At 43.3% G+C, this 109,772-nt stretch overlaps 14 protein-coding genes across 16 annotated transcripts; 1 reads left to right on the top strand and 13 right to left on the bottom strand.

Moving 5' to 3' along the window:
- Positions 1-6,881: 6,881 nt before the first annotated feature.
- On the bottom strand, positions 6,882-7,280 carry LOC306914222 (histone H2B-like; the record flags this gene model as incomplete). Its single annotated transcript, XM_079491211.1, has 1 exon — positions 6,882-7,280. The coding sequence occupies one exon, from the start codon at positions 7,278-7,280 to the stop codon at positions 6,891-6,893; it is 390 nt and encodes a 129-aa protein (XP_079347337.1). The 3' UTR covers positions 6,882-6,890.
- A 13,088-nt stretch (positions 7,281-20,368) lies between these two features.
- On the bottom strand, positions 20,369-21,289 carry LOC306934480 (THO complex subunit 4-like). Its single transcript, XM_079517054.1, has one exon. The coding sequence runs from the start codon at positions 21,200-21,202 to the stop codon at positions 20,426-20,428; it is 777 nt and encodes a 258-aa protein (XP_079373180.1). The 5' UTR covers positions 21,203-21,289; the 3' UTR covers positions 20,369-20,425.
- Positions 21,290-22,406: 1,117 nt separating this feature from the next.
- LOC306935535 (histone H2A-like) lies at positions 22,407-22,795 on the bottom strand (the record flags this gene model as incomplete). The annotated part of the gene is made up of 1 exon (XM_079518638.1): positions 22,407-22,795. The coding sequence occupies exon 1, from the start codon at positions 22,788-22,790 to the stop codon at positions 22,407-22,409; it is 384 nt and encodes a 127-aa protein (XP_079374764.1). The 5' UTR covers positions 22,791-22,795.
- A 5,460-nt stretch (positions 22,796-28,255) lies between these two features.
- On the bottom strand, positions 28,256-28,567 carry LOC306935850 (histone H4; the record flags this gene model as incomplete). Its single annotated transcript, XM_079519121.1, has 1 exon — positions 28,256-28,567. One exon carries the CDS (start codon positions 28,565-28,567, stop codon positions 28,256-28,258), a length of 312 nt encoding a protein of 103 aa, XP_079375247.1.
- An 847-nt stretch (positions 28,568-29,414) lies between these two features.
- Positions 29,415-30,035, bottom strand: LOC306934642 (histone H1-like; the record flags this gene model as incomplete). The annotated part of the gene is made up of 1 exon (XM_079517298.1): positions 29,415-30,035. One exon carries the CDS (start codon positions 30,033-30,035, stop codon positions 29,415-29,417), a length of 621 nt encoding a protein of 206 aa, XP_079373424.1.
- A 3,961-nt stretch (positions 30,036-33,996) lies between these two features.
- Positions 33,997-34,407, bottom strand: LOC306923668 (histone H3.2-like; the record flags this gene model as incomplete). Its single annotated transcript, XM_079501894.1, has 1 exon — positions 33,997-34,407. The coding sequence occupies one exon, from the start codon at positions 34,405-34,407 to the stop codon at positions 33,997-33,999; it is 411 nt and encodes a 136-aa protein (XP_079358020.1).
- A 1,772-nt stretch (positions 34,408-36,179) lies between these two features.
- Positions 36,180-56,438, bottom strand: LOC306935205 (histone H2B-like; the record flags this gene model as incomplete). The annotated part of the gene is made up of 2 exons (XM_079518158.1): positions 56,349-56,438; positions 36,180-36,586 (listed from the first exon to the last, which is right to left on the bottom strand). Exon 2 carries the CDS (start codon positions 36,567-36,569, stop codon positions 36,180-36,182), a length of 390 nt encoding a protein of 129 aa, XP_079374284.1. The 5' UTR covers positions 36,570-36,586; positions 56,349-56,438.
- Positions 41,645-41,970, bottom strand: LOC306923702 (histone H4; the record flags this gene model as incomplete). The annotated part of the gene is made up of 1 exon (XM_079501955.1): positions 41,645-41,970. The coding sequence occupies one exon, from the start codon at positions 41,968-41,970 to the stop codon at positions 41,659-41,661; it is 312 nt and encodes a 103-aa protein (XP_079358081.1). The 3' UTR covers positions 41,645-41,658.
- Positions 42,853-43,492, bottom strand: LOC306934968 (histone H1-like; the record flags this gene model as incomplete). Its single annotated transcript, XM_079517790.1, has 1 exon — positions 42,853-43,492. The coding sequence occupies exon 1, from the start codon at positions 43,453-43,455 to the stop codon at positions 42,853-42,855; it is 603 nt and encodes a 200-aa protein (XP_079373916.1). The 5' UTR covers positions 43,456-43,492.
- Positions 45,388-45,813, bottom strand: LOC306935061 (histone H3.2-like). Its single transcript, XM_079517901.1, has one exon. It carries the CDS (start codon positions 45,800-45,802, stop codon positions 45,392-45,394), a length of 411 nt encoding a protein of 136 aa, XP_079374027.1. The 5' UTR covers positions 45,803-45,813; the 3' UTR covers positions 45,388-45,391.
- LOC306923835 (histone H2A-like) lies at positions 54,818-55,201 on the top strand (the record flags this gene model as incomplete). The annotated part of the gene is made up of 1 exon (XM_079502177.1): positions 54,818-55,201. The coding sequence occupies one exon, from the start codon at positions 54,818-54,820 to the stop codon at positions 55,199-55,201; it is 384 nt and encodes a 127-aa protein (XP_079358303.1).
- Positions 55,952-56,326, bottom strand: LOC306935699 (histone H2B-like; the record flags this gene model as incomplete). The annotated part of the gene is made up of 1 exon (XM_079518872.1): positions 55,952-56,326. One exon carries the CDS (start codon positions 56,324-56,326, stop codon positions 55,952-55,954), a length of 375 nt encoding a protein of 124 aa, XP_079374998.1.
- Positions 56,439-57,464: 1,026 nt separating the features above from the next.
- LOC306920898 (gigaxonin-like) lies at positions 57,465-76,023 on the bottom strand. Of its 3 annotated transcripts, none has more exons than XM_079497877.1 (13): positions 75,941-75,976; positions 74,159-74,353; positions 73,587-73,701; positions 71,377-71,727; positions 68,712-68,780; positions 68,270-68,412; positions 67,353-67,474; positions 65,719-65,831; positions 64,191-64,340; positions 63,834-63,970; positions 60,387-60,524; positions 59,617-59,726; positions 57,465-59,143 (listed from the first exon to the last, which is right to left on the bottom strand). In XM_079497877.1, exons 2-13 carry the CDS (start codon positions 74,344-74,346, stop codon positions 58,962-58,964), a joined length of 1,818 nt encoding a protein of 605 aa, XP_079354003.1. In that variant the 5' UTR covers positions 74,347-74,353; positions 75,941-75,976; the 3' UTR covers positions 57,465-58,961. The 3 variants fall into 3 exon arrangements, with proteins under 3 accessions (XP_079354003.1, XP_079354004.1, XP_079354002.1); XM_079497878.1 differs by having other exon boundaries at positions 75,931-75,949; XM_079497876.1 differs by having other exon boundaries at positions 57,466-59,143; positions 75,935-76,023.
- Positions 76,024-79,991: 3,968 nt separating this feature from the next.
- On the bottom strand, positions 79,992-95,140 carry LOC306931788 (voltage-dependent L-type calcium channel subunit beta-2-like). The gene is made up of 10 exons (XM_079513382.1): positions 95,106-95,140; positions 94,220-94,278; positions 94,077-94,102; positions 93,421-93,501; positions 89,854-89,912; positions 89,582-89,691; positions 87,040-87,191; positions 84,508-84,603; positions 83,449-83,628; positions 79,992-81,650 (listed from the first exon to the last, which is right to left on the bottom strand). Exons 4-10 carry the CDS (start codon positions 93,484-93,486, stop codon positions 80,877-80,879), a joined length of 1,437 nt encoding a protein of 478 aa, XP_079369508.1. The 5' UTR covers positions 93,487-93,501; positions 94,077-94,102; positions 94,220-94,278; positions 95,106-95,140; the 3' UTR covers positions 79,992-80,876.
- Between the last annotated feature and the right edge of the window lie 14,632 nt (positions 95,141-109,772).

Raw genomic sequence — 109,772 nt, 5'->3', positions numbered from 1 at the left:
GAAAAGCTGTGTAGACGTTAGTAGTTTTTATTTTCTATTACGTCACTAGCCTGGGGAAAGTAAACCAGCCTTGCATCAGATCGTCCCCCGCCGGCTGTGGTGGAGCTGCGGGGAGAGCGGGCACGGCTTTCCGCATGGCTCACAAACGCGATGTGCCTAGATTATTCTCGTGAGTTGTGGACTCGTGTAGGCATATTGATTTTGAGATGTTTCCTCAATGTGGACGTGGTACAAGTTGCAACAACCTTTGCAGAGGGAACTATAGCATCGCATTTATTGCACTTTGCGTGCTCACTGCTCAGCCTCAGTCATTTCCCTCTCTGTTAACCACACTTTGGAGATCTGTGCGACATACTTTCCCAGTCCCACTCGCTCCGCGGCGGTCGCTGAATGCACAGAACAGTGGGCGTATCCTCCCCGACCCCACTCACTCTGTAGGTGGGGTGACGTCACCCCAGGCTCTGCTTGCGTGCATGCACAGACACAGCGGAGCTAAATGACGACTGATGAGATCCGTTTGGGGAACCGTTAGTAAAAAAACGATGGAACCGGCTCCGGATCCGCAATGTCGGATGTATCGGTCCTTTATAAGGCAGTAGGTTCACAGCTTAGCTTAGGTTTATACCATAAGTCCCTACACCAGTTTTCTTTATATCTGGAGAACATTAATTATATTTCAAATTTGATGAACCTTACATTGTAATATATTTAGAAAAAAACAAATCAAAAACAAATCATTAGAATGAAATAAACTTCTTGGTTCATTTGTCCAGAGGTGACCACCTCTAAGATCCCAGTTAGCCCATTTTGGGCGGGAACCCCTTTTGGTGTTTTTAACATTGTTATAATTTAGCTATTATGGAAGGAGGTAAAGAATTACTTTATTGAATAAATCGACAACGTTTCGATCTTGACAGATCTTTGTCAGGTCAGTATACAGATGCACACATTTTCATCACTTTTATCTAGTTCACTCAGATCGAGTCCCTCCCCTCGTTATGTGCCACCCCCACAAAACACAGGTGAGTCTCATTACTCATGAGGAGTCAAAATTGTGACAAAGTATACAAAATATACTTATATATACCATTTACATAGAATACATCATAATATTAAAAACATTACTTAAAAACATTGTTTCACTCTAGTTGAGACTCCAGTACCACATTATCTCATGAGTGTGGACATAGAACAATTGAACATAAACACCATAAGTACAGAATAACTAGTATCCATTTGGATATAGGAGGGTTCATATATGTCCCTCTAGTGGTGACTCAGGATGCAGATACACAGAAGCAACTCACTTGGGTACTTTTTCCATGGTATATATAACTCATGACAACACAAACAATATTTTGGACCAAACAAATAATTACAAAGAAGAAAAACAACAAAAAAAGTGTTGTAACCTGCCGTTTTTTTCTTCTTTCTAATTATTTGTTTGGTCCAAAATATTGTTTGTGTTGTCATGAGTTGTCACGACTCGAGTTGGCTTTGTCCGCGGCGTAACCGTCTTTAAATAAATACTAAGAAATGTCTATGAGGAAAATGCATTGGGTTTCATTTCCTGGTCCAGGGTAGGAGGCGGGACTGCGACGCTCTATAGGAGCATAGACTTTTATTTTTCTCAGAGGCTCTTTTTAAGATTCACTGTTACTGAAGACCTCTTTGGAGGGTACAGCTTACATTCAATGGAATGAGGGGAAGAAGACGACAGCCTTCACGCGGCCTTCCCTGTGAGTAGCAAGAAATGGTGCAAGACCAGCTTGCGAAACTAATGTTGCCAACCAAACGCAGAGCCGGCAGGCTTAGGAACGGCGGACGGGCAGTCATCCCGACCGTCGAAAACCGAGGCCTGTCGTTGCTTCAACTCAATGTCGAGGGTCTTACCACTGCCAAACTTGAAATCCTACGTCACCTGGCCGATTCCAACGGGGCCGCGGTCCTGCTCCTGCAGGAGACGCACTGCATGACCGACAACATCCTCAAGATCCCTGGGTTCCATCTCGCCGGGTCCATCCACAGCAAGCAACACGGGGTGGCAACTTTCGTCCGGACTGAAATAAGCTGGTCAGCCAGTAGCCAATCCCCACCAGGCTCTAACATTGAGTGGCTGGTTACTAAAATCCAGGAAACTTCAGTCATCAACGTATACAAGCCCCCACCATCGGAGCTATCCGCGACGTCACTCCCATCGGTAACTGCACCCGCTATCTATGCAGGCGACTTCAACTGTCAGCACACAGACTGGGGGTACAACCACACAACACCTAATGGAGTGGCGCTGAGTGAATGGGCCTCCAACACTGATGCCCTGCTGCTGTACGACCCCAAGGAGCCTCCAACCTTCTTCTCTGCACGCTGGAATACCACCACCAACCCAGACCTGGCCTTCGCCATCTGCCACAGTAACGACACAAAACCAGAGAGACGCGTCCTCGACAGGTTCCCCCGCTCACATCACCGACCTTCCATCATTAAAGTTCCATCACTGGTGGAACCGGTCCCAGGGAAACCTATCAAGCGATGGAACTTCCGAAAGGCCAACTGGGAGTCGTATGCTGAGGAGACGGAAAGAAGGTCAGCCGGCCTGCCAGACCCAGAGACAGCAGACATGGATGCAGCCTATGCAGCCTACTGCCGGGTCCTCCTGTGTGCGGCAAAGAAGACCATCCCACGTGGTTATAACAGGAACTACATCCCAGGTTGGGACGAGGAGTGCAGCCGCCTCCTGAGTGAACACCAGAGAGCCAGCTCCAGAGAAGAGGTGGATGTGACTGCAGCAGCACTGCTCCAGAGGCTTGATGCCACCCGCAAGGCCAGATGGACAGAAGTCGTCGAGTCAATCGACTTCACCCATTCTAGTCGCAAGGCGTGGCTGACCATCAACCAGCTTACAGGCAGAAATACAACAGCCCACAGATGCCCAGTCACCGCAGATGCCATCGCTTCCCAGCTCCTGAAGAACGGCCGCTTCCCGGATGCAGACAAAGACTTTGCCCGACTGACATCGCGTGAGGTGTCTTGCATCTCAAGAGCGGCCAGTGTAGATTCCAACCTCTCGGGAGAATTTACAGCAGAGGAACTCAGTGAGGCCATGAGCAAGCTCAAGCCGGGCAAATCTCCAGGCCGTGACAACATCCACCCGGAGTTCGTCATCCACCAGAGCACAACAACATCTGGCTGGCTTTGTGCTTTCTTTACAGCATGCTACCGGAGGTTAAAGCTCCCAAAGATTTGGCGCCGCGCCTCTGTGATAGCCCTGCCAAAGCCAAATAAAGATGCGGAAGACCCCAAGTCATACAGGCCCATTTCATTGCTCAGTGTCCCATTTAAGATCTTGGAGAGGATGATCCATGGCCGCATAGAGCCAGTAGTGGACTCACAGCTCCCACGGGAACAAGCTGGTTTCCATCGTGGAAGGTCAACAGCAGACCAGGTAACACTACTTTCTCAAGACATCGAGAACAGCTTCCAGGACAATGAGAAAGCTGGGGTGGTGTACCTGGACCTGACTGCCGCATACGACACCGTGTGGCACCGGGGACTCCACCTGAAGCTGTTGAGGACAATACCGGACCGGCATATGGTGAAGTTCATCATGGAGACGCTCTCCAACCGCAGCTTCATTCTCCAGACCAGCAGTGGGCAGTGCAGTAGGCTCAGAAGACTGAGGAACGGGGTACCGCAGGGGTCGGTTCTCTCGCCAATGCTGTTCAACATATACATTCATGACCTACCTGATACATCGTCCAGAAAATATGGCTATGCAGACGACCTGGCCATCATGTTGAGTCGACCAATATGGAAGGCGATGGAAGAGGGCCTGAATGAAGACATGGGCACCATGGTAGCATACCTTCAAAGGTGGCGTCTACAGCTTAGCGTTGGAAAGACAGTCGCTGCGGCATACCACCTTAGCACCAGGGAAGCAAGGAGGGAACTTGAGGTGAGTGTCGACGGCAAACGCCTGGAGGTCCAGCAAGCCCCGAAGTACCTTGGCGTGCGTCTGGATCGGACACTGTCCTTCAGCCTACACCTCAATGAACTCAAGGCCAAGGTGACATCCAGGGTTGCGCTGATCCGCCGCCTCGCTGGAACAACCTGGGGAGCCTCTGCTAAGACGCTGCGTATATCCACCCAAGCCCTGGTCTTCTCAGCAGCGGAATACTGCGCCCCAGTCTGGAGCAGAAGCCCCCATGCAAGAAAGATCGATGTGGCAATCAACAACGCCCTCCGGATCATCACGGGATGCCTGAAGCCCACCCCTGTGTCTCACTTGCCAGTCCTTGCTGGAATAGCTCCGGCCGGCCTCCGACGGGAGGCTGCCACCCTCGTCCTGGCCAGGAAAGCCCAAAAGCAGGACTGGCACATCCTGCATGGCACCACCACAACTCCAGCGCCTCCAAGCAGACTCAGGTCTCGTCACCCCTACAACAGGGCAGCACAGGAGATGCTCAACTCCATCCCTGAGGACATCTCCAGAGATGCATGGCTTGCAGCAGCGTGGAAGCAGGAGTGGGAGTCAGCCGGGCCCTCCCGCATGCACCGGTACATCTGGGAACCAGGAGCTGGTGCCATAGCTGGAGATGACCTACCTCGCCAGCAATGGACCACACTAAACCGCCTAAGAACTGGGGTTGGGCGCTTCAATGCACCAATGCAGAAGTGGGGATTGGCGGACAGTGCGGCATGCAAGTGCGGTGACCCTGAGCAGACCGCCGACCATATCATATACACCTGCCCCTTATACAGACCACCCTCGGAAGCCAGCCTCTTTGACCTGGGACCAGAGATGCGGGCGTGGCTCCACGACACAGAGTTGGACCTCTGACGTTACACGAAAGAAGAAGAAGAATGGAATGAGGGAATAAGGCATGGGCTAGAAGCTACAGAGAATGTCTCATTTCATTGTCTTGATTTAGACCTTTTGGAGACATGGTTTGTAGTGTATGTATATAATAACTTTCACGTCTAAGTAGGAGGTTGTCTACATTGCCCCCCCTTCGTGGAGTCTTGACATGTTCTATTCCAATATACCTCAGGGAGGAAACATTGTGCTGTGCTTCTGCAAAGTGTACAGCTACTGGGTTGCGCTGATCTTTCATGCGTATGTTGCTTCTGTGTTCTGCAATTCTGGTCTTCAAACATCTGGTTGTCTTCCCTATATAGGCAAGACCACAAGGACACAAGATTAGATAAACGACATTCTTTTGGTTACATGAGATAAACCCTTTAATTTTCATCTTTTTCCCTGTCTGTGGGTGATTGTAAGTAGTACACTTTGTAGTAAAGTTGCACTGGGTGCAGGAACCACAGCGATAGTTGCCATCAGGCATATCTAAAAAGGTTCCTTTTGTTACTGGTGGTAGGTCAGATTTCACCAACATGTTTCTAATGTTTGGGGGACGTTTATACACTACTTTTGGAGTGTTCTTAAAAACATTGCACAGTTGTGGATCTGTGTTTACTATGTGCCAGTGATTTTTTATGATCTTCTCAAACTCTTTCCCCATGGGAGAGTATTGTAGAAAACAGCAAGTGCTACCTGTCTTTTTACCAGACATTCTTCCTGTGTCATATTTTTGTATTTGTCTCTAGCTGCCATTACCCACTGTTCAGGATACTCTTTTTGTCGGAATCTTTTATCTAGTTCATCCGCTTGTTTTATAAAGTCTGGTGTATTACTGCAGACCCTGCGGATTCGACTGTATTGACTGATAGGTAAACTTTTCTTTAAATGTGTGGGATGGAATGAATCAGCATGCAAATATGAACATGTGTCTGTTTTCTTTCTGTAAAGATCAGTAGCAAACCCCTTGCCATCTCTTTTAATGAGTATGTCTAGAAAGTTAATTTCCTGTGGGTCATGGCTTATAGTGACCCAAAGGTCACCAATGGAAAAAAAAAGAAAGAAAAAAAAGTGGGCTATTTTCTTTTCATTTTGGGGTACCCAGGCCCCTAAAAAGAGAGGCAGGCAGGCAGAAGCTCTCAATGGTTTAACCATAATACAACTAAATACAATAACAATACACACATTTCACTTGAATTGGATTTCACTTTACAATTTTTTTTTTGGGGCCCCCCTAGTCGGTGGCCCCCGGGCTTCAGCCCACCCTAGCCCAACGGTAAGTCCGGCTCTGCTTGCATCACACCCACATTATAATGAAGTCTTATTCATCCATCAGTATGTGTATATGGAATGACACATTTACATACTCGTATCATGTATTTTTAACTTGTCGGTCATAATGTGTTCATTTTACATGATTGTTAGTGTAGTAGAGAATATGAAATGACAAGTTTATACAACACCATTTACAGCAATCGTTAAATGCCTAGTCTTAGCGTTATTCAGGCTAGCGTCAGACGACTGACCTGGACCAACTGGTTTAGTTGACAGGCGTTTGAAATTAGAATTAGAATTAGAATAATTATACATTTTGTATAATGCATTTTTGTTATGACAACCACATTGATAGACCTTTTAATAGTCTTTATTGAAATAAATAAATGTATGATACTTGTTTAGGTCATGTATTTTTAACTTGTGGATCATATATTTGTTCATTTCACATGACTGCTAGTGTACTGGAGCAAATATGAAATCTACATTACAAGATTCTTTAAAGTTCATACAAATGTTGACACCCACTTATACCAAACATTTTGTCGATTATGAATAAATGGCTTGCACAGTACTTTTAAAAAGTTACATGCCTGGTTTTAGCATTGTTATTCAGATCAGCGTCAGACGACTGACCTGGACTAACTGGATTAGCCGACAGGCTGTTAAGACATTTGCGTCTAGTATTTGGATAAACCCTTTCTTGGAAAAGATGGGTGGTCCTTAAAAGGACCGTTGTGTTTAGAGCAGACAGAACAGTTTACTTGGAGCTGGTGTACTTGGTCACAGCCTTGGTGCCTTCAGACACGGCGTGCTTGGCCAGTTCACCGGGGAGCAGCAGGCGGACGGCGGTCTGAATCTCCCTGGATGAGATGGTGCGGCGCTTGTTGTAGTTAGCCAGTTTGGAGGCTTCACCGGCGATGCGCTCAAAGATGTCGTTAACGAAGGAGTTCATGATGCCCATGGCCTTGGAAGAGACACCGGTATCGGGATGGACCTGCTTCAGGACCTTGTAGATGTAGATGGCGTAGCTCTCCTTCCTGGACTTTCTACGCTTCTTGCCGCCCTTCGCGGCGGTCTTGGTGACGGCTTTCTTGGAGCCCTTCTTGGGCGCTGGCTTTGCTACCGCTGGCTTTGCTACTTCAGGCATGTTTCTTTCTCAGTGGACTAAAGAGAAGAAGTGAACTGTTGCCGGCGTTGCACCAGTATATATAGCAAGCCTATGCAAATTAAGTGTGCGACTCCCACTATATGATTGGCTGATCTGATCCTGCCACACAGAGGGTGGTGTCTTGTCTTTGTCTCTGCATAATGTTTTCCCGCTCGTGCAACATGGTGAGGGGTTAATTAAGAATTTAAAGCTATTTGGGGTATTAGGATATTGGGCTATTAGGCTACATTTCCCCACGATAAAGGTATATCTAGATGTTCATTAAGACTGTGGCAATATTCCCATTATATTATAATATCATAATGAGTTAATTATTGTTATTAATTTATACAAATGCTGCTCTTCTGTGCTTATAAAGCCAAAATAGAGAGCTGGCAGTGGCAGGCTCACACAGGTGTGTGTGTGTGTGTGTGTGTGTGTGTGTGTGTGTGTGTGTGTGTGTGTGTGTGTGTGTGTGTGTGTGTGTGTGTGCTTCCCCTGTTTAATAGTTAAATATTCTGAGCATTCCATGATGATCAGCTAAGTGGGTCTAATCATGTCCTCTGGTCCCACCTGACAGAAACCTTCTGCTGAAACCAGGAACCAGAAACTATATTAATTAGCATGTTCTTTATTCCGTGAATCATTGAGTTTGTGGCTACAACTATTAAACTCAGTCAGAGGTCTAGTGTATTATTAAGCACTTCATATCTTGATATGTGGAAAGTTGAACTGAGTTGGCTCTGAAAATCAACACATAATTCCCAGTAGGTTACTTATTACGCCGATCTTATCAAGCCGATCGGACCTACTGCATGTAGTCTGGAGCCTACTGGCTGCGATTGGCGTTGATAACACGTTAACCTATCTTATCACTTTTTATATATACTTTATTGAAAATTATTCAGGGTTTTTACAATGTATACATATATTACAAGGTACAAAAAAATCTATCAAGGCATTTCAATACAAAAGGGTTTCTTCTCTTCCCTTTTTTCCAAAGTTACACATACAAATTCAGAAACAAATACTTAGATCAGCACCGAGTGTGTGGTTCTGACGGTGCTGCCATGCGCCAACAGACACCATGCTTTGGTGCCATGTGTGTCTGTCCACAAGCACATAACAACACCTTTCCCTCCTTTCCGCTTTTTATATATACTTTATTGAAAATGATTCAGGGTTTACAAAATATGCAAATATTACATATATCTAATATATATACATATAATTATGTTACAATACAAGAAAAAAAACAACAACAACATATATATATATCAAGGCATTTCAAATACAAAGGGGTTTCTTTTTTTTCTTTACAATGTTAATAGGTGCCATGGTGTCAGTTTCTTTTTTCTTGTGTCAAGAGTTCTTTGTCTTTTTAGTTCAGTTTGTATCTGTTTAAAGACCACCTCGCCTGAGATGGCCTCCTGGTGGATTACCATGGCACACCTGGTTGTCCACAGTTTGTTCACAACTGTACAAATCACGGTCCAGTAAAGCTCTTGTTCAATGGCAGACATTTTTCCCCAAAGACCCCATACATAACAGCACTGTAATTTATCTTAATTTTAAAACCAATTTGTGGCATTTTCCCCCATACAAAGCTAGACCTCTGGCAGTCAACTAGCAGGTGCTCAATTGTCTCATCTGCACCACAATTTATAATTGGACATTTAACGGTTTTGACGAAGCAGCTCCATTTCACAACTGCTCTCACTGCTAGTCTCCTCACAGAGACCAGCCACATGACATCTCTTTTTTTTCGGAGATATTTTTACTACTAATATTTTTAATACAAACCCGCTTTTGATTTTCATCAAGATATTTGTAGGGAAAAATGCCACCATATAAATCATCACATATCTTACTATATATATACACATTTACTTGTCATTTCAGTCCAGTCAATATTTAAATGTGCAGAGTTTGACAACAAATCACCATACATGACTTTAAAATAAGGCACTGAGCTCCTTGCCCGGCCCTTCTTTTTGGTCCAGCTCAGCGCCTCCCCTATCCATATAGCTCTTTGTTTAAAACCAGATGCTATGTGCTTACACAATTAAATTTTTAGTTTGAGTCCCAAATCCACAGCCCCATGGCCTCCATATGTTTTACTCTTATATAATAGTTTATTTTTGTAAAAAAATTTTTCAGTGTCTGGTCCTTAGGAGGAAATATAGTTGCCAAAAATAGCAGTTTTGCCAAAACACATGTTTTTATAATTATAATCTTTGTTCCATAACATGACTTATTTTCCCATTTTTCTAATTCATCCTTTATTTCTTTATCTTTACAATCCCAGTTATTTTCATAACGGATTGATTACAAAACTGTACCCCTAGAACTGTCATCGTTTCTGTGTCCTTTATATTTACATTTGGCTTTGTCTCACTCCTCCCAAACCAGACACCTTCCGTTTTGTCATGATTTAATTTGGAACCTGAAACCTCTTCATAAAGTGCTAAGTGCTCATTTATAATATCTAGCTCTTTATTATTTTTAATTATGATGGTGATGTCATCGGCATAAGCCAAGACAACAACCCGCTCACCACCACTAGTTTTTACACCTGTAAGCCTACTATCATTCTTTATCTTATGTAATAGAGGGTTAATAGCTAAAATGTAAAGTGCAGCGGACAAGGGACACCCTTGTTTCACGCCCCTCTTAATTTCAAAGCTCTCTGTTAAAACACCATTTACATTTACTTGAACTGTGGACTGCATGGGCATACAACAATTGTATCAGGTTAATACAATCCTGGTTAAAACCATATACCTTCAATACCTCCCACAAGTACTCTCTGGAAATACAATCAAAAGCCTTTTTTTGGTCTAAACTTATAATAAAAAACTCCTCCTTTGTACACCCACTTGTTATATCCCTTAATATACCAACATTATCCCACATCAACCTTCCCTTAATAGCACATGTCTGTTGTTTTTCAATAAGTTCTTCTAAATCTTTATTTAATCGATTAACTATTATTTTTGCCAGTATTTTATAATCTACGTTCATTAATGTAATATGTCTCCAATTATCTAAGTTATAAGATGACCCTTTTTTTATATATAAGCGATATGATGCCATGATAAAAGGATGAGTGCATTTTGCCCTCCTTGATTCCATCATTGTACACTGAGGTTAGCAGATCAACTAAATCGTTTGTGCAGGAGAGATAAAACTCATTAGGCAGGCCATCAGGACCTGTGGATTTACCCTTAATCAATTGGACCATTGCGTCCCTCACCTTGTCTGGTGATTTGTCTGGTGATTTCCCCACCCGTAGAATTACGGCCAACCTCCCCAATATGTGTCGAATCAAGGAAGGCATGCAACTTGGCTTCATTAATGTTGACTTTCTGGTACATTTTTTTACACAGGTTTCTAACAGTTTCCCTTTTCGTTTTCTCATCCTCTATCATGACACCATTTTCACTTAAAATTGCACTGACATGTTTACTTTGGAGTTTCTTCTTATGTAGATGTATAAGACACTGCGCATTGCTAGAAGCATCTGTGTTACCCATGCCTGCCTGTAGGCGTAGGCCCTGGGAGACATCATTTAATTTGGCCAATTCAGATTCCATTTCAGTTAATTTATCATTATCCTCATCCGTTTTATTTGCCTTAGTTTTTAGGTTTATATAATCAGCCATTAATCTACTGTATGTTTCATTTAGCTCTTGATTCAATGTTTTACATTTGTATTTAAAGTAGTATCTTAGCCTATCTTTAATAATTTCCCATAAATCAACATATGATTTAGTTAAGACATTTAAGCTTTTGGCAATTACCACTTCCTTCTTTAATTCTGTAAGCACATCGTTATCATTTAAACAGGTCACATTTAATTTCCAAAACCCTTCTTTTCTGTCTTGCCAAACCTCAAGAGCACTACTACTGCTAGGTGATCTGAATTGACCAAAACACGTATATGGGGTAATATTATCATTTACATATATGCGGTCTATCCTCGTCTTGACATTTTTGTCAAAGCGAGTATATCCGACCTCGGTTGGATCCTAAAAACATCCTAAAAACATCACTCACACCACATAATTCGATACCTTCTCTATTGCGAGCACGGTCATTCAAGGGTTGAGCAGAAATCATATCATTATCATCAGTATATGCATTCAAATCTCCACATAGTATAGTATAATTGATGGATAATTTTGAGTTATTGTAGATCTGTTATTTTTGTGGATGGAAGCTGTTAGATAAATTCTGACATGTTGTTTACACGTCATGTCAAGTTGGCCACTCCATCATATTCTGTTGGTCAACTCAGATAGAACTTTGGCCCAGACCGTGTTCCTTATAGGTCATATTTTGTCATCTTGCCCTTTTATCATCATTTCACTCATAGCCTACTGCCTGTTTACACAGGGTGGTTCATCTTATCCTTTATATTATTTTATCATATTTATATTATGGATTTCCTGACGCCACATTCAGATTTAATATCTTGTTGACTCCTTATTCAGTCTCCATAATGTCTGTCCCCAGTCAAGTAAACTTGCCATAATGAAAGGTCTATTTTGATTTGAGACTACATGTATTTGACCTTGGTGCCTAGTGAGAAAGTAGATAGGAGTATTTCTCTCTGTCGAAAGTTTACAGCTAGCAGGGAAAGAATGTTATCTTCAGGTTGCCATAGCAACGCCAGCCTCTGTGCTTTCCCGGTCTATGGCCCTCAATGACTGAACCAAGGAAGATGTCACGATACCAGTCTCATCATCCATGTGCTGGTCCAATGAGTGCTCGACAACCAGCACCATCGTGGGATATTGCGGAAATTAACTATCTATTCAGCCAATGAACGTTTATCAACAACTGACGTGATCTACAGTATTAATGCCTGGGACATGATGTGTCAGGCAGAGACAACCCTGTGCATTTTGTGGCACCGGGGAGAGATTTTGTAATTTGGGTGTATGTGGGATCTGTCCTGTCTCTCTGAACTGAAATGAATCGACAAAACCATATTCTGCTCTGACTGGACTCAATTCTTCCTGGTAGTCTCATCTTTTTTATTGGGCATTTATGGTATTTTTCTAAAAGAGTATTTCTTGCTCAAGGTAACATTTGGATATTGATAATAATCCTGTTAAAGCTAATTGTTAACTTTGTCATCTGAAAGGTTTGGTAACCATTTTTACCATTCTTAGAGGCTCTCTGCCTAGTGGTGCAGAGTATTTATTTCTACTCTGATTACTTTAGTAAAGTATTTTTATAGTTTCAGCTCTGTTGCAGTTTCAGTATTATACAGTCCTTTACATCATTAGTAACTCATTAATTGTCCCTTCTGCATTTTATATGCAACAAATTGGTCTTATCTTAAATATATTTCCAACAATAATAACCAACCGTTAACAACTCATATAATTTCTTAAATATTCGTACTTTCATTGCTGCATCCGGAGGAGTATACACATTTATAATTCTCATTTTAAAGTTTTGGTAAAAACAGTCTACTAATAAAATTCTCCCTGGAATAATTTATCTTGTTTTAATAACTTCAGCTTTGCTCTTAAAAAATATACCTATGCCATCAGCCTTATCGGTACCAATAGAGATAATTGAAGTGCCTTTTTCCCATTTTAACATTACATCTTCAATATCCTCCTGAGCAGTTAGTCTCAGTTCTTGTGCGCATATAATATCGTAAACAGTATTGTGTAAAATGTTCATCTTCGTCTCCCTATTTTCCATCGCCTTGATACCTCTCACGTTACAAGTGATGATAGATAATGAAGACATGATTATATAAAGTTAGTGGCATTCATCTTCTTTTATACTTTTTGTCAACTTCATTCGCTTCTGATTAACACTCACATGTATTGCTCCCGTTGTCTCTTCCTCGGCTGTAGCAGCGAGTGTCCTCCCCTCCACTGAAAGCCCTCTCGCTGCTTCTAGAGTTGCCACTGCTCAGCTCGTCGCTGGCCGAGTCATACTCGGACTCATCGCCTCGCTCCTCCTGCTGTTGCGAGCTGCGTGGGCGTTACTAACCCCGCCCCCCACCTCTCTCTCACACACACACACACACACACACACACACACACACACACACACACACACACACACACACACACACACACACACACACACACACACACACACACACACACACACACACACACACACACACACACACACACACACACACACACACACACACACACACACACACACACACACACACACAAATATGTATGTGATAAATTATGCCCACCCTTCCTAATCAAATAAAATCTAGCCTCGACGTATGCAAAGACTAAACTATGTAATTTCGATAGCATGTATAATGTACTATGTAGACACAGCACTCTAGTGTATACTCATAGGTTAATTGATTGTGCAGATATTCTACTGTTAGACAGATGTTATGTTCTCATCCTTGATGATGCATTTGATACCATGTGTTGTGCCTATATCTCACAAATTAATGTCTTGCTTATTCGTGTATAACTTGGCGATTTCAATTTGATGATGTAGAGGTGGACGGGTTACTGTTTTTCTCTTTATTTGTATTACTATTACATTTGTAACGGTACTACTACATTTAAATGCTGTTGAACAACAAAATATTGAACCAAAACAGGGGCCAAGGCCATAGCAAAACATTCACAAATATGTCAATATTTATTAAAGGACCACTTTTCAACCTATCTTCATATAATAGGTAATCATGCATTTTTTTCTACTCGGTCTGTGTCTCATAGGAGGGCTGTGGGCAGTTCAGAAACCAGTCTTCCAGTGACATCATCGATGGGGAATCCAAGCTAATAGAAACTAATTTGAACCTGACCAGTTAGCACACATGTGCCTTTCTGTCATGAATATGTAGATGTAGATAGATTTAGTAATAACCTCAAAACATCACTTGTCTACAGTCAGAGCACAGTGTTGCCTCGGTCACCTTTCTTCTAAAATATTGCAAACTATGTTGCATTAACAACAATACTCAATCAATTTAGTAGACATTCCTGGCGACACCACAAACTACTTTTGTTTTGTGAGGCTTCGTACACACCTGTCGGACACATTGATCTGTCCGACCGACCACTGATTACATTTTTATGATTTGATGCCTCCATGTCCCACAATGCTTTGCGGGATTTGGGCGGTGCGACGATACGCGGAAATAGATGCACATATGTTCAGTGTAGTTTTCTTGACTGCAGCTAGCGGTAGGTTGTCGAGGCAGTAGAAGGTCCGGATCAAGGACCAAGGACCAAATATTTGCATTTTGATTTTGGTCCGTTTGGTGTTCGCACTGGACTTTGTAAAGCGTACCAAATATGTAAACAAATGACACATGTTAAGCGAACCAAATAGTGACAAAAAGAAAAGAGCTCATTTTACGATGGAGGGAAAAAGAACATGAGGGGGTGCGGGAAATCACTGTACAATTTTTGGGCGCAACCTTCAGTCACACAGAGAGAAGAGAACAGTAACATGAATCATGATTGCAGCAACAACTTGCAATTGCATTACTTCTTAATAATTATTTTATTAGCCAAATAAGACAACAGATGAAAAGAGGAGCAGGTGTTTGAACAATAATGTGCTTGCTGCTGATGCATACAATAATTCACCGGAGACGTAGGCTATAGCCTACAACAAAGTATCCCCGAATCCCGATAAAAAGGACTTTTCTTCCATGTGTGCACCTTAACCCGATTCGATAAAGGCCTATGTTATTTCTGCGCATCAAATCGATGGGCATTTCCATGTCATCTTATGGTTTAAACTTGAAGCCGTGCTGGTCAGTTAAGCTTCAAGTCAGAACAGCTCCGCTGCAGTTGACCTAGATATAACGTATTTTGCTATAGTAATGTAATCTGTAACTGTCCCAGAACGAGAGACAGTGGTTTCAGGTATAAACTTAAATTATATTAAATATGGTTTTGGTTGTGCAACATTTATGAATGATCATACTTGGATAAAAAGGTTGATTTCATTATAATAAATAGAATTACAAATGGCAATAAATATGTTAAAAGAATATAACACAAGGTAAAAATGCACCCTATGCAAAGGGAGTCACATGATTAGAGTGTCGCGTCACTCACATGACGTCACCTATCAGTAAGGGTCAGAGGTTGAACTGAGTTCCTGGAGAGAAGTTGTATTTTTGGGAACGTCAGAGAGAGACAAATATTCAGTAATCTGCACATGGTTCAAAGGCGCACACGGTACATATTCTTTATTGTGTTATTTTGAGTGTAATGTGTTTGTTGTGTATTGCCTAATGTTGCTGTAATGTAGAAATATGGACTTTGTTTGATTATTTGAATGCACATGTGTGGACTCTCTAATCACTGTTTACAATGTGTATGGACTCAAAACTGAACAAAATGTCATTGTTTCTTTATTATAGTTTTCACGGTGTCTTGGCGACTGGAGGCGTTGAAAGTCGCATGACAAATAAAACCAATATCAGACATCTGTATGATGCGTGGACTTACTTGAACCTGTACAGCTACATAATCAATTAATCATTTAGGACCACCTGTGTAGCTTATTTAACATTTCCTCCATTGGCTCTTTATGCGTGCGGCCATGCGCTAGAGCGAGACAGGATGATTTTAAATATTTATCTGTCTCTGCGTCTCTCCCAGAGCTATAAAATATATCGGGTCTCTCCCCCCACATGTGTGCACACACACACACACACACACACACACACACACACACACACACACACACACACACACACACACACACACACACTTTTATGACAGATTCTGACAGAAAAAAAGGAGGGGACACGACACAAGTTGAAAGAAACTCTCGCATGAAGGCTCATGCATCGCAGGCTTCGTCATAACTTTGCGTGGTGGCGGCGGCGCATGCTTAAAATAAACAGATCTACAAGCTTACATCGTGTACCATACCGTACATACCATTGCGTGTCGATAACTTGTACATCTGTTATATTTGCGCATGTGAACCTCGTACAATGCCATTACATTTCTATTCTACTCATAGACATATATGCGTCTACTATTAAAATCAATAGTGATCCCCGTAAAAAAGACATGCTTTTAGAACTAATTATTAATGCAGCCTCACAACTGCCGACGCCCAACGGCTATTTTGGCTATCGTCCTGTATATAGAATAGAACTTAGTACCAGACTGGACTCACTCACTGGAGACAGCCATGCGCAACTTGGACTCTCCAAGGCGCAGGACCAGAGCAAAGGGGATCTTCAGGGGGGCGGCCAGGATGACGGGAGGTGGCAGAACGAGCGCCATCTGGGGGACGGCCAGGATGAGGCAGTGACATCATCCGGAGGGCGGCCCGGAGGCCGAGATGAGGCGGAGGAGGCGCCGTCAGGAGGGCGGACCGGAGGCCAAGACAAACGCCGTCAGGAGGGCAGCCTGGAGGCCGAGACGAGGAGGAGGAGGCAACGTCAGGAGGGCGGCCTGGAGGCCGAGACGAGGCGGAGCCGTCAGGAGGGCGGCCTGGAGGCCGAGACGAGGCAGAGGAGGCACCGTCAGGAGGGCGGCCTGGAGGCCGAGACGAGGTGGAGGACCTTGGAAGCGGGGCCGGGTATGCTGCCGACGGAGGCGACGCCAGGGATGCTGCAGACGGAGGCGACGCCAGGGATGCTGCAGACGGAGGCGACGCCAGGGATGCTGCAGACGGAGGCGATGCCGGAGGTGCTGCAGGTTCAGAAGGCGATGCCGGAGATGCTGCAGGCTTGGAAGGCAACGCCGGAGGTGCTGTAGGCAGAGCTGCAGGCAGAGCTGCAGGAAGAGGAGATGGAGCTGCAGGCGGGACTGCAGACACAGGAGGTGGGGCTGCCAACGCAGGAGGCGGGGCTGCAGGCAGAGCTGCAGACACTGGAGGCGGGGATGCAGGCGGAGCTGCAGACACTGGAGGCGGGGATGCAGGCGGAGCTGCAGACACTGGAGGCAGGGATGCAGGCGGAGCTGCAGACGATGGAGGCAGGGCTGCAGGTGGAACTGCTGACACTGGAGGCAGGGCTGCAGGTGGAACTGCAGACGCTGGAGGCAGGGCTGCAGGCGGAACTGCAGGTGGAGCTGCAGGCGGGACTGCAGGTGGAGCTGCAGGCGGGACTGCAGGCGAGGAGGCGGAGCTGCAGGCGGGACTGCAGGCGGAGGAGGCAGAGCTGCAGGCGGAGCTGCAGGCGGAAACGCAGGCAGAGCTGCAGGCTCAGGACCGGAGGAGGATGCTGCAGACTCCTGCGACAGGACCCCAGAGGACTCTGCACCCCCAGGAGACGAGGAGGATGCAGCAGACTCTGGAGATGGAGAGCCATCACCCAACACACCTGGCAGCTGTAGGAAGCAGCTGACCAGATAGCCCAGGAGCAGAGCTTCCATAACCTCAGGCTGATACCGGTCACCACTGGAGACGACTGACAAGGGCTCTGGCAGGTCATCGGCTGATATGGCTGTAGAGGGTGCAGAGGGCGCAGGCAGGACATCTAGGGAGATGGCTGGCAGACCCACGGTTCCCCACACTGTCAGGACAGGCTGGCCAGGTGGGCTTGGTGGCTGGGAGACCCAGGGAGACACCCCCCCGCCTGTTGACACAACGGGGACCTCCCCGAGCCAGACGGGTGCCATAAAACGGATTTGTGGCATGAAGTTGTTCTGAATGAACTTCTTCATTGCCTCGAAAATGGGGAAAATAATCCATAGAGTGGGTGCCCTGCTGGTTAGCATCCAGGCTAGCGGGACGCAGGCTCATCACTCCAACCCTAACAAAATGAGGAGCTGGCTGGGAAGCATGTGGTAGTGAGCTGGTGTCAAAGTTCTTAAGCCTCCCACAAACCACATAAAAATGGGACAAAATGGCTTGTACATGGCCTCTCTGTAAACCACTGCTGCTGGACTGAAATCTCCCTTTGAAGTTCAGCACGCAGGTTAGGAGGAGAGGCCACAAGACGATTCACCACACTTTCAAAGATCAACACCTTCTTTGTCAACACTAGTAACTCTGCTGGGTTCATCTTTATGGTTAGTTCATAATGTTATGATGCAGCGAGAATTGAACCCAATATGCAGAGTCACAGGAAACAGTGTCGATTTCAAGGTATTTAATAATGAAGAAATGGCAAAACTCTTACATGGAAGTTGCACGCAGGAATCAAGGCACAAAACTCACATTAGAGTAGAACGCAGGAAACCGGAACAAAACTCACACTTAGTAGAATGCAGGAATCAAATCATAAAATGTCCAAATAGTCAAAACCAGGAACATGCATCTGCTACAACAAACTATGAACTGACAAAGCATGCTTGCTATGAGTCCAGTCTTATAGGGGGAAGGTTGATTGTAGAATAGTTCACAGGTGGGATGACGAGGGAGTTGGAGACAGGTGAGTACATGGGACTGCAGTGTGGAATGGAAAGTGGGAGTGGCCAGGGCTGACATGGTCTGTGGAGAGACAGATCATGACAGTGGTGGCCCAAAAAAACGACCAAACATTGCTTGATTGGTGTTTGGTACGTGTGAATGAGGCCTCATCAGTTTTGCTATAAATATGTTTTCTGAGCGCATTAAACACACTCCAGTTCAAGGAAGCATGGTGGTGGAGTTCCAATAACAGAAGGCTTTCTGTTGGAAAACATGGTTAATTTTGGACAAATAACTCACTGTGATCAGAAAACTAAGAGTGTTTAAATCTTCAATAATTTGATTTGATTTTGATGACACTTCTCAGGTATGCCTATGATGTGCCATTCTGCAAAGCATATGATTAAACTAACTCGTCATTGTGCTCTGTATAAAATAAAATACAAATATATAGGCATATTTCCTAGTGCCATTTCACAAAGTTTCCATTGATGAGCTTGATGTTCTGTGTAAAGCCCATGGAATTGCCTTGTTATTTAGAACAAAAGGAGTCATGCAGAACATTGGGCCACACACACACATTCTGAACTATTATACGGTCTTCACGGTTCACACAATGTCACCCAACCCAAGACATTTTGTAAGATGTTTATCACTCTTCTACAGTATTGAAAAACACCAACCTGGGTTTCATTAAAAGAAAATGGCCCATTGTCATGTAAACTTGACAGGTAAACTTGTTTACCCAAGCAATAATAGTCACCCAATTTTTACTTTATTCTAGTTTCTCCTCCCAGAGACAGATCATTGACGAAATCCACATGCTAAAACTTGGCACGTGTTAACTCAATCACAATTGCAACAATGTCACACCAAAATATTGTACCAGACTCAGTTATTTTAGCTCCTTTATTGGTGTCATTTGTTTGATAAATATATATTGAGATGAATATTAAGAAAGAGAAAATTAGTCCTAAAACCTGAACATCACTGGAAGTGGAAAATACATCCCCCACTACTGTGCACATGTGAGTTAGTCTACAACACAACTGAACTTAAACAACACATTTAACACAATAATTAAAATTAATCCCCCCCCCAATACTAGAAACATGTTCAACACTCAACCCCCACCATCACTTTCAGAAGAAAACGCTGATAGACATGCAGATTATATTTACACCAAAGCACCAAAGCTCTACACTTGCTTTGTACCGAAGAGTCTCATTCCAGGACTATGAATAGCTGCTGGTTTTGTGTGAAGCATCATGTTGAGTTCCACACAATGGAACAATGCCTCCCTTCCCCCACAGGGTGCGAGTGATTGAGGTGATTTAAATCACACATTAAAATCAAATTATTTCAGTTAGGTTATTATTATTACTGATTAGTAAATTAGACCAGTAAGACCAGATCCCAAAGCCTCCATATATGATATGGTAATGAATAAAATGCACTAATGTTTCTACATAACTGGCTAAAAGCGTCATTGTAGCGGGTTAAGTTATTGTGGATATGTTAAATATATAGCCTCTGAATATACACAATGCAACAGGTTGGCTGTTCAATGCAGCACTATGATGTAATACATGTATTTTATTAGACCTAACCACGGTCAGTTCATGAATCATATAGCTCATATGCAAACTGTAAGCACTAATTGCCTAATTTAATGGAATAAACTCTGTAAAGTACATGTACGCGGCTCTTAAAAGAGCCTTTGGGTTGTTGGTAGATCAAGTCAGCGTTATAACCTCAGAATCAGTCCCTGTATCTTCAGAGCATAGACAGGATAGCTAGATGCTAGATGCATTGTATGCATCTAGCTGGGCATCAAGCTCCTCTGCAGAAAGCGGCGGTTTGTTGGCACCACCAGCACCACGTCCGCCTTTCCCCCGGCCTCTGGCACCGCCTGCGCCGCGGCCTCCACGTCCCCTCTGCTTGCCCCCAACACGCCTATTCATACCTCGACCTCTTTTCAGACCCTGCATGGGAGGCCGTAGCTGGTTATCAATCTGTGATGTGACGAGCTGTATGTTCATGGGGCGCCCATCAAGTGGCACTCCGTTGTACTGTTTCATGGCATTCAGGGCATCTGCCCTCCTTTCAAAGTGGACATCTGCAGTCCCCAAACCCCTTCCAGAGCGGTCATAATGGACAACAGCCTTCTTCAGTGTACCAAACTCTGCAAAAAGTTCCTGGATATCTGCATCAGATACACTAAAGTCCATGTTTGAGAGAAGGAGCTTCCCGCCAGTTCCCACGCCAGCTCCTCCACCACCAGCATTGTCGAACATGTCATGCTTCCGCTTATCCGAAAGCTGTTTAGGTCTGCTGTAAGGCGTAGGTCTGCCTCGACCTCGGTTGAGTTTGCCTCGGCTCCTCATGGGGCCGGAGCCGCCGCCCCGGCCGACAAATCCTCCCCGGGTGGCTCCTCCAAGACGGCCGACACCGCCGCCAGCTCCGCGGCCGCCGCCACGGCCACCACCGCCTCTGCCTCCGCGGCCTCCTCCTCTCTGCGACCTGTTCTGTTTGATAATGTCGTCTAAGGACATATCCATTTTATCGGCCATTATGCCCGAGCCTAATAACGCTAAATTTAGAATGAAATAGAAAATGCCAGCACAACCTAGACTCTAACTTACTTGGTCTCTACCTCATTTAAGTTGAAGATACTAAAGTGAATGAATGATGAGCTCAGATCCTCCTCATTTTAAGTGTGATCTGAGGACCTAAGTGAGGACAGGCAGACTGCTCTGCACTGCAGTGCACTGGGCGGTGCCAAACCTGCTACCCCCGTCTTTGTTCTCACCAACGGTCTGAAATCTACATGGATTTAATTTGCACATTGAGCATGGTTGACTGGTTGTAGCTGAAACCTTTACTTTAATTATAGGTACTTTCAACCACATATAATTTAATCATGTTTATATATGCTGGTATTCGGGCAGTAGGCCTGGCCTATACTACAAAATGCAGTCATTAGTGCATACGCTTGCTAAAACACAAAGGTCCTTTTAGGACCACAACATGTATTCCTAGAAAAAGTTTAGGCAAATATTAGGCTATTTAGGACTGAAATGTCATGTTGCTATATACTGTTGTACACGGCAACAAGAAGAGAACCCCAAATGGGAATCCCGCCCTGAAGGCATATTTCCACCAACCACTACAGAGCCTGCCACCTAAACCAGTTTGTCCAGCTGAATTTATTCAGACATGAATGTGATGCAACAACATAAAATGGATGTGATATTTAGTAAAATTGTGGAAATACTAAAATGTAAATGGATAGACTATATACTGTCGTATGACTACATTGATAACACAATGGAGATGATTAAATTCATAGGCTACATAGTATACAATTGTGCCATTACACATTCATGTAGATTACTAAATTCGTCATTGTATCAAAACCTAATGTTATGCTAAACCCAGTTAGTTAAACCTAAAATATTGTAACTGTAAACATGTTGAAAAGTAAAGTGAACCTATTCTATGAATATAATCTCATAACATTTCAATAGAGCAGTGTAGGGCCGGTTTAGTTCATTTTATAACTAACTACTGTAACTGACCTGCTGTTGCTGGTCAGTTACAGTTGAGAACTAGTCTTGCATTAATGTAAAGATCGGTGTAGTTAAATCGTGTTTCTTTAGGCTACAACACAATCTTAACTGTAGGCATGGTAAATTGGAAGCGACTCTTATGTGGAAACAGTGGGTGGCTCTTAAAAGAGCCTTTGTGGGGTTTTTTCAGTCGAATAAGGAGTGTTTATTTCTTGGCGGCTTTCTCGGTCTTCTTGGGCAGCAGAACAGCCTGGATGTTGGGCAGCACACCGCCCTGAGCGATGGTCACTCCACCCAGCAGTTTGTTGAGCTCCTCATCGTTGCGGACGGCCAGCTGGAGGTGACGGGGGATGATACGACTCTTCTTGTTGTCACGGGCAGCGTTACCAGCCAACTCCAGGATCTCAGCGGTCAGATACTCGAGCACCGCAGCGAGGTACACTGGAGCTCCGGCGCCCACTCTCTTGCCATAGTTGCCTTTACGCAGCAGCCTGTGGACACGACCAACGGGGAACTGGAGCCCGGCACGGGATGAGCGGGTCTTTGCCTTCGCCCTGGTCTTTCCTCCGGTTTTCCCTCTGCCGCTCATTTTGATGTAGGTTTATTTCTGGAATTTAATCTAGAAGAAATGTGCTGGTGCCTGGTGGAGAGTGTAGACTAGAGGCGCGCGAGCCCTTTTATACCTTCAACAACACAGAGGATATTACTGTCTGTATGTGCGGGTGTGCGCCCCACCAATCATAGAAACGGATGAGAGCGCGGGCTGAGTGTGTATGCGCTTCCAACCAATCAGTAGTAGTGGCATGAAGTGCGCCTCCCAAAGAAGGAGGTTCTTGGCCAGAGACGGCGACTCAGAGCCAATGAGATAAAAAGCAGCAGTATGCGGTTTGCGCCCTTTTTGCTACAACTCCTATCTTAACTTTGCAAAGAGTGAAATGGCAAGAATCTAACAGTTCCAGACCGCTCGTAAATATGAAGCCACGTATGATCGTCGTATTATAAACTCTAAACTGACTGTCTTTGACTTTGTCTTGTAAGTAAGTAAGCATAGTATAGTATTATGTGGTAGTAATAATTTGTAGGAAATCATATTACATTTTGCCTACATTTAGTGTCACATTGAATGGATGCAAAGCACCAACATTTCCAAATATTGGAAGATTAACCAGATGAATATGCTGTGTGAATATATAATATTCCTTAAGATATCTACTTTCATATACACAAGTATAAATAAAGTTTGATTTGTACATACATCCCTGTGTCATGTGTTATTTTGTCACAAATAGAAATGCTTAAATTTGCCCCATGTCATACAAGATAGAGCAAAGTATTTTCTTTGTTCAGTTTGTTGTATTTATTACTTGGCTATTACAGCAGCCCTGCCCCCAGTCCAGCCCAATCCAAAGCGTTCTGTCTGTCCTCCTTACGTCCTCAGAGCACATGACGACCAGGGGGCGGCAGTGGCTCAGTGGTAGAGTGGCTGGATGGGAACCGCAAGGTTGCCAGCTCGAACCCGGGCTCCCCCAGAGTCAGTGTTGAAGTGTCCTTGAGCATGACACCGAACCCCTAATTGCTCCTGATGTGCTGGTTGGTGCCTTGCATGGTTTCCGCCGCCATCGGTGTATGAATGTGTGTGTGAATGGAATGGGTGAATGTAATGCACAATCTATGTAAAGCGCTATAGCCTACATATATTGTTGGGGGTCCTTGACATGAAAATGTTTGAGAACCACTGACATAGAAACATGAGGTTTTTCAGAAAACTGTCAGGATTGAGAAGACATTTGTAGAATCAACCTCAGGTCTAAATGGGTTCTAGCTAGCACACTCTCTAAAGTGCTGGAGACGTTGTCCTGTTGAACAGGCTGGAATGGTACATTTCAGTTCAGTTCAGTTTTATTTTCGGAATACAATTTGGACAAACAGTACATATACAGATATACCAGTTTGAGTGTCAGTTTTCCACACACACACACACACACACACACACACACACACACACACACACACACACACACACACACACACACACACACACACACACACACACACACACACACACACACACACACACACACACACACACACACACACACACACACACACACTCTCTCTATATATATATTCTATATCATATTATAATACATATTAATATGTATGTGATAAATTATCCCCACCCTTCCTAATATGTTTTGTCAAATCTAGCCTCAACGACCTTACAAAGACTAAACTATTTCAATAGCATGTATAATGTACTATGTAGACACAGCACTCTATAGTGTATACTCATAGGTTAATTGATTGTACAGATATTCTACTGTTAGACAGTTGTTATGTTCTCATCCTTGATGACTATGTTTATTATATGACTATGTGCCTTGCTTATTTGTGTATAACTTGGGGATTTCAATTTGATGATGTAGAGGTGGACGGGTTACTGTTTTTCTCTTTATTTGTATTACTATTACATTTGTAACCGGTACTACTACATTTAAATGCTGTTGAACAACAAAACATTGAACTAAAACAGTGGCCAAGGCCATAGCAAAACATTCACAAATATACGAAAAATACGAAAATGTATTAATAAAAAGACATAAGGTGGTTATTACTTGCGCAAGCAGAGCATGCAAGTAATAGTTTTCGTCCAGTGCTTTGATGTTTGATGCTTATGCGCCATGCCAGCGTATGACGTAATGACTACTTGTGCTTGATATGGCAGTGGTGTCAGATTACATACATGTATATGGGCATTACCTTCAATCCTCCCGACACTAAAACATATCGTCATTACGTCACCATCGAAAACCAATTACACCCTGACATTGGGTCCTTTAATCCACATCTGTATTATGTCATCATTGAGAGCTAGTTATACCAGTTATACCCTGACATCATATGCTGCTATGATACATATGCATCAAACGGGACATACGCAAAGTAACCAAGGTAACAACTGAGGAGGTACTTAAAAAACTGAGTGCCCTTCAACCCCACAAGGCCACTGGCCATGACAATATTCCCTCCAAATTTCTCAGAGACTCAGCCATCTCTATAGCTCCAATCATCACCCACATAATAAACCTCTCCATCAAACAGGGACAGGTCCCCCAAGATTTCAAACTGACCAAAGTAACCCTGGCAACTACAGCCCTATTTCTATTCTTAGCTCCATCTCGAAAGTGATGGAAAAAATAGTCTATGAACAGGTTGAAAAGTATCTTCCCTCTTCCTGACATTTTGAGTTGAGCTGTAGTTGCAGTTAGAAAACTGAGTCTATCTTCACTGCTTGTTTTGCTCTGATTTCCCTGTACAAAAACTGCCTAAATAGCCCAATTTCCTTCAATGTGTTGCATTGTCAGCTTGTAGATGCCCAGCTTTCAGACAAACAAAAGGTGAGGACACAAAATGTGATTGGCTGGAATGACATTTGTGATGATTAGATTGAGCACGGAATGTTATGTATGATATGATCGCCTCTCACTTCACACAGGTGTGATTTTTGTCTTCCTTAGTGGGTTTTTTCTGTCCAATCTAAATAAATAGATTGGACAGGATACAAAAGTATGGTACAAGCTTAAAGATGGAGTGCCACAATCTTTGTATTTTTCCAGTTTTTCATGTGTCTATGAGGTGACAGTACTTCATTAGACACCCTGGAGTCGTTTTTATGTGCAATGGTGTATTAACTTTGTATTTAGGGTTTCTTCCTGGAGACTGAATAAACAGTAATATAGTGACACCACACTATCAGCCCCTCCCCTAACCCCTCCCCCTTTATCATACAACTACAGCTGTGGGTGCGGCTTCAGTTCAGGTGGACCACCACCCATCACCACCCACCAGGCAAACCAGGCATACTTAATGAACTGGTGGGCGTGCCCACATAAAAACAACATTTTAACAAATACTGTACACTTTTTTGAAAAAAGTATACCTCCTTATATAACAATAAGAAATGATTATCATGTTTTAGGGTGGAAAAAAATCACGGCACTCCATCTTTAACAATAGTTTTACTTAAAAAAAATAGGGTACAACATACTATTTATTTGCGTATCAAAATTGTTAAAAGCAGTGTTTGAGATAGTACTTTAAAATGGGAGAAGTGGTTATTTCACAAAATAACACAAATCAAATCTAAAATGGAAAGGGATAATGGTCCTTTACAGGGCCAGGGCCGTTTGTTCAACCAATGACAAACAGGTCAGTGATGTGCACAGAGAATAATAGAGGGTATGCGCGTAACATCATCATCAAACCCGAAAGTTATGCAGGAAGGCCTACTGAGTGACAAAAAAAATACTTTCTGGCCTTGACAGCCCATACATACAAACAGAAAAGTCCTTTCTGGTTGCATTAAACATCGTTAAACAATGTTAAACTCACTTTGCCACTCGATTTGCCATTGACTTTATGCATGATGCGCATACCCTCTATATAGCAGTGGTTCCCAAACTTTGCCATGTCAAGGACCCCCAAATTAACACTAATGAGCCCACGGACCCCCATTTGAAAAATATATGCCTGGGACCTCCATAAGAGAAGATTATGACAGCTCTAGCAGTGATTCTCAACCCGTTTAATTTCAAGGACCCCCAGTTTGACATGCATTAGTCTACAGACCTCCATTTAATGGAATTTCTATCTCTGGGACCCCCAATTTATATTGTAAAATCAATGTTGATGTAACTCTGAGAGTGTACGAATGGAACCAACGGGTCCATTTGGTACCATTCAGAGTTACAGAACCATAAGGGTCCATTTGGTTCTAAACTATCATTTAGCTGGGTACCCCCTGGAGCTCCCTCAAGGACCCCTGGGGGTCCCCACTTTGGGAACCACTGCTCTATAGCATGCACCCATAAGCAATGACCCAACAGTTGAATAATATACAGATTGCAATATCAGGTATGCCAAATCTATATACAATGTAATGCACAACTGACACAATGTAATATAGCATATCATATATAAACACAATATAAAGCACAAGTCAGTGAAATAATAATAATAGGCAACCCAATCAAAGTATCACCTTACCAGGTATAGCTGGGAAAGGGAAACTTCACCCTTTTTGCAAAAACAGATAGTACTGGGGAAGCCACATCCCAAACATATCTCCAGGGAACATCCGAGGCTACACTACAGCGCACTGCAACAAGTGTGGTGTAGACCTGACAATATGAAAATACTCTCATTTTAGATCATACAAAACCCATACAAACCCGTAGCCTACAAAACGAGCATATAGGCTTACCAAATGACAAGTCAGCAGCCGAGCATACCTCTCTCACAACGCATTAACGTTATGGCGTTGTGAGGACCCACAACTGACGTCCTGTCAGCTGTCTGTTCAGAACACCCTTAATAAACGTCTCACTCAGGATTGTCTCCTTTTAACTATTGTATTATTAATAGACCTTTTTAACTTGTGATCATATGTGTTCATTTTACATGATTGCTAATGTAGTGTAGCTAATGTAATATGAATCTACATTTTGACAAGCTTCTCTAAAGTAGTTTCATACAAATGTTGAACCCCATTTACAGCAATAATTTTGTTTATGAATTAATGCACAGTAGTTCATTAAAAAAAAGTTTAAAAAAAAAACTAGTCTTAGCATTGTTATTCAGATTAACGTCAGGCGACTGACCTGGATTTGCTGGTTTAGCGGACAGGCTCTGAAATGACAAATGCGTATTTGGATAAACCCTTTCTTGGAAAAGATGGGTGGTCCATAAAAGGACCGTTGTGTTTAGAGCAGACAGAACAGTTTACTTGGAGCTAGTGTAATTGGTCACAGCCATGGTGCCTTCAGACAAGGCGTGCTAGACCTCATGGGGCACTTTACAGACTGTCACTGCCACATGGAGAGTAGTTAATAAACTACAAATATATAGCTAGACACATTACATTCATATATAAAGACGGTAGTTGCTATATGGTATTATCCATAGTTATCCATCCAGTCTGAATAAACTCTTTAAAGAAAACGTGGGCGGCTCTTAAAAGAGCCTTTGGGTTGTTGGTAGATCAAGTCAGCATTGTTAACCTCCGAATCCGTACAGAGTGCGTCCCTGTCTCTTCAGAGCATAGACAACATCCATGGCGGTCACGGTCTTTCTCTTGGCGTGCTCGGTGTAGGTGACGGCGTCACGGATAACGTTCTCCAGGAAAACCTTGAGGACACCGCGGGTCTCCTCGTAGATCAGACCGGAGATACGCTTCACGCCGCCACGGCGAGCCAGACGGCGGATGGCGGGCTTGGTGATTCCCTGGATGTTATCACGAAGCACCTTGCGATGGCGCTTGGCGCCTCCCTTTCCAAGACCTTTTCCTCCCTTTCCTCTTCCAGACATCGTTGCTTTAGTAGTAGTTCAAGAAGTGAATGATTTTAGAGCTCAGAGCCTTGCCTTTTTATGTGTGTTCTGAGGACGTAAGGGAGGACAGGCACAGAGAGAGCTGCGTGGGCGTTGCCAATGTGCACCCGCCCCCCCCAAACACACACACACATACTCCTCCCCCTTGGTCACGCCACCCATTTGTTTTTACAGTAATGTTGCTATTCAACTCTATAATCTCAACTCTATCATAATTTCTGTTAATTTGTGTCAATATTTTTGCCACTCCAATATTGCTTTCCCTGTTTTTATTGGTTTCATTCCTTGGCATTATTATTCTTTTTTTCTCTCCCTAATAAAGTTGTTTTTACATGTTGCTTCTTCTTGCCCCTCATGTGTAAAGTGTATTTGGGTACTCACTACTCACTACTCAGAAAGGCACTACATAAATTTGAGATATTATTATTATATAATATTATCATGCAAGAGACTGATACAATAATTTATATGTAAACATCTGTAAAAACCCTTGGAAGGCATAAATAACATTCCATGACTTCATGACTTATCTTCCCATGCTGTAGTCTCGATAATGTAGGCCTTTATGATTTGGAACTATATGTCATTGTCCACTATTCAATGTTGATTTGAACCAAACTGATTTATGGTTTAGCAAAATTATGTGAGAGAAATTCCGAACTGGCTTTATAATTGCGTGGTGTTTGACTTCTAATACACAGGTATAAACTGCCTGGTGCTCACATGATCACCATTATAGTGAGGATAGGAATCGGATACTCTTATAAAACAATGTGGTTGGCTCTTAAAAGAGCCTTTTTGTAGGTGTAAATATGGAGCATACGGTTTACTTCTTTTTGGGCGCTGCCTTCTTTGCTGCCTTGGGTTTGGCAACCTTCTTGGCTGGAGCTTTCTTGACTGCTGCGGGCTTCTTAGCCACTTTCTTGGGGCTCTTGGCGACCTTCTTCGGGCTTTTAGCTACTACCTTCTTGGCGGCAGGCTTCTTGGCTTTCTTGGGTGACTTCTTGGCGGCTGCGGGCTTCTTTGCTACCGCCTTCTTGGGCTTCTTAGCCGCTACGGGTTTCTTGGCTGCAGCAGGCTTCTTTGCTTTAACTGCTTTCTTAGCAGCAGGCTTCTTTACCTTCACCGCTTCGGCCTTGTTAATCTTGAAAGAGCCAGACGCTCCGGTGCCTTTGAGCTGGACCAGGGTGCCTTTAGTGACCAGGCTCTTGACGGCGGTCTTCACGCGGGCTTTGTTCTTCTCCACATCGTAGCCGCCAGCAGCCAAAGCCTTCTTGACCGCAGCCAGAGACACACCGCTCCGCTCCTTGGAGGCGGACACGGCCTCGACGACCAGCTCAGCGACACTGGGGCCGGTCTTCTTGGTTCGGGGAGCTACCTTCTTCTTGGCGGCCTTGGCCGGAGCTGGTGCTGGTGCTGGTGCTGGTGCTGGAGCGACTTCTGCCATTATTCTCTCGGATAGTAGGTTGCTGTTCCTCCTCTAAAGTAAACTCTCACAGAGTGATGCTGAACGCTCTGAAGGGGCTGGACTTAAACACCACATGAGAACCATCTAGACTCAACACACACAGCAGCTCTACTGTAGCTATCTTAATGTGACACTTTTGTGTTTTCTCCCCGATTAAAACAACATATAACTATCTAAATGTTATATTATTTAATGCAACAAAGAGCTGACCAGTTAACACACATGTTCCTTTTTTACATTAATACATCTGAGATGAAAACGGCACTCTAGTTTTTAAGTTTTATGCTAAAAACATCACCCTTCCACAGTCTGACACCAGTGTTTCCTCTGTCATTTGTCTTCTAAAACAATTTAAACTATGATAAATTAACAATGATACTCAAACTCGTCTTAGCAGACATTCATGGCGACGCAATAACATAAACTATACTTTTGTTTTGTCTTCCGTTTTTCTGTAAACAGAAGGTTTTCTGACACAAGTAAACACACTCCAGTTGACAACAGCATGGTGGAGTTGATAACCAACTTCCAATGACAGAGGTTGTAACACTTGGTCAATTTGTGGTCAAAAACGTATTGCTATCAAAATACACACGACATGTGTTTTCATCTTCAATCAACTGCATGTATTTGTGCATGTGTATATGTATTTGGTTATGGCACACATACACTTTCACTGATATGCCTACACTCCTTCCATGCATTACCACTAACAATAATGTGATGATGTAAGCAGACAAATGTGACTTTGGAACATGATGTTGTAGATTGGCATGAATTACTTAACTTAAACTGGTGTATACAGACTGTACAGTAGAGTAGACTATACTTTTGTATTAATACAAAAGTATTTGTTGTAGTGTCACATTATGGATATGTATGCATATGTATTCTTTTCAGAGCCACCCACACTTTCTTTCAATATTTATTCAGCTAAGTTTCATGATCAATGAGGCCCATAATTAACTACTTATATGTAACCCGTTCTCAACAGTGATATCAAAGTACATTATAGTAGTAATGGATGAATTCATGTGCATATTTAGGTGAGGTGACTCTGAGACAAGCTTGGTTATGGAGCCTCGCACAGCTGGACTCAAGTTAACATTATGAAATGAATCAAACTGTTTTAATTCTCCATTATTGGGATACAACATCAAATGAGTAAATCTAAATATTAAAGGTTGTTTGATTCTCTGGGTCAGAATGTATTTTTTTCCCTAGCAATGCTGATTAATAGCTTGCATTATTGTTACAATTATGTAAACACAAACTTTGTCCTAACACAAACGTGAAATGCCATTGACAATGAATGGCCAGTTCAGTTGACAAACATTGAAGACGAGGACATACATTTTGATTGGTCAGAATGAGATGATGTAAAATGACGTATGATGATAAGAGTGCCCCTCACTTCACATGGGTGTGATTCTTTTTGCATTGTATTCAGTATTCTACTGTCATTTCACAAATATGCTTGGTGTTAAAATAAAATTAAAATTGGCTTTGCCTTTCATAGTAACCCCAAAAAGTGATTTGTGATTATTACTTATACAATTACTGCTAAACTAATAATAACTAGAACTGCACTCTGTCGAGTGCCTACTTGCTTGTTGCACACAAGTAGGCCATAAATGGCCTACTAGTGCGCAAGCAGAGCGCGCAAGTACTGTCGACCGCTACAAACTGTCAAATCTCAGCTTCTCTTTGAAAGAACGATTGAAATATTGAATTATTAGGTTTAGCTATTTGCTACGTACCTTTTTTTTAATAAAATAGTATTATGAAGTATATCGTAATAAAGATGTGGATTAAAGGACCCAATGCCTTCGATGGTGACGTATATCTCGATCAGTGTCGGGTGGATTAAAGGAAATGCCTCTATGTATATGTATATGTAATTTGTAAATTGATTAGCGGTATACTGTGGTTACTTTCGATGTGTATGCACCGTCCCAGCATATGACGTCAGGGTATAACTGGTGTCATATGCTAGCTCTCAATGATGACTAGCTCTCAATGATTACGTAATAAAGATGTGGATTAAAGGTCCCAATGCCAGAGTGTAATTGGTTTTCGATGGTGACTGATACGTCGATGGTAAATTGTAAATGGTAAATGGTGCATTTATATAGCGCCTTTATCCAAGGCACTTTACAGAGATTGTGCATTACATTCACCCATTCACACACACATACATACACCGATGGCAGCGGAAACCATGCAAGGCACCAACTAGCACATCGGGAGCAATTAGGGGTTCAGTGTCTTGCTCAAGGACACTTCGACAGTAACTCTGCGGGAGCCCGGGTTCGAACTGGCAACCTTACGGTTACCATCCAGGCACTCTACCCCTGAGCCACCGCCGCCCCACGTATCAGGCACAAGTAGTCATTACGTCATTTGCTGGGACGCATACGCATCGTCGGGCGAAACTAGTACTTGCGCGCTCTGCTTGCGCAAGTAATAATAATTGCCTGCAAATGGGTGTCTGAGATAATTAGTAAGGAGCATGCACAGGTCGCACGCACACACAGTTTTACTGACTTATTATAGCCTTCACACAATGCCACTCCAATAATATACATTATTTGTATTGTGTTGTGTTTTAATGTGCTATGGATCTCCCATGAGTCTGAAATAAAGATTTAATATACACTGCATTAGTCTCCCACAATTCAACCCTCACAGAGTTACAATGTGACCAGTGGCGGCTCCAGAACATTTATACTGGGGGTGCTGGAAGGGAGCTTGAGTGGTAACAGAGGTGCTATGTCCGGATGAGATTTTGGGGTTTTTAGCCCCCAAAATACAGCCTTTGGGGAGCAATTTCACACCAGCAAACAAGAAAGCAATAATGCACAGCTATTAATGCGGCAGGATGAGAGAGAGTGAACGTAATGAAATAATTAATTGAAAGACTAAACAACTAGGCTATACTGTTTTCAAAATCAATAAATGCAGTATGCTCTAAGGCTGCAGTCCATGCCTATCCAACACAATCCTTGAGCATTATGAATATGGATTATCAGTAAACCAAGTAACCAACACAAAATCATGCGCATTAGGTTAGGTAGTTAGAGGGACCATGGCCAACTGCATCTTTAAACATTTCTTTATTTTAATTGTGCTGGAACTGTCACTATAACTTGTGTTTATACATTTATGTTCAATAAACTACTCAAACAATCAATGAAAAAGAAGGGGGGGAAAGATGATTCTTGTAATGTCTCAAGGTAAAAGATCTTAAAATACTCTTCCCTCACTCCATATCAGCACTTTGCCCTGGGCATGAGAGACCCTACCGTTACTTTACTTATGCTGCTTCACACGGGCAGATGCAAAAGATACAAAGATGCAAAGCTACAGTCACAGACATTTGTGCATTTGTAACTGTTGAGCAGCAGGAGGACGACGTTTGTTAGCAGCTCAACCACTGTATCTTCCAACAACACAGATACAATGAATGACTCGCCTAATGATGCAGCACGTTCCATGTTTAAGTATACACATTGTTTAAGTGATGCATGGTTTTCATATCTAAATATGATCACGTCATATCACGTCTGTTAGCGACTCGCGCTGAGTCTGAACGAATCACTTTCCCTTTCAGTTTCAAAAACTGTCATGGCAGCTTGCTTGTTTACAACCGAAACTGACTTTAAAAAAAAAAAAATCAGGGGCCACAATGGGGCGCTCCGCAAATGGCCAGCGGGCTATTCCGTTTTAACATTTAATCGCTAGACTATAGCGGGCCGCCTATTGGGGAACCATATATTGAGTATGTACCAAGGAAGATACTGCAATCATTTCAGTAGTTTTGGCTCATTGTGAAGTCAGTGCATAAGTAGTTAATATCAAAGGATAATAGCTCTTTAAATAACAATTTGGGTGGCTCTTAAAAGAGCCGTTTTGTGGGGTGTGACAGTGACAGACGAGTTTAAGCACGTTCTCCACGGATACGACGGGCCAGCTGGATGTCTTTGGGCATGATGGTCACCCTTTTGGCGTGGATGGCGCACAGGTTTGTGTCTTCAAACAGACCGACCAGATAAGCCTCGGCTGACTCCTGGAGAGCCATGACGGCGGAGCTCTGGAAGCGCAGGTCGGTCTTGAAGTCCTGGGCGATCTCCCTCACCAGGCGCTGGAAGGGCAGCTTGCGGATCAGCAGCTCGGTAGATTTCTGGTAACGACGGATCTCCCTCAAAGCCACTGTACCGGGACGGTAACGGTGAGGCTTCTTCACTCCACCGGTCGCCGGCGCGCTCTTGCGAGCTGCCTTGGTGGCGAGCTGCTTCCTGGGCGCTTTGCCGCCGGTGGACTTACGAGCTGTCTGCTTGGTTCTAGCCATAGTCTCTTACTCTCTTCTAAAGAAGTTGAGAATAGAATAGCTTGGCAGAGAAAACTGGTGCCTTTTATTAGCGCCTCGGAGACGCCCACGTCCTCTGATTGGTCAGTGTTCTGGAACCTCCTTGATTGGGGCGGTACCATGCATCACTGGCACCGATTGGAGGGGAACTCTTACACACAGGCATTCTGACTGGGGCTGCTGTAATAGCTAATACATACTAGTTTCTGCTTTTTATATATATACTTTATTGAAAATTATTCAGGGTACAAAAATATATCAAGGCATTTCAAAGCATTTTTTTACACGGTTAATAAGTGCCATGGTGTCCAGAGATCTTTGTCTTTTCAGTTCAGTTTGTATCTGTTTAAATACCACCTCTCCTCCTTTTCTTTTTTTACAGTATAAGTCATTTTAATGAATAATGTTAAGATTATTACACAGCCCAACAAAAATCAGGGATGGAACATTAACAACGTAATCTCTTCAGCACAGCAGTAAACAACTCAACACTCCTTAACATTACAGATGTTAAAAGGAAGTATCAAATATCTATACACCAACTCCTGAAATAAATGTCAAGTTTTCCTCATTTCCAAACTATTGAAGGTATGTCGTATTTCTTTCTAACCATTGTCATGTAAAAAGCATTTAGTTCAAATGAATTTAGACCGTACATTGCAGCAATCCAACTAACCCAAAGAAAGCATTTTACATAAGCATAAGTTCATAATGATTAAAAAAATCACACCCGTGTGAACTGAGTGGTGTAAGGTTTTATATAGCATGATCAGCTGTGGTCTGACGTAATGTCTGACGTAATGAAATAAGGTAAGGTATTATGTAGCCTGATCAGCTCTGATCTGACGTAATGAAATCACACCTGGATGTGATTTCACAACTGGCTTTTTTTGCGCAGAGAAAATGACCACGGTTGCTACGGTCATCCAGTTCACCCGGGTGTGATTTAATTACGTCAGAAATTATTTTGAACATAGCAACCATGGTCATTTTTTTATGCACACAAAAGCCAGTTGTAGGAGTGGTTTACACCACTCAAAAAATGAAGTGCTCTCCTCTCCTAAAACAAACAAAACTCACAAATGTTCAAGTGCATTTAAACAGATACCAACATTCTTATGAAGTAAAACTGGATAAATGGACAGCAAGAAAGCAATATGCAAGCCTCAAATATTCATGAGCATGAGCTGATCATCCATTAATTTAAACTAGCACACATGGCAAACTAACCATCTTTCACAATACTCTACTTTTCTTAGTTCTGGGCAAACTTGCAATTACATAAAGTAATTTTTGGTTTGAAATTAAACCCCTTTATGTCATTAATGAGCTGATTTGAATAGAAAACCCAGTAGAAGATCCAACACCCAGGTATTTGACCATGTCAGTTTTTAGTAGAGTTCCATGTTCCTTGAATTTAAAATAACCATTTGGCCTTTAAATCTGGAGGATTTGTCAAATATGAGTGATGTGACCAACAGCAGAGGCTTGTTTTTAAAGTGTAGTTTTTTTTATTTTGAGACAGGGAAAATGATTTAAAAAAAAATGTTGTCTTTGTCTTTCTATAACAACCATGATATACTGACTGATATGCATGTAACATCATATTTGTGCCCTGCTTTTTTGATGTATATATATATATATATATATATATATATATACTATGATTTGCTTATAGTATTTGGATAAACTCTTTGTTGGAAAAGATGGGTGGTCCTTAAAAGGACCGTTGTGTTAAGAGCAGACGGAACAGTTTACTTGGAGCTGGTGTACTTGGTCACAGCCTTGGTGCCTTCAGACACGGCGTGCTTGGCCAGCTCACCGGGGAGCAGCAGGCGGACGGCGGTCTGAATCTCCCTGGATGAGATGGTGCGGCGCTTGTTGTAGTTAGCCAGTTTGGAGGCTTCACCGGCGATGCGCTCAAAGATGTCGTTGACGAAGGAGTTCATGATGCCCATGGCCTTGGAAGACACACCGGTGTCAGGGTGGACCTGCTTCAGGACCTTGTATATGTAGATGGCGTAGCTCTCCTTCCTGGACTTTCTGCGCTTCTTGCCGCCCTTCGCGGCGGTCTTGGTGACGGCTTTCTTAGAGCCCTTCTTGGGCGCTGGCTTTGCTACCGCTGGCTTTGCTACTTCAGGCATGTTTCTTTCTCAGTAGACTGAAGAGAAGAAGTGAGTTGTGGCCGGCGTTGCACCAGTATTTATAGCAAGCCTATGCAAATTAAGTGTGCGACTCCCACTATATGATTGGCTGATCTGATCATGCCACAAAGAGGGTGGTGTCTTGTCTTTGTTCCTGCATAATGTTTTCCCGCTCTGTGTGTGTGCGTGTGCGTGTGCGTGTGCGTGTGTGTGTGTGTGTGTGTGTGTGTGTGTGTGTGTGTGTGTGTGTGTGTGTGTGTGTGTGTGTGTGTGTGTGTGTGTGTGTATGCGTGTGAGAGAGCGCCTGTGCGTGCGCGTGTGTGTGCGCGTGTGTGTGTGTGTGTGTGTGTGTGTGTGTGTGTGTGTGTGTGTGTGTGTGTGTGTGTGTGTGTGAGAGAGCCTGTGCGTGCGCGTGCAAGCGTGTGTGTGTGTGTGTGTGTGTGTGTGTGTGTGTGTGTGTGTGTGTGTGTGTGTGTGTGTGTGTGTGTGTGTGTGTGTGTGTGTGTGTGTGTGTGTGTGTGTGTGTGTGTGTGTGTGTGTGTGTGTGTGTGTGTGTGTGTGTGTGTGTGTGAAATGAAATGATTACTATATTTACCCAGGGTATCTGGGCTAAGCTCAAGAACTTGTTTCCAGCCAGGCCCTGCTCATAGAACCTTTCATCGTAGTGGTTCAATGCCTCTTTCAAGGGCACGTGTCGGACCGCTGATTCGAACTGGCGACCTTCCGGTATCAAGACCGCTCCGCAATCCGTAAACCAGGAACTATATTAATTAGCATGTTCTTTATTCCGTGAATCGTTGAGTTTGTGGCTACAACTATTACTCAGTCAGAGGTCTAGTGTATTATTAAGCACTTCATCTCTTGATATGTGGAAAGTTGAACTGAGTTGGCTCTGAAAATCAACACATAATTCCCAGTAGGTTACTTATTACGCCGATCTTATCAAGCCGATAGGACCTACTGCATGTAGTCTGGAGCCTACTGGCTGCGACTGGCGTTGATAACACGTTACTGATCTTAATAGGCTGCTTGTTTTGCTCTGATTTCCCTGTACAAAAACTGCCTAAATAGCCCAATTTGCTTCAATGTGTTGCATTGTCAGCTTGTAGATGCCCAGCTTTCAGACAAACAAAAGGTGAGGACACAAAATATGATTGGCTGGAATGACATTTGTGATGATTAGATTGAGCACGGAATGTTATGTATGATATGAGCGCCTCTCACTTCACACGGGTGTGATTGTTTTCTTCCTTACTGGGTTTTTTCTGTCCAATCTAAATAAATAGATTGGACAGGATACAAAAGTATGGTACAAGCTTAACAATAGTTTTACTTATACAAAATGAAACATCGTTAAACAATGTTAAACTCACTTTGCCACTCGATTTTTCCATTGACTTTATGCATGATGCGCATACCCTCTATATAGCAGTGGTTCCCAAACTTTGCCATGTCAAGGACCCCCAAATTGACTAATGAGCCCACGGACCCCCATTTGAAAAATATATGCCTGGGACCTCCATAAGAGAAGATTATGACAGCTCTAGCAGTGATTCTCAACCTGTTTAATTTCAAGGACCCCCAGTTTGACATGCATTATGCAGACCCCCATTTAATGGCATTTCTATCTCTGGGACCCCCGATGTATATTGTAAAATCAATGTTGATGTAACTCTGAGAGTGTACGAATGGAACCAACGGGTCCATTTGGTACCATTCAGAGTTACAGAACCATAATGGTCCATTTGGTTCTAAACTATCATTTAGCTGGGTACCCCTGGAGCTCCCTCAAGGACCCCTGGGGGTCCCCGGACCCCACTTTGGGAACCACTGCTCAATAGAGCGTCGCAGTCCCGCCTCCTACCCTGGACCAGGAAATGAAACCCAATGCATTATTCTCATAGACATTTCTTAAAGTATTTATTTAAAGACGGTTACGCCGCGGACAAAGCCAACTCGAGTCGTGACAACTCATGACAACACAAACAATATTTTGGACCAAACAAATAATTACAAAGAAGAAAAACAACAAAAAAAGTGTTGTAACCTGCCGTTTTTTTCTTCTAATTATTTGTTTGGTCCAAAATATTGTTTGTGTTGTCATGAGTTGTGCACCCATAAGCAATGACCCAACAGTTGAATAATATACATATTGCAATATCAGGTATGCCAAATCTATATACAATGTAAGTCAGTGAAATAATAATAATAGGCAACCCAATCAAAGTATCACCTTACCAGCTCTTAAAGGGAAACTTCACCCTTTTTGCAAAAAAATACAAAATAATAATAATATTATATATATATAATGACGTTTAGAAGATTTAGAACACTTTGCTGGGGGTCTTTGTGTGTCCAATATGTGGTCCAGTGCCTCCAGATAGTACTGGGGAAGCCACACCTCAAACATATCTTCAGGGAACATCCGAGGCTACACTACAGCGCAATGCAACAAGTGTGGTGTGGACCTGACAATATGAAAATACTCTCATTTTAGATCATACAAAACCCATACAAATCCATAGCCTACAAAACGAGCATATAGGCATACCAAATGACAAGTCAGCAGCCAAGCATACCTCTCACAACGCATTAACGTTATGGCATTGTGAGGACCCACAACTGACGTCCTGTCAGCTGCCTGTTCAGAACACCCTTAAACACTCCGAACGCCCAGGACGAAGTTATTTGTCCTTTCTATTAGTAACGCTCGAAGCTCAGGACGAAGTATTGTCCAAAAGACGAAGTTTATTGATACGAGAACAGATCGCATGGCTGTATAGCCCAGGCGCGCCTTCTGGGCTTTCCTCTGTGACGCGCAAGAGTGAGGCGTCATCGAAAAACTCCCTCCCCTGTTTAGCTGATGAAAACGAAAATCTTAAAACGTTCATAAATCGCGATCTAAATCATCCTGTCTTTTTCTGAAAAAAAGATCCTGTTTTATACGGCGCTCCGCGGTCCAGTCGCTAGTCTCGATAGATGTATTCTTGTCTCCCGTTGTTGTCGATCGACTCTATAGTGCTGTGGCTATTGTTAGCTGCTACATATCATGAACTTCCGGCCGGTCCGTCCGGAAAAGGCGTCCATGTTTATAAATCGACTGGGCGCATGAATGTAATGGATTAAATAGTTCCGGGCAATTAAAGTGTTTTAATAAACGTCTCACTCAGGATTGTCTCCTTTTAACTATTGTATTATTAATAGACCTTTTTAACTTGTGATCATATGTGTTCATTTTACATGATTGCTAATGTAGTAACTGGAACAAATAGCCTGACTACGCCACCTCCCGCTTGGATGAGGGGGACAGGAGGAACCCCTAAAAGATGTACACCTTATCTAGTATAACTGACCAACTTCCCCTTTAACAGGAACAATTTAAGTACAAGAGGCATTTGTGGAAAACATATAAACACTTTATTCACAGTATCACAGTATATATTAAAACGTTAGGGCAATCTGTAAGTAAGGCAAGATAATAAAATGACAAGTGTTTAGCTCTCATAAAGAAGGGCGGGTCGGCCCGTGCACACAGTAAACTAACTCAATAAAATGGGGAAAGAAAGGGGACAGGCCTAGCACCAAACTAATTCAAATCAATCAAACAATAAAATCAATACAAAACATGCAGTGCAGGGGGTTAACAAATACACACCAATAAAAACCCAAAGGTCCCACAGTGCAGTCCCAAAGGAGGAGAAAGTGTTGTGTGCAGCAGGGCGGACCCGGCCTTTAACAGGGTTACACTGTAACAGAAAATAGAGAACAATTAACACATGCCAAAGGAAAGCAAACCAAACCTAGTGCCCTAACTATAAACTAAATACAAAATTCAAATAAACAAACAAAAGGGTAAAATAACAGTGGAAAACAGTGGCTGGACTGGTCCCTTTAAGGAAACATAAAAACACATTAGTGCCAGCCCTAGTAGTACACAAACACTGTATTCAAATTATTAAAAGAACAAACAATAAAACCTACTTAGATTTGCAGTGAATTAGCAGTGCAATCAATGTGAGGGCAAGGGGGACATCAACATCATCACAGCAGTCTCTCAGTCTGAGCACAGCAGCAGGTCACTTCACTTGTGTATGATGAATGTCAGTTGAAGACTGAAATACAAATAAATACATTTAAATAAGGTCAAATAAAACAATATCGATACAGACTAAAATGCTAAAACAATGGCCAAACGTGGCATGTGCCGCAACAAACAGCTTTGGCCTACCATGCTTCCTCCATGAGAAGGAACACCAGTTTCTGCAGCAGAGTCAAAATGGCTCTCTACTAGGAGGAACAAGGATTTTGTACTTCCTGCTGGTCATGTGACTAGGTCACATGAAGCAGCTACTGCACCATTTACCTTGATTCCCACACTAATGTAGTGTAGCTAATGTAATATGAATCTACATTGGGCAAGACACTGAACCCAAATTGCTCCCGATGTGCTGGTTGGTACCTTGCATGGTTTCCGCTGCAATCGGTGTATGAATGTGTGTGTGAATGGGTGAATGTAAAGCGCCTTGGATAAAGGCGCTATATAAATGCACCATTTAACCATTTTACAAATGTTGAACCCCATTTACAGCAATAATTTTGTTTATGAATTAATGCACAGTAGTTAATTAAAAAAACCTAGTCTTAGCATTGTTATTCAGATTAGCGTCAGACGATTGACCTGGACTAGCTGGTTTAGCCGACAGGCTCTGAAATGACAAATGCTTATAGTATTTGGATAAACCCTTTATTGGAAAAGATGGGTGGTCCATAAAAGGACCGTTGTAGAGCAGACAGAACAGTTTACTTGGAGCTAGTGTACTTGGTCACAGCCTTGGTGCCTTCAGACAAGGCGTGCTAGACCTCATGGGGCAGTTTACAAACAGACCGTCACTGCCACATGGAGAGTAGTTAATAAACTACAAATATATAGCTAGACACATTACATTCATTTATAAATACGGTAGTTGCTATATGGTATTATCCAATAGAAGTGTCTGAATAAACTCTTTAAAGAAAACGTGGGCGGCTCTTAAAAGAGCCTTTGGGTTGTTGGTAGATCAAGTCGGTATGGTAGATCAAGTCGGTATCATTAACCTCCGAATCCGTACAGAGTGCGTCCCTGTCTCTTCAGAGCATAGACAACATCCATGGCGGTCACGGTCTTTCTCTTGGCGTGCTCAGTGTAGGTGACGGCGTCACGGATGACGTTCTCCAGGAACACCTTGAGGACACCGCGGGTCTCCTCGTAGATCAGACCGGAGATACGCTTCACGCCGCCACGGCGAGCCAGACGGCGGATGGCGGGCTTGGTGATTCCCTGGATGTTATCACGAAGCACCTTGCGATGGCGCTTGGCGCCTCCTTTTCCAAGACCTTTTCCTCCCTTACCTCTTCCAGACATCGTTGCTTTAGCAGTAGTTCAAGAAGTGAATGATTTGAGAGCTTAAAGCCTTGCCTTTTTATGTGTGTTCTGAGGACGTAAGGGAGGACAGGCACAGGAGAGCTGCGTGGGCGTTGCCAATGTGCACCCCCCCCCCCCCCCCCCACACACACACACACACACACACACACACACACACACACACACACACACACACACTCCTCCCCCTTGGTCACATCACGCATTTGTTTTTACAGTAATTGCTATTCAACTCTATAATCATATAATTGCTGTTATTTTTTTGTCAATATTTTTGCCACTCCAATAATGCTTTCCCTGTTTGTATTGGTTTTATTCGTTGGCATTATTCTTCTTCTTTTTAACTCCCTAATAAAGTTAATTTTACATGTTGCTTCTTCTTGCCCCTCGTGTGTAAAGTGTATTTGGATACTCACTACTCAGAAAAGCGCTACATAAATTTGAGATATTAAATATTAAATATTATCATGCATTTCAGAGCCTGTCAGCTAAACCAATAATTTATATGTAAACATTTGTAAAAACCCTTGGAAGGCGCACATTCCATGACTTCATGGCTTATTTTCCTATGCTGTAGTCTTGATAATGTAGGCCTTTATGATTTGGAACTAGATGTCATTGTCGTATTGTCCACTATTCAATGTTGATTTGAACCAAATGGTTTAGCAAAATTGTGTGAGAGAAATGCCGGATTAGAACTGGATTTATAATTGCGGTGTTTGACTTCTAATAATACACAGGTATAAACTGCCTGGTGCTCACATGATCACCATTATAGTGAGGGTAGGAATCGGATACTCTTATAAAACAATGTGGTTGGCTCTTAAAAGAGCCTTTTGTGGGTATAAATATGGAGCAGACGGTTTACTTCTTTTTGGGCGCTGCCTTCTTTGCTGCCTTGGGTTTGGCAACCTTCTTGGCTGGAGATTTCTTGGCTGCTGCGGGCTTCTTAGCGACTTTTTTGGGGCTCTTGGCGGCCTTCTTCGGGCTTTTAGCTACTACTTTCTTGGCGGGAGGCTTCTTGGCTTTCTTGGGTGATTTCTTGGCGGCTGCGGGCTTCTTTGCTACCGCCTTCTTGGGCTTCTTAGCCGCTACGGGTTTCTTGGCTGCAGGGGGCTTCTTTGCTTTAACTGCTTTCTTAGCAGCAGGCTTCTTCACCTTCACCGCTTCTGCCTTGTTAATCTTGAAAGAGCCAGACGCTCCGGTGCCTTTGAGCTGGACCAGGGTGCCTTTAGTGACCAGGCTCTTGACGGCGGTCTTCACGCGGACCTTGTTCTTCTCCACATCGTAGCCGCCGGCCACCAGAGCCTTCTTCACCGCAGCCAGAGACACACCGCTCCGCTCCTTGGAGGCGGACACGGCCTTGACGACCAGCTCAGCGACGCTGGGGCCGGTCGTCTTGGGTCGGGGTGCTGCCTTCTTCTTGGCGGCCTTGGCCGGAGCTGGTGCTGGAGCGACTTCTGCCATTATTCTCTCGGATAGTAGTAGGTTGCTGTTCCTTCTCTAAAATAACTCTCAGAATGATGCTGAACGCACTGAAGGGGCTGGACTTAAACACCACATGAGAACCATGTAGACTCAACACACACAGCAGCTCTACTCTATCTTAATGTGACACTTGTGTTTTCTCCTCGATTAAAACAACATATAATTATCTACTGTGTATATTATTTAATGCAACAAAGAGCTGACCAGTTAACACACATGCTCCTTTTTTACATTAATACATCTGAGATGAAAACGGCACTCTAGTTTTTAAGTTATATGATAAAAACACCACCCTTCCACAGTCCGACCCCAGTGTTTCCTCTGTCATTTGTCTTTAAAACATTTTAAAATACGATAAATGAACATTTATACTCAAAATCATCTTAGCAGACATTCATGGCGACACAATAACATAAACTATACTTTTGCCTTGTCTTCCGTTTTTCTATAAACTCTTGTTTTCTGACACAAGTAAACACACTCCAGTTGACAACAGCATGGTGGAGTTGATACCAACTTCCAATGACAGAGGTTGTAACACTTGGTCGTTTGCATCTTCAATCAACTGTGGTACCGGTATCTGTAATTTGGCTATGGCGCACATACACTTTCACTATGATAAGCAGACAAATGTGACTTTGGAACATGATGTTGTATATTGGCATGATTTTACTTAAACTGGTGTGTACAGTAGACTATACTTTTGTATTAATACAAAAGTTTTTGTTGTAGTGTCACATTATGGACAACATGAAGATTAGAATGTATTGTATGGACACTACTCCATATGTCTACATGTCTTCCTCATCACTGTACTATTATTTTTGCACAACCCAGAGGCTCTTTTCAGAGCCACCCACACAGCCACACTTTCTTTCAATATTTATTAAGCTGTCATTAAGTGTCATGATCAATGATCAAACATTAAATGCCATTGAGTGTTTGTGTACATTGAAGACGAGGACATAAATTGTGATTGGTCAGAATGAGATGATGTAAAATGAAGTATGATGATAGGGAACTTATCACTTCACACAGGTATGATTTTTGTTTGCATTGTATTCAGTATTCTACTGTCATTTCACAAATATGCTTGGTGTTCTGTGTAAAGCACATTGAATTGCCTTGTTGAAATAAAATTGGCTTTGCCTTTCATAGTAACCCCAGAACAAAATGAGCCATGCATTATTACTTATCAAATTACTGCTAAACTAATAATAATTGCCTGTGAATGGGTGTCTGAGATAATCGTAAGGAGCACGCGCTCGCACACACACACACACACACACACACACACACACACACACACACACACACACACAGTTTTACTGACTTATTATAGCCTTAACACAATGCCGCTCGAATAATATACAGTATTTGTATTGTGTTCTACCCTCCCAGAGTTACAATTTGATTAATGAACACTCCCCCCCCCCCCCCCCCCCCCCCACCTCAACTTTGAAAAGCCAACACTGATAGAAATGTTCATTAGATTTATGCTAAAACTCTCTAAACTTGCTTTGTACAGAAGTGGAAATTCCAGGACTATGAATAACTGCTGGTTAAACACAATGGAACAATGCCTCACCTCCCCGACAGGGTGGAGCTGAATTATCCATGCTCTATTTACGGTCTCTATACATGTACAGCAGCATTATAATAACAGCATTATTTTAGAAAATATACACACTATGAAATTATGAGCATGTATGAAGGGAGATTCTGCAACAGATGGCAGACTTTTGATCGGCGCACATTACCAAATGCATTAATTTCAGTAGTTTTTGGCTCATTGTGAATTCATGTTAGTTAAAAGTGCATAACAGTCAATATCAAAGGATAATAGCTCTTTAAATAACACATTTGGGTGGCTCTTAAAAGAGCCGTTTTGGGGGTGTGACAGTGACAGATGAGTTTAAGCACGTTCTCCACGGATACGACGGGCTAGCTGGATGTCTTTGGGCATGATGGTCACCCTCTTGGCGTGGATGGCGCACAGGTTGGTGTCTTCAAACAGACCGACCAGATAAGCCTCGGCCGACTCCTGGAGAGCCATGACGGCGGAGCTCTGGAAGCGTAGGTCGGTCTTAAAGTCCTGGGCGATCTCCCTCACTAGGCGCTGGAAGGGTAGTTTGCGGATTAGCAATTCGGTAGATTTCTGGTAACGACGGATCTCCCTCAGAGCCACTGTACCGGGACGGTAACGATGAGGCTTCTTCACTCCACCGGTCGCCGGCGCGCTCTTACGAGCTGCCTTGGTGGCGAGCTGCTTCCTGGGCGCTTTGCCGCCGGTGGATTTACGCGCTGTCTGCTTGGTTCTTGCCATTGCTTCTTCTATCAAAGCTGCGACTGCGAGTAGTAGAATATTTTCTAAAAGGCAAACTGTTGCCTTTTATTAGCGCCTCGGAGACGCCGTCGTTCTCTGATTGGTCAGTGGCCACGAACCGCCTTGTTTGGGGAGGTACTATGCATCACTGGTACCGATTGGAGGGGAACTCTACAAACGTCAACTGGACTGGGTGTGCTGTAGTTTTCAGCAAACTGAAAAAAGAAAATACATGCTCTATGTTGTATGACACGGCGCAAATACATAAACATTTCTACCTGTTGTGACAAAATAACACATGACACAGGGATGTATGTGTAAAAATAAGTAGACATTTCTTGTCTTAATGCATAATTAACACTCTTATATTCACAACATGATGTTGTCAAACTTTGGACACTTATGTGATTTTGCCACACAGAAGTGTCGATTGTGGACTAGAACTGTGTGTTATAGCCAGGCACTGTAATCCATGCAATGTGACACAATGTAGGCTAATATAAAGGATAATTATGTAATACATACAATGGCGTATGACGACACTCATCACTGACAAGCTTGATGTGGCCAACTACTTGAACATCTTCTTTACAAACATAGCAACAACGCTGGTTAACAAACTGCCCTCCCACTCTGGGCTCTTCGGTGTAGAGCACATTAAAACCTTCTACATCATCATCATCACCTTTATTTATACTCAGAAATACAGTTGAGGGCAAGCCCTCATTTTAAATGTAGCCGAGTAATTCACAAATACAGAAACCTAGGTGTTTGTAAAGACTACCACAGTAGTTATGGTAAGGTACTGTGTGCCCTCCAACCCCACTGGCCATGAAATATTCCCTCCAAATTTCTCAGAGACTCAGCCATCTCTATGGTCCTCATTCACAAAGGAGAAATACGCAAGAGTGTAACGGAAGCGGAACGGAAGCGTAAACTGATGCGGGAAATTCCGTCCGATCACGCAACGTTGTTTTGCCGTGCAATTCAAAGAGCGGTGTGTACCACAGGTACGCAGGTGTATGTTGTGAGGTACGCAGGTGAATGCGAGCGGGTGCCAAATGATCGGAAAATCAGCGGATAACTTCATTTGCATTGATCCACGCCCCATTTCACACCATAAAAGGCGTCAAGCATGACTCAGCAGACAGCAGTAAAAAAACAAAAAAGAACTATAGGCCTTACAGCTCAAACGAAATAGAGGTCCTCCTGACGGAATGCAACAAAATAATGATATTTTCCAGTATAGTGGCTTCACAAATTAAAATAAAAATGAAAATAAATTAGGCTATACTGCCGCGGTCAGTCAGTGCTGTGCAGATATATCATGAATATAGCCCTCTATTAATTTCCTAATTCCACAGGACCACAAACAAGTTTTTGCACCATTGTATAAAGTATACCACTATAGGCCTACCATACAAACTGTACAAACTGACACTCAATCCATCAAAGGACAGGAAATTAAAAGAAAATGATCTGACCATGTCAAGCGACGACCACCACCTGCAGTCTCTTTTTTTACATCCATATACCATTACATTTGTGCGTGATTCTTTATATTGTCTATAGCCTACCATTAAACTATATAAATCATTTTCCCAAGCTTACAAAACGGTGAACGCTGCTCCGCACCGCTACAGCAATGGCAAGCTGACTTACGGTATAAAATGCAGCTTGGCCATTTATTTATTTAAGTTCGGGACCAAGGCAGCAAGCTAGCCTATACTTGGCAATTATATTATAAAGCCTTTTCTTTTCTATTGAACAATTGCTCACTCACACCTTTGCAGAGGTAAAACATATATCCGATATTTTTATCAGAGCTGCATTGATTCATGCGGGGAATAGATTAATATCATCTCACTGTCATCTGTCTGAATGCCATGTGGAGAATGGATTTGTTCTGATCATGGACACGTAGGCATAGGCCTATAGCTATTTAAATTTTCAACCATATACGGCGGGTAGCCTCCTCTTTGTCAGATCTAAGTGCAGGTTCATTTCATGATGTCGTCATATTAAAATGATTCACGGGACATTTGGCACCAAACTTGATTGATCTCATGATGAGATCAATGTAGTAGCCTACAGCCTAGCTATAAGTTCCCCATATTATAATTAATTAAGGTGCACTGGCTTCAAACTATGACTGGCCGAATTGCACGCGCTGATGCAATAATGTGGACTTCTATATTTTTATAGGGCTAATTAGCCCTCGTGACTGCTGTCTGTCTGTCAGACCGGCATGTCTGTGAACCATAGAAATAATCTGTTCTGTCCGGGCCAGGCTCGCCGTTATATTCATTTTCCAATGTGAATTTCACCCTGGACTGTCCACACACACACACACACACACACACACACACACACACACACACACACACACACACACCGACAGTGTGACTCAAAGGAGCTCCATAACAAAACAATTTCAATAGGCCTACTGCAGGCATTACTACACTAAACAACGTTGGATTCGTACAGTGCAGAATGCAGATAAGTGTATGTTCTTATAATAATTGTGAGTTTGTTTTTTAACATGCAGCGCGAGTCCGCGAGAGCCGATCTACAAGCTCACAACGCGTTGCACTGCGAGTAGAAAGCTGTCAAGTGAGCAGCGCAATCGCGCATGCTAGAAATATCCTAATAAATAAATAAAAAGGTGTCGGGCTTGCAGGGGCAGTTTCTGTATGGGACTCTAGGCTAACCTGCCTCTAGAATGCGTGCATTTAGGCATACAAGTGATACTTGGCTTTTATATAAGCTATCATTTTTTTTATGTGCTGACCAATGTTGACACATGCCTACATATTTTATCTGAGGTTTGGGGACTTTTAATTGAGTCAGCATGAAGACTAAAGCCTTCTGAATAAATCTACGCAAGCAGTACACGACCCTCTGAGGTGGCGCAGCTTATAGCGGAGTTTCCGACCAAACAACGTCACCGTCAAGTTCACGTTCAACTTCATGAATTCCCACGTAATGTGGGAATCGACGTAAATGCCTGTCCGCTCACGCTCCGCTCACGTTACGTAACGGTATGAGCGTAAACGCCGTTGTGAATGAGGACCTATAGCTCCAATCATCACCCACATAGTAAACCTCTCCATCAAACAGGGACAGGTCCCCCAAGATTTCAAACTGAAATGAACCTATGAACAGGTTGAAAAGTATCTTGCCACAAATAAATTAATGTACAAGTTCCAATCTGGCTTCAGAACATCCCACTCCACTGACACATGCCTCCTCTATTTGAGCGACCACATCAAACACGAGGTGGATGCTGGCAAATACTGCGGCATGGTCATGCTGGACCCAGGGCTCGACAGTGCGACTAGGTACTCGCATTTGCGACTTAAAATATCACCGTGCGAGTTGTAAAATTCACTTTGTAGCACCGGTGCGACTTTTGGAGAAGACTGATAGTTTATCCTTTAGTAATTAGGCTGTGGAAGTATTCACACTAGGCTACTTTTGGATTTATTGGGATTGGCAATTTGGGGAAAGGAGGAGGTGGAGGTGATCAAGCTCCACAAGACCACATTGGTAGGCTCAAGGCTGCATTTATTTTCCTTTTTCTCCCTCTCGAGGGTGCATGGGATGATGTGAGCCCCTCCAGCAGGCTAGGGAGCCCCGCTCAGGTTAGCGGAAAATGACCGCGGGGTGCGGGTTGCCAGGTTTTTTTTATAAGTAAAGTATTACAAAAGAAATTAAATTAAACAAAAATATATATATAATAATATATTTGAATTTACGTCATATTTAGCGGAATTTTGACCTAATTTCTGTTAATTGTCAATGGCAAATATTGAGACGTGTGGGGACTAAAGCTGTATATAGGAGGGCCCTCAAACACATTATTTGATAACTTTTCATCATGCTCCTAAAATAATTTGTGTGCTACTAGATTTTTCAACTTAGTCGCACACGTGCTACTTGGAAAAATGCTAAGCGTCGAGCCCTGGCTGGACCTCCAAAAAGCTTTTGGCACAGTGAACCACTCCATACTGGTTAACAAGCTAAAAGCATTTGGTTTTGATAGCACATCAGTGAGCTGGATGCAATCCTACCTGAAGGGGAGAGAACAGATGGTGGAGGTGAATGGAACACTGTCCAAACTTAGTCCTCACACAAAACACCAGAGGGAGTGCAACAAACCATGTGCAACCTAGCCTCGGTCCCAGGCTTACTTTTCTGCGAAAAGAAGAGCCTGGTCACAACGTAAGGCAGAGAAGCTATCGGGCGGATGTATCCTCCGGAACATCAGTCAGATGTATTTCCCCCGGATACGATATTTTCCCGACCAATCACAACACTTGTTTCATTGGCGGAGAATGTAAACTGATTTGTAAAGCATCAACGTCATTTCCTTGGGCAATACTTCCGCTAAAATCCCGCAACTTCCGCTGATAGGTCCTCATTCACAACGGCGTTTACGCTCATACCGTTACGTAACGTGAGCGGAGCGTGAGCGGACAGGCATTTACGTGGATTCCCACATTACGTGGGAATTCATGAACTTGAACGTGAACTTGACGGTGACGTCGGATGGTCGGAATCTCCGCTAAAAGCTGCGCCACCTCAGAGGGTCGTGTACTGCTTGCGTATTTATTCAGAAGGCTTTAGTCTTCATGCTGACTCAATTAAAAGTCCCCAAATCTCAGATAAAATATGTAGGCATGTGTCCAAAACATTGGTCAGCACATAAAAAAATGATAGCTTATATAAAAGCCAAGTATCACTTGGATGCCTAAATGCATGCATTCTAGAGGCAGGTTAGCCTAGAGTCCCATACAGAAACTGCCCCTGCAAACCCGACACCTTTTTATGTATTTATTAGGATATTTCTAGCATGCGCGATTGCGCTGCACTTGACAGCTTTCTACTCGCAGTGCAACGGGTTGTGAGCTTGTAGATCGGCTCTCGCGGACTCTCGCTGCATGTTAAAAAACAAACTCACAATTATAATAAGAACATACACTTATCTGCATTCTGCACTGTACGAATTCATTGGAAAATGAATATAACGGTGCGGTGAGCCCGGCCCGGACAGAACAGATTATTTCTATGGTCCACATTATTGCATCAGCGCGTGCAATTCGGCCAGTCATAGTTTTAAGCCAGTGCACCTTAATTAATTATAATATGGGGAACTTATAGCTAGGCTGTAGGCTACTACATTGATGAGATCAATCAAGTTTGGTGCCAAATGTCCCGCGAAATTCGCGAATCATTTTAATATGACGACATCATCATAAATGAACCTGCACTTAGATCTGACAAAGAGGAGGTTACCCGCCGTATATGGTTGAAATTTTAAATAGCTATAGGCCTATGCCTACGTGTCCATGATCAGAACAAATCCATTCTCCACATGGCATTCAGACAGATGACAGTGAGATGATATTAATCTATTCCCCGCATGAATCAACGCAGCTCTGATAAAAATATCGGATATATGTTTTACCTCTGCAAAGGTGTGAGTGAGCAATTGTTCAATAGAAAAGAAAAGGCTTTATAATATAATTGCCAAGTATACGCTAGCTTGCTGCCTTGGTCCCGAACTTAAATAAATAAATGGCCAAGCTGCATTTTATGCCGTAAGTCAGCTTGACATTGCTGCAGCGGTGCGGAGCAGCGTTCACCGTTTTGTAAGCTTGGGAAAATGATTTATATAGTTTAATGGTATGCTATAGACAATATAAAGAATCACGCACAAATGTAATGGTATATGGATGTAAAAAAAGAGACTGCAGGTGGTGGTCGTCGCTCCGGCGCTTGACATGGTCAGATCATTTTCTTTTAATTTAACTTTTTAATTTCCTAATATAGCCTAATTTCTTTCCAGCAATCATTTTTATTTTAATTTGTGAAGCCACTATACTGGAAAATATCATTATTTTGTTGCATTCCGTCAGGAGGACCTCTATTTCGTTTGAGCTGTAAGGCCTATAGTTCTTTTTTGTTTTTTTTACTGCTGTCTGCTGAGTCATGCTTGACGCCTTTTATGGTGTGAAATGGGGCGTGGATCAATGCAAATGAGGTTATCCGGTGATTTTCCGATCATTTGGCACCCGCTCGCATTCACCTGCGTACCTCACAACATACACCTGCGTACCTGTGGTACACACCGCTCTTTGAATTGCACGGCAAAACAACGTTGCGTGATCGGACGGAATTTCCCGCATCAGTTTAAGCTTCCGTTACGCTTCCGTTACACCATGGCGTATTTCTCCTTTGTGAATGAGGACCATAGTCTTTTCAGCGTAGGTCTTGCCCAGGGTGTGTGCAACCCAGATTCAGCACAAACAAGGGACTAAATTATTTTCGCTCCTATGCCACCAAAATGTGGAACGCCCTACCAACAGTCATAAAGACATGCGAATCCCTTGACTCCTTCAAAACCGCTCTCAAAGGGCACCTACAGAGGGCTGCAATTCGTAACTGGCCCAAAATCATTTACTCTCTGCAAAGAAGTACTGTTGTAAATTGCAGCAAAACGGGCGCCAACTGCTCCATTTTATCTCACTAGGGTCCTCATTCACAACGGCGTTTACGCTCATAACGTTACGTAACGTGAGCGGAGCGTGAGCGGACAGGCATTTACGTGGATTTCCACATTACGTGGGAATTCATGAAGTTGAACGTGAACTTGACGGTGACGTTGTTTGGTCGGAATCTCCGCTATAAGCTGCGCCACCTCAGAGGGTCGTGTACTGCTTGCGTAGATTTATTCAGAAGGCTTTAGTCTTCATGCTGACTCAATTAAAAGTCCCCAAACCTCAGATAAAATATGTAGGCATGTGTCAACATTGGTCAGCACATACAAAAATGATAGCTTATATAAAAGCCAAGTTTCACTTGTATGCCTAAATGCAAGCATTCTAGAGGCAGGTTAGCGTAGAGTCCCATACAGAAACTGCCCCTGCAAGCCCGACACCTTTTTATTTATTTATTAGGATTTCTAGCATGCGCGATTGCGCTGCTCACTTGACAGCTTTCTACTCGCAGTGCAACGCGTTGTGAGCTTGTAGATCGGCTCTCGCGGACTCGCGCTGCATGTTAAAAAACAAACTCACAATTATTATAAGAACATACACTTATCTGCATTCTGCACTGTGCGAATCCAACGTTGTTTAGTGTAGTAATGCCTGCAGTAGGCCTATTGAAATTGTTACGGAGCTCCTTTGAGTCACACTGTCGGTGTGTGTGTGTGTGTGTGTGTGTGTGGACAGTCCAATCTGGGTGAAATTCACATTGGAAAATGAATATAACGGTGAGCCTGGCCCGGACAGAACAGATTATTTCTATGGTTCACAGACATGCCGGTCTGACAGACAGACAGCAGTCACGAGGGCTAATTAGCCCTATACAAATATAGAAGTCCACATTATTGCATCAGCGCGTGCAATTCGGCCAGTCATAGTTTTAAGCCAGTGCACCTTAATTAATTATAATATGGGGAACTTATAGCTATAGGCTGTAGGCTACTACATTGATCTCATCATGAGATCAATCAAGTTTGGTGCCAAATGTCCCGTGAATCATTTTAATATGACGACATCATGAAATGAACCTGCACTTAGATCTGACAAAGAGGAGGCTACCCGCCGTATATGGTTGAAAATGTAAATAGCTATAGGCCTATGCCTACGTGTCCATGATCAGAACAAATCCATTCTCCACATGGCATTCAGACAGATGACAGTGAGATGATATTAATCTATTCCCCGCATGAATCAATGCAGCTCTGATAAAAATATCGGATATATGTTTTACCTCTGCAAAGGTGTGAGTGAGCAATTGTTCAATAGAAAAGAAAAGGCGTTATAATATAATTGCCAAGTATAGGCTAGTTTGCTGCCTTGGTCCCGAACTTAAATAAATAAATGGCCAAGCTGCATTTTATACCGTAAGTCAGCTTGCCATTGCTGTAGCGGTGCAGAGCAGCGTTCACCGTTTTGTAAGCTTGGGAAAATGATTTATATAGTTTAATGGTAGGCTATAGACAATATAAAGAATCACGCACAAATGTAATGGTATATGGATGTAAAAAAAGAGACTGCAGGTGGTGGTCGTCGTCGCTCCGGCGCTTGACATGGTCAGATCATTTTCTTTTAATTTCCTGTCCTTTGATGGATTGAGTGTCAGTTTGTACAGTTTGTATGGTAGGCCTATAGTGGTATACTTTATACAATGGTGCAAAAACTTGTTTGTGGTCCTGTGGAATTATGAAATTAATAGAGGGCTATATTCATGATATATCTGCACAGCACTGACTGACCGCGGCAGTATAGCCTAATTTCTTTCCAGCAATCATTTTTATTTTAATTTGTGAAGCCACTATACTGGAAAATATCATTATTTTGTTGCATTCCGTCAGGAGGACCTCTATTTCGTTTGAGCTGTAAGGCCTATAGTTCTTTTTTGTTTTTTTTACTGCTGTCTGCTGAGTCATGCTTGACGCCTTTTATGGTGTGAAATGGGGCGTGGATCAATGCAAATGAAGTTATCCGCTGATGTTCCGATCATTTGGCACCCGCTCGCATTCACCTGCGTACCTCACAACATACACCTGCGTACCTGTGGTACACACCGCTCTTTGAATTGCACGGCAAAACAACGTTGCGTGATCGGACGGAATTTCCCGCATCTGTTTACGCTTCCGTTACGCTTCCGTTACACTCTGGTGTATTTCTCCTTTGTGAATGAGGACCTATGTCTGAGAGGCCGCACACACAGCTTTCTGTGTTGTTGAAGATGTGTGTAGTCAAGAACCTCCCTCTTTGGGAGGAGTCAGAGTTTAGACTGGGAGGAAAAGATCACACCACTAGCAGTGATTGGTGGGAAACTCATACACACTCAGCACGCGCTCTCATCCGTCTCTATGATTGGTGGGGCGCACAACCCCACACAGAGTTTACTAAGCTGAACATATAAAAGGTCTCGCACATCTCTCCTCCAGTACATTATTTCTTCTAACTGTTAGTACTCTACAAATAATTCTACAAAATGAGTGGACGAGGGAAAACCGGAGGTAAGGCCAGGGCGAAGGCTAAGACCCGCTCATCCCGCGCCGGGCTCCAGTTCCCCGTGGGTCGTGTTCACAGATTGCTGCGTAAAGGCAACTATGCCCAGAGAGTCGGTGCCGGCGCACCGGTCTATCTGGCGGCTGTTCTCGAGTATCTGACCGCTGAGATCCTGGAGTTGGCTGGAAACGCTGCCCGTGACAACAAGAAGACTCGTATCATCCCCCGTCACCTCCAGCTGGCCGTCCGCAACGACGAGGAGCTCAACAAACTCCTGGGTGGAGTGACCATCGCTCAGGGCGGTGTGCTGCCTAACATCCAGGCTGTCCTGCTGCCCAAGAAGACTGAGAAAGCCGCCAAGAAATAAACCTGCTTCATTAACCCCACAAAGGCTCTTTTAAGAGCCACCCACTGTTTCTATATGAGAGTGATTTCTAATGTCCTTATCCCGCACGTAGATTACCTGAATTGCACTACTGACTCGTCCTATAGTTACTTATCCCTAGTACATAAGGCAGACGTAATTACTAATTATCCTGACCACGTCTGCATTAAGAAGCACATCAGGTCCTTGTGTTCTTAATCAAGTTCAGTTGGAATGAAATGGGCCTACAAACTGCAGTGGAAATGGTTTAGTTATTTTCCCGCTCAACATTCCGTATATAATTATGACAGGCGTATTCTGTTTTTGCATTGTTCCTGTGCCATGCTTACTATGACACCCAGGTCCCCATTAGTTTAACCGTTCAGTCTTATTCCGCATGAATATGCATCAATACAGGTGCACTTTCACAACTTTAAAAAAATATCCTTTTAGGTTTAACGTGGAGTATCCATCATTGGCATTTCATACATGTTAATGTAAACATAATTGTTATAGTGGCGCTAATGTAATGGATGAATCTACATGTTCATTTAGAGCAATAATCTGGTTGCTCATTATGCATTACCCAATTTACTGTAACATGTCTCGGAGGGCAACGTTACTCACATTAATGTCGGATGACTGACCTGGACTAACTGGTTTAGCTGACAGTCTGTAATTTGGATAAACCCTTTCTTGGAAAAGATAGTTGGTCCTTAAAAGGACCGTTGTTTTTAAAGCAAAGTGTGCAGTTTACTTGGAGCTGGTGTACTTGGTCACAGCCTTGGTGCCTTCAGACACGGCGTGCTTGGCCAGCTCACCGGGGAGCAGCAGGCGGACGGCGGTCTGAATCTCCCTGGATGAGATGGTGCGGCGCTTGTTGTAGTTAGCCAGTTTGGAGGCTTCACCGGCGATGCGCTCAAAGATGTCGTTGACGAAGGAGTTCATGATCCCCATGGCCTTGGAAGAGACACCGGTGTCGGGGTGGACCTGCTTCAGGACCTTGTATATGTAGATGGCGTAGCTCTCCTTCCTGGACTTTCTGCGCTTCTTGCCGCCCTTCGCGGCGGTCTTGGCGACGGCTTTCTTGGAGCCCTTCTTGGGCGCTGGTTTTGCTACTTCAGGCATGTTTGTTTCTTTCTCAGTGAACTGAAGAATAGAAGTGAGCTGCGGTTGGCGTTGCACCAGTATTTATACCAAGCCTATGCAAATGAAGTGTGGGACTCCCAGCATATGATTGGCTTCTTCTGCCACTGCACGTAGGCAATATCTGAGAACCCATCGTCAAAAAAATAAATGAAAAACAGCGCCCTATTTTCCTGTTGAAAAATAGTTGTTGCTGACCCAGAGGGAGGGGTCTCAAAGTCTTTGTTTCTGCATTATGTTCTCCCGCCTGCCTGATCTATTGTCCCGCTAAATTATTGACAAGGGATAGGGATACATGATAAACATTAAATGAATAGCTGTATGTACTCTACGCTCCAATTTCCAGTTGCTCCAAAATCCAGTTGTAACACACTTTCCATAGTCAGTCCAGTCCACTTACTGCAGTCAGTCTATATTTGCTACTAATCCGAGATGATATTTATTTCCATGTCCCTACCACACAAAGCAATATACATTTGCATTTAATTTAATTTAATTTGTTCATCATAGGTGGGGTGAGTGTATTGGCATAAGTGAAAGAGGATTTTGATGAAACAGTCAATCAAGTCCCCTCACATCTTGAATGCAAATCACATCCATCCTGCACATAATTCTACATTCATTCAAAGACTTTAGATCTTTACTATAGAAGGTATGCGCATACATAAAGTGAATGGCAGATTGAGTGGCAAATCGAGTGGCAAAGTGAATTTAATGTTTAAACTTTAAACATTTAACTTACTATTGTAAAATACAAAATTCAATAAATTATCTGAAAGACAGGGTGCAATAGATGGTATGCACGTGACATCATACCTGGAAGTTATGCGGGAATGCCTATTGAGTGGCAAAAACCTACTTTCTGGCCATGAGAGCCCATACATCCAAACAGAAAGTCCTATTTGATTGCATTAAATTACTTTAACGTAAAAAAAAAAAGACAATCAATATTATGCAGTTTAAACCCATTTCCATTTGTGGCTGAATGGTGTGCATGTTTTATCAGCTCCATCTCACATTGGTTACTGTGGCTCAGCAGGTTGAGAGCCTGACTTGGTTGGTACAACCAAGTAACGTTACTATTAGAACCATTGATGACATAATGGCAATTTAAAAATATGTTTTATTTTATTTTCAAACTCTTTTTATTGTAATTTCAATAATATAAATCTCAGAGATCATAGGGCAGACATAATGAAAATACTATTATTGCGCAAAACATGCCCCTTCAAGACAAAAGAAAAAAGAAAAACACATTTTCTCCCCTTCAAGTCCGAATTGAGTAAAGCCAATTCCCAATTCCCCAGCCTCTCTACGAGTACTCCATCTCGGCTAACCCCCACAATCAGTTATTGGGCGGGTGAAGAAAGCCTCGATACCTGGGACGTCAAGCCACCATCTTCTTTCCACCTGACAGTGACCGCTCTCACAAGGGGGGCATAACGCATGTAAAATGAAATGTTCAACACATCTCTTTCATTACAAACATTCTAGCAGACTTGTTTTATTTTTTACAAAGCAGCTCCACTTGACAATTTCCTGTATCACGATCATCTTATATACCACACAACTGTGAGTGAACACACTGATCAGCCTGCAATTTTCCATTAGTCCGGCAGCCAGCAGTTTTATTTTGTTTAAAGTGGGAAATTTGGTATATAGATTGTTTTATTGACCTAAAATATTGTCTATAAGTATATACATACATTCATGAATCCACTTGCTGACCGGCTGTCGGTATTTAGCAAGTTTTTATAGGGGTTTATATGTGACCATGCCACCAGTAAGACCCCCTGAGGGCATGCAGGATGCCTGAGGATCAGCTTATGGAATGTGAGAACAGGAAGGTCGGGTGCGGAAGGATGAACATATGGATCATCACCCATCATGCAGAACAGAGATACAGAAAATCACCAATCCCATATATGTGCAGACTTTTAAATCATAGTGGCTTTTAGATTTGAGTTTTACACCATTTGGATTGGAAATTGTCCTTTCAGTCCAAGCTAGAGCTATGTTCAAAGTGGATATGCATGTCCTTTCGGTGGAGGCGATGTGCAACTCTTGCAAGCCCCTGTCATTCTTCGTAAGTCTCATGGTAATAGTCTCCAAATTTTGATTTCTCATCCAACATAATTTCTCATCCAACATGGTAACCACTTATGTAGTTATAGCTTGAATGATTGCAACGCTGTAGTGGGGATCGCGTCATTGCTTTGAGCCCCTTTTGTTCTTGGTTTTACAATTTGTTTTTTCTTCAGGCATGTTCATTTTTAAAGTAAGCCAAACTGCCCTGAATAACAAAAGGACCACATCATCATGTAACCTCATCTGTAAATTCTGTGTGCGGGGGCGTGTGCATGCGTTTTCAGACCGAGTATAGCAGCCAGCCGAGTTCTAAAGCTAAATGCACAAGTCACGGGAAAAAATATAATCTAAAACCTCCTCAATATACTGATGCTACTTTTAAGGTTCTTGCATTATGCATAAACCGTAATAGACAAAGGGTACTTATGCATTTTTTACACAGATCACAGGAGTTGACCTGCATCCTTTCCCACTCAGTTGTCACACACTGGAAAAGGACGATCTTCAAGCTCAGAACACGTTGCAGCGCTTAAGTGTGACGGTGACCGCTGTTGTTTAGGCCCTGATGCAACTGCAAAAGGAACAGTCTCCAGTTAGCAATGCGCAGGGCCGTGCAAGATGTACTGTTGAGGTCGCTAGACAACCATGGCTTGGTGTGGTGCCATGTCCCCGTGCTGCGCCGAAACTCACGTATGTAGTCAAAGTTCCTATCTGTAAACACAGGAAGGGAACATTAATGTATTCATTTCACACAGTTGCAATGCAACTAGAGGAATATGAATTTATTTCGACATATCAATGCTTCAAAAACACAATCAAGAATGTGTTTTATAAATGGCTTGAACATTGTTCAAGAATAACCGCTCTGTCCGTGTGCAGTACACATTATGCTTGACAGAGGGATAACGTGACACACTTGTCATCTGCATAGATTATGTCCTGAACACATTATTGCAGTTGGCGGGCGGGGCAGGCACGTGCACACACACACACACACACACACACACACACACACACACACACACACACACACACACACACACACACACACACACACACACACACACACACACACACACACACACACACACACACACACACACACACACACACACACACACACACACACACACACACACACACACACACACACACACACACACACACACACACACTTAACTGACCACAGTCCAAGTTTCCAACTATAAAGATGCTAGCTCCAATGGGCACAGCTCCATAGAGAAGAGAGGTGTTGGTTTGAATACACAGATTCTGGTCATCCAGATACTTCCACCTATAGGCACAGCAGATACAGTAAATGTTAATGTGAAATATAATTAACATCTGGTCATTTACCACTGCCTACTCCACAGTATGTGACAGTGGTGGCACGCAAAAAAAGGAACACATTTCCAGTCAGTGAAGTATATGAATTTGTCACTTGTTTGTCGATTGTGAAGTAGTTAGTTTTGACTGACCTCCCAGTCTCAGTGTGGTATAACTCACCTCCTAGTCTCAGTGTGGTATAACTCACCTCCCAGTCTCAGTGTGGTTTAACTCACCTCCCAGTCTCAGTGTGGTTTAACTCACCTCCCAGTCTCAGTGTGGTATAACTCACCTCCCAGTCTCAGTGTGGTATAACTCACCTCCCAGTCTCAGTGTGGTATAACTCACCTCCCAGTCTCAGTGTGGTATAACTCACCTCCCAGTCTCAGTGTGGTATAACTCACCTCCCAGTCTCAGTGTGGTATAACTCACATCCCAGTCTCAGTGTGGTATAACTGACCTCCCAGTCTCAGTGTCGTATAACTCACCTCCCAGTCTCAGTGTGGTATAACTCACCTCCCAGTCTCAGTGTGGTATAACTCACCTCCCAGTCTCAGTGTGGTATAACTCACCTCCCAGTCTCAGTGTGGTATAACTCACCTCCCAGTCTCAGTGTGGTATAACTCACCTCCCAGTCTCAGTGTGGTATAACTCAGACTTGCAGGTTATGTCCGTGTCTTCAAACTCCGGGTCGTCAGACTCGTGGGTTCTCACCCCACCAAACACATAGAGCTCCTGGCCCACGCCGCATGCTACAGAGCCATACCTTGCAAAGCAGGACCAAGGGCATGGATATCATCATCAGTACAGGAAGAAAACATTTCTGCCTATATGACACAATTTAATTTGTTCGACTGGACTTGGACTGTTACGACTGAGGTCATAACTAGAAAAAGTGCCCTTCCGGGCACAGGTCTCCACCAGTGTGTGTGATGTTTGGCAAAATGTGTAGGAGTAATATATAAACGTGTGTGTGTGTGTGTGTGTGTGTGTGTGTGTGTGAGACGCGGCTTGGCCTGTTGTAGCGCCACCATGAGGCTGATTCGAAAACTGTCAAGTGGCATTTCTTCCTCAGCCTAGTGGGAATATGCATGCACAGTTTCACCGCAATCGGACGCTGCGTTGAGTAGTTGTGGCGATTTGTACAAAACGGGTACAAAGCAGGCTACTCCTGAAAAGTTTAGAAGCCAATCGTAGCCAATGAGGGTGGATTATGATAAATCAAACAAACCCGTCTTGATCACATGACTATGGAGAACATGTGTACTGATTTGCGTGAAATTTGGATAAAATCTGAAGGAGTAATATTAGAAAATGTGTTTTACATATGTCGGCCTCCTGGTGGCGCTATAAAGAGCAGATGTGAAAAATTCCAGGCAAATGTTTTTCCTTGGCCTCTAGGGAGTTGGCATACAAAGTTATCCACAGATCCATGCAGTTAGAGGTAAAAACACTTTTCGGCAAGTTATAGCGCCACCATGAGGCTGAGTTGAAAATGTTCATGTGGCATTTCTTCCTCGGCCTAGTGGGAATGTGCGTGCACAATTTCACGGAAATCACATGATGTGTTCATGATTTGCAGCATTTTGTTTGAAACTGAGCACTCCTGCGAACTTTGGAAGCCAATCTTAGCCAATCAGGATGGAGTCTGAGAAATCTGAAAGACCTGTTTCGTTGAATGGCTCTAGAGAGACTGTGTACCAATTTGTGTGATGTTTGGACAAAATCTGTAGGTGTACTGTCCAAAAACTTGTTTTGCACAAAGCGGCCTCCTGGTGGCGCTATAACAGGCCGTTCTGGAAAATGTGGGGCAGAGGTTCATCGTTGGCATCCAGGGAGTGTGTGTGCAAAGTTTGGCATCGACCGGGTTAACGGTGCCGGAGATTAGCTGGTAACAGACGGACGGAAGGACACACACACGGACACACGGACACACACACGGACGGAGTGCAAAACATACTCTCTCCCCATGCCTTCGGCCTGGTGGAGACAATAATACATGTTGCGTTTGTGTCGGATCTACGCAGGTTTCTGCGGTCCATTGATAAATTACGTCCACAGTGTCCAATACAACGTGACATCTGAGCAATAACCTTTAAATGAGCATTCAGTGATTTGGAAAAAATACCCGGTCCTCCCCGGTAACAAGATATGCACATGCACACATCCTACAGTGGGGGGACACGCAACATGCCAACAGCACACGCACCAAGGCCCGCCCCGCTCAATCCTGGTTGGAGGAAGGCCCCCTCTATCCTGATTGGATGAAGGCTTTCTCACCCACCACGAAAACCGAACCTAGGTTTTTTTTACCCCTGCGTTTCACTGGGGACAGGGAGGAACTAATTATATGGTCAGCACACTCTATAGAGCGTCGCAGTCCCGCCCCTACCATGGACCAGGAAATTATTCTCCGTTCATTTTCCTCATAGACATTTCAGAAAGTATTTATTTAAAGACGTTTACGCCGGACAAAGCCAACTCGAGTCGTGACAAATCATGACAACAAACACAATTTTTGGGGCCGAAAAAATAATCAGAAAGAAGAAAAAAATGGCAGGTTACAACACTTTTTTTGTTGTTTTTCCTCTTTGTAATTATTTGTTTGGTCCAAAATATTGTTTGTGTTGTCATGAGTTGTCACAACTCGAGTTGGCTTTGTCCGTGGCGTAACCGTCTTTAAATAAATACTTTATGAAATGTCTATGGGAAAAATGCATTGGGATTAATTTCCTGGTCCATGGTAGGGGGAGGGACTGCGACGCTCTATAGAGCGTCGCAGTCCCGCCTCCTACCCGGGACCAGGAAATGAAATCCAATGCATTATTCTCATAGACATTTCGTAAAGTATTTATTTAAAGACGGTTACGCCGCGGACAAAGCCAACTCGAGTCGTGACAACTCATGACAACACAAACAATATTTTGGACCAAACAAATAATTAGAAAGAAGAAAAAAACGGCAGGTTACAACACTTTTTTTGTTGTTTTTCTTCTTTCTAATTATTTGTTTGGTCCAAAATATTGTTTGTGTTGTCATGAGTTGTCACGACTCCAGTTGGCTTTGTCCGCGGCGTAACCGTCTTTAAATAAATACTTTACGAAATGTCTATGAGAATAATGCATTGGCTTTCATTTCCTGGGCCCGGGTAGGAGGCGGGACTGCGACGCTCTATAGTAGGGAGGATTAGTGATCCAGCAACATGCCATAAGTAATTGACACATTGCTTCAAAATGACAATTCAGTAAGAGAGCATCCCCATTCTCAAGATGAACCTGATCCATTTCACCTGATCCATTCCTCCTTCCTTATATCTAATCCACACCTTCCTCGGGGGAAGGCGCGAAGAACCGACGCGAGTGAGGAACGTGAGAATGGGAATATTTGAATTGGAATTTGGCTTTTTAAATACCTTCCGGTCAGCCAGACCGGCCTGTGCTCTACTAGTACAGTATGACCCAACGATAACCGTAGCTGTTCCTGATATCATCTGGTCTCGCTCCACCTGGTAAAACTATACACTCACTCCTGATGGACTGCCCTGGCCTGAACATGTGGTCTGGAACTCCTGATGGTCTGCCCTGGCCTGAACATGTGGTCTGGAAAGAGAGAGAAATGTCCCAGCATTTCTCTTGCATTATTGTTGGAGCGCATTTATTCTCATTTAACCCTACCCTGGCTACAGTATGTACTACGAGTATGTTTTTGCTCCTGCCTGCCTCTGTGAGCAGCTAATCTCTGGCACGGTTTCATGATCGGCATGAAACTCCCAATAGGCCAAGGAAGAACCTCTACCACACATTTTCAGCTGACCAAGATTGTCAGGCAGAAATGCATTTTCTTCAATATATATATCATTTTTTGCTACTACTAATGGTTGGTGGTTGGGCCCGCTTTGCACAAAATGGCACAATTGCCGTGAAACTTTGCACTCACACACACTCCCAGTAGGCCAAGGCAGCACCATCACCCAACATTTTCAAATCAGCCTCATGGTGGCACTGGTGTTAAACCAGACCACTAAACATTTGTGTTTTTTTTAATTATTGAACTGTTGGGTACAATAAAATGTTACCTCCTGTCTCTCAAGGGGGAGATGCTAGTCCACTGCTGGGTCTTTGGGTCAAAGCATTCAACAGAGTCGTATAGCTTCCCATCGGATCCTCCACCCATTGCATAGATCTTCTTATTCATAGTGGCATAGCATCCAATCTGGCCAAGAGGGACAATCAAACAATATGATACATGTTTTATTGTGAAAAGGGAGCAACATCGAATCAATTATAACTCTGCACCCAGTCTGATGAATCGAATGGACCATAATGGAAACAAGTCCCCCGGAGCTTTTTGTGTTCAAATGTGTTAATAAAGTTTCCAAGCAAATGCAATCAAGCTGTTAATGTCATGTTGTGAATAGGATTCCATCTCTTACCTTGCGAACCATGTTCATACTGGTTTGCCGTTCCCAGGTGTTACAGTAAGGGTCAAACACCTCGACTGTCAGCAACTCTGTTTCGTAGTCTTCTCCTCCCATAACATAGATCCTCCCATCCAACTCGGCCACACCAAAGTTCTTACGGGCCTGGATACAGTTAAAGTGATAAGGCTGTCAGAGGGCCACAAAATCCCCCTTGTAAATGAGTGAATCCACAGTGAGAACGTGGCGAGTTGCAATGGAGATAAGCGAAGATGTTGACGCAACGAGACAGAGCGACAAGCCCTTTAGCTGTGCTCTTAAGTAGGCATACACTCGACACCACAGAGAGACTACTGCACAGCGGTAACATGTTGAAAACGCTTTTCTGGACCCCTTTTGGTGTTTTAAGCATTATGTTATACTTTAGCTATTGAAAAATAGCAGATCTACAAGCTCGTAGCACGGCACTTGGTGCCGTGCTATGAGCTTGTAGATCTGCTATTTTTTTTTTAAATCGTGAAAATGTGGCCCAAATCTTTGAATATATTCTTTCAGAACGATTTTAACTCAAATCTTTGATTATGGGGGGGTCCCTGGAACAACATATTTTCAGATGGGGGTAGGCGGCCAATTACATATATTCTTTGGGTTCCATGACCAGATGATATCAGTAAACATGACAATTTTCGCGAACGACTGACACAGAAACATGAGGGTTTTAAAAAAACTGGAAGGCATTTGTAGAATCGGGTTAAACTAGCAGTTAGGTGTGAAATGTGAACCAGCATCAGGCACTCTTCCACTTTATATTTGTTGAACACTGGCCATAAGACACCATGACTGCAGTAAAGAAGCAATAAATGGGATTCAAAATGTGTTCCCATGTAAAGCCCATCTACATGTAGATTCATTGGCACTAAGGAATTTCGGGATTGTCTTATACAGCACAGCAGTCAGCACTGGTTGAGGTTCCCAACGTTTTATACTGAAGTACCACCTCAGAATATATTGGATCTCCAATTACCACCATAATAACTGATGTTAAAATACAGGAACATATACCTGCCTCTTTTGTTCCATTCCTAAGCCAATAATGCTGCTGCTCTGACAATAATCTGTCTAATCAGTAGGAATTAATCCGTTTTCAAATCTTCTATTAGCGGCTAGGTGTGCCGTCATGCTCATTTCAGCACGGCTGGATAGCCTATTTCAACCGATTTTGTATTTGTTCTCCTTTTTTGGGGCGACTCCTCTTATCCTATCTGTGTACCACCAGAGGGGGGCTCAAGTATCAGTGGCACTAGTACCAGTGGTTGGGAACCTCTGTATATACACCTGTATATCCTACTTGCTATTATCTGCTGTGTCAGGCCAAATGGATAGGACTGCAGTAACCATAAGATTACTTGTCTGATCATGCAAGGTCCATGAGCAAGACATTTACAACTATGCCTAGTATTTTACTACAGTATGTACTCATTCTAAAATTGTACTGTATACCATCTAGTATACTTGGCTTATGGGACTCCAGGTGTTAGTATACCTGTATCATGGGACTTATGGGACTCCAGGTGTTGGAATCAGGGTCATATTTCTCTCCAGTTTTCAGGATGGTACCGTGTTCCTCCCTGCCACCCATCACAAACACATAGCCGTCTGATTGAAGAAGAGAAATATATATATATGAATGAATGCCACTTTATACATGTAGAACTTCCATTGCAATCAGAACTGCAGGCTCACACGCACTAGCCTCGATGACCTTATACTGTAGGCGTATGCAAAGGCTAAACTTATGTAATTTAGTTAGCGTTTTATGTAGACATATCAGTCTAGTGTAGTATACTAGGGATGCACCGAATATTCGTCCACCGAAACAATTCGGCCGACTATTGGCAAAAATGCATATTCGGCGGTATTCGGTTTGGTTGATTTTAGAGCCGAAACTGAATAACCAAAGAACCTGGGTTACCTTTGTAACCTACCGTTTTGTTGTGATCAGAGCCTTAGGTATAGACAGAGTTACGCAAACTGCGTTCACTTCATGGGGCTTCAGTCCAATGGCGGCTGTCCTACATAGACTTCTATTGAGAATGGGGACAACCAACTGGGACAAGTCCTGGACCGGAAGTAGGCATAAATGCATTGGACTCAGGCAACAGCCCATCTTTAATGATCTTAAATCCCTTTATTTTAGATTGTTTTGTAGTAATAGTACAACATAAAACATTAAAGTGACTTTAGTTGTTACTGTACAATACTTTAAAACAGTTGTCCAACTCCAGCTTGTCTCAGTTCAGGCTGCATGAACAGCGCTCGAGCGCTCGGTTTCTGCCCCCTCAATATCAAAGTCAAAGTCAAAGTCGTACGATTTGTCACACACGTTACCGTAGTGAAATTTGTTCTCCGCATTTGACCCATCTCTTGGAGCGGTGAGCTGCAGCGTGCGCCGCGCTCGGGAATCATTTGATTAGTAGATTTGACCCCCAATCCATTCCCTTTGATGCTGAGTGTCAAGCAGGGAGGCATTGGGTCACATTTTTTACAGTCTTTGGTATGACCCGGCCGGGGATCGAACCCCGACCTCCCAGTTTCAGGGCGGACACTCTAACCACAAGGCCACTGAGCTGGTATCAGGTATCGTAACTCTTCTATTAGATGGCTCTGGTTGTGATGACGTGAACAAAATGTAATCGTGTATTTTGCCATTATTATGTAGCTCTACAACAAAGTTACGGCCATGACAGCAATGTTACAGAACCTGGTAAAAAATAATAATAATAATCATATTCGGTATTCGGTTTTCGACCAACTGTTTCGGCAAAGAATTTCCCATTCGGTGCATTCCTACAGTATACTCAGTTTAATTGTACATACATTCTACGGTTAGACAGACTTCGGTTCTTAGCTTGCTTATGATCCTTCTGTGACTATTTCTATGTATTTGATGTTTTACCAAGTGCCGTTCGTGCGTACTGTAAATCGCCCTAGATTAAGAGTTTCTTCTACCCTAGCAATCGCTTCCTCCTTCCTAAGTACACATGGGTCTCATACTGCACATTATACTTTGATAATAATTATGGAGTTTGTTCTCATTAACCAATAAGGATTTTTGGTTTTTAAACTGAATTTCAAATTCTTTTGTCAAATCCTGCTGTCGTAAATAATAGTGCTAACCTGCAGCGACCGCCCCATGGTCCACACGGCCAGTGCTCATTGGTTGAAGTTCAATCCAGGCCTGTCTGCTCGTGTCATTGAGCGGACAGAGGCAGCGCACCTTCGCACACGGTCTTCCATTTCTGTGCAGGACAGATAATAATAATATAATAATAAACTATTTGTATAGCACCTTCCATGACATCAAATGCAGCTCAAAGTGTCTAGTCTAGTCCCCGATAATAAATAAAATATAATACGACCACTTTTTTTGATATTTCCATTGGGAATTCAGCACGATAGGGTATGTACAGATGAGAAGATAGGAAGTCCGTCTGTGTGTGTGTCGTGTGTGTGTGTGTGTGTGTGTGTGTGTGTGTGTGTGTGTGTGTGTGTGTGTGTGTGTGTGTGTGTGTGTGTGTGTGTGTGTGTGTGTGTGTGTGTGTGTGTGTGACACTCACACACAGGGTTAGGCCCCATTGAAGCTTTTAACATTGGTCCGGTTGCTATGGCAACGCCCCGCCACCACCAGCTATGGACGTCTTTGTACAGTCTTTGTATTGAGTTTGTGCTTGAAATGTACTGTAATTCTGCAAACTGTTAATAAATATTTCAATCAATCAATCAAAAAACGTAAAATCTGATCACCGTTTTGCTCGGTTACAAGCAGGATGCGGCCGGCATAGGTTAACTTCATTAATGCTAACAGCTAGCAGCAGAGAAAGAATTATAAAGAAACGTTTCGACCCCTTCAGGTCTTCGTCAGGAATGATGAGTATGATTCCTGACGAATACCCGAAGGTCGAAACATTTCTCTTTAAATAATTAAAAGTTTAGAGGACTTCCTATCTTCTCATCTGTGCATCTCCTAGTGATGAAGGTGTGTAACAGTTTGACCGACAGACACATACACACACATGGTTGAAACAGCAACTCACTTTTCTCCCCCTGCAATAACAATGCACTCAGAGTAACCTCGTTGTTTACAAGATGAATGGAGGTCCTCTCCCTTTGGTATACCAGCCATGGTTGGTTCAAGGTAATCTCGGATCACCTCCCTCATCAAGGGCTCTCCTGTGGCCTGATGGTATCAAATGCAAAACGAACCGCGGTTAGTCACACAATCGTCAAAGTCAAAGAGATTTAGGTATACCATCGTCAAAGAAACATAGTTGGAGAGCAAAGGCAAGGTGTCAAGTATTCAAATATGACAAATATGATGTTGTATGAACTGGTTTTGATGGATTGAATAACAGTTTGCAAAAGGTACAGTTATTATAGAATAATGCTAAAAGGATAACACAAATCCCTGAGGGCATGTTTTCATTGTGGTCCTATGTATTAAATAAAGTGTCAATTATGCTGTGACATAATTATTACCTGTTCTCTCAAATAACTTGCATGGAGGCCCTGCCACCACACTGCAGACATCACCTCCTTCATGTGCAGCTGGCAGGGAAAATTGTATTATTTTAAAGGATTTCCGTGGCTTCCCTAAACAAACCTGGGTATACTTCATACTATCATATCAAGTAATATATTAAATGTACTAGTCCCTTCGGCTTATTATCCCTTTTTAATAATAATTACCCTTTTCGTCCTACAAGTGAAATTCAGTTCTCAGCTTTACCAGAGTACTTCTCAAAGTCAAAGACATACGATTAGTCACACACGTTACCGCAGTGAAATTTGTTCTCTGCATTTGACCCATCTCTTGGAGCGGTGAGCCACAGCCAAGGAGCGGTGAGCTGCAGCCGTGCCGCACTCGGGAATCATTTGATTAGTTGATTTGACCCCCCAATCCAACTCATTGATGCCGAGTGCCAAGCAGTGAGGCATAGGGTCCCCGACCTCCCAGTTTCAGGGCGGACACTCTATCCACAAGGCCACTGTCTGGTCATATATATGTTAAATGTACTAATGTACTAGGTGAACTGGGGATAAGTTGGGGATTTTAGTGGCTTGCTCAGCCACTAAACATTCTCTACACATTGCCAGAGGAGAACTGGAATCAAACCTGGGATTTTCTGCTTCCCAGGTTTCCCACCGTCTCTAACATCCAGCTATGGCCACCCCTAAAGCGAGGCGCACTCTTATCACCAATCACAATTTGTGTCCTCACTTTTGTCTCAAAGCTGGCCATTCATTGTCAATGGCATTCAATGTTCGTGTTAGGACAATTTTTGTGTTTACACAAACCCTCAAAGTTGGACATAGGAGGGGCTAGTGCCCCTGAAAAAAAAGGAATAAGAAAAAAATAAACGCTCACTGGTTATTTATAAGCTATGCAAAACAGGGAAACGGTCATACGGCATTTCAAGCTTTACCATAATGTCAGTGTTGCTAAAAGCTGGTGCCTAAAGCCCAAACCACACCAAAGAGTCGGGACAAAACGGTTTTAAGGTAAACCACACCAATGCTACTCATTCAGTTGCAATGAGTTGCATTGGTGTGGTTTACCTTAAAAACTTTTTTTTCGCGACCTGACCCTTTGGTGTGGTTTGGGCTTAAAAATGTGTCCATGGCTACCGATGTTGGCAAAGGTTCACTGTATGTAGAGTGCAGTCATCAATTTTGAGCTTTGAGAAAGCCTATTTTTAGCCTAATATTTGTGTGGGCCACGAACCCTTGCAAATTACCTATCTCAGATAGGTAAATTGCAAGATGGGTTTGTGGCCCGCACAAATATTAATAAAACCAGCTTGTATTACTACAAACCCTCCCGCGCACTCAGATCAGCCAACGCAGGGAAACAGGAACTACCTTCACTAAAAACGCAGGGACAACGCTCCACACGTCCCAAACTCTTCTCCCTTCTGGCTCCAAAACTATGGAATGCACTTCCCATTACAATCAGAACTGCAGCATCACTCCCAATCTTCCGCCGTAGTCTGAAAACCCACCTTTTCAGACTCCATCATGGCCCGTAGCACTTGCCCTAGCCCCTTAGATAAGCACTTTATGTAGACCTAGATTGCATTTTATACAGACTTATAGCATGTAGACGGCACTATAATTGTATTTTATGTAGTCATAGCACTTTATAGTACATATGTATAGTATAGTATGTATAGTTTATATGTATAGTTTCATTATATAGATACTCCACTGTTACGTTCTTAGCTTACGCATGTTTCATGATAACTACTTTTTATGTATGTGATGTATTGCCATGCTTTTTGTTATTGCTTAATGTAAGTCGCTCTGGATTAAGTGTGCCTAAATTGCCTACATTGTAAATTGACTGGTGAAACTTTGTTTTTATGTTATCTATAGATGGTCGTTATTCATTTCTCAGTGCCTTTCTGCCATGAATGTCTATGGTAATGGTGCGCTCATCTTCCCAGTGGCCGAATATCGGCTTCAGCGTTCTCAAAGTCCACCAGTGCTCTGCATGCCTCAAGCATAACTGGCCTCAAGTGGAAAATACCGTATTGGCCTGAATATAAGTTTTTTCCAATGGAAATATCCTAAAAAAGCAGGGTCGTATTATAAATCAGGGACTAGACTATTTGACATTCAATGTTCTTTTTCCACAAATGAGTGTTGGAAAAATGGAGGTCTTCTTATAATCAGAGTCATCTTATATTCGGGACAGTACGGGTATAACCTTTTGGAGAGAAGCACCACAAATCAATGTCACAATCATTGAGCAGAGGCACCTCACTCAGTGCGTGTGTAGCACACACACCTTTGCAATTACATTTTATTTCTAACTATTTCAAAGTGTTACACATTCTTTTACAAAATTGTCATTGCGGATTATGGATACAGTACAATGATTCATATTTTAAAACAATACCCTCCAAATGCATTTAAAAGGGTGGTTGGCCCAGAAATTGCCTTAACATTGGCCAATGCATCGGCAATTAAGTGATCTCATCACCTCTTTTCGATCGTCAATATATTATTAACAAAAAACACTGGAAAAAATTATTTGCAACTTGTCACAGGAGCGGAACCTCCGCACGAGCAAATGTTTCAGTATATATATTCCGCTTTACTTTCCACCTGAAGAAAGCATAGAGTGAAGAGTCTCACCTACCCTGCGATCCTCCGGGTCGAGGGCAAACCAGCGTACCACGGCCTCCAAGACGTGTCTTTCGTTTCCCACATTCAGCCTCTCCATAGCCAACACCTCACGGAGCTGTTCCGGCGGCAGCTCCCGGAACTCCTCGGTGACTGCCACGTCTCGGAAGTGTGTCTGGAGGTACTCGGTGGCGACGTGGTGGACATGGTGAAGGCAGTAGTGCAGGGAGAAAAGCCGGATGCCAATGCAGTTCTCTGCAGTGATGCAACTCTCCAGGAACTGACAGCAGAGGGACTTCAAGTCAGTCAGGAGCAGCACGTCAGATGCCTTTACCATGTCCTGGATGGTGTCTTCGCTCAGACTGATCTGTGTGCAAAAGGCAGGAGGGTGTATTCATATATCTATGTAATGTATGTATATTAACTTTTTGTGTTTGTTTGTCTTTGTTTTCATAAAAGGAATGCCCTACACATACAGCCTGGGTTTCGGCCTGCTTCGCTGCGTCCCGTGAATTTGTTTTGTCACTCAATTCAATTCACAGGCGCTTTATTGGCATGAGAAAACATACGTTTCCATTGCCAAAGCAAGTGTCAAAATACAATAAAAACCGTTGAAAATGGGGAAAGTATACAGTATGCAGTTGGAGGGGGTACACAGCATTTTGTAGACAGAGCTATGTTACATTGCAATCGTAATATAAATGTTATACAGGGTATAAAGCTTTTTTGAAACAAATAAGTCACTTTAGGACAATTTATTTTCTCAAGAATATTAAAATAGTATACACAAATCAGATTTAAGATGTGTTCAAAGGTCACAGCTCTGTTTACATGTGCAGTAGGTCTACTTGGTATTGATTGATTGATTGATTGAAATTTGTATTAACAGTTTGCAGAATTACAGTACATTTCAAGCACAAGCACAATCTCTAGTCCTTAGAGCGGTTGTATCCCATTAGCTAACCTTCTTTTGTTGCAACAGTTCATAAATCTTGCTGCTGTATTTGCACATTGTTGTATTTCTCCCAATAGGTATGGCTCACCCACTACTCTGTCTGGCCAGCAGGCTGTTGACGTGTATTTCATAGTGTCCCCTGTTACATAGCCACGTTGTTGCTGCGCCACTCTGTCCATGCTTTTCTCATTGTGAAAAAAATAGCGCCAGTTCGAGACTCAACTCGACTCGAGACTAAACCTTACAGTAAAAAGTAAACACTAATTTGATTCAGTAGTCTACTGACAGATTCAGTAGTAGATTCACACATCTGTGTGGGGTAACACCAGTAGCTACACAGTGCGCACTGATACGTCCAAACTGGTGGGTTTTTCCCCCCAACATGCACCACAGACCAATCAGAAGACATGGGTTGAAACTTGATTTATCCCTTTTACATGTCCCGCCTACCTTGGAGATAGGATCCTTTCCAGACCAAGTAGCAAAGTGACGAAACAAATTCACAGAACGCAGCGAAGCAGGCTGGAACCCAGGCTACTACACATGATCATACTAACTACAATGTCACAAAGATATCACAAGTAGCAGATCTGCAGGCTCAAAACTCAACCTTATCTTTTGAGCATGTAGATCTGCTAATGTTGCATTTTTAATTATTATGTTTTCAATCCTGAAAAGTAACAGTTTGTTTGGACATATGAGGTTTCCCTCCTACAGAGACAATGTGTTGGATGATCAAACCAACAGAATACGTTCACAGCTTTTGACAGATGCAGTTCACCTGTCCCAGCAGTGCAGTAAGCACACGTCTCGGCACATCAAGGGCAGCGATGCGCGTGTTGGTATATAGAATAAAGCGCTTGAATATTAACTAATTGTTTTAAATTCAATCTGAAAACTGTTGGCGGTCATATTAAAAATCACACCCGTGTGAACTGAGTGGTGTAAGGTCTTATATAGACTGATCAGCTGTGGTCTGACGTAATGAAATCACACCCGTGTGAACTGGGTGACCATAGCAACCATGCTAATTTTTTGGTACGAACAGACAGACAGACACGTAAACTAACAAAGCCAGTTGTAGGAGTGGTTTACACCACTCAAAAAAAAACTAAATTAACATAACACTGCTAGTTGGAAAAAGGAAGAATCACTCCTGTCCTTGACAAACCAGTCCTTTAATACAATTTGCCTCATGCACACACATGGAGCAAAACATTAAATACAAACCTGACTTTGCACGCACACGCGCACACACTCACAATACTCACTTCTCCACTGAAGATGTAGTCCAGGATCTCTTTCATGATGGGCATAGACACTTCCTGTAACTCGATTCTGTATGTTGACCCATCTTCCTTAGGAGGATTGTAGTTGAGCTTGGCCCTATTCAAATGGAATTATCAATAGGCTACAGGACATTAATTATCATCTATATACGGTACCATAATACGGCAATGTATATCTTATGAGCTCAAAGCACTGAGACTTGTTTACACAAGGGTCCTCCATTTTCAATTCATCAAAACATTTAAAGACAAATATATACACAAAAACTTAAATCATCATATACACGTTTAGAAAAAAGGAAACACTTGTACAGTATAGAAACAAAGAGAGGGGGGTGATCTTTTTTTTCTTTCTTTTTTTTTTTTTTACAGGGGACAGTTTTGAATTGCTCTTTGAGAGCGGTTTTGAAGGAGGATGAGCGGTTTTGGAGGAGGAGGAGGGATACACATTTCTTAACGGCTGTTGCTAACTTGGTAGTAATTTTTGGTGGCATAGGAGCAAACATAATTTAACCCCTAAAGAAAACAATAATGTGATTCTGTCTAGTTTTCACCTGATATAGGGGCTGGCCGCGGCGAGAATGGTTTTCTGGACGGGAAGCTCCTCTCCGTCGACCACCAACAGCGCATCGTGAAAACACTGCTGCTGCCAGAAGGAACGCAGGACCACCAGGAGTTTCTGGGAATGCTGCGGGTCAGAAATCTTCGCACCAGATGTAGTCATGCCACCCGAGCCTGGCATGTGTAGCCTAGTATAGCAGAACAAAGACCAGCTAGAACAGTGGTTTTCAACCAGTGGTCCGGGGACCACCAGTGGTCCTTGAGGAGGGGGTTCCAACTTGTGGTCCCCGGCTAAATGATGGAGCTGGTAACCAAAAATGGACCCTTATTAGATCTTTAACTCTTGAAAGCGAAATATGAAACCAAATGGACCCTTATGGGATTATTTGGTTTATTATTTGGTTTATCTCAAATGGTGGTCCGTGGCTCAAATGCCAAATAAATAACAGGCCTTGATGTGAAAAGGGTTGTTGAAAACCACTGAGGTAGAAACAATATTTGGTAGCTAAGCGTAAGCGTGCAGTCTCCGACTCTGACAGTTGTTGGAATCTAGTCTACTTGACACAATCATTGTCAATCTGTATACAGTTGTTGCAAATCGTAGCAGACTGCTTTTACTGTACTCAACTCTCAGCCGTTACTGAAAAAATACATCTACCATGGGAGTCAATATAAGCCCAAACCACACCAAGGCTTGGGACATTGATTGATTGATTTAAGTATTTATTATCAGTTCGCAGAATTATAGTACATTTCAAGCACCACTTCACCACTTTTCAACTTCTCTTCCTATAATTGGTCATCACTAATGTTCATGATAAAATACCACCATTTTTTCCTACTCAGTCTGTGTCTCATAGGAAGGCTGTGGGCAGTTCAGAAACCCGTCCACCAGTGACATCATCGATGGTAAATCCAAGCTAATAGAAACGGCAGGCTTTCTTTTCCTGAAAAGTTGCAATGCAAAAGTTGAAGCCATCGTTCTCACGATAATAAACATCTAAATATATTTTAAAACAAATCTTGTTTAAAAAAAAATCAGCCTAATGATGATGTCACTGGTGGACGGGTGTCCGAACTGCCCAAAGCCCTCCCATGAGACACAGACTGAGTAGGAAAAAATGGTGGTGTTTTATCATGAACATTAGTGATGACCAATTATATGAAGAGATGTTGAAAAGTGGTGAAGTGGTCCTTTAACTGTGAGTGGACGACAATAAAGCACTAGACTTGTTTACAAGAGGGTCCACCTTGTTCAATTCATCATAACATTTAGAGACATACAAATATACAAGGAAATCATATTCATAAAGGAGGTAAAAAGGGAAAAACATATACAGTGAGGGGGAAAGGGGTGGGAATCAGGAGTCAAGGGATTCGCATGTCTTAATGACCGTTGGTAGGGCGTTCCACATTTTGGTGGCATAGCCGAAATGAATTTAGTCCCTCGTCTGTGCCAAATCTGGGTTGCACATGGTTTGTTGAACTCCCTCTGGTGTTGTGGGGACAAAACAGTTTAAGGTAAACCACACCAACCACACGAGCTGCAATAAGTTGCATTGTTGTGGTTTACCTTAAAAACTGTTTTGTAATTGTCCCGACCCGACCCTTTGGTGTGGTTTGGGCTTCAGGGTCTAACGTTTAATAGTTGGTTATTATGCTTACAGTCAGACACCAAGAAAGCTCAGATTATAAATCGAACTCGACCAAAATAAGCAGCAAACCCAGAATTAAACTGAAAGCTACTGTACTAGCCTACTAGTACTCACACTAACTTGTCAAACTGTCGCCTCTGTGTGTTTCCTCCAGGGTTTCCTCACATTCACAACAACAACACACCGGGCTGCGTTGTTATGACGTCGGAAGAAGCTTCTTCTTCTTTGATTGTAAATTGTAATGTTTGGCTCCTCTTCTTCGTTTGGGGGCTGGCAACCGTCGTGTTGCATTACCGCCATCTAGTGGAATAATATCCTCACCGTGCAACCTGTAAAGTTTATGCCATGGTGCCCACTGTGCCCAGTGCCCACCATAGAGTATATGGGGTGCCGACCCACCCAGAGTGAGAGTGTTAGAGTGTTCCCATGAATTGAGCAGTGGTGGAAACAGTACAGTACTCAAATATTTTATTTAAGTAAAAGTATCAATTCTGCAATATATAAATACTCTATCTAATAGTCTGGAATTCAAAATGTACTTGAGTAAAAGTACAAAAGTTGGCATCGGAATGTAGGCTACTAAAAGTAGGCTACCAAAAGCATGCAGAATGTCTCATTTCAAGCCGGAAATGTTTTCAAAATAGCAGATCTACAAGCTCACATAATGTGTCAAGCTTGTAGATCGGCTAATTTCAAATGGCCGAAATGTATATAGGGCTGAGGTGGTTTATGTTTTGTATTAATAATCAAAATGTACGACGTAAAAGTTTTCAAATAAATGTAGTGGAGTAACAAAATTTGCCTGAGATGTAGTGGAGTAGAGGTAAAAGTACTGGCAAATAGAAATATTCAAGTACAAATACCTCAAAATTGTAAATGTACTTAGTTACCACCACTGGAATTGAGTAAGTATTGTTCAAGGCAGTGCCAGTGGTGTTGATGAGAGATTACTTAAATCATCTTCTATCCCATGTCCTCTGCTGCCTTAAATATTTTACTCCCACAATTTCCCACTACACCAGGCACCCTCAACAAGTCTTGCCACAATAGTAGTTTCATAAGCATTGACTATGATAGAAAAAATACCACACCAATTAGAACAAAAAAAACATATTTAATGTATTCAAGATCTGTGGAGCACTGAAGTGGCTCGTAGGCAAAGTACACACCAGCAAATTAAAAAGTAGCATAAGTTAATTAGCAAGTCAAACTGTAGTTCCCAAAAACCCAATACAACTAACCTAACCGGTACAATGTTATTTTTGTAACACAAAAAACAATTATTTTTCAACTTCTTCCCTTCCAAATTAAAGGGATATTTCACTTTAAAAAAAAATATTGGTCATTTCGTCATCTACTCAGGCTTATGTGAACACCACCGATAGTTTAAGTTGCTTGATTCAGTATTTAGATATTTGATATTCATTTATCTGCCCCGCCCCCTTCCTATACAAACCCATTATAACTTAAAACTCCATTTTAACCATGATAGATTCATCGAAAACACCCGACCTATTTTCTGTTGACTGATAATGTCCTTCTAATACGTGAGGGGGCCGTGGTTTGTCATTTACTGTTGAATCTATCATGGTTCAAATTGAGTTTTAAGTTATACTGGGTTTGTATAGGAAGGGTGTGGGGCAGTTCAAATGAATATCAAATATCTAAATACTGACAGAAGCAACTTAAAAACTGCCCGGGGTGTTCACATGAGCCTGAGTAGATGATACAATGACCAAAAGTTTTTTTTTAAGTGAAATATCCCTTTAACACAATCATCAAGAATGTCACATCACACGATGAACTAAAGAAGTGCTCTTAATCCAAACCAACCTCTGCGATATAATGTACAAAAAAGGAAAATGACCCAAACGAGCAAAGTAAATGAAATTGAGGAACAGCCAGTTCAGCTTGACAGATCCACAGTCTTCACACATCAAACCAATCACATTACAGTGTATAAGTAAAGTTCTACCAAACAGTGCAACAGGCTCTCAACGTTCTCCTTGCACTAAACTAACAAGGCAATTATGAAGTATTTACAAATGCATAGATTGTATCCAAGCTAAATATATACATGTACTGTGTATATACTGTATACACACACACACACATACATATACGGTATATATCAGAATTAGATGCATAGAGTATTCAGTACAGAGCACAATTAAGTCAATGTCTCAATCAAATCAAATTAAAAAACAAACTAATAAATCATGCCTCCACACAGCTTCCACCTCCATTATAGAGGTGGTAGCTAAATATGACTCAATTGTACAATCATAATGTAGAAAAATAGTCTAGTACCTTCTTTTTTTTAAAAATGTATGCATTTATTTTACCAATGTGGAAAATATATTATTCACATTTGAAGGAATGTACCGTTTGTGATTGTAAATACATGATTATGAAACATGTGATACAGGGGGAAAAGGGGCATTCACTGTTGTGCACAGATATTTGGTCATTTGATTTGTATCATGCTAGTTAAACTTGCATTTACCTTTTTTATGGAAAAAATATGTTGCATAAGATATCAAATATACACATGAAACAGCAAGCACAAGTGAGCAAATGAAAGTATGTTTGTATGCATTACCTTGACATTGCAGGACACATACAGTTCCAAATATTATACTCTGTCTCACATAAGAGTCATGTTGTTTAGCTGATGCAATCAATGCAATGACAGGGAAAGTTATTTTGAACAAAATACAAGAAAGTCAGAGAAAGTTATTTTGAACAAAGTACAGAATAATACCCCATCCTGACATGCAGTGATGCGAGCGAACACGTTTGCAATTTTGTGCATGTGCACAAAGACTAGACTTAAAGGGCTCAATTTTCGTCACCGCTAAAGCCCATAGGCCTATCCCTAAACTTCTTTGCCTTTTTTACTATTTTGAAAAACATTTTTGAATAGTTCAACTAGCCAATCTACATTGACACGTTGTGAGCTTGCAGTATGGCCAATTGAACTATTCAAAAATGTTTTGAAAAATAGTAAAAAAAAAGAAGAAAAAAAAGAGAGAAGATAAGGGGTTTAGTGGTGACGAAAATGGAGCCCTAAGAGAGCTAACCCAACAGCTCCCAGCATCTCACCTCGCAGCAATGTGGCAAGTGCATTGGTACAGCCACGCCATCCGCCTGTCAGAGGAACATCCAACGCGCACCATCCTGGCCTTCAATCCCCAGCAAGCTGGTTGGAGTCGAGCAAGAGGCTCCCCTCGCACCCGCTGGCTGGATGTAATAGCCCAGGACCTTAGAGCATGTATCTTGACATTGGCACAAGCACAACAGTAACAGCCGTTGGCTGGATTTGTTATTATGTTTGATTGGTAGTAATAGATATATATAGAGCTAATGCTGTTATATCTATATATATTTATTAGTAGGCTTGCATAGCGGTACTAGGTTATAGGGACGCCTATTATGCTTGGTACTGTTTGTTGTTCCTGTCATCCCTGCAGATGATGAGTGATGTCATGTGTCCCTAATGAGCTGCCATCTTGAGGAGGGCCTGGCTTGGATCCTATTGGCTGACCAGTCCTGTTGGCACCTCAGAGTCTTGGCTACCTGGCTACAAACAAGGACTATTTAAAGAGGACGGGAAGAGAAGACCGTACGGTGGATTCCATGTTGCTCCCTGGAAGGAAAGAAACATGCGCAGTTGAGACCAGGAAGTTGTACATGACAAATCATAGATATGGCACAAATGGCCCAGCAGACGGCGTGATGCCACTGAAAGGAGAGATGCTTGTACATATCATGTCACGTCATTGCATTTTACCTTTTATATTAACGTTTTAACAGCAAGTGGATAAGTAAGTCCCAGCATGAATCATCACACAGACAGTAATGTTGGTCGGACGTGACATACGTACAAGCATCTCTCCTTTCAGTGGCATCACACCGTCTGCTGGGCCATTTGTGCCATTTTGTGTGAAATATCTATGATTTGTCATGTACAACTTCCTGGTCTCAACCAAGGACTGTCTAAAGAGGACGAGACACGAAGACCGTACGGGCGACGCCATGTTGCTCCATGGTGCTGCATGGAAGGAAATAAACATGCGCAGTTGAGACCAGGAAGTTGTACATGCACAAATTTGGGCATGTACAACTTCCAGTCCTTGGTTTCTTTCCTTCCAGGGAGCAACATGGAGTCCACCGTACGGTCTTTGCTTCCCGTCCTCTTTAAATAGTCCTTGGCTACAAAGCTCACTCTCTGCCTGGACTCCGACGAGGAAACACCGCTATGCGTGGTCTTCCCTCCAGCCGCCTACATTCTGTTTTTTTCGTTCTGTTTTACTCCCTTCGGGAAGGAGTGTTATTTTTGTCCCGTTTAGTTCTTAGTTCTGTTTGTTAGGTTCAGTTGTAGTTTCGTATTTGTATGTCTGTTAGGGTTTTGAGTTAGTGTTATCCGTCTTGCCATCATCACCCTTTTCTTTTGTTCAGCCATCATTCTGTCATGTAAGTGTTCATTCGTTCAGTGCTCACAGAGCCATTCCGTTGTCATATTTGCACGCGTGTGTGTGTGTGTGTGTGTGTGTGTGTGTGTGCGCGTGCGTGCGTGCGTGGCTGCGTGCGTGTGTGCGTGCGTGCGTGCGCGTAGTATAGATAGGGGGATATTCCTGTGCTCTCCATCTCCTTGACTGAGGAGTTGTTTACCCCCTAGTGAATTAGAGAGACTAGTCTCGTTACGACAAACAACACTACATTTCAGCACATTTTTGTGCACAATTTCGTTGCCAGTTCGCTCACTCACTGCCTGTCAGGGACCAGTTTTAGAGTGTGCCCATGACTGAGAGGGAAGGATCAGAATTAACTGGGTTGGAATGTGTGTACAAAGACGAGACACCCTCCCTGCCTATATCCATCAGTGCAATACATTTAAGGCTAATTTAGACTTTGCCGCATAAGCCTTCCGCTTGCCACATTCTCAGGTGATTTTTTCTTTCGTCAAACGATGCTTGTCAAAAGGGGGGTCCCACGACAACGTATAAATGAGCAGCATAAAACCAAATATAGAACACGACAGTACAAAAGGCAGTCACTGATGTATATAAGAGTCTTTGTGCCATTGTCTCCCCTCTCCGTGCTTCCCTCCCTTAGTGTCTCTGTCCTGAGTCTGACACCTGTCTCTGTTTCCGTCCGCGTCTCTGTTGTGGTCCCTGCCGTGGTGTTGGTGGTGTTGGTGGTAGTTGTGGTGAGTGTGGTGGACGGCAGCATGTCGTTGCTGTGGCATTACGTGCTGCTGGTGGTGTCTGGCGCTGCGCTGGCGGTTGCGCTCGTTGTGCTCCAGCTCATAGTTCTGCCCGGGTGGGTGCTGGGGCTGCAGGCTGCTCCTGTGGTGTTGTTGTTGTTGCTGGTGGTGGTGTTGATGATGACGATGGTGTTGGTGGTTGCTGTTGTGATGATGGTGTTCGTGGTGTCGCTGAGGCGGCAATAAGGGCCGGTGATTGTTGTGAAGCACGTCCCCCTCTTCCAAGTCCTTCGCCTCCTCCCCGTCGTGCCTCCTCGCCTCAGGGGGGTATCCGCTGTTTGCCCCGCTGCAGAGGGGGGGTCCACCAGCGGGGCTGTCAGCGACCGCTTGCGGCTGGGTGTGGTTGTGGTGTTCTGTCCTACGGTGGTGGTGGTGGTGTTGGTGGTGCTGGGGTCTCTTTGGTTCGGACATCAGGGGTCTCTCATCCTCCTCTTGGTGGCCCACCTCTGCCCCCTGCCCCCCCTGGGCCAGAGCCGAGGCAGGGGCGTCCTGGTCCAAGTGGTTCTCGCACGACGAGCCTTTCCTCTTGGTCGCTGATGACTTCTTGCTTTTCTGCTCCTCCTGCACAAAAAAAGTGATCATTTCAAGGGAACGCTCATATACCCATCACGCACACGAATGAATGCACACGCTGCTTAAGCCTGCATGACACAGCCCTGTGCATTACTGCGCGCGCACACACACTCACACACACACACACACACACACACACACACACACACACACACACACACACACACACACACACACACACACACACACACACACACACACACACACACACACACACACACACACACACACACACACACACACACACACACACACACACACACACACACACACACACCCCATTTCTATGTTTCTTCACCAAAGCGACTACTGTAACTCCTCTAGACTGCTGCAGGGGACTGAGGGTGATTCAGCTATATGGTGGTATCTCACTCACCAGAGGTAGAACTATCTCATTTCTGCACATTTCCCAAGTGGTGTTGGATGAAAAGAAATGGAATGGAAAAGTATATATCATATCACACTGTCACATGCAAAGATGAAAACCATACAACACCTGTGGGTACAATGTAAACACACATTATATTACATTGCAAAAAAACAAGTCAATGTCAATGAAATGTATCTCCAACAACTGCCTGTTGCCATGTTTATCACGCATTCGGAGAGTACGGATGGGAATCGGCTACTCTCCACGATTAGTAGTTTCTTGTGTTTGTGTCAGACCTCTAAGTCTGTCATTGCATTTCTACATCTCTGTGTTCCTTAAAATATATCTGTAATGAATGTCATGCTGAATAATGTACTGCAATGGGTGGATTGAAATAAAGCATTCACACGAGTGTATCTAAATGTTTGATTTCATTTTTTACACACCATTATAATGTTCTTATTTTGATCATAATATTGAATTACTGAATGTCAAGTCTCCAAGTTTTCTTCAGATTATGTACGACACATATTTACTACGATACTATGGCACATTAGGAGTCCACTAGTACTAGTGGTTCTCAAATGCCTTATTTGCAAGGATCCAGGCGCGGAAAGTTCTTATAACGGCAGTGGGTGCCCCCCTGCCCTGCCCCCAGTGCGGGAGCGCAGTCGCCTATTAGTTTGCATTGCACAGTGCACTCAGTGCGCTATTTCCGAACGCGCCCATTGTATCAGTGGGTGCTTCAGCCCTCAAGCACCCCCGGACTCGACGCCGCTGCAAGGACCCCCATACAAATTTCTTACAGACCTGTTATGGTCATTCAAGGCTATAGCTCTTAATGCATTTCTGTTAATATTATTGTCCATTAATGTTGTATGTCCGTGGCAAGAAATGGAATTTTGACAAAAATGTCCACCACAAGCCAGCATGACCAGTGTCGTGCACACATAGACATCAAAGGGGGCTTCAGCCCCTGCCTTTTTACGTGTCTGTAAAACAACTGCCCTTTCCAGACCACGAATGCAGCATTTACTATGGTGAAAGAAATGCTGATGCCACTCCTTTCCATGCCATGCCGGAAGGCAGCATTAAGGAGAATTGCTTTTTTTCCCGAAGTCTCCTGAACTTGAACACAGTATTTTGCGTTGAACAAATTTGTTCAGAAATCCATGCCGTATACACCGCATCTCCACTAGCTAAAGAGTGCTGGGTTGCGCCCCGAAAATAGCTGATCTACAAGCTCTCAACGTGTCACGCTGCGACGCGTTGAGAGCTTGTAGATCTGTTATTTTCGCTATTTTTGTTAAAAAGTGCCCCCTCTTACGGGATTTCAGCCACTGCCCCTCTAACACTCTCTGCACGTTCCTGAGCATGACGATGATGACCCCTGTCCACCGGGGCCAGTGACTGTACCTTTCTGGACACCGGGGGCGTGGGCAGCGAGCTCTCTACCAGCCGAGCCACCACCGGGTTGGGGCTGCCTGCCTCCATCTCTGGAGGGTGAGTGGCTCTCCAGTAAGACTCCAGAAAGTCAGCCAGGTGCTCACAGGCGTCAGACAGCTGGTTCTCGTCCAGGATGACGTCATAGCTCTCCTACAGAAACGAAAAAGGAAGGACACGGATTTAGGGCAATGTTTCCCAAACAGGGGGTCGGGAGTCGGGACCCATCTGTGGGTCGCAGCACCGACACAATGTTATGGGTCCCCTTCATTTTCGTTTCCTACATTTGGGTTTTAATTATTATTATTTCAAAACATTTTCAAAAAAACATTCCTAAAAAAGCAAAACTATTAATGAACAAAATCCAATGATTTTTAACCAGTAATGTCATTAAGAAATGAAAATCTAAGAAATCCCATAAATTAGAACAAATATTTATTATAAGTAGCAAAAATAGCCGATCTACAAGCTCACAATGTTGAGCTCACACATGTGAACTTGTATGTAGATCTGCTATTTTCACTAGTTTGGGTCCCGGGCGAATATCTAATCTCTGTTTTGGGTCACGGGCTGAAAAGTTTGGGAACCACTGAATTAGGTAGCAGTGCGGGGTGGAGGGGGGAGGGGGCTTACAGAGGTGGTTATTTGGGTAGATGGAAGCTGAACCACTCTGATATATGTCACCACTCACCATATTCTTTTCTCTACACCCACACACCACCCTCTTGGAGTCTAGCTAGGGAGGGGAGGGAAGGACTCCAGAAATAACTGTTATCCTGATTATAAGATTGAGCAAGTCTGTGACCATGCCCCAGTAGTGGGGGATGCAGATAAGGAGATGTACATAAATAAGGTAATCTAAATGGGGGGGAAAAGGACAAAGAACACAGTAAACTCACATACATACTTGCTGCTTATCATGCTATGTGATATGTAGATATGTTTGTCGAAACCTCTTTGACATCTGTTGTGGTGAGTGACACATAACCATGGTGAGACCATATCACACCATGGCCACTAGATGGCACTCACCGTATTGCATTGGGCCAGTTTGTCTGCAGCCACCAGCTGGACATTGAGATGTTTGGTCTGTGACTTCCCTCTGGTCTTTATCAGTCTGGTTAACACCTGCATGACAGTGGAAATGGTCTTTATCAGTCTGGTTAACACCTGCATGACCGTGGAAACGGTCTTTATCAGTCTGGTTAACACCTGCATGACCGTGGAAACGGTCTTTATCAGTCTGGTTAACACCTGCATGACAGTGGAAACGGTATTTATCAGTCTGGTTAACACCTGCATGACAGTGGAAACAGTCTTTATCAGTCTGGTTAACACCTGCATGACAGTGGAAACGGTCTTTATCAGTCTGGTTAACACCTGCATGACAGTGGAAACGGTCTTTATCAGTCTGGTTAACACCTGCATGACAGTGGAAACGGTCTTTATCAGTCTGGTTAACACCTGCATGACAGTGGAAATGGTCTTTATGTCAGTCTGGTTAAGGCCTCATTCACACCTAAAAGACACCTGGCTTGTGTCTTGTCCGTGTTTAATGGCCACTCCAATGCATTTCCAATGGAAGTCACATGGTTTGACAAGACAAGTCTTGTTTGATGGCTGTGTTCTTCCCCCCTCCCCCCATCAAACAAGACTGTCTTGTCAAACCATGTGACTTCCATTGGAAATGCATTGGAGCGGCCATTAAACACGGACAAGACACAAGACACGGACAAGACAGGTGTCTTTTAGGTGTGAATGAGGCCTAACACCTGCATGACAGTGGAAACGGTCTTTATGTCAGTCTGGTTAACACCTGCATGACAGTGGAAATGGTCTTTATCAGTCTGGTTAACACCTGCATGACAGTGGAAACGGTCTTTATGTCAGTCTGGTTAACACCTGCATGACAGTGGAAACGCACAGAAAGGATACAAAACAAAACAAATCAAAACAAAAAGTTAAAGAAAACCGGAGAAGAAAACGCAAAATGTTTGTCTATCTTTTCGGAATATTCAACAATTGTGATGACATGCCTCAAATAGGGGTTTGTGGGGTTTGTGGTGTGGTGTGGTGTGGTATTACAGTGTTGATTTTGTCGACTAAAACTAAGGCGAAAAATGTCCGTCGACTGCCTTTTTCCACTGACGAAAACTAAATGAAAACTAAGCTATGATGACTAAAACTAAGACTAAATATATTGACAATTTCGTCAACAAATAAAAACTAGACTAAAATGTTAGGAAGGGACTAGTGGACAAGAGATCCAGTATAAGTCATTTTACACTTGGTTGCATGCTGGAAATAGTAGATCGGCTATTTTCAGCAAGTGTAAAAACAGTCATTACAAAGGCATCAAGGCCCACCAAAACACATTTTAGTAGACTAAATCAACTGTAGATTTAGTCAACTAAAATTGTATGATATTTAGTCTACTAAAACTAGACTAACACTAAACATTATGGGATAAAATGTGACTAAACCTAAATGAAAACTATTCAAGAGACTATGACTAAAACTAAAATCAAAATGTGCTGCCAAAAACACCACATCCTGGTAGTAAGGATGGCAGATCTACAGAGCACAGCAAGCCACATGGCCTGCCTGCCACTTAATTATCATATTGCAAGTATGACTCATATACTGTAGCTTGCCTTCATACTGCACGCTGAGAATGTCACGTATCAGGCAACAACACGTGTTCTCTCCATGGAAAAGAAGTGAATCCTGACTTGAGTTGAGAAGGTTGGGACTAGAGCTGGGAAATCCAATATATTAAAATTGGCTTAACGGGAGGGGAGGACGGGCCTGCCGGGCGGGCCGACGGGCCGGCGGAACTCCGGCGTCACATTCATGGCAATATGACTCAGCCATAATTATATAAGGAGTTCCCAATGTAGCTATGCCCAATTTGGAGTGTGTTGTCTAACCTCAATGTAGTGTGTCATTGCATATGCATGATTGTGTGTTGGGCCACCACACAATTTAAAAAAAAAATGTGTGTGTGTGTGTGTGTGTGTGTGTGTGTGTGTGTGTGTGTGTGTGTGTGTGTGTGTGTGTGTGTGTGTGTGTGTGTGTGTGTGTGTGTGTGTGTGTGTGTGTGTGTGTGTGTGTGTGTGCCCAGGTCCAACATGAAAGCTCCCCCCGACACTATCAGCTTCTGGCTAGGTAAGGAGAAACACTGCAATGTGACATCACGGCATCAGGCACAAACAAATACCTTAGCTCCATATACGGGCACAAAGGGACAGAGAGCCAACAGGTACAACGGGTGCTCTGACAAAGCCCACACTCAGGATCAGTGGTGCGACGTAGTTGAGTGAAGGTCTAGTACATAAAATTGGCCAGTACCTGCGATACATTTTATTGCATCTTTCAACCGTGTAAAGGGAAATCATTTACATAAAATGATGTCCTCACTATATATCTCGATCCACTCTACTCTACGATCTTTCACTTTAACTCTTGTTGTCATTATTTCCACCTCCCCCTTTCCAACTGTCGCGCCTCCCGGCGACCTCCAACTGTGAATCCCACTGGTCTATAAGCTGTAAAAGAGCTTACCTTAGGCGAGGAGATCTTTACATAGACAAGAATGGGGGCCAGTGAGGTCTTGGCGATCTGCATGGGGTGGTTGACTGTGTCTGCATCCAGGACCACCAGCTGAAGGCTGCGGGCCAGCTCAAAGATACGCTCCACCTCTCCCTGAATCTGGGCTGCATTGAGCCCAGAGTGGAGAGGGATGATGGAAGAGTTACACATGAGCAACAAACTGGGTTACCTATCAATCTTACTTGTTTAAAAAAAGGTCTGGAAAGGGATTCTCTATATTATGACAGCAATCATTTATAAACTGTTCAATAACAGGGGTCTCCCTGTATCTCCAGCTCTTTAATAAACAGAAAATGGAACTGCTATTATTTATTTTGAGCGACATGATCATGAAAAAGAATATAACAAATTAGATGCGTATGCATAGGACAAGTCATGCAAGGCTCAAGCTATACACAGTGGCAAACAGAGTAGCTGTCGCGATAAGTATTGTGTTAAGAGGAAAGGGGAGCAGTTTAGTTTAGTTTTTGTCTCTAGTTTTTTTTTCTCTTCATACGTATACATACCCGCAGCATCTGGAGTCAGAGAGCAATGGGAGAGACAAGGGAGAGAAAGATAGGATAAGCAAATCGTAATCTTGCCTCTGGTTCGCAATTGAATCATCTGTTCATCTTTTACAAAAAGGGTTAGGTTAGAATAGCCTAAATTCTCAGCGGGTCAGAGAGAATTGACGCTTTACATCCTAAAATATACAATCTTTACTCTGACAGTGAAACAAGGCTATGTCTCAAATGACATCCTATTTTCTATCTGGTGCCCTGAATTAATTTTGGTGTTGCTGCATGCAGTCAGTCAGTATTGTGCGTCAGTCAAAATTAGCACACTAGTTATTATAACAAGGAATAATGGAAGGAATTAAAAGTTGAAATACCTAAACCCTAAACAAAGATAACCGATCTATAAGCGTACAATGTGTCACATAATCTGTGACACTTTGTGAGCTTGTACAAAGGTTATAGTTTGCCGGATTTTGCAGAATATTCGCCAATTCTCACAGAATATTCACTTATTTTCACAGAATGTTCACCAATTATGACATACCCAGAATAGGCATGCTAGGATTCATGTGGTTAAAAAGTAAATTAATTGTTTTCTCCGTCACTGCAAGCAAAATCTTAATTGCTCTGGCTGTGGTTAAAAAATCAGTCTGAAGTGAGTGGTGCTGTACTGTACTGTACTGTACTGTACTGTACTGTACTGTACTGTACTGTACTGTACTGTACTGTACTGTACTGCACTGTACTGTACTGTACTGTACTGTACTGTACTGTACTGTACTGTACTGTACTGTACTGTACTGTACTGTACTGTACTGTACTAACCCTCCTCCCTGGCCTGTGTGTGTCTGTGGCTGTCTGTGGCTGTGCAACAGTGACACTTGGTGGTGAACAAACGCTATAACACTATTTTCGTGCTCAGACACAGGGACAGACCCAGGGACCCAGGGACACAGCCACACACATAGCTGTCTATAGGAGTGGTTGCACCACTCAAAAATAAATAAACTAAAACATCCATGTGGTACCTGGTTGGTACTCTCACGGGGCGGCTACACTTGGGACAGAACGGAACCGTACGCAGCTAGGTGGCTGCACCGACAATTTCTCCGTCCCGCGGGGAGTTCCCTATTTACTTTTCCTCTGTAGGCGAGTCGACGGGCTGCGTAACCGCCACGGACACATGGAAAAATAGAGCACTTGCCTAAAACAAATATTCACGTGCGGAGCTTACGCACAACCTGCGCACCGCAGCCAGATTCCATTGATTATAGACCGTTGCGGAGCCAATTCCATACCCAGTGTAGCCCGACCCTTAGTCTTAAAGCAGAATTCCTCACAACCCGTTTTTCTTTTCTTTTTTTACTGAATTCTGATGATAATGTATGTATGAACCCCTGTTAGTTGCGAAAAAATCTATAAATAAAAATATACATGGTGCTGCGGCTTTAAGAAAGGTAGGCGGTCTCAAACCGGTCAAACGAGCGTAAGTAGGAAGTGATAGAGACAACAACAGCAGATGGAAAGAAAAAATAATAATTTCCGTGCGATTGAAGAAGAGATCTAGCGTTTGAGCGGCCATGCAGGTAAAACGCTGAGGAACGGAACGCTCAGTAAGGAGTTATTTTCTTCTTTTTAAGTAGGTTTAGAAATACTGAGGATTAAGAACCCACACATGAACTGACTCAGGTCTACTGTTTGAGGAGCTACAGTATTATCCCCAGTATTATCCGCCCCGTCCCCCAGCCCTTTCTCCCTCACTGTATATGTTTATTTTCCCTTTTTACCTCCTTTATGATATAGAAGTGTCTATTTGTACGTCTCTAAATGTTCTGATGAATTGAACATGGTGGACCCTCTTGTAAACAAGTGTAATGCTTAATTGGGTCGTCCACTCACAGTTAACAGTCTTTGTATTGAGTTTGTGCTTGAAATGTACTGTAATTCTGCAAACTGTTAATAAATATCTCAATCAATCAATACAATTATTTATTCACCTAGATTGGAGCGAGTGTTGGAACGGTCCATTAAGGCCTTTTTGCCAGGGTTGTTGAGTATGGACCGCTTAGCCAGAGAGATGTCTGCCTGCACCCGTGTGATTGTAATTCTGAAACAAAAGATAAAAAAAAAAAAATCTGGAATTCTGGAAAAAAAGACTAAACGGAAAGTCACACTCTCTATTTGTCATGATTTATTTATTTATGTATTTATTCATTCAACTTATTTACAGTGTCAGTAAGTGGTGGAAAATACATAAACTGGAACTCACCTTCCTGCAAACCGAGTTTTTAAATAGTCAAATAGAGCTTTTTGCATCATATCTGTAACCTGAAATTGGAGGAAGAAAAGAGTGTTGAATAGCAATCCAATGTTCTGAATGGCTAAATTACTGTTTCTTTTTTTGACTAGCACTAGCATTAAATACTAAACCTTAGTATTACATGAGGATTTAATATTGCTGGTAATTCTAAATGTGATCTGTTAGTGTAAGGTCAACAAGAAATATTAACAAACAATCCTAACCCTAACTGCACTAGGCTATAGGCTATGACAAGTACAAACAAAGCATTAGTGATTCTTTAAATCTCTGTTGTGAACAAAGGCACAATGACAGCTTTGATCACAGCCAACAGCTCACAGTTAAAAGAAATTGTCACAGATAACTCACTCCCTCTGATGAGAATCTATACCTCACAGAAAATACCCCAAAAAACCCCAACAACAGGGAAAGCCAAAGGGTTTTGCCGAGACCTGCGCAGCTTTTGCCTTTATTTTATATTTGTTATGGAGTGATAGACAGTAGGTTGACAGGAAATGGGGAGAGAGACGGGGGAGTGACATGCAGTAAAGGCCGGGATCGGGAGTCGAACCCGTGGCACACTGCCAGACTGGATTACCAGACAATTATAAATTCTACAACCCCCACAACTAGGGTTGTCCCGATCGGATCGGGTGATCGGAAATCGGGGCCGAACGATCACGTCATTTCCAAATGATCGGAATCGAATCTGGAGCCAAAAAATGTGATCGGGACATCCCTAGTATCAATACTATATCCCTATCATATTATACTGGATATTGTCTGTGATTTGGGATATTGTACTATTGTGATATGACATAAAATGGATCGGGAGCAAAAATACATGATCGAGACATCCCTATCCACAACTACACCACATCGGGACATCCCTATCCACAACTACACCACATCGGGACATCCCTATCCACAACTACACCACATCGGGACATCCCTATCCACAACTACACCACATCGGGACATCCCTATCCACAACTACACCACATCGGGACATCCCTATCCACAACTACACCACATCGGGACATCCCTATCCACAACTACACCACATCGGGACATCCCTATCCACAACTACACCACATCGGGACATCCCTATCCACAACTACACCACATCGGGACATCCCTATCCACAACTACACCACATCGGGACATCCCTATCCACAACTACACCACATCGGGCCATCCCTATCCACAACTACACCACATCGGGACATCCCTATCCACAACTACACCACATCGGGCCATCCCTATCCACAACTACACCACATCGGGCCATCCCTATCCACAACTACACCACATCGGGCCATCCCTATCCACAACTACACCACATCGGGACATCCCTATCCACAACTACACCACATCGGGACATCCCTATCCACAACTACACCACATCGGGACATCCCTATCCACAACTACACCACATCGGGACATCCCTATCCACAACTACACCACATCGGGACATCCCTATCCACAACTACACCACATCGGGACATCCCTATCCACAACTACACCACATCGGGACATCCCTATCCACAACTACACCACATCGGGACATCCCTATCCACAAATACACCACATCGGGACATCCCTATCCACAACTACACCACATCGGGACGTCCCTATCCACAACTACACCACATCGGGACATCCCTATCCACAACTACACCACATCGGGACGTCCCTATCCACAACTACACCACATCGGGACATCCCTATCCACAACTACACCAATGTCAGTCTAATTAATATAGATTATGCGGTTATGTTAAGGTACGGTAAGGTAATTTTATTTATAAAGCGCCTTTCAAAACAGTTGTTACAAGGTGCTGTACAATAAAATAATAGGAATAAAACAAGAACATCACAATCAAAGATAAAGAAACAGAGCAGCAAAGACAGTACCTAGAAATAGATAAAAATAGAACAGTACATAGAAATCAACAAAAGATTGAAGCAATCACTGGAGCAAACCAAAATGTTTGCGGTACAAATGAGTTTTTAGTAGCTTTTTAAAGATGTCAACAGACACAGCATTTCTCAAGTAGAGTGGTAAGTCATTCCACAGTGTAGGTGCAACAAATGCGTAAGCTCGATCTCCTTTGGTTCGCAGCTTAGTGGCGGGGATAATGAGAAGACCTTTGTCTGAAGACCTAAGGTGTCTCATATTTACCCAGCCCATGGAGAGATTTATAAGTAATTCATAACATTTTAAATTGAATTCTGGAGTCGATTGGTAGCCAGTGCAAGGCCGCAAGCACAGGAGTAATGTGTGACCTTCTTTGTGTATTGGTTAACAGTCTAGCAGCCGCATTCTGCACAAGTTGGAGGCGGTGTATAGAGGAGCGACTCACTGTTATAAACATTGTTAATCCCAAGTAAAACGCACTGACTTTTGTATTTTTGTGTGTTCATTAATTTTATTCTAATGCACAGTATACACCTGCTGCTATGCTCACTCACATTTATACCTTATCTCAAGCTTATGTGTAAATATTGACATTGTTTTACTTTGTAAATCTGTGATGTGACAATAAAGCAGATTCCGATTCTGATGACAATTGGTTGGTCAGTATACAGTGCTATATGCGTTGATCTGTTGGGCGTTCTAGGGATGTAACGATGTAGTAACTGCATCGAAAAATCAATTTCAATTTCAAGAATCAAAGTATATCGAAATGTAAACAGCTACATTTACTTTGTATCATATCGTATAATTTTGCAATGCAAATAATCGATTGTCTCAATACTTCGTCGCAATTGTCGCAATTTTAAGAAAAAATAAAAAGAGGGGTTTAATTACTTTTCCATGCAATATCGCTACACTTGGTCTCTCGATAAATGTGTGTATTCTCTGTTCATGTCAAGGTGCGGGTTTGTCCATATGTGTTCAAATATAATGTCTATGTATTTGCCAGAGAATCACATTTCACACAGATTTAATTTCTTTGCTAAATAGTTACCGTATCAATTTATAAATCATTGAATCGTATCGCCATAATGAACCAATATCGTCCAAGTATTGTATCGTCAACCATGTATTGTGATACGTTTCGTATCGCTGTTGTATCGTTACACCCCTAAATACTGTATGTTCATATGTTCGGTCACTGGAACACCAGGAACTGTCGGTGAATTTCCCATGGACGTTCTGCAGATCTACTGTTTTTTTGTAATTATAATGGGATTTTCAAGATGAGAATACTACACTACCTTAGAAATAGTGGGAGCAAGGCTTCCACCTGTTGGTTGTCTGTCAGATGACCTATTCCTACATAAGACCATGTTTGACCATGTCCACTGACCACTGACCACACCTCCAATGTATTTGTGCTTCTTCATTGTGTATAAGAGAGACTAATTTCTACAGCTAGGGAGGCTTGCATCCGTGCAGTCTCCCTGGGCTGGTACAGACCACTCCTTGTAATAAAAGTGACATTGTTTCAGTCCACTCTCTACCTTGATTATTTCTTAAAGACTCCGATGTGAGTTCTGAATAATCCACCACATTTTGCATTTACATACCTCTAAGCCCTTCAGCGACGGCCCCATTAGCAGCACAGGACGCATGGTAGGCACTACATCATACATAGCGATCTGTTCCCCCTACACCCCACAGAAAGAAAATGAAAACCCTTTTATCAGAACATCAGATATCTGGCAGTGCAGTAAAAAGCAGTGTATTTCAGATGAGTTTTTCTTATGGAATTCTGTAAGTGAAGACTTCACTTACACTTACAGAATTTAATTTAAGCGTCAACGTTTCGTTCGGTCAAACCTTCATCGGGCATGGACCGGACCGAAACATTGCTGCCCATTCTGGGCGGGAACCCCTGTTGGTGTTTTACCCCTTCGGGACGGGAACCACTTTCAGGGTTCTTGTTGCTATGTACAGTATATTGGCATTTGGCAGCATAACATTTTAGTAATTTTTTAATTATTATTTTGTTTCCTGAAAACTTAGGTCAGTATTTAGAAGGCATTTTTAGAATCGAATAGTCCTAAATGGGTTAAATAAAATTCTGTAGGTGAATACAGTGAGTCTACGGGATTCCAGATTTGTCCTAAAAATATTTATGTAAAGCACTTTGAAACAATTGTGACAGCTAACAGTATGAAGGTCAGTTTGATCATGTGGTTTTATATCAACCATACAGAGCTATACAAATTAATTCACTTACCGGTTTCCTTTTCACTTGCTGTTGAGCTGTTATGGGCAGGGAGGGAGTGCAGAGTTACATAATGATAACACACCATGAGTGAAAACATACTGTATTATTGCCAGTGATATGAAACTTGCTTCTACTGAAAAGGGTGAACTGACCTTGTGAAGGAGGGGTATATTTCTTTGTGTCTTGAGCCTCTTTTGCTGCTGCTGCTTTGCTGGAATGAGAAGAAGGGAAAGAAAACTATGTCCTCAGTAGGGCTGCAACTATCCATTATCTTCTTAGCCATTGTTCAATCGTCGTCATGACTCACATTGTTCTGTAGCTTGTCTGACACCTTGAACAAGTTTTTTTATTTTTTATTTCTGCCTTACACTTCAATACCAAATCAAATCATCGCTATTATTCACACAAACACACAAAGCTGGGCATAGGAGGGTCTAGTGCCCCTCAAAAATATTGAACCACTGAAAAGTATTAAAAAGCGCTTTGCGCAAAACTCTCTCCATTGGACCCTCAAACTGTCTGCTAAAGCAGCTAATTCCACCACCTCTCCCCCTCTCAAGTAATTGACAATATATAAAGTCACAATGGAGGATATGCACGTGACTTAACATCATCATCATACCGGGACGTTATGCGGGAACAGCTACTGAGTGGCAAAAAACTACTTTCTGGCCTTGACAGCCCGTACATCCAAACAGAAAAGTCTGATTGCATTAAACACGTTAAACTACGTTAAACTCACTTTGCCACTCGATTTGCCTTTCATTTTATGCATGGGCATACCATCTCTATACCAACTTTGATGAGGCAGTTTGATGAGGCATTGTTTTAAAAATATATGGTTTTCTTAATTTCCTGAAAAGAAAAACATTATATATTTTCCTGAAAAATGAACATTTTAGGTGGTTCCTGACAACATAGAATATACCCATATACTGTAGTTATGTGTCTTTTGTTGCACATCCAAAACCAAGGTTTTGTAAGTAAAGTGAGCGAAATTTCGTGAATGAATACTTAACAAAACATCACAATACATACTTGGCTAAGGCCTTGGCAGCTTTCCTAGCCTGGACTTCTCTTCTGATGAGGATTGTCTCCAGGTTGACTGGACTGGGGATAAAACCCACTACACCCTCCTCCTTTACCGGTCGTCCAATCCACCACTCGTTGTTAAACCTCTGCAGGGCAGAAGAAAAAAAAAAGTTATCGTAACATTTGAACCAGTGTTGTTTTTGGCAGCACATTTAGATTTTAGTCTCTTGAATAGTTTTCATTTAGTTTCAGTCACATTTTAGTCACCTGGAATGTTTTAGTGTTACTCTAGTTTTAGTCGACTAAATATCATAAGAATTTAGTCGACTAAATCTACGGTTGATTTAGGAGACTAAAACGTATCTTGGTGGGCCTTGATGCCGCCGTAATGACTGTTTTTACACTTGCTGAAAATAGCCGATCTACAAGCCCACAACGTGTCGCAGTGCGACACGTTGTGGGCTTGTAGAATGGGGATAATATCCGATAAAAAACATAATGACCAGAGGGGCACACGGGCACTATCAAAAGCAGAACCATGGACCCGTCCTGCCATGATAAAGCAGTGAGTCTCATCTGCTAAAACTATGTCATATGTATATGAAGCTCTCACCTCTTTGACATGTAGGAAGTCCGCCGACTCAAAAGTGACAGCGTGGCCCGGTACGGGCACGTTGTCATCGTCCGCTGGCGTGTAGGAGAAGTTACAGCGCACGGCAAACGCCACAGGCTTGTACTATAGTAGGAACAGAGCAGAGCCTTAGATATAGACAGAGTTACGCAAACAGTGTTCACCTCAGGGGGCTTCAGTCCAATGGCGGCTCTCCTACATAGACTTCTATTGAGCATGGGGACAACCAACTGGGACCAAGTCCTGGACCGGAAGTAGGCAGAAATGCATTGGACTCAGGCAACAGCCCAGCTTTAATGATCTTAAATCCCTTTATTTTAGATTGTTTTGTAGTAATAGTACAACATAAACATTACAGAGACTTTAGTTGTTACTGTACAATACTCTAAAACAGTTGTCATGTTGCACACATGCTTAAAATAGCTCTTATTTGCGCCGCCCTCGTTGAAAACAATGTATTTCCAACTTCAGCCTGTCTCAGTTCAGGCTGCATGAACAGTGCTCGAGCGCTTTCTGCCCCCTCAATATCGTAACTCTTCTATTAGATGGCTCTGGAACCTGACGTGTGAATGTCGGGTGGATTAGCTCCTATAAGTGTGGCTTTTCATTGTATTGTACCGTCTGGTGATTTAACAAAGAGCAGCTCATTAACTCCATGGTTCTCTGTTCGGTGTCTGATTTTTTTCCTACAAATTATAGTGAGCCTGAAGATCGCGTCTACTTTTGTGCGACGCAAGTCAATTAAACTACAGCATTTATTTTCTTGGAAAGTCAGTGTGCTGGTAGGTATAGAGGGTATGCGCATGCATAAAGTGAATGGCAAATCGAGTGACAAATCGAGTGGCAAAGTGAGTGGCAAAGTGAGTTTAAAGTTGTTTAACGTTGTTTAATGCAATCATATTGGACTTTTTTGTTTGGATGTATGGGCTGTCAAGGCCAGAAAGTTTGTTTTGGCACTCAGTAGGCGTTCCTGCATAACTAACTGGTTTGATGATGATGTCACACACATACCCTCTATAGAATCCAAGCCATTGTCCTTGCATTAATACAAAATAAAATAATAGTTTGAAATCTTGTTTGAAACTACCCAAACCTGCCCATAAATCACATCAAGTGTCCTGAGGACCAATAATAGGATCGGTTGAAAAATAATTAAGTGGTGCTTTAACACCACTTCAACAACAGTTGTTTTCCTCTCCTGACAATATGACTCACTCCCCTTCAAGATTCACAGGAGGACAAGGACAGAATGAACAAGTTAATTTGTTCATTTTTAGGTAACAGTAATGCCGTCTGCTCCTCTGTTGTAATCTTATCAGAGTCAAATGTTCAGTGATAGTGCCAATAAACCTGCTAATTACTCTGGTTGGGAAGGTTTGGCTCATTGTGAGAAGGCTGTACATGGTTCAGCAACCACGGGCTCGCAACGTTAATTACAGAGCCTCCACCTGGAGCGAGGTGGGATTTAATGTAATTTAATTCCTCAGCGGGAGCAGTGACCTGTGGGGGGCCCACTGGTGGGACATTACATTTGCAAGTGTACCCCTAACCCTAACTAACAAATTGGAACAATACTAAGATTTGAAGACATTCACTGCCATTGATGAAGCATGTCGCCATTTCAAACCCAACCACTCACTGCCATTGACGAGATATTTCGCCATTTAAGGGGTTTTATTGATTAAGTTAGTTTGCGCTCTTCACCACCGCATGCATTGCTCTGGGTTGCTTTGCGATCGATAAAACCGGAAATGAACGGGAAGTGAAAAGTCTGCCTCCATCCGCCTCAATGTAAACAGATTATTTAAAATGCATGTATCTTCTTTTCCCAGATTGCGTTTATTTCCAAAACAAGCGTTAGTCACGGCCCAGTTCTAAAGCACAGAGGATCACGTTACAAAATGTATGTTTCAGGTGAAAGACATTACGATGGCGCAACACTTTACACAGTCAGTGTTTAATTCCGGTCCCCTAGTAGCTTAATAAACACAGTTTGCGGCGCAACATCTCTACAAAGCAGTCAACTCCAGGGAGTTTAAGAATGCATATAAACAGAAATAAACTGATATGCATATAAACTGTAATAATCAATAGTATTGAATACCCTTCATTTTCCTGCTCCAGAAGTTGAGCAAATACTGTAAAATGGATTAAGATTTGAGGATAGTTCAGTGACTATTGCAGGGAATTTAATAGCAGAATATTGCGTTGCTAATCCGCTGTATTGATGTCTCTGTGGTTCCTGCTTCCTGCCTGTGATGTAATCGTGTCCTTGAAAGTTCTTGAAAGTTCTTCCTTACTTTAGGCTGTGCACATTTGGAGCAGGGTAGGATTAGTGAAATAATTTGCATGTGATATCACAACATTCATGGCGTGTGTGCGTGTGTGCGTGCGTGCGTGCATGCGTGCGTGCGTGCGTGCGTGCGTGCGTATGTGTATAATTGCACTCAAGGACAAGAGTTAAGGAGGGGGGGTTAAGGAGAAGCAACAGAGAGAGATAATCATGTTATATCTTACTGTTGAAACACAAGTGACTTGTATTGATATATGGACACAGGTCATCTCCCGTTGCTCATGATATCACACTAGGGACCTCGTAGAACTACTGGGACATGAGGAGAAGGAAGGGGGAGAGCATTACGTACCTTGGCCTTCTCCAACTGAACCTGAGCATTTCTCTCTTCGACCACGTCAAGATCCCGATCTCCCTGTGAGAGAAAAAGAGTGAGAATGAAATAAATAATGAGAGTGACATGGAGGCATGATGGAGAAGGAGAAACGACAGAAATGGGCAAAGAGTGAGGAACCGAGAGAGAAAGAGAAAGAGAGTGAAACACACACAAACAGTGGAGAAAGGCGGGTGGTGGCGGGGAGGGTGGAGGACAACTTGTCATATTATTTCACGCCAAATAAATTCAGATCAGTGTTAAAACACAACTCCTATCCAATTTACAGTCAGCGGATTGACAAAACGGCCTTTTTCCAATATCTCACGTGGAGTCTGGAGAGACACTTTGTCATGTCTCCTCTGTCTCAGTGTTCCCAGCACTTCCACCGTCTTTAATAGACAGGACGTGATGCTTGCCATGGGCTGGCCCCCGTGACGCACAGATGTATGCGCTGCGTCTCGGTGATTAAAATTGTCCCCTCAATCTAGACATGGTAATGAATGGCCTCTATCTATATAGCTGGTAGGTTGCACAACACAACAACATCATCTCTCTCTCTCTCTCTCTCTCTCTCTCTCCTTCCTGATGCATTTTAATAATGCAACGCTCAATGTGTTGTGACAGTGAAATGTAAGTTACTCAACACAGTGTTCATTTAAAGGACCCTACTAGTGTGTGCCATTGATTGTATAGAGCGTCGCAGTCCCGCCCCCTACCATGGACCAGGAAATGATTCTCCGTTCATTTTCCTCATAGACATTTCAGAAAGTATTTATTTAAAGACGTTTACGCCGCGGACAAAGCCAACTCGAGTCGTGACAAATCATGACAACAAACAAAAAATTTTGGGGCCGAAAAAATAATTAGAAAGAAGAAGAAAACGGCAGGTTACAACACTTTTTTTGTGGTTTTTCTTCTTTGTAATTATTTGTTTGGTCCAAAATATTGTTTGTGTTGTCATGAGTTGTCACGACTCGAGTTGGCTTTGTCCGTGGCGTAACCGTCTTTAAATAAATACTTTTGCAAATGTCTATGGGAAAAATGCATTGGGATTCATTTCCTGGTCCATGGTAGGGGGCGGGACTGCGACGCTCTATATCCACAGCCTTGGCTATCTATCATACATAGGCATCTGTATGATATGACAGTTCTCCAGTCAATATTGGCTAAAAACTGTTGTTGTCATTAATCCTCTTTTTCTCCAAAGACTTCAGGTAGACTTTCTTCTGTGCTGTAACCCATTAACTAAAAACGGGAAAGCATCTGTGTAACAACTTTACACATTAATGTACACTTTGGCCATTAAAAAATAGCAGATATAAAAGCTCATAGCAATCACTTTGTGCCACGCTGTGAGCTTGTAGATTTGCTATTTTTTAAATATCTCCCAAAACAAACTAATCAGACTTTTGCTAGGACTAGGGCCCATGACCCACCGCAACTGAAAATGGGACTAGCATTCAACATTGTAAATGCAGCTCTGCCATCAATGCCCACAGTGCCCATTTATTTGACTGATTACCTCAAAAAGGTGAGCAACTCCCACAGCCATAATACTAGAGGGAGCGTAAATAATGATCTGGTGCCACCCATTTTCAGAACAAATATGGGTAAATGCACCTTTCACAGCACTGCCACTCAAGTGTGGAATGCCCTGCCCACTTCCCTCAAAACAAGCAAAGATGGTTTCCTTTTAAAAGGGTCTGAAAACTCACCTGTCACTGTCATCAGGTCAAAGGTAGAGAAGGTGATTGGCTGCCCCACCTCGCTCTTTACCCCCCCTTTTTTGTTTTATGAATGTATTTCTATTCCAACCTGTACATGTAGATTTAATGTGTTTGAGAAATCTTATCTGTTTGTTGTCACTGTTGTTATTGTGAATGAATGCATGGGACCCGAATGGAAACAAGACCGCAAGGTCTTTCTTCGGTGCTATCCTTTTGGACCAATGCTGTGACTGTACCTTGTACATGTTTGCATCTTATTGTCTAATAAAATTATCAATCAATCAAAAACAGTTTCAACTCAAATCTTTGCCCTGGTACATATGTATAATTTTGGCGGTCCTTGACATGAAAAAGTTTGATCACCACAGATATAGAAACATCAAGTTTTTCAGAAAACTATTTTTCTAATACGATTTATTAGAAGACATTTTTAGAATCAGCCTCAGATCTTAAAAAAAATAGATTAAAACAACCCAAGGGTTTTACTGGCAGCCGTCCCGCCACCCAGCATGCACAGCGATATGCTGCCGCCGATGATAACAGTCAGCCGGCAATGGTGAGCCGCCTGCACCACTTAACACCCTAGTAAGTACTTCTGTGCCTTTTCGAGTGATGCCGACTTGCAACCAATAATGATATATTAATATTATATACTAATAATTATTATTTCTATTTTGTTTTAGGTAGCCTACAGTAGGATGCATTTCCTTTCACCTTTCTATTAGTGTTAGATTTGCTAGCTTTATAACTGTAAACCCTTTAAAACCGGGAAAGCATCGGTGTAGTGTTATGTGTAATTTTAGATTTTTGCTGTTGGCTGTTCAAAAATAGCAGATATACAAGCTCACAATGTGTCACTTCATGCCATGCTGAGAGCTCGTACATCTGCTATTGTTTGAACACCTTTTCAATCTTGAAAGAGTTTTTATAACCCAAATCTCGGCCTCATGAGGTCTTAATGAGTTATGGTCGTTCACACTCTTTAATTTGCTTTGCTCGTCGTGCTCAGTCAGTCGTTCACTGCAGAACAGAATTATTGTCTCACTTTCTCTCCTTCTCTCTACTTTCGCTCGATCCTTCCTCCCCTTCTCTCTCCGGCTCACCATCTCAGTTATTCCAAATGAGCACACACTGCGCTTAATGCTTTCTAGCCTGGATGGTGATGTATGAATGCAGCACAGAAAACACAAGGCCAATAATTTGTTATAAGCAGAGCTTGGAGAATATGACTTAGGAGCCTTGCCGTCTTTTCTCGAATAACAATGTAAACTAGAAAAAGTGCCCTTCTGGGCACAGGTCTCCACCAGGAGGATAGGACTGTGAGATGTTTGGCTAAATGTTTAGGATTAATATAAACATGTTTTTGAGGCATTTTGTTCCAAAAATGTGTTTTGCAAAAATCAACCTGTTGGTGGCGCTATAACAGGCCAATGTGAAAAGGGTGGGATATATTCCTCAGCCTAGTAAGAAAATGTGTGAAAGATTTCACGTAAATTGCATGCTGTGTTCATGATTTGAGGCTTTTGTTCAAAACGGGGCAATCTTGCAAACTGTGAAAGCCAATTATAGCCAATTAGGATGGAATATGAAATATCGGACAGATCCGACTTGAGCACATGACCATAGAGATACTGTGTAACGATTTGTGAGATTTTTGGACAGAATCTGGAGGAGTAATATCAAAAAATGTGTTTTACAAAAGTCGGCCTCCTGGTGGCGCTATAAAAGGCAGATGCGGAAAATGCAGGTCAACGGTTTGTCCTTGGCCTCTAGGGAGTGTGCATGCAACGTTTCACGCAGATCGGTGCAGTTTTAGGTACAAAATGTGAAAAGCTGCCTCATGGTGGCGCTATAACAGGCCGTTCTGGAAAATGTGGGGCAGAGGTTCATCGTTGGCATCCAGGGAGTGTGTGTGCAAAGTTTGGCATCGACCGGGTTAACGGTGCCGGAGATTAGCTGGTAACGGACGGACGGAAGGACGGACGGACGGACACACACACACACACACACACACACACACACACACGGACGGAGTGCAAAACATACTCTCTCCCCATGCCTTCGGCCTGGTGGAGACAACAATAGAAAGTAAATCGAGCGACAGGGAGAATATATAGGAGAATGTTTTGGCTCACTATGTTCCATGAGAATCACTTTGCAGCGTGAAAGCATGCAGCGCATAGAAAGAAAGAAAGAAAGAAAGAAAGAAAGAAAGAAAGAAAGAAAGAAAGAAAGAAAAATCAAAGTGGGAGGAATTGTGCCCAAGGGACGGAGAGAGATGAAACAAAAACAAACAGAATAGAGAGACAGAGGAAGTGCTATATACCTCCCCTGGGCAGAGTTAGACCAATGTCTGTGTTGTTGTTTACCCGTGCTTGGCACAGACATCTGTTCACGCAGCACTGTCTTCCCTACAAGCCAATGTCACCTAGCCAATGGTACAAAACGCTACCGTTGAATTATTAAGCAATGCCACAGACAGGCCTGCTACGGCCGGTGGCATAGAGCTGCATACCGTCTGGGTGAAGGAAAAGCACGGTGGCATAGAGCTGCATACTGTCTGGGTGAAGGAAAAGCACGGTGGCATAGAGCTGCATACCGTCTGGGTGAAGGAAAAGCACGGTGGCATAGAGCTGCATACTGTCTGGGTGAAGGAAAAGCACGGTGGCATAGAGCTGCATACCGTCTGGGTGAAGGAAAAGCACGGTGACATAGAGCTGCATACTGTCTGTCTGGGTGAAGGAAAAGCACGGTGGCATAGAGCTGCATACCGTCTGGGTGAAGGAAAAGCACGGTGGCATAGAGCTGCATACTGTCTGTCTGGGTGAAGGAAAAGCACGGTGGCATAGAGCTGCATACCGTCTGGGTGAAGGAAAAGCACGGTGACATAGAGCTGCATACCGTCTGGGTGAAGGAAAAGCATGGTGGCATAGAGCTGCATACTGTCTGGGTGAAGGAAAAGCACGGTGGCATAGAGCTGCATACCGTCTGGGTGAAGGAAAAGCACGGTGGCATAGAGCTGCATACTGTCTGGGTGAAGGAAAAGCATGGTGGCATAGAGCTGCATACCGTCTGGGTGAAGGAAAAGCACGGTGACATAGAGCTGCATACCGTCTGGGTGAAGGAAAAGCACGGTGGCATAGAGCTGTATACTGTCTGGGTGAAGGAAAAGCACGGTGGCATAGAGCTGCATACTGTCTGTCTGGGTGAAGGAAAAGCACGGTGGCATAGAGCTGCATACCGTCTGGGTGAAGGAAAAGCACGGTGGCATAGAGCTGTATACTGTCTGGGTGAAGGAAAAGCACGGTGGCATAGAGCTGTATACTGTCTGGGTGAAGGAAAAGCACGGTGGCATAGAGCTGTATACTGTCTGGGTGAAGGAAAAGCACGGTGGCATAGAGCTGCATACTGTCTGTCTGGGTGAAGGAAAAGCACGGTGGCATAGAGCTGCATACTGTCTGTCTGGGTGAAGGAAAAGCACGGTGGCATAGAGCTGCATACCGTCTGGGTGAAGGAAAAGCACGGTGGCATAGAGCTGTATACCGTCTGGGTGAAGGTAAAGCACGGTGACATAGAGCTGCATACTGTCTGGGTGAAGGAAAAGCACGGTGGCATAGAGCTGCATACTGTCTGGGTGAAGGAAAAGCACGGTGGCATAGAGCTGCATACCGTCTGGGTGAAGGAAAAGCACGGTGACATAGAGCTGCATACCGTCTGGGTGAAGGAAAAGCACGGTGGCATAGAGCTGTATACTGTCTGGGTGAAGGAAAAGCACGGTGGCATAGAGCTGCATACTGTCTGGGTGAAGGAAAAGCACGGTGGCATAGAGCTGCATACCGTCTGTCTGGGTGAAGGAAAAGCACGGTGGCATAGAGCTGCATACTGTCTGTCTGGGTGAAGGAAAAGCACGGTGGCATAGAGCTGCATACTGTCTGTCTGGGTGAAGGAAAAGCACGGTGGCATAGAGCTGCATACTGTCTGTCTGGGTGAAGGAAAAGCACGGTGACATAGAGCTGCATACTGTCTGGGTGAAGGAAAAGCACGGTGGCATAGAGCTGCATACTGTCTGTCTGGGTGAAGGAAAAGCACGGTGGCATAGAGCTGCATACCGTCTGGGTGAAGGAAAAGCACGGTGGCATAGAGCTGCATACTGTCTGTCTGGGTGAAGGAAAAGCACGGTGGCATAGAGCTGCATACTGTCTGGGTGAAGGAAAAGCACGGTGGCATAGAGCTGCATACTGTCTGGGTGAAGGAAAAGCACGGTGGCATAGAGCTGCATACCGTCTGTCTGGGTGAAGGAAAAGCACGGTGGCATAGAGCTGCATACTGTCTGTCTGGGTGAAGGAAAAGCACGGTGGCATAGAGCTGCATACCGTCTGTCTGGGTGAAGGAAAAGCACGGTGGCATAGAGCTGCATACTGTCTGGGTGAAGGAAAAGCACGGTGGCATAGAGCTGCATACCGTCTGTCTGGGTGAAGGAAAAGCACGGTGGCATAGAGCTGCATACTGTCTGTCTGGGTGAAGGAAAAGCACGGTGGCATAGAGCTGCATACCGTCTGTCTGGGTGAAGGAAAAGCACGGTGGCATAGAGCTGCATACTGTCTGGGTGAAGGAAAAGCACGGTGGCATAGAGCTGCATACTGTCTGGGTGAAGGAAAAGCACGGTGGCATAGAGCTGCATACTGTCTGGGTGAAGGAAAAGCACGGTGGCATAGAGCTGCATACCGTCTGTCTGGGTGAAGGAAAAGCACGGTGGCATAGAGCTGCATACTGTCTGTCTGGGTGAAGGAAAAGCACGGTGGCATAGAGCTGCATACCGTCTGTCTGGGTGAAGGAAAAGCACGGTGGCATAGAGCTGCATACCGTCTGGGTGAAGGTAAAGCACGGTGGCATAGAGCTGCATACCGTCTGGGTGAAGGTAAAGCACGGTGGCATAGAGCTGCATACTGTCTGGGTGAAGGAAAAGCACGGTGGCATAGAGCTGCATACTGTCTGGGTGAAGGAAAAGCACGGTGGCATAGAGCTGCATACTGTCTGTCTGGGTGAAGGAAAAGCACGGTGGCATAGAGCTGCATACCGTCTGGGTGAAGGAAAAGCACGGTGGCATAGAGCTGCATACTGTCTGGGTGAAGGAAAAGCACGGTGGCATAGAGCTGCATACCGTCTGGGTGAAGGAAAAGCACGGTGGCATAGAGCTGCATACTGTCTGGGTGAAGGAAAAGCACGGTGGCATAGAGCTGCATACTGTCTGGGTGAAGGAAAAGCACGGTGGCATAGAGCTGCATACTGTCTGGGTGAAGGAAAGGCACGGTGGCATAGAGCTGCATACTGTCTGTCTGGGTGAAGGAAAAGCACGGTGGCATAGAGCTGCATACCGTCTGGGTGAAGGAAAAGCACGGTGGCATAGAGCTGCATACTGTCTGTCTGGGTGAAGGAAAAGCACGGTGGCATAGAGCTGCATACTGTCTGTCTGGGTGAAGGAAAAGCACGGTGGCATAGAGCTGCATACTGTCTGTCTGGGTGAAGGTAAAGCACGGTGGCATAGAGCTGCATACTGTCTGTCTGGGTGAAGGAAAAGCACGGTGGCATAGAGCTGCATACCGTCTGGGTGAAGGAAAAGCACGGTGGCATAGAGCTGCATACTGTCTGGGTGAAGGAAAAGCACGGTGGCATAGAGCTGCATACCGTCTGGGTGAAGGAAAAGCACGGTGGCATAGAGCTGCATAACGTCTGGGTGAAGGAAAAGCACGGTGGCATAGAGCTGCATACTGTCTGGGTGAAGGAAAGGCACGGTGGCATAGAGCTGCATACTGTCTGGGTGAAGGAAAGGCACGGTGGCATAGAGCTGCATACCGTCTGGGTGAAGGAAAAGCACGGTGGCATAGAGCTGCATACTGTCTGTCTGGGTGAAGGAAAAGCATGGTGGCATAGAGCTGCATACCGTCTGGGTGAAGGAAAAGCACGGTGGCATAGAGCTGCATACTGTCTGGGTGAAGGAAAAGCACGGTGACATAGAGCTGCATACTGTCTGGGTGAAGGAAAAGCACGGTGGCATAGAGCTGCATACCGTCTGGGTGAAGGTAAAGCACGGTGGCATAGAGCTGCATACCGTCTGGGTGAAGGAAAAGCACGGTGGCATAGAGCTGCATACTGTCTGTCTGGGTGAAGGAAAAGCATGGTGGCATAGAGCTGCATACCGTCTGGGTGAAGGAAAAGCACGGTGGCATAGAGCTGCATACTGTCTGGGTGAAGGAAAAGCATGGTGGCATAGAGCTGCATACTGTCTGGGTGAAGGAAAAGCACGGTGACATAGAGCTGCATACTGTCTGGGTGAAGGAAAAGCACGGTGGCATAGAGCTGCATACCGTCTGGGTGAAGGTAAAGCACGGTGGCATAGAGCTGCATACCGTCTGGGTGAAGGAAAAGCACGGTGGCATAGAGCTACATACCGCCTGGGTGAAGGAAAAGCACGGTGGCATAGAGCTGCATACCGTCTGGGTGAAGGAAAAGCATGGTGGCATAGAGCTGCATACCGTCTGGGTGAAGGAAAAGCACGGTGGCATAGAGCTGCATACTGTCTGTCTGGGTGAAGGAAAAGCACGGTGGCATAGAGCTGCATACTGTCTGTCTGGGTGAAGGAAAAGCACGGTGACATAGAGCTGCATACTGTCTGGGTGAAGGAAAAGCACGGTGGCATAGAGCTGCATACTGTCTGGGTGAAGGAAAAGCACGGTGGCATAGAGCTGCATACTGTCTGGGTGAAGGAAAAGCACGGTGGCATAGAGCTGCATACTGTCTGTCTGGGTGAAGGAAAAGCATGGTGGCATAGAGCTGCATACCGTCTGGGTGAAGGAAAAGCACTGCACACGACGCAGTCACAGCCAGACCGAAGATCTTAAATATACCATGGTCTCAACTTCAAGTATGGTGCGAACATCCATCTTCTTTTGGTTAAATGAGTTAAAAAGGTCAATTATAGAAATACAATTGAATACATGTATGTCAATTAAACTAGTGACTTTTTCCAATATAATAATTTTACACCCCGGCAAGCACGGTCAGGACCTGGACGAATTAGTGACATCTCGATTGGGGCCAGATCAAGTCAAAACAAGACTAGACAGATCTGGCTCAGAATATCACCTGATTTCAACCAACATAAATTCTGCCCACTAAGGCGGGCGTCCTGGATGAATTATTTTTTAATCTGGTGAAGACGTCCTGGAAATGACGTAATTAAAGATCATCCCCATGTGGGCTGTGATCTGGCCTACTCCTGAACGTCCTGAATGTCACCAGACGACGTCATCATGGCGTCATTTGGCTTGCTGGGACAATAGCCTAGCATTGCCCAACTAAACCACCTGTTATTCCACTAAGAATGTACAGTATAGCAGCATGTCAGCATCATGGAAACCAACTATTCAAACCCAGAGTTGTCGTAATATGTAATATGTGTTTCTAGATATTTTAGTCATGCCGCCATCTTTATGACCAACGTTTGTCATGAAAATGGACTACATGTTGTCTCAGTAAGACAGCCCACATGGGGTGTCTACTGTCTCCTCTCCACAAGTGCACCAAAGCATTATGGTCAGTGTAGTAATTCAACAATCCAGTCAAAACCTAACCTCGCCTCACCAGGCTTTCCACCTCAGAGGAAAGCCTGGTCTCTGTTCCAAAAGTGCCGTGTGAACCGGTCTGGAACGGATGACATCTTTACGTCATGTTGTAGTATTGTTTTGTAGTCATCAGGCAGTAACAATCAAACGGAACTTCCTTTTCCTTCAAACCGGAAAAATAACAATAAAAGATTGTAGCCTGTAGCTTTTATTGAGAAAAATCGGTTTGAGGGGAAAGGAAGTTCCGGAAGATTGATGACTACAAAACAATACTACAACGTAGTAGCGATATCATCCGCTCCCGACATGGAATGGTGCCCAGGCTAGTCAAAACCTAGTCAAACACACAGACTTCATTATTTATTTCTGGCCATAGTGTGCAAATTTCAAATTGTGCTACTATTAACATTGAGTGATTGCAGTTCCTTCCAGCATTGAAATTCAGATCCAAATGCCCCCCCCCCCCCCCCCCATCCGGCGCCTATGGTGCTGGGTGTCTCCAAGAGACACTACCTGAAGGTGGCTCTTTCTTTAAAAAATCACACCCGTGTGAACTGAGTGGTGTAAGGTCTTATATAGCCTGATCAGCTGTGGTCTGACGTAATGTCTGACGTAATGAAATCACACCCGTGTGAACTGGGTGACCGTAGCAACCATGCTCATTTTTTACGCACAGACAGACAGACACGTAAACTAACAAAGCCAGTCGTAGAAGTGGTTTACAACACTCAAAAAAATTAAAAATAAAACGTTTACACAGCTGTTTCAGCATGTGCCAAGGGAGACTATAAAGTCTCTGATTGAGATAGAGAGAGTCTCCATCGCGTCTCTATCCCACAAACTGGGGGGGGAAAACGAAAAGAAATAAAATCAAAGCTGGCTACGCCTGGAGTCTTTGGTTTCCCAGAGGACAAACTAAAGGCTCAGGACTGGTTCTCACTGAAAGTTTGCCTGTGGCGGGAAAAAAACAAACTACTTGTCAAAACTAAGTACTGGCCTGGGAGAAACTAGAAGGATTATTATCGAGCAGATGTAGGTTATATCAATTCTAAACAAATAGGCTACTGAGAATGGTGATATGGCAAGATTAAAGGCCTATTCATAGTCCAGTTGTCGGTGAAGAGGTGACCACCGACGTCACGCCGCGGTGGTCACCGCTCACACAACACATCACCGAAAACTGGCCTTAATAATGCCATTACAGCCTTAACATCAAGGACATCAGGGTGATCCCTTAATATCAGTCAGTCTGTCTTACATGCATCCATCTACTGTATCTACAAACATCTGTCATCCATCTGTATGTCCATCCACCGGGACTGATTGATAGTTTAAATTCCTCCTATATGTGCAGAAAACATGTTGTTGTGATATATTATGCCGCACCGGCACTAGAGCATGCACAGAAGCTCATAGTATGAGCGCCCATGTCTCCAGTCTAGTGCATAAGTTACTCCCTGAACATATTGGGAGGGGGGGGGGGGGGGGGTCCATGGAAACCAATCAAAATGAATATGCCACCTATGCAGAAAACGATTCCCACTGGTGAAATATGTCTCTGGTTGTATAACTTGTGAGACTTGCAGGGTTTTAGAATGAGGCCAGCTCCTTCCTCATCAAGCGATAGTAGAGATACTATTCAGCTGTACATTTAAATCAATGGGAGAGCCACAGGAGGACTGCAGGGAAGAGACCGTTTTGTTGCATCTCAACAGAAAAGAATACGAGTAAAATTAGGTCAGCTTGGCACCCAGACTGTACTACTAGTAGTACTACAGCACGGCCGTCGCCTAACGACATTTGTAGGGCTGAATAATAACAGTTACACCAGATAAAGGCAGATCTAAATTGCAATATAGCTCCATTAGAATTAGTTTTGCAATGATTAGTGATTTTAGAGGGGGGGATGAAATAAGGCATCATTGTGTTATTTATCATAATCATAATATTAATAATAATAGTGGTAGTAGTAGTAGTAGTAGTAATAGTAGTAGTAGTAATAGTAGTAGTACTGCCTAAAAAGT

This window comes from Electrona antarctica (genome assembly GCF_951216825.1).
Source record: "Electrona antarctica genome assembly, chromosome: 1".
NCBI classification, from domain to species: domain Eukaryota; kingdom Metazoa; phylum Chordata; class Actinopteri; order Myctophiformes; family Myctophidae; genus Electrona; species Electrona antarctica.
This window is presented reverse-complemented; position numbering and strand designations above follow the sequence as displayed.

Coding starts and splice junctions, on each gene's coding strand:
- LOC306934480 (XM_079517054.1), bottom strand. CDS start 21,202: ATGGCCGATAAAATGGATATGTCCTTAGACGACATTATCAAACAGAAC.
- LOC306920898 (XM_079497876.1), bottom strand. CDS start 74,346: ATGCCAGGCTCGGGTGGCATGACTACATCTGGTGCGAAGATTTCTGAC. Junction 65,832..67,352: donor CCATGGGGCGGTCGCTGCAG/GTTAGCACTATT, acceptor TTCTTCAATCAG/ACGGCTATGTGTTTGTGATG. Junction 64,341..65,718: donor CCATAAGTCCCATGATACAG/GTATACTAACAC, acceptor AACTGTATCCAG/GCCCGTAAGAACTTTGGTGT.
- LOC306931788 (XM_079513382.1), bottom strand. CDS start 93,486: ATGTATGATGTAGTGCCTACCATGCGTCCTGTGCTGCTAATGGGGCCG. Junction 89,692..89,853: donor AAAACTCGGTTTGCAGGAAG/GTGAGTTCCAGT, acceptor CTTTTGTTTCAG/AATTACAATCACACGGGTGC. Junction 83,629..84,507: donor AACTGGCCCAATGCAATACG/GTGAGTGCCATC, acceptor TCGTTTCTGTAG/GAGAGCTATGACGTCATCCT.
- LOC306935061 (XM_079517901.1), bottom strand. CDS start 45,802: ATGGCAAGAACCAAGCAGACAGCGCGTAAATCCACCGGCGGCAAAGCG.